Below are 144,179 nucleotides of genomic sequence, written 5' to 3' on the forward strand. Positions count from 1 at the left end.
CTTTGAATCACCCCAATTCTGTTGTGAAGCAAGAGAGTATGTTGAGCTTCTACCACAGTGCTCTGAAAATCAAGACCCCAGCACGCTGTGCCCCAGCGAAGCAGCAGCACGATGCATGCAGCGTTTGCGTGCCAACACGGCCTGTCAGAGCCATACCACTGGCACGGCTGAATACCCGTTTCTTTGATGCCCTCAATTAAATTCCTCCCCTTCCCTCGCGGTGAAGGCGTGCTGATTATACGCTGAAATATGTTGTCATATGCACCCTGCTGGATGCTACTTTTGGACGGACCACCGTCATTCTGGCTGTGAAACTCTGCAAGCGCCGAGCGGCGCGGCAGCGTATGGGAGACAGAAGGATCTGGGGGAGAGGTTGAGAGGTTTTTAAGCGGGAGGAACAAAGAAATAAATAAAAATAATCCGAAGCGAACCAAAAAAGCCACCCAGCAGCCGAGGCGAAGGGGAGGAGCCGGGCTAGGGGCTTGGCTCTCCCCTGGGCCGTGCTTGGCAGCGCTTCGCCAAGTGCCAGCCGGCTGCGGGGGCTGCTCGGCCGCGGGGACAGGGCTGCTGCGAGCCCCGCGCCGCCGGGCGGGGCCGGACCGGGCGGGGCCGGGCAGGGGAGGGCCAGGCAGGGCCGTCCCGGCGGCGGGGCAGCGAGGGGGCGCCGCGGGGCAGGTGAGGGCCGGCGCCGCGCCCCGCGGCGGAGCTGGAGAGCGGCGGCTCCGTCCAGGCGCTTCCGGGCGCGGCGGGGAAGGAGGAGGGGTGGGGTGGGTGGAGGGAGGGAGGGAGGCAGGCAGGGAGGGAAGGAGGGAGGCCGCCTTTTTTAGGAGGGAGACCCTCCTTCGCGGCCGCCCGCCCGCCCGCTCGCAGCCATGGCTTTGAAGGAGGCGGGCGGCAGCATCCTGCCCATCAGCGACATGGTGTCGGGGCCGTCGGGCTCGCCGTTCCCCGAGGTGGTGGAGCTGAACGTGGGGGGCCAGGTGTACGTGACGAGGCACTCCACGCTGCTCAGTGTCCCGGACAGCACGCTAGCCACCATGTTCTCGCCCTGCCGGGGCGGCCCGGCGGCGGCCCGGCAGCTGCCCAGGGACAGCCGGGCGCGCTTCTTCATCGACCGCGACGGCTTCCTCTTCAGGTACGTGCTGGATTACTTGCGGGACAAGCAGCTGGCGCTGCCCGAGCACTTCCCCGAGAAGGAGCGGCTCCTGCGGGAGGCCGAGTACTTCCAGCTGGGCGACCTGGTGAAGCTGCTGTCGCCCAAGGTCACCAAGCAGAGCTCGCTCAACGACGAGGGCTGCCAGAGCGACCTGGAGGACAGCAACTCGCAGGGCAGCAGCGACCGGCTGCAGCGGGCGGCGCTGGACAAGCGCTCGGGCTTCCTCACCGTGGGCTACCGCGGCTCCTACACCACGGTGCGGGACAACCAGGCGGACGCCAAGTTCCGCCGCGTCGCCCGCATCATGGTGTGCGGCAGGATCGCCCTGGCCAAGGAGGTCTTCGGCGAGACCCTGAACGAGAGCCGCGACCCCGACCGCCCCCCCGAGAAGTACACCTCCCGCTTCTACCTCAAGTTCACCTACCTGGAGCAAGCCTTCGACCGGCTCTCCGAGGCGGGCTTCCACATGGTGGCTTGCAACTCCACCGGCACCGCCGCCTTCATCAACCAGTACAGGGACGACAAGATCTGGAGCAGCTACACCGAGTACATCTTCTTCAGTAAGTGCTGCCCCCGGGGTGGGTGCGCAGCGGTGTCTGCTTAAATCTGCCTCCCCACTACCCTGAATAAAAAACAAAAGCACCTTGTTGCCCCCAACCCCTTAAAAATACCCTTAAAAACACCTTGTTGTCCCGCAGCAACGTGCAGGTGGGGGAAAAAGGGGGCTGCGACCCCTCTTTAAGCATTGTCACTGCCACAGTACTTTGTGTAGGGGGGGAGCCCGGGGATGCCTGATGTCTCTGGAGTGCCGACTGGAGCAGTTCCTTCCCTCCCCCCCCCCAAGACCCAGTTGGAGAAATCGGGGCTGTTTGCACCTTTTAGTAGGAAGTGAATGCACCCCGGGGAGGAGCAGCCCCCTTGCCCCGTGCCGGGGTCTCCCCCAGGGGCATCGCGGCGGGTCCCAGTGCTGGCTGTGCCGCTCCATGGTGTGGGGACTGCGCCGCTGGAGCTGGGAGAGAGGAAGGGTTTTTAATATTTCATTACAACATCGCCTTCAGCTCTCGTTAGCTGCGGAGTAAGCACGCTGCTGGCAGCGGGTGCGCTCCCGGTGAGGGCAGCGAGGGCAGAGCCACGTCCTGGGGAACAAGAAGGAGCCTGGCTCAAAGGGAGGAAAAAACCCAAATGCATACACAAAAGCTCTGTGGTGTGTACACAGCTCTTAAGTAACTCTGCTTGTTGGCTCTGCTTAGCCTTAAAGGTTGCGGGTCACTCGCAAATAGGGGAATCAAGTGATGGAGAATGCTGTGTTTCTATCTTGCAAAGTACTCAGCCCTCTGTAGAGCAGGGGTTTGGACTGCTGAAACAGCAGCTGGATGGAAAACACCAGCCCTTGGCAGAGATCTGTATCTGAAAGGCAGAGGTTAGCCTTAAACCTTACTGGTGTGTTTGGGGAGTTAAGAGAGCCCTGCTGTTCTCCATCCCCTGTCTTGTTCCTTCTACCTTTGTGTGGTCTCCTGCTGCCTGAGGGCAGGAGGAGAGCTTTTGTTGAGCATCTATCTATCTGTCCCTGGGTGGCATACACAACCCCAAACCTCACCAGGAGTGCGGCTAAACAGAAGCAACCTGTTTTGTGTGCAAAACCAGACTTGGGCACAGGATTTAGTAGAGGAGGGAGATGTGAATGGCTTTCTTTTCGGAAGAGAAATTCATTCAATAGTTCGATGATATTTAGGTGGTGACCACTCTTTGGTGAACAAACTTCAGTTCTTCAGTATTCAAAACTGTATTAAAACAGCTTTTGAAGATTCGTTATGTAACCCATCAAGCTGGTCATATCTGATTAGGAGATGTAAAAACTGAGTTGTCAGAGGGGCTTTACTTTCTTCTGTGTGGACTTAATCATGTAAAATATGTGTTAATTAATTTTCCTTTCTGAAAAAGAGGGACCTAATTTTCGAAATAGTAGAAATTCCTTACTGTTGTTATCAAGACTATGAAATAGCCTATTCTGTTTGCTCAGACATAGATTTTTTGGGTGCCTAATTATTTGTGTGCATTTGTGATGCTTACAATGTTTTGGATTCTTTTGTGTGTGTGTTATGATGAGGTTGCTGTATAGAACAGTGCTCTAATTCAGATCAGCATTCCAAATTAATCCCCAGTGTAATGCCACTGATTTATGTGGAATCATGCCAGGGATGAATTAGATGTCGTACACCACAATTTCTTTTTTATTTATTTTTTTTGGCTTCCAGTTTATTGTGTTATAACAAGTAAAACAGGTAGTTAATTACTTAATTTGATAATTGAAAACTTCAGTTTTTGCCTAATATTATTATTTACCCCTACTCTTGGTTGCAAACAATGGCTGAGCTAAAGTAGGCTTAAAAGAAGGGGAATAGGTTTTATTTTTCGTAGCTTAGTTTGGCAACCTCTGCTTAATGTAATTTTATAAATTTCTGTATGATTATGTGATAGATTCTTCCAAAACGTAGCAATGCTGAGATAACTTTAAAAAATAAACAAAGAAAAAAAAATCCAAATAAGAAGAGAAACAGGCAGAGCACGATGTCTGAAGTAATGCCTTAGGGATTATTTTTCTTTTTAACTGACTTAAATGTCCAGTTGATGGAGATCTCTGATAAAACAATGCTTTATAATGGAGGGCTCTGGGTGGATTGGGTGCTTTCTGTAGTTTCTGTCTCCTGCATAAGAACCCACTGAAGGGACAGCAAACCTTAAAAGCCTGCCCTGCTGCTATATACCAGGGGGGAGAAGACTGATCAAAGTTACTGGCTGTGGTCTCTCCAAGACCATTTGCCAGGACCATATTTGTTTATTTGCTCACATAAACACAGCTTTGTACACATCATGAGCACCTGCTACCAGCAGCTATATTAGTTGTTGGTTTGTAATTCTATAGCAGCCACACAGTTTTCTCTCTAACTGTTTCTCCGGAGGACTTGTGGACAATTCTGGAGGTGTGGAAAAATACATGAGGATATACACATTGTAGCCATTGCCTTAGATCAGGACAAGCTGAATGAGTTTCTTCCCAAGCTACTAAGGAACATTTGAAGGCCAAAGGTGGCCTTTAGTCTCTGCTTGGGGAAATGGATTTCAGGTCTGTTTCTAGTATATCTCTATCTTCTGTATTTTGAATTAAAAAAACAATCTCACTTTTTAAGAAAATAAATTCCACTTTTTGAAATGTTGTGGCAGATGAAATTCACTTTGGGTACTAAACATAATTTAGTTAGTTTTTAGATTGCTTAGTATCAGTGGATGGATTAGTTGATTCAACTCTGACTCAAGAACCAGGGGTTGTTTGAGATGATCCTTCAGACTTTGGTAACATGTCCTGACACATAGAGAGATGCGCTTTCTTAGCATGCATAATTCTTTAAAAAAAAAAAATATATATATATATATATATATATTATTTGCCTCCAGTGGTGTGCAAACTATCACCTATGCAGGGACTGCTTCATTTGTCTCCACAATTACTACATATTGATGGCTTATTTCTGGAAAGTGCTCAACAGATCTGTTCCATGTATCTATTACAAACTCTCTCTCCTAATGGCTGATAAAATTGGTAGCTTTTAATGTGGTATTGAAAGGGCTCTACTAGAGTGCATCACTTTTCATTTTTTTTCTCCCCCAATAGCTCAGCTCTGAGCTATACTTGCTCAGATCCTGAAGACTAACTAGGGCTATTAAAGCTTACAGACCTTAGCCCATGAGAGAGTGATTTGGTCCTGTTAATACAGTGTGAAACATGTCTGCAGTTTGGGAAAGAGGCTCAAGCTCTTTTGCTGCATTAGTTTCAGGCCATCATGTGGACCACTGTTTAGTTAATTACCTGTTGGTAATAGTCCTCACAAAAGTTCCATGTAGGTGGAGATGGGAGACCAGAAGCAAGGAGACCTTACTTCACATGGCTGCAGACAACTTAGCAAGCCCTCTGTTAGTAGGTCTCTTTGTAAGGATTTTGTGTAATTTACATTTTTAAGCTTTTCTTTTGTAGTTCACTGTATCTCTTGGTGCTATTGTGTAATGTAGAATTGCCAGTGCGTGCTATTACTATATATTTTTTTTCTTCTGTAGAATCTAATTGGTCTTAATGGATTTTACATTTAACATCTGCTACACAATCTGACTTATGGGTGTTGAGAGCATCATGCTCAGCTGGAAGCTATCCACTCTGAATTGACATGGATACTGTAAGAAGACAGTAATATTTCATGAAAAAAATGTTGTATTCTGTTTCAGTATCCCTGTTTCACGTGACATTTTGTTTCCGTGCCTATTTTTATTCGTAATGGGTGACACTTGCGTGAATTTATGGCACTTATTTTCTGCTTGGTCACAGTATGCAGAGATTACACTGGTTTCTGTGGAAATTGTCATAAACAAGTGTTAATAATTTCATAATCAGTAGGGGAATAATCTGTTGGAAGCAATTAAAAAAAAAAAAAACAACACTCACCCCCAAAACAAACAAGTAAACAAAATACCATACCAACACCTCATTGTTTGGATCTTTGTAATACAGAGGAGAAGAAAACAGAAGGTGATAATTGAAACATGGTGAAAAAACATAAGTGAAATAGATTGAGATGTTAATTGTTCTGTAAATGCCAAATCCAGTTCATCATCCCACTGGGATAGCTAGGGGGTGGTGTGTTGGCAGGTAACCCTAAACTGCTCTGAGGGAACAGTGTAAGGAGATCCATTCTGTGGGTGGTTTCTGTGGCAATGCCAAGCTGCTCTTCATCCATCACTATTTATTTGGTAGTGTTTTTGCTACATGGAGTGTCTTGGGATACTCTTTTCAACTAACCTTTTTACGTATGCGATGTATACCTAGAAATTACTAGGCTTAGAAGAGAAAGGAGACTAAACCAAAAGTAAAATAAGGATATTGCTTCTCTGTGGAATGTTAAGGTGGGCTATTTTTTTCTGAGCCTGAATCGGAGTCTCAAATATTTGAGGGGTATTCTTGGTGGATTTGATCCATCATGTCTCCCTGCATCACAGGTGTGATGTAGGAAAGCTTTAGATTTCTGACAGTATCAGAATCTAGAAATGTTGGTCACTATTGTGTGAAGCTCTTTAAAATTTAAGAGTGATTTTGTAAGTTGTGACTTTGGCAAATTGACATAAAACTTCATGATGATCTGTTTATTAGTCCAGTTAACTCTAATATTGTTTAAAAATATAAGCGTAATAGGATATGCTTTGTCTTGTCATCTTCCAAAATGCACGTCACTGAACATAAAAGGATGAATCAAAGCATACAGTCATAAATCACTATTATGAAAATATTTTCCTTATGCCACCACTTGACATAGTGAAATAATCTAGGCTACTGAAATTGGTGTTCTAATTTCAGTCATCATTTCAATCTACAGACTCAATTTCAGGGACTGATTTTTTTTTTTTTTTTAAAGATGCGAAATTAAAAAGGAATTAGAACAAATTCTTCTTTTCAATAAATAATGAAAACCAGAGTTTCTCTACAGCTAGTGTGTGAAGACACTGCTCTAAAAATGATACTGGGAACCTTTTGATTTTCTTAAATTCAAGTAGAAGTATGCAAGACTCAATACAATGATTTATGATTGAACTTGAATCATTACATCCACATTCTGCTCTTATTAAAATAAAGTTAAATGTTTAAGTACTGTATAACCACTTTAATGTGTGGAGCTGGGGATTGGGACTGTTGCACCGTATTTTAAAAGGAAAATTGGAGATTATCAGAGGAAACATCTGTCCTGGTATTATATACTAGGATCGCTATTAGATGAGTAACAGATTCATTGATACAAGCAGCTGTTATTTCTGGTATTCAGAAATGGAAATATACTTTTTTTGATAACTATTCCAGACTTACACTTCTTATGCATTGCTTGGGAATGAAGTTACAATGTTGGAGAAGCTGACTTTGCTGGTTTCCTAATATTTTGCAGGAAAACTGCTTCTTGGTGTCAGATCACTTCATGCATTTTCAAGGATTTATGACAGTGGTTGCAGGGAAACATTTACATTCTGACAGTGGAATGAGCAAATCATATCTTATTTTTTTCCTTTATTGTCAACATGAATTTCTAGTTATCTACTGTTCAAGTGCAGAATTTGTGTGCAAAAGTTTTTCACAGTATACCGTTCCAACATCGTGATTTAAAATTAAAACATTACTGCTAATAAAATATATTTTGAAACATATTTGCTTTCACAGTGTGATATGGCTGGTAATTTCACTGCTGCTTTTCTCCTTTGCAGCAAATACGGAATTCATTATGCTGTGATGAGAATTTGTGTGGTGTGCAAAAATTCACTGAGTGCTGCACAAAGAGGGAGCTCAACAATACTCATGTTATCCTCTTTCTGCCACAGTTCTGCATTTAAACATATTTCCCTAGAAATGAAAAGCCTGTCAGCCAACTCTCAAAGATAAAATGTTATGGGTGTGAGGAAAGACTGAAGTGGTTTCTACTAACCTAAGCCTAAGAAGGGCACTCTTCACCCATCATGATGATGTTCACCCAGCTGAACATCATCATGACCTGAACAAACCATCCAGAAATAATCAGTCACATTTTGGTGTGCTATCTGTTTAAGGGTGAGGTTTTTGCTGAGGAAGGTCCCTAGGACAAAGAAGGAAAGTATGGAGGGTGGTATACATGCATTTCACTTCTGTGGGGTGGCCAGGACCAACATGGTGCCTGGTACAGCTCCCAGCCAGCATTGCTCTGTGTTCTCTCAGCAGCTAGGCACATTCTTGGTGTCACTGTAGGAGATGTGAATAACATGCCCTCCATTTTCTATCTCCGCTTTTGGATTACTCTACTGCCAGAGTCATGTAAGTTGTCCAAGGTCACACTTACAGAGCTTTTCTACACTATGGGCTGATTATTTGGTTGGGGGTTGTTTGACTTGATATAATTGTTGAGGAAAGCTGGAGTCACGATACCAGATAACATCTTTACTTGGCAAGCAGGTATTGATATTTTTGTATTTGAGGATGACTTTATTTCATTTCTCATCGCTAGACTTTTCTTACTTAAAGTGGCAGGAATAGTAATGGCACTCTCAAATCATGGCTCTTAAATTGAGCCACAAGCCCAATGGAAAATCCTTTAAAAAAAATTACCTGGCAAAACTTCATTTTTCTTTAGCAAATCAAACGCTTCATGATGGATTTCCTGGGGAGGTTGTTCACTCTAGCTTGATAAAACTGCATGTTCTCTTTGAGAAGGGGTAATTTATATTCTAATTAAAGTTCATATATTAACTAAATGTTAGGAGAAAAAAGTGCTAGGTCTGAAATGAAATTATCATTCTCAGTAGAGTTTAAGTACATCTCTTTAAATATTTTGTATTACTTCTATTCTTTTATTTTTAAATCAGTAATGACCTTTGTATATTTAGCTTTTGCCTCATACACATTAAGGATTGTTCAGTTTTTTTTTGTTTTTTTTTTTTTTAACCTAAATGGGATTAGTCATAAACAGCATGTGAAACTCACACTCCAGCCCCATTCACAGCTGCAAGATAGACCTTCACTGGGACTAAAGCACCAAATTGCCTTGCACTAGTCTTTCACATCAAAGTGAAATTAAAACTACGTGAGTAATTATTTAGTGTCATAATTGTTCCTAGTACACAAAATCCTGGCAGGAGGCAAGCAAGGAGGATTTATAATTTTCATGGCACTTGTAAAAGAATTGAATGCAACCATTCAATTTTGGTTGCATTTTATCAGAATGTGATACCAAAACTTATGTTTGTTACATTTTAACAGTTGAGTTTCAGAAGACATTTAAATGAAAGTGTGCATCTAGCTGCAAGGTGTCATTCCATTTATGTAATCACATCTCTAAATCTTCTCAGGACTTCACCACACATGTAACACAGTGGTGTCGATAAATGTTTCACGTTTTTAGTGATGAATACAATGGTTTGAAAATGTTTAAGCAAATATTATTTCATATTTATGGTATGACTTCTGTCTTGGTACTGTCTTTCCAAGGTTGTGAGCAATGTGTTTATCCATTCTTTACCCTATGGGTGCCAGACAGGCCATAAGCAGTGGGAGGACTGTTCAGCTCTGGCTAATACAGTGATTCATTCATCATCATCATTTCGCCTGGTCAAAATTCAGTTGTTCCCTTTCTCATTGTTCTCATATTCCTGAACTCTATTGCAGGGGCTCTGAGTAAAGGAGGCGAAGAGACAGGAGCCACTGCCTCAGGGGATTGTCACTCCCTCCAGGCAGCTTCTGCTGCCTCTGGGCTGTGTGTGCTTGTCAGGTTTGCTTTGTAGTGCTCCTGTACGCTGTGCCCGACCTCTTTTCTGTTTCCATGATATGCTCTTAGTGAATAAGGAAAACCAGAATGGATTATAGAGTAAAAAAGTAATAGAAATTCCTTTTGAAGGGGCTTCTGCAACACTTTTACAACACTATGAATAAATCCAGAGACAAACAACTCAATCCAAAGTGCAAGTACATACAGCAAGAGTAACTAATGCATAGAAGTAGATATGCTGCATGTTTCCTTTGGGGGAAAAGGAGAGGGATGAAGAACTAAAAAGAAATCAACACTGTCATTATTTTTTATTAATGAAATTAAATATTCCAGGTTTTCATTTAGCATGCATTTAGTCTTACTGTACATAATATATAGAGATATTCTCTTTGCATTAGCACAAAGATGTGATTCAGAAACGAAATCAGGCAATATATTATTTATTTGTTAAAACCTTCAGATGTGTTTTGTATCTTTTCTTCTTCATCCTCACTGGGAATTACTCTTTAGTAGTATTAACAAATACTCCCAGAGAGAGAGGAGTTGGTGCTCAGGGACTCTTGTCACATTTTGTTGTAAACAGACTTCTGCAACATAGGTTAATAGTGAAATTGTTGTGTATATACATCTTTGAACAAGGATATTCATAGGTTATTTCAAGGTTTATAACTACGTAAGCATATTCCATGGAAGTTATTAAAGTGTGCTATCATTACAGAGGCTTTTAACCAGTAAATATTTTGTTGGATATCTGTAAAGCGTTTTATATTTGTTAAATAAGAAGAAGAAATTTATGTCTAAATTCTAATGCAAGCATGTCTATATGCATATAGGTATGTGTATCATGTATACATACATGGTTAGTGATACTCAGAGGTATATAATCTGGCAATATTGTTCATGATTCAAAGTTTTTTTTCCCAGCAGAGTTAGCAAGCTCCTTTCTTTATTCAGATTACTAATGAAATACCCATGTCCATCCTATCTGATGGTCACAGTTTAAGGTACAAAAGAATTAAAGTGGACATGTGCAGTATGATTTTAAATGCTCAAACACAAGGCATTCTTATCCTTTTGCACAAATAAGCAATTTCCCAGAATAAACGAACTTATTGAGAGGAAGAATTTTCATTTGGAAGATCTGGACACTTTTCCTTGTCTTGATTTCATTTACTTACTTGGTGGCAAGCTGTATATGAAAAAACAACTGTACGTGGGCTCAGTGGATACTAAGTCACTTAGTAAAAGTAGAATTTATTTATTTTTTAATTTTTCCCCCGTCCTGGAGAGATGTAAGAGTCTCTAGGGCTGATTTTCATTTTTTGTTTGACGTACATATATCCAGAGGATGTTCATTAAACATTTCCACCTTTGGCTGTTTGCTGCTTACTTCCATATTTGCTTCTCATCTTAGACTTGCTCATCTTTTTTTCTATTTGTCTTTTTCTCTCCTTCCCCCATGCTTTGCATATTTCCTTCATCTTTCTGTTTAGCTAATTGCCTCAATTCCACCACTTGCTCCAGAACTGGAGATCTAAAGTTTTCATGTAGATTTCTTACCCTGCTCTGAGTAGGCTGGATACAAGTTACATCAAGATGAAAGTTTGGTAGTGGTATGCACTGGTCCATGTATTTAAACTATTATGCCTTATTGACAGGACATGCAAGTTTGGTTTTGTTTTCCAACTATATCTAGTTTCAGTGAAAAAACATGGGCTTAGCTAAAGATTTTGAAAGTTTAGATTCACAGTATTTCTAATATCAAAAGACAAAAGAGAAATTGACTTATTCCTTCCTAACTGTGTTCTGTAATAGCTGAGTTAGAGCATGAATGTAACTTGGAGAGTCTGTGAAGTATACGCATTATTGACCCTTTATAATTATCATAAAAAAGGGGTAGTGTCAATATTTGTATATAGTGGAATATATTTTAAGAATGACTGATCTTAAAGAGGTACAGAATTACATCTATACCCATTATACAAATAAATAGGTATGATATAGTTCTTTTCAATATGTTTTCATAACTTAAAAACAGTTTATTAGAACAAGATGTTTTTTTTTCCTGCCTATTAATCAAATCCCCACTAAAACCACTATACCAGCAAAACTTCCAAAGTAATGATAAATATCTATTATGTGTAAGTAGAAGTATTCTGTAATGCTTGTGGTCTTTAATCCAAGGTTCTTTCGTTCTCATTGGAATTCATGAATACTAAATAATATGAAAACAAACTACATAAGTGTTAGAAGGCAGATAAAGTAAGTCTGGAAAATTTATCGGGGTTGTCTTTCTCCACTGTATTGTCTACACATTAAAGCTGAACATTTTCTGCTAGTCTTTCTTAATAAAGACAGTTTCTTTCCCTTTTTCTTAAGTCACCCATTTACAGCCAGTAACTTCTCAGTATTGTTGTTCGTAGACAGCTGTTTCTATTTATGTTGTTAATGCCTACTGTGACTTTTTAGTTGATCTGAAACAAAATGGAGGCATGGCTACTCTTGCCTTTTCACCTATTTTTGTCTCTTTCCAGTGTTTAGGAACAAAAATACCACTCATTCCATCCTTCTAAAAATAACTGCATGCAATCTTGTAAGAGTGTGATCAATATTACTGAAGCTACTTGGACTTCCGGAAAAAATATCAAAACAATTCAGCTGTATATGGTGCAAGACAGAATAGGGCAGGTGTTTAAGTAAGATTGGATCTGTCCTCTTGTTTCCAAATTTCTGGCATCTATCCCCCCTCCCCACCTTCCTTTTTCAGTAGCATCCATTTTCAGAACCAGTTCTTGAGAGCAGGAACTGTCGGTATCTCTGTATGTGCATATGCCTTATCATATTAAAACAATAACAAAAAATGTGAAAGGAATGTAACTATGAACACTAATTTGTAATCCCGCTTGCAATTCTTACTTTACTAATACCTGTAGAGTTTAATTTTCTATGTTAGCAATTCCTTAGAAAGCTACACATAGCTGCTACCTGTTTCAGTTTTACCATAACTCAAACATCAATTTCTGACCATTTTCTTTTTTTTCACATGAAATCTTTTCATGCTGTCAGTTTCTCTCTGGGGATATAATAAATGAATATAGCATTTCTAAATGTTATAGACAGAGATAGCTTAAGGATATACATTTTGTCTATCATCTCCCCCACCCTCCAAAAACTGAGAATAACAGATAACAATATCTGTAAGCTTTAGAATAACACTAACTCCATAAGATAAAAGATACAAACTTTTCAGACATTTATGGGTTATTTAGTATGTGACATTTTGAGTACTGATTGAATTTCTGTTTAATCCCATAACCTGCCAAGATTATATATATTCATATGATCATTAGCCATCAGCCTGGCCTCCAGTCATAAAAACACTCACATTTTCACTCACACCCTTTCATTACTTGCATTTTCCACCTGCAATGGAAGTAGTTTGGTGTCTAAATTGGTGAAATTATGCCCCTAAATAACTGCATCTGTGATCACATTTAATTACAGGAAGAAGAAGGCACTTGCTGTAGAAGATATTAGGGTAAATGCTGCCTGTCTAATCACATCCCTGGTGGCTGAGCTCTGGCAGTGCTTTATTCCTAAATCCTCTTGCTGTGCAGGTGATGAATAAAGCCTGCGTGGTCTGTGCAAGTATATGTTTGGGTCTATTCAGAGGCTTTAGTTGTTTGGTCTGATGGATGTGGCATGTTAGGGGCGAGCTGGATGTGGGTCAATGCTGCCAAAAATATGTGGGGGCCTCTCGGTGTCTTTGGCTAGGTGGGCTGAGCAGGGGCCCAGGCTGGGCTCTGGGGAGCTGGAGCCTGTCCTTGCTGTGGCCTTGCTGGGGGTCCTGGGCCTGATACAGGATTTTGGCCTGTGCAGGAGTCCCACGTGTGTGGCCAGGGTCCTTAAAGCCAGGCCTGGAAGCAGTGGGTGGAAGGAATTTGCGACTGTCTGCTTTCTGGGACTACAAGCAGAGAAGCCAAGAGCTGTGTCCTCCAGTCCTCCAAGGACTCATGGCAGGCCACCATCACAAGATTGCTTCAGAGCCTTGAAATCCCAGGGCAGTGACTCATGGCTTTCCCCCCCCCCCCCCCTTCTATGTAATTTCATGAACTTCTTATGACACAAAGTAAATGAGAAATAACTTCTTGAGTTATTATTATACATGAAAAGCAAGGGTTTCTGGTCAAAGACACCAGGAAGGCAAGAGATACCTAGCAAATGTTTATTCAGTGACAAAGCACGTTATCTGAGCTTTTTAAATGGTGCTGCTGAAATGGTGTAAACTTAATTGCAATCTTTAATTTAGTAACGTTGATCCAAATATTCTTTAAATTTAAATGTACAAAATATGGAGAATAAAAAAAAAAGTGTTATAAGCAGTAGGTAACCTGGAAACAAAACATCTAGGAAAAAAAAAGTACTTGCTTTTTAGACTTATGTAAAAGCGCTTGATTTTTAATTAGTATTGACAAAGTGACTGCATGCAAGCCTATATGTGTTGTCACACTTAAGATGCATGAAATGTTTAAAGGAGCTTGGGGGGTTGCTTCGCTGCATTTTCTGAAAACAGTAAAAATACTCTGAAGTTTGAGAAGATGTATTTTTTTAATCTTCAATACATCTTTTTGGAAACAGTTATCTTCTTAGATAACTTAGATAATAGAGGGTATTTTGAGCAAGTTTGCTGATGACACCAAACTTGGAGGAGTTGTGGACTCAAATGAGGGCGTAAAGGCCTTGCAGAGGGATCTGGACAGGTTGGAGAGCTGGGCGATCACCAACCGCATGAAGTTCAATAAGAGCAAGTGCCGGGTCCTGCACCTGGGACGGGGAAACCCTGGCTGCATGTACAGACTGGGCGATGAGACGCTGGAGAGCAGCCTAGAAGAGAGGGATCTGGGGGTCGTGGTAGACAGCAAGTTGAATATGAGCCAGCAGTGTGCCCTGGCAGCCAGGAGGGCCAATCGTGTCCTGGGGTGCATCAAGCACGGCATCGCTAGTAGGTCAAGGGAGGTGATTGTCCCGCTCTACTCTGCGCTGGTGCGGCCTCACCTCGAGTACTGTGTGCAGTTCTGGGCACCACAGTATAAAAAGGACATGAAACTGTTGGAGAGTGTCCAGAGGAGGGCTACGAAGATGGTGAAAGGCCTTGAGGGGAAGACGTACGAGGAACGGCTGAGGTCACTGGGCCTGTTCAGCCTGGAGAAGAGGAGGCTGAGGGGAGACCTCATCACAGTCTACAACTTCCTCGTAAGGGGTTGTTGAGAGGCAGGAGACCTTTTCTCCATTAACACTAGTGACAGGACCCGCGGGAACGGGGTTAAGCTGAGGCAGGGGAAATTTAGGCTGGACGTCAGGAGGGGGTTCTTCACAGAGAGGGTGGTTGCACACTGGAACAGGCTCCCCAGGGAAGTGGTCACTGCACCGAGCCTGTCTGAATTTAAGAAGAGATTGGACTGTGCACTTAGTCACATGGTCTGAACTTTTGGGTAGACCTGTGCGGTGTCAAAGAGTTGGACTTGATGATCCTTAAGGGTCCCTTCCAACTCAGGATATTCTATGATTCTATGATTCTTTTAATCAATAGTGAGGCTACCAGCAAAAACAGATATCCTTTTTAATGAACCATATAATTAATCACTTTTGAGAATAGCATGAGTCTAAAATTGAGCTCCAAATCAACGCATATAGTCTCGAATGTATTTTCAGAAAATTCAGACAAGTTCAGGGAGAATTTCCATCTGCAGTTTGAGTACCAGTCAACAGCAGGAATAGAAGGCCTGAAGTTTGTGTTGCTTGTTTGGAAGACTTAGTGGTTCTTACCTTCATGACTGGTGATAAACTGTACTTGTTTGACTTCTTCTTTATCCTGTGGTTATGTTAGAGGTTTAGCAATACAGAAATCGACATTTTTATCCAAAATCACTTTTTAAAATTTTCTGTTAGTGTTTACCTCTCAGTCATTATTTTGCTCAATTAAATCAGTTTATAACAGTGATACTACTGTACAACAGCAATAGTGGTAAAAGCTATTTACTGTATTATCGAGTAGTTGTATAGCAAAGCTATTGCAAGTTACTGGGTAATTACTGGTTGTTCAGAATGGGTTGCCGTAATTGCTGTCCAAGAAGGTGTGTGGTGTTAGACTATGAATCAGTAAATTAAGACTATTCCATAATACTTGTAGCAGCTGTGTAACACTCAGCTTTAGAGCTTTTTAATAGACTTACAAGTTCCGTGATAGAAGGAAAAAGTCTCCTGCATTTAGGTATTTGAATAGGCTGTGCTGTGATGCTGTGTATGTTGGGCATACCTGGAGGTTTTCAAGACTCAGCAGGATCAAGTTCTGCTAACCTGGTCTGGACTTATAGATGTCAGACCTTTCCTTTTGATTTAAGCTTTGAGCAGAATGTTGGATTAGAGATCATCTCAATTACCTTATGATTCTGTGCTAGGTGTTTTAACTTAGTATTGGAACTGCTGCAGGTAAATTAAGTAGATTATAGAGAGCTTTAAATTCTGATCGCTCCAAATGTCACAAGGTTCAAAACATGAACTTAGTTATCATTTTACTTATTTTTCTGTATCTTTCCTCTAGTCTGAACTGAAACAAATACTCCAGGAAATTTTTTTTTTTTTTTTACAGGACTTTCTGCCTTAAATTCAAGACCGTAGAATGTTGAACAAGCCACAAATAAGAAAGTACCTTACACAAATTTTACAAAATTAATGTTGGATATTACTATGGTAGTTGATCACCTTTTGCTTGAAGAGAAACATGTTAAAAAAAAAAAAAAAAAAAAGTTAAATCACTACTGTTTAAATCTCTAACCATTTTCATTGCCATTCTTGAGATATAGATACCTCCTATAAAATTTAAATATGACAGATCACCTTGGATTTCTTTAGGATTTCCCTCATTTTTATATTTTTGATTGGTGTTTGGTTTCTTTAGCGTGACATATTTTTGCTTGAGCTCTTCAGCCTCTGTATTTTTCCCCAGCACAGCTTGAGTCAATTTACATAGTAACTGAAAATGTGCTGAGCAGAATTTTTTTGGTGGCTTGGAAAACTTAAGAAACAAATCATAAAGCAAACATGAACCATGCTGAATTACTTTTCAGTGGTTCTCCTGGATTTATATTAATCTATCTGTAAGTACTGATTCATTAATTCATACCTTCTTCCTAAGATATGCCTCAGATATAGTGGATTTTTAAAGTTATCCAGGGCCTAATAGGGATGTGTCAGAAACCTCACAGGGGGAAAATATCTGTTTTGATTTTGTAGTGTTGTATTTGTGGTTTTGTATTCTAGTGGCTAGAAAGTCTTTTTTTTTTTTTTTTTTTTTTTTATCATTATGCCTGATTTACCAGCATGAAAAACTAACAAATTGTGAAGAAAAAAAGAACATGCATTAGAACTTTTTCCCTTTTATTGATGTTTAAAGGCTTCATGTCCACCATATGTTCCATTGTGGTGCATCTTCAATAAAATGCTAAGATGCTACCAATAAAATGTTGTCATGTTACATTTTTTTGCCTTACAAGTTATAGTGAGTTTAAATGTGTGTATTTTTAAGTTGTTTTTAATTATCCAAATAATTAATGGAAAAGGAAAAAGTCTTGATTGCGTACAGTCTATGACAAAAGAAGAAATTTATTATGGGTTTCTTCTGTTGTTAGTATACCTGCTAGTTAGTATATCTGCTGTAGTATACCTAGAAGAAACTGCTAGACATTCAAAACTATGAGCTCCATTTTCTTCTTTCCCTCAGCAAAGAACTAACTTCTGTCTAGGATAGGACAATTCTACGCATAGACCAGTTGCTCACGATAGCAGAGAGGGAAGGAAGGGTTCCTGAGGAAGCGCAGCCATGAGGTTTTGGTAGATACTTTCTGTGCTTAAGTTGGTGTTATGTCATAGATGCAGTGAGCCGTGGAGTTTAACCCCTCAGTGATTTGCATGGGCTGGCCTCCTCATTTCAGGACTTTTTAGGCTCATCTCCAGAGTTTAATTGATCTCATAACTCTGTTTATGTCTGTCATCCTTTCTTCCTGGAGGGGCAGATAATTGCTTTTTATTTTAAAGATAAAAGCCTTTCATTTATGCATGATCATGCGAATGAGGAGCTTAGTGTATGTTGGTGCTGTGACCTCTTTTCAGTACTCTCCTTCTACCTTTATTTGTATATTACCATTGAAACTACAGTAACAAATTATCAATGCAGTATTTCCAAATATTTCTTAAATCTGATGTGTCATAACCTTAAATCTGTATATCTTATATTGTATCTGTATTTAACTATCTATAAATGTTTAAAGAAAAGGCATTAGCTAGATGTGATACCCTGGCTCAGTACTCTGAGTCATATTGTGGTGGTTTGGGAGGAATACAAATAAAGTACTTTATGAAAAGTATTTTCCCTTATAAAATTATTGTCAGGAGTTAAATTCTTGGCAAGATACTTTGCTTTTTTTCTTTTTTATTAACATCTAAGAAGTAGATAGCTGCACCAGTATGTTTCAGGATGTTATTGCCATATCATGTATGCCTTTTATTTTTTCATACATTCTTCAGTAGTCAAACAAATATCTCATTGATCCTTCCTGATCATTAGAATGTTTAGTGTTGAAATAATTTGTTTTACTGTATGACTTGTAGCACAAAAGAATTCCTAAATGATTTTGCATAAACTAAGAACTATTTGTTTCATCATGGGTGAAAGCTTCTTGAAGTCTTTGCATTTAGTTCAGTTTATATTTATATGTAAATTTTATCAAAATACAATTATTGATTTTAGCAATCATTGTATGTAGTGCTAAATCCTACATCAAATAAGAATTATATTATCCATTATAGAAGATTATGCTAAAGTAATTCTGCTTTTTATAATTCTTCTTTCCAAATTCTATACAGAATTTTCTATCCACATATTTCTCTTTTAAGATTATAACATTTCACCCCTCATTGGATAGGAAAATAGTCTCACTGGCACATAAATACATTTTCTCTTTTCCCTCCTCCAAATTAACAGTATCTCTCCAGCATTACTGGAGACCAAAAAGTGATTATATTTTAATAAATAATTTTAATAAATAAATTTATGCAGAAACTAGCTATGTAGACTCTAAGAAACATTGGTTCAACCTGGATTCAAAGCAGGATTTTGTTGTGGTGGGGATGATGAGGAATATCTGTACCAGTTAAATAACACTGTCATGGTATAGTTTGGGAAAGAGGCAGACTACAGTGTTACTTGAGTAATTCTTGATTAGCGGAGTGGTAATGTAGAGGTTATAGCAAGTTACAGAAATGAGAAACAATTTATGGTAATCAGTCTTTATAAAAAAAAATCTGCAGTTTTTGTAAAATTATATGCTATATGCTATTGGTTTATATCATTTGTACATAACTTCATCAGTGCAAAGTTGGTCCAAGCAAAACAGGTCAGGTCCTTTGTGTGCCCATTGAGCAATTGTAGATAATTGCACAGGATGCAAAACAACAGAAACTTGGGGCTGTATTGAGAGAAATCTTCTTGAAAGAGATGAGAAGATCTTCCGTTAATGCAGAGACAAAACTGAAGAGTCCCTGATCTCTGGTTGTGCAGTCCATCTGTTAAGATGCAGTGCTTTTCATAGTCTGTGAGTTAGAGAATAAAGCCTTGAAATTATAAGTCTGAAATTAAGTTTGTGCTCATTAAGAAAAAACTCTTTAACAGCAAGATTTTTTTTTTTACTAAAATACTGTAAAATTTTATCTTTAGCTTTACAAAGTCACTTCAAATGAGGCTACAGGGATGAAGAGCTCTGATGAGCCTGTCTGCCCTGACACAGTACAATCTAATGGAAGCCATTGCAGTCTGTCAAGTCAAGCAGTTTTCTATAAAAGGCAGCATTTATATATATATATTTAAAGAAGAGTGACTAATATTATGAATGGGATGTTCAAAACATTTGGTGGAAGCTGATAGCATTTCATCTACCATGTTGCTGAACCTTTTTTTTTTGGTTTGTTTTTGTTATATTGATTTTCCACACTAGATGGCAGTGCATTAGCACTAGTCCATAATAGGGGAATTGATTTAATTTGTCCAGGGGGGAACAAATCCTTCTATTTCGTGCTTCCTTACACAAACATAGCTCAAAGAATTGCACAGGAGACTGGATTACAATCAGCCACGCATGGGTGTGCAAAGGAAGATGCAAATTATTTCCCCTCTTCTGTTGTACAAAAGAAAATCCATTCAAACTGATTGAACTAGGCTTGCATTGTAGGTGAGATGAACCAGGTCTCTCTCCCTGTGCTGTCCCTAAAGAATTGCATCCATAGAAACTTCATATGAAACATTTTATTGAGTTAAAGCTGAGAATACATCCAGACTCAGAGCAGATTGCCTCACAGTTTTGAGCCATGTGTTGTCTACACTGAGAAGTCAGGGAGACTAAAAAACACAGCTTCCTTCTCTTTCCAAGAAAACCAAGTGCTGGGGAGGTGGGGATGGAGAGCAGAGGGAGATGACTGGGGTTTTGGGGGAAGGAAAGGTAGTTTCTAGGTATGGCTTTAGCCATACCACCCAATTTAAAGAATCCAAAGGCAGAGACAGGGAGAATGAAGAAGTGCCCACTGTAGGAGAAGGTCAGATTTGTGACCATCTGAGGAACCTAAAGGTGTTCAAATCCATGGGATGAGATGCATCCAAAGGTCCTGAGGGAACTAGCGGATGAAATTGCTAAGCCACTATATTTGAGAGGTTCTGGCAGTCCAGTGACATTCCCACTGACTGGAAAAAGGGAAACATAACCCCCATTTTTGTAAAGGGGGGGGGGGGGGGGGGGGAAGGAAGACCTGGGGAACTGAAGGCCAGTCAGTCTGAACTATGTGCCTGGCAAGGTCATGGAGCAGATATTCCTGGAAACTATGCTATGGCATATGGAAAATAAGGAAGTGATAAGTGACAGACAACATGGCTTCACTAAGGGCAGATCGCGCCTGACAAATCTGGTGGCCTTCTATGACAGGGTTACAGTGTTGGTGGATAAGGGAAGTGCAACTGATGTAATATACCTGGACTTGTGTAAAGTCACTTTGACACTGTCTGGCGTGACATTTTTGTCCCTAAATTGGAGAGACCTGAATTCTATAGATGGACCACTTGGTGGGCAAGGGATTGGATGAATGGTTGCACTTGGAGAAAAATGTAAAAGCAGTAAGCATGGAGTTGAAATTTAACTTGAAATTAAGATATAATGCTTGAAATTTACGGGTGAGGGCCTTCAAAACATAAGGTTATTAAAAAGCAGACCCCTCCTCCTCCCCCCCCCCCCCCCCCCCAAAAAAAAAAAAAAAAGGGGGAACAAAAAAAAAAAACCTACCACCCCTTGTCTCTCATTTTTAATCCTCCTGTGTAAGGACATTAGGACTTTGAAAAAACACAAATATGAATAGACTTCGCGGTCAAAAAAAGTCACATGCAGTACCAGGAGAAATTAAACACCTTAAAAGAAATTCAGTAGTTGAAATAAATAATAATAATAATAATAATAAAATTAAAAAAAAATAAGTTGCATGCAGGAATAACTGATCGTATGAAAAAGAGCTGAAAGAAAGAGGGTATGAAAGAGACTGAAAAAAAGGTATCAGGAAGTCAAGAGTTACCAAAGAAATATCTTTCTCTATGTGGATTTCCTGAGTAGTCTCTTAATGGTGGGGGCTTGCTCAGGAATAAGATCATTGTTTCAAGTCTCGTTCAAATTTATACTTACAGGAGATAAATTCACTGCACCACCTTTATCTTGCTCACTGGAGTTAAGCATTTTAAAATCAGGAAAGTTTTTGCCTGGGGCTTGGAAGACTACTGCCATGAATATATTTTCTTAAAGAAAATTTAACTAAAGTTGGTGTCTCCTGGGACCTCAATGCATGCAGCTTCTGCCTTATTTATTCAGTTTTATTTTATTTTTTGCTACATCCCTACTGAATGAGCTGGATAAAAACAAATTGAAATGCAGGAAAACAAATTTTCTCTCACTGGTTTTTACTAGGTCTGCCACACTAGCTGAAATTTCATTAATACTGCTGGCAGAAAAGCCAAAGGAATGTTTGCCTATCTTCTACCATGATGTTCATAAAAACTTTATCTTTTAGCAAAATGTGCTGCTGTTACTTGCTGTAATTTTTTTGTAGTTCACAGAAAGCGGTAGTCCTGCCTACAATTTATTGCATAATTCTGCCAGAAGATGCAGATGGCTTGCTATAAAAATGCAGCTCAAATTGTATTTGACTTAAACTATTCCTTATTTGTTAGGAAAAGCAACAAATGGTGTGAAGTCAGAATTTGTCAGGAACTTTGTGTTAGAAAGTGGGCCTAATTCTTGGGACAATTATGTGGGAGGGAGAAGTTGCCAGTTCTTTAAATCAGAGAGAACAAATGACTGAATATAGACCTCCCACCTCTGACTTCTCTAATCATCAGGTTAGGTTGTCAAGAAAAATACCTACTTGCTTTGCAACTTTTTTTTTCTGAATTCAAATATAAATATGGTGCCTTGAAGATTTACTTAAAACAAACTTGTTTTCCAATTAGGCGGCTTCTTCTAATCAAGAGGAGGCATGGCACAGAGCTGTTAGAGGAAAAATGTCTGAAGTATTTTAAGGGGGGGAAAAAAAAAAACAAAAACAAAACACACTATATGTTATATATGGAGTGGTAATTTGTGTCGAGAAAATGGTTGATATTAAAGAAGGGGGAAATTTGGGAGTGTGGCCATGGGGGTCGGAAAGCCCTGTGGTTGATGATAACATTAAACTCTTAACTATGAGGCCATAAGGAATGTAAAAGTGTTAAGAGGGAAAAAAGGATGATTCAGGAGACTCCATGCAGTCTCAGGTTGCTTGTTCTCCAGCCTTTAAGGCATGGAAGTTTCTGGGTGTTTGCTGTTATATTCAAAGTTGTTTGACCAATGAAAAGTTGTTTTGAAAAGAACTGCTGTGGAGAGAAGGGTATAAGAGGGGAGCCTGTTCTCAAGATTAAAAAAAAAAAAAAAAAAAAAAAGGCAACACGATGTAATGAAGTTATGTCATCAATAAAGAAGCAGAAAGAAGGAATGAAAAGGAACAGGCTAGCAGAACGGAGACCAGAACGGGAACAGGCACATTGATTGCCTCTTGGAGATAGTTTGCTGAGTTTGGCTGAACCTGCTCAGAGAAGCTTACACAGAAAGTTGCTGGAAATGGGCGCACCGGAGCTGCAAAGAAGTTCAAGCTGAGAGAAGCAGACCCGTGCACACAACTGCCCCTCGCTGGTAAGCAGCTGTGCATTATGGGGAATCATACGTCCTTAGAAACAAACTGTCCTGGTAACCTTACAGCTTATTCTCCTTATTAACAATCAGACAGTTTATGATCCTGAAATATGGGACCAAATTGAGGACAAGATGTGGGACTCTGTAATTAAAAACGACAAGGTTGTGGTGGGACTGCTCAGCACCTGGTGAGCAGTCTCTGAGGCCTTAAAGACCTCAGACATGGGACCACAGTCAGAAACATGTGGTTTGCCAGACAGTGAGGGAGCTGTGGACTCCTTTACTGATCCGATTGCTACGCCATGGGCCCCTCTGCTGCTACAGCTTTTGCTGTTATGCCCCTGCTGACCTGGACGTGCCTTTTGATCCAGGCCTTATTGGCCTTGAAAAGGAGATGGATATGCTTTTCTTCGATCTGGGAAGATGCATAAGGCCTGAAGACCGAGTTGCTTGACAACTTAAAGCAAGACATTGTTCAAAAGGAATGGAAAATTTGAGACTTGTTTGTAATCAAGAAAAGGAATGGAAAATGGAGACTGTTGAGTCATGGAACTTAAAGGATTGTTTGTTACCTTTTCTGATTGTACCTATTTATAGGCATACTCGGGTTTAGTATGTAAAGCAATGTTCTGTATATTTAGAATGTTTGATGTTCGTGTGTGCGTGTTGGTGGAGCGTAGACTCCCCACACACCCAGCGCTGTTTACTTGCCTTTTATACTTTTTATGAATATTTCTTGTATAAATATTACTAAATTCAGATTAAGACTTCATTTATAACATATACAATCAGTATTTCTAAGAGTTAGTATTTGTTTATATGAACAGTATTATGCAGAACTTTAAAATGGAGAGGAGTTATTGCTGCTGCTGTGTTTTTTTTTTTTTTTTATGTTCTGTCTTGCTTTTGTTTTCTTTCCCAAACATCCTGTGGTCAGATGATGAATTTGGATTTTCTTTTTGATGTAGCTCTGCTTTGGGAAGTCTGAAAAAAAGAAGTTGGAGAGTAGGTGAACTACTCCCAGAGTTTGTCTTCCTTTCAGTCTTTTGTTGTGAGCACACAGTTTCACATACTGGACAATACATGGTAGCCAGAGATATAGGGGCCCTCTGGGTATCCCTCTGCTAGAATTTCTTTAATATTAACATGATTGCATTTTCAGAGGCTTCGCTAACCAATATGGGTAGTATGCAGATCAAAATCCAGCTTAAAAAGAAGATAAATTGTAAACATTCAATGTAAGTAGCAAAGAAATGTAACATCTGTATTTTAAAAATAATTAGAGAGTCTCATTAGAATCTGGTTTATCTCATCAGTAGATTTGTAGCCATTCTCATGTTTAAGAGCAATGTTAAGCATTTGGAGAAGCAGCAGCAATCTTAGTGTTCAGGCAATCCATGAGCATCTTGCTCTAATAGCAGATTTTTATCTTGCTCATATGGCAGTTCTGATTAGATCTAAAGAACAAATGAATGACAGGATTCTTCAAACCACCCAAATGACTTGTCTTTACTCATATCTGTGATTTATTTGCAAGCAGTTGGTTTGCTTTTAAGAATCAGGCTTTGCAAGCAGAAGGAACACACATTTGTTAAATTTGCACACCCATAATCCAAGCTTTATTTTCTCAAAAAGGCAATGTGCTCTTCCAGACTATTTTCTTGAGTTTACTGTGGCTGTGTTTTTGAAAAACAAAACCAAATGTCATACCTATCCAGTTTTGATAATCTTGACATTCATGAAGAGCACATTCATTATGGGTTCCTACTACTACTTTCCCTCCCCAATGTTTTGCTTGCCTCCTCCTGGATCTGAAATGTCACCTCCACATGGAGTTATTACTGTTGCTACATTAGCATTCCTTGGTATGGCTTTTATACCATCCAATTGCTTACCAGTCAAGTTTTGCAGATTACACTTGAGTTACTCTAAACATCATCTGGGAGATATCCTTCCAAGTCATTGGACTTGGGAAAAGCATCCTATCATAAATTAATTTTTGAATGGCTTTTCCTGTCACAGATACTCCTGCAAAATATTCATTATGCACTCCTGTTGTCCTCCTAATTTCTGCCTTTTCCTTTCTTACTTGAACCTATATAGCTTTATTATTTGTTTGCCATCATCTTCCTCTTGAGAGGCTTATAGATCTGTTCATTATCCTTTTGACTGTGATATCATTTTTCTTTTATTTGTTTTGATTTTTTAATGCATTTTTAACTCCTTCCTTTGTTGTCACTTACTTTTCTGCCACTGTGTTTTGTCCTTACTCTTCTTTTTTCTTGTTTAATTCATTACCTTTAAGTTTTGTTGTTATTTTAATTTAAAAGTCTCTGTTGCCTTATATGCTTGCTTCTAAATGGAAGGCATTCTACCAGCAGTTGAAGACTTTGTACTCAGGGGATTTAAAAAACAATCCCCTCTACCTTATATTATGATTTATTCTGTTTTTAGCAAAATTAAAACCTTCAAAAGACAGCAGTTTTGGTTCTTTCTTAATTGTCTTTGTTTTCTCATCTCTGTCTTGCCAGACATTTGGAAACAGCTGGTTCCCTTGTTTCCATTCCTTAACTGTTACTTCCTATGGTTCCACAGCAGTGGAAGTTCTTTGGGTGGCATAATAGAGATAAAGAGGTTTGTATTTTCTTTGTAAAATGTCACGCTTCCTTATTCTTTCTTTCAGTTCATGTTTTAAAATGGAGGCTGAAATACATGATCTCGCTGTTTAAGGCTTCATTTTTTTTTTATTCCTTCATAAGTTCTGCAACACACTCAAAGTCCTTTGTTTCCATTCACTAGTTGGTTTCTCCTTTAGATTCAAATCCTCAGTCCAGCTGAAAAGCCAAATTGTGGCTGCACTTATAGCATAAAGGCATTTTTATGCACTTTATGCATTTTTATTTAGTATTATGGACAAAAAAATAAAAGCTGCTAAGATATTAATCTGTTTTTCTCCTTGTTCTTATTTATTGCAGTTACTTTCTGCCTCCCTTCATACAATAGCAGCAAAGGTAGTGAGGTAGATTTATGTCCTTCCCAGTTAGAGGCAATAAACTTACAAAATTGAAATAAAATAATTTGTGCTAATATTACTATGCAATTATGTAATGAATTTTCTTCTTTGAAAAATTCCATACAAAATTAATGGGAAAATGGCTAATTTTATCCAACTTGAAAAATATTTAAGAAAACACAAAAAGCATCTATCTTAAAAATTAATGCTGAGTTATTTTTATTCCCCATTCTGTATTCTGTGGACTTGATTTTCTAGGCTTAGATGTGCAACTTTAGCATTACCTCATTGTCATGTTAACTTTGTGAAACTTAATATTGAACTGAGTTTTTATGGAAAACAATATTCTCTTCAAAGACAACAAGAGAATCATAAGCCATTAAAATTCAAGAAGAATTCTTTGAGAGGAAAAGGAAGATCATATTTAATCATGCCATGTGTTAAGAAGTCAGCAACAGAAGACAGGATATTTATTTGTGATGATCACAGTGCTGTATACAGACATGATGATCACAGTGCTGTATACAGACAGGAGGCAAAAACAGAACTGGCATTTTAATTTAAATATCTAAAATTGCTGGTCCCAGGGATCCTAAGTATCACTATTAAAATTATTTCTCTTAGTTCACAACTATAGTACCTTCAGGATGCTACACTGGAGGCTCACCTAACTCTTGGAAATTACTGCCCACCACTGGTCCTTCACTTCTGACATCCAGAGGGGGCAGCTTGTGCCAGCTCTGCTTTTCCTTGGACTGGCTTTGGAAAGTCAAGTTTGTCACAGCAGGAGCTGAGATGCTTCAAAGACATGGGAATGAGGACAGAAGCAGTTGAGAGAGAGACCTTTTCCATCTTCTTTTCACAATGGCTAAATACAGTTTATTTAATCACACAGTAATACAGACCCCAGAATGTGATGTGTTCACGTGTATGTTCCTTTTGGACTTTGTGAATGTGCCTAATACTTTTTTGTGTTCTTAGTGTACTTGCTTTACTGTTTGACATTTAAAGAATCAGTTGAAACAAGTTTTGCAAAATAGAATATCTGCCCTAAATCCTTCAATCCATAACTTTTAGTACTAATAACTATTTATTTACTCTGTCAGAAACCAGTTCAGAATTCCTCAGAGCAGCTCCATATTTCAGTATGACAAAATGAAGAATGAAATAACACGGGGAAATTAGATTTTTTTTTCTAAGTCACATCACACTTTTCCATCTGTTTGTAAAGGTTGTATCATATTTTTCTTCCTTACTATTCACGTTTTTTAAATCACTGAGGAGTAGTGGGATTGCTAATTTTTTTTTTTAATTGAAGTATTTACCAAAAAATCTTTAGACAGAGGTTGCGGAATCACTGATCTGGCCAGCTTCACCCTGTGTTTATAATTCTCCTTTTCTTGGTTGGAGGGTGGATTTTTTTCTGGAGTATAGTGATTTTTGTTAAAGGAAATTTTACCTCACTTTTCCTTTCAGCTTACAAAAGATTTTAAGGACTTAAAAGAACTTTAAAACTTTTTAACAAATGGGAAGGGACTCTCTGAAAATAAAAATAAAATTGAAAAATATAGGTTTCCGTAGTAACATCTGTAGAACATTTGCAAAAGTTTGATTTCTATTATGTGGTTCTGTTGTATGGTACGAACAGATCAGTTTGGCATCCTGAGTTATGCTTTGTGTTTCTCTGGGTCCTGGCTCATAGTGGCAATATGAACAACAATCAGCATGACGTGCGGATGAAGGCAGAAGTGTTCAGTGGCAATCTGTGTAGACGATTTAACTTCCCATTGCCATGAAAGTTTTATTCATCTGCTATATTTGTAGGATGGATGAGCTTTGGGAAGATAGCTTCAGCCTTTAGCTTCATTTTTTTACAGACCTTTTATGAAAAAATATGTAATAAAACATGCAATGCTAATTAAAATATAGGATTTCGTGCCTTTGTGTTAACAAAATCTCCAAAATTGCCTGTTTTGTAGCATTGTACATCTCATTGTTTTTCTCTTCTCTGAAATGCAATACCTGTTTGTCAGATGTAATTCCTGCAATACTGCAGTGGACAAAAATACAAATTTTTAATACTTACGCGATTCTGCTGAGGAAGAGTATGAAGGATCATGCTAAGGTCCAGTGAGGAGTTGGCTATGGTCTGATGTGTTTTCACATAGGTTAAAACATATGTAAATAAATAGGATACAGTAATAATTTTATTCCTGTGAGCTGATGGCAATCATTCTGCCATGGTCTGCAGAAATTAGATATTCTCAGTTCTTTCTAGTGCAGCTGTGTGGGACATGAATGACAGCACCTTTGTTTCCTCTGTTCACAGTCAGTCTTCCTTCCTGCAAAGCTCTCTGAAAAATGAATAATTTTTTTCATGTAATCCAGTGTGTACATTTGTAAGAAAGGTATGGTAACTCAAATCTCATCAATAAATAACAAAATATAATTAGAAATCAAATATCCCTAAGAATCAGATGAGATGAATTACCTGGTCTCTCAATCTTTATTTAGAATACATACATAGAATACAATATGTGGAATATCTTAAGGCAGAGGATAAAGATAAAACACTAGATTTCCTCCAGCAACCTATTGAGACAACAAAGCAAATAGCTTTGTTGCAGCCTCAGTGCAACTTTTAGCTGCACTGGTTGGTTTGTAGGAAAACAAGCCTGGACATGGCATTGCAGATCTTCAGGTCCAGCCCCTTGCCTCAATAAATAAGTGTCAGTAGTCCTGTTAATATGTCTATGTCAATTTAAAACCTATCACTTTGTCCATTGTCGCTACTTTTGTTGGCTAGAAGCCACCTTGAAATGTCCAGCCTTAGTTCTACCCAGAATCAGTTTATTCTTTTTTGTGATTTGCTCTTATTTGCTGGTAGTTTACATAGGCCTTCTTGTCTGTTCTAGGAACAGCTGTGTTCTTTCTGTGTTTGTTTGCTAACATGATCAAGGTATGATTTTGTTGTGTTTGATAGTGTTATAATTCCTCTGATTTACCCAATACCTTTATTTTCCCCATCTGAGCCTCTGGGGGGGGAAGTTAGAATTGTATAGAGTACATTCAATGAGACTTTATTGTTACTGTGGCATTTATATATTTTAGAATAAAGTATTTTTTTTTCATAAAGACTTTTTCAAACAGATACTAGCTTGCTCTTTGAAATTTATGGATAAGTTGCTTTTAAAACTCTTGACTACTGCAAAACAAAAATCCTCACAATGGGCCCATCATAATGAAATGTTAGTTAAACATCAGAGACAGAATCAGCAATTTTCAAATTTGGTCTGCAGCATGTGTTTTTCTTTTGGAAAATTCTGTTTTTCCATTCTTGAGTTTTTCAGTGTGCTTGTATCTCAGGTGTTAATAGAAGGGATGAAGAGCTGTGATGGGTGACAATATGAGCTATGGCTAAAATTAAGCTTAGAATGAAATAACATAACATTTAGCTGCATTTGTCACCATGTGCTATTGGAAAATATCTTGTTATGAAATTCTCGTGATAAGTAAAGCTTATTATTTTTTTCAAGAGAATTCCTTGATTATGCAAGTAGCAATAATCTGCACTTCTGATTGATACTAGGCAAGTAGCCTACTGCACTTCTGCATTGTATTTGATTTCAGTCTGTTGCAAAATGATGTGCGTTGCATGATGTTCTTGTGGTTTAAAAGGTATAGAAGTGGTCTGTTAGGATTGCTGATGTTCAAAAGTGGAATAAATAACTATAACAGACTTTTCACCCTTTCCAATTAAAAACAGCATCGTTTCTTGTATTTCTGAACTGTAGAAAATGCTTAAGATTATCACTGATGTATTTTAAAGTGGATTAAAAAGAATAAAATTGACTGTCTCTGAGACCATAATATATCATGATCTTTGGCTTAGAATCTCAACGTAAACTGAACTCACACACAAGTATTTCCTTATTTTTTTCCAATTTTTATATGCTTATTTGTGTATTACTAACACGTATATTAAATTTAAGAATCTTGCATCATACCATCACACATGGTTTGAACAGTTGTTAACATTTAGGCTTGCTATGATTTAATAATTGTTGCTCCACGGTTTGTTTTGTCCTTTAATTTAATATAAAATTAATTATATCTTGAACTCTACCTGTTCCTCTTTCTTGAAGCTAAATATGTCCATTAGAAAGGAATGCTGTATTTCCAACAAAAATTGAGCAACAAATTTGATACCTGCTGTGAGTGTTCAGAGAACTGCTCCCAGCTGTGATATTAATATTGCATTGTTTATCAGGAAGGTAACTTGCTGAGTTATTTCAAGTTAAAGGCCAGGGTTATCTCCCACTGAGATAATAGCAGCATATTTCTCTGTAGAAAAGTGTTGGTCTAATTACATTTTTTTTTAACTGTGCTGCTGAACCGCAGTACCCATACAGCTACATACATTAAGGTTAAAATGACTTTACATTGTACATTCAGTACTGAATTATCCTGTCTTTAAAATATGTTTTTTTAAATTTTTAATAGGTATGTTGTTACCCAATGCATTCTTGTTTTTGAATTTTATTATTACTGAGCTTTAATGTAGATATTCAGGAAAATTAACTGCATAGAATTCTTAAACATCTGAATGTTTTAAAAGTCATGTCCAATTTTTGTATTTCAAATAGTACTATGTGATTTATTAAACATTAGTAATTTTAAGGGAAAATTACAAATTTAGTATCTGTTAATTAAAAGATCATAGTAGGTTGTAGTCTCAAAATTCTACATCTTGTACAGGTAAATACAAAATAACATTAACGTGATATTCAGTCAGCTAGTCGGTGAGTTTGGCAGTACCCTTCAGTCATATTTTGTATTTGGTAGCTGTTCCCACAATTTGTACTAAAAATGTTTCTAGGTCTCCTAACTGAAGCAAGACAAATAGGCTCTAGCATATTGTTTATTTTCTGCCAGAGACAGTGGCAGAATAAGATTATGAGGAAGTATAACAGCAATTAGTCTTATTTCCCTCAGTGAGTATTCTGTAGTGATATTTTAAACATTTTATAGTCCCTTACACCTGAAGATTTTAATGCACTTTAAATGTGTGATTTACTGCTCCCATCATCTCTAGGACATATTGGGATTACCATTTGCTTTAAATAGTGTAAGGCAATCAGAGAATTTATTAGGGCTGCACTAAACATGTAAGTGGAAATTACAGTGTATTGCAGAATTAAAACTGAGGTGAGGAATTACATGAATAAATGTGAGTGTTTGAAATAGAATGGAAGAAAAGGAAAGTAGAAAGAAAATGCATTGAGTCAATTCAGTGTAAATTGCTTCTCCATCCTGAGTGTATGCACAGAACTTAATGACTAATAGAAGCAAAATGGCAGGCTAAGGCAACATCCATAATACTGGGTGAAAGTTTGTTAGGTGAAATGTTATTGCAGTCTTTAAATTGAAAAAATAGCTAATGCACTGAAGATCTGAACAGTTAAAACACTGTTCAATACACAGTACCTGGCAAGGGAAACTTCCATTCTTTTGCTGTAGCCACAGTTATAGGTGATGCATTTAACAAATGGACTCAGCTCATCCAGGTATGGCCAGCTCTTGATTGTCCATGGATGCATTACTCAGTTTCAGGGTTAAATATGCTGCTGGTGCAGAGATACCGGAGCTGGCTCTGCCTGAGCTGGTTTCATTGCAGGAGGAGTACAGCAATGCCCAAACTGAATGCACAATATGCTCCTAACTGCTTGGTGGGTGCCACCCTGGGGATGTTTGTGCTCCATGCTCATCTGTAACAACCTTGCTATGTGTTCTCAGGGCCTAATATTACTCATATTTTGTATTATATGTGGTTTGGGGTTACTTAGGTTATCCAACCCCTTCAGAGTCTGAGTGCATAATCAAAAGCTGATTGTTGCCTGCTGTTTCCTCTTTACATTTTTTATGTACCAATTTGCTAGGAAACTATATTAAAAATAGGATTAAAATTAAAAATGCTAATGTTAAAGCCATAACTTGCATGTGACTTCACAATTAGGCATACTGCTGTGTTTTAGTAATAGGATTCATTATCTCTCCTAGTGGCAAAGAGGCATTCTTACTACTAACTTAGACATTTTGCTTGCCTTGGGCTTTTGGTGCAAACTGAATTTAAACTGTTCCTGCAATGTAATTCTTCTGCAGCAAATTGATAAGGCAGTCCACTTCAGAACTTTATGTGGAGTAGATGCACTTCGGAAGAAATAGGAAGTAGCATGCGATTTAAATTTCATACAGTTTTGTTTCAGATCCCTTTCACAGCAAGTATTAAGCCCCACTTTATGATATTTTCACTTCTACATTCAGAATTCTAAAGTTCTCATCAATTATTTTGAATGCTTTGTCATAGCATGCCATGAGTTTTAGAGAGTCAATTATACACATTCACATGTTATTTTTGGCTGTGAAACCTTATTTTATTTTAACAGAAGGCATCATTGGTACTATCAGAGCCATTGATTCTCAACCATAAACACTGATCTGTATCTTGCTTATTATTTATGCACTACTTGCCCCATTATTTGGAAATAGTAGAATGGGAATCCACTTAAAAGATATAATCATGATGTTTTTAAGTTAGATAGTGTCATGATTTAACCCGGCCGGCAGCTAAACACCACGCAGCCGTTCACTCACCCTCCCCCCTCCCTCTCTGGGACGGGGGAGAGAAATGGAAAGTGAAGCCCGTGAGTTGAGATAAAGACAGTTTAATAAGACAGGAAAATAATAATAACAATAATAATAATAACGATAATAATAATAATACAATGATGATAATAGTACTAATAATAATAATGTGTACAAACAAGTGATGCACAATGCAATTGCTCACCACACGCTGACCGATGCGCAGCCTAACCCTGAGCAGTCCGGCCCCCCTCCCCCGGCTAGCCACCCCTATATATTGTTTAGCATGACATCAGATAATATGGAATACCCCTTTGGCTAGTTTGGATCACCTGTCCTGGGTCTGTCCCCTCCCAGCTCTTGCTGCACCCCCAGCCTGCCCGTTGGCAGGACAGAGCAAGAAGCTGAGACGTCCTTGGCTTAGTATAAGCACTGCTCTGCAACAATTAAAACATTGGGGTGTTATCAGCACTCTTCTCATCCGAAGCCAAAACATAGCATTCCACCAGCTACTAGGAAGAAAATTAACTCTGTTCTAACTGAAACCAGGACAGATAGTATTGTAAATTTTACAAGTGATATGAAGTTTTTGAATTATTTTTTTTTTGACAAAAGTAATTTTAAATGCTTAGCATAGCCATTTCTATTTGAGATATATTCAAAGATGTAAGAGAGAAACTTCTGTTTTGTGTAAAAACCTTTACACTTTTTGGTTACTTCCAGAGTAGTGTATTGTGTGTTAAAATGCAGTGCTGTGGAATCTTTCACATTCTCTCCCCAAGCTGCCTATAATTGAATTCTTGGTCAATCAGTAGCATTTCCTCTGTAATCATGAGATGCCATTTGTTTCATCAACATCATCAACTGCTTCACGGAGAAGTATGACAGTATAATATTACACTCACTGAAATTATGTGAAGTAGATATCTGAAAGGTTAAAATCTACATTTTCACATGTGTCTGTCAGGCACTATCTGAGTAAGAAAGAAAAGAAAAAAGATGAGGATTTTCAATAACAATCTTTTCTTCTGGCCTTCAGTTCCACATAATACGCTAAAATGATAGTTGCCTTTAAAATACCAAACAGTTTTTTCTTTGAAAGATTTCCAACTTTCTCATCTAATATGTTGTATCAGGCTCCTGTTGAAATGGAAATAAGCTGGTATCGGTATTTTTGCCTATTAGTCCACCTGCATATGTCCCTGTGGACTTGGATATAATGTGCAAGCTGGTCTTTTTGTTACAAGGCCAGGGCATTTTCTTATTAATGTAACTGTGCTTACAATGTATTCCCAAGGGCTTTGAAGAGCCTTCCTCTGTGTCTTTGAGCCAAGTGGAAAATGTAAGACTTTCACAAAAATTTCAAAAGCTTTGATGTTGCTAGTAAGACCATAGGTAGCATTTGTTTTTGGAACATATGGTAATGAAGATAAGAGTGTGTTTCATATTTAAATCTTTAGTTTCCAGAATTCCTCATTACCAGCACACGACCACCAGTAAAATCAGTATAGCTTCAGCTCTTAAAGTGAACTATTTGTCTTCAATTTCCTAGACACTTTCATCATAATCTTTAGCAAATGATTATATATAAAAGAAAAATGGTGGGAGGATACATACATTTATATATAAACACCAATTTCTGTTAGGAAAGCGCTTCACTGGTAACTCACACTTCAATATCAACTCAGATTTTTGACTTCTGACTCTGCCTCACAGCAGAATGTGCCTTTGTTCATCGTTCCCATGCTACTACAGCCTGTTGTGTTTGTGACCTATTTTTGTGACCTTTTCATACAATTAATAAACTGACTGTTCATTTCAGCTATGTTCACAAAGATTGCCTCTTGCTGAGTAGCTCTCAGTCATTGAGTCATTGCCTTTTCCAGCTGTGAAACTCAGTGAAACTTCCTTGCAACTTCCTACTGAATCTGTGTTGCAAGACCCCCTCTGTCATTTTTGAAGAAGGTACTCGTCTTGAGTAGTACCTCTTCCTTTAGGCTCACCCAGATGTGTAAGCAGATACGAGCCTGTGAAGTGTGCACAAAATACATGGAAAGCAGCAATGCAGCTTTCTGTCTTAGCAGCTAAATAGTGACAATCAGACTATTCTTTATTAGTTTCACCTCATGGACCCCTCCCCAGTGGCTGGCTGTGCTCCACACCTTCAAGGTGTCACCAGAAGCGTACAAGGCATGGATTAGCTGACAGGATGGGAGCAAGGCAGAGAAAGAGAAGGGAGAAGGCAAGGAATGTAAGAAGAGTGTTGAGGGTCCCTGAAATATAGTCCTTACGTTATTTTTTTTTTCTCTCCAGTCTTTAGAAGAGCCCAAGTAAAATCCTTAGAGCTATATATCATAAAAGTTTCCATCAATAACAACCCTTCCAAGCAATGATTTTTGTCTTGTTTTGGGTCCTTCTTTCTTGCACTCCCTTTCAATGCTTTCTTTCCCTCTATCTGCAAGTCCTCAAGCCTGCTTCGTGGTTCTGTACAGGTACCTTGATCTGCTATTAAGTGCATTGCTTTTGTTTACTTAATCCTGCAGTGATCTCCTGCCTGCCAACAGCTGGTGAAGAGGCATGCATTAAACTCTGCTCATTCCTCCTGGCTATGAAACTATATGGGGCTGAAACGTGTGTATCTCTCATCAGAGCACATTTTGGCAGAGTCCCCTTTCTAAAAGAGCAAGTGGGTGGAAATTGGAATAGATGGCACACTCTCCCCTACACTAAGTATTCCTGTGCTCAACATTGTAAGAACAGAAGAATATAAATCATCTGGCCAATTTTTGGTTCCTCTAAGCCAGATTATGTGAAATAACCACAACCTTTGCTCTTCCACTGTCTTCTAAAATGTTTGTCTTGTGCTTCCAGATTCTCTGAAACCCCCAATGTAGAAGTTGTCAGATTTCTGGCAGTAGTGTGAGTGAAGCCTCCTGTGTCTCCTATCTCAGACAGAGCCTTAGCCATTGATGATAGGGTTGTCTCCACAGAAGATCTGTAGGGGCTGCTTTACCAGGGCAACTTGGTGATTAACCCACCTGCAGTGAAGAGCAAATATCTGCACAGGGCAATGCCATGTATAGCTGTATAATTGTTCACAGTGTACGATACTACAGCATATTATGTATATTTAGGTATGTATGACTTCTTTTTCCTGCCTCTACTGCCTGGTCTATCATGGAGGTTTCTGGGGGCAACTCTTAAGTCCAGTTTAATCTCTTCCATGTATATTATTTTAATTTTGTCTACATGCTGTCAACTTTCATCCTGTCCACCAGAATTTCAGCCTCCCTTGTACATACATGTATTCCTCCTTGTAGGAAATACCCATCCACACAACATAGACTCGGATGATGTATCTGCCATATTTATACAACTCTCAGCTGGGCACATTTTTTGGGAGACTGTAACCCTCCATGTATCTTGAGCACAACAGCTGTGTGTCTCCTAAGGGACAGTGCCAGGAAGTAAGGAGTGACTGGATGTCAGTTGGAATGGTCAGTGTTGGAATAAAATCCTATACATTCAACAGAGACACAGGTGGAGATTGTGCTGTAGCAGCGCTGTCAGATTGCCCTTGTCCAGCTATGGAAATAACCTGCCCTGAGGTGAGGTATCTGACACGCTGTTGTAGTTTAGGCCCGGCAGCAGCTCAACACCACACAGGTCTCACTCACCCCAGGTGGGATAGGGGAGAGAATTAGAAAGATAAAGCACAAGAAGAATTCATGGGATGAGGTAAAGGCAGTTCATTAAGTAAAGCAGAAACTACATGTCCAAGCAAAGCAAGACAAGGAATCCGTTTACTGCTTCCCATCATGAAGCAGATGTTCAGCCACTCCCAACAAAGCAGGGCTCATCACACATAACGGTTTCTTGGGAAGGTAAACACCATCGCAGCCCCTCGGGCTCCTCACTGACAGGGCAGCATGAGAAGTTGAAAAGTCCTTGGCTCTGTGTGAGCAGTGCTCTGCAACATCCAAAAACATTGGTGTGGTATCTCCAAAGATCCAACCACTGCATCCTACAAGCCTGTATGAAGAAAAATAACTCTGTTCCAGCCAAAACCACGACACATGCCTAAGTCAGCCAGTCGTCCTCAGTTCTTTATGACACTCTCAACTGCCTGCATCATTATCCACCCTGAGTTTTTAACTGGAGATGATGATAGCTTAAACTAGTTCATTTTATGTTAAATGAAGGTCCATTGCATATGACAAGAGCTGGTAACTCATTAGTCACACCTGCCAAAAAGCAGAAAGTTCTACAGTAGGTGTTTGTAATCTTGACTAATTTCAGTTAAGAGTTTGCCACAGAGTGGAGGTTCTTTTTGGAAAGCTCAGGGGCCCCAACACAGATACAAGAAAAACAGCTTATTGGATGGCATCTGGCAAGTCACATCAAATAATCTGTCTAGTGATGTACTCATTTACCGCTTCCTTCTGGATATGCTTTCAAACAAAGAATTTTTTGGAGATGTTACAATGTGGTTAAGATGGCTCAGTGGTCTTCTTCAAGAATAGCAATGTGTTTTTTCCCTTCTGAATCTTTTTTCCAGAGTTTTTTTACCTCTTAATGTTTTAAGATTTGCTACAGGTGGAATGGCAGGATCTGGCAGCATGTTACGGCAGTGGCAACAGCACAACGATGGCAATGAAGTAATGCAGAGATGAAACAGCCTTCACAAGATGTAGTTGAAAGAAAGGCCAACATCGCAGCACACAATGATTCATCAGAGCTCAGCAGTGGGGGCAGCAGTGCTCTCATCAGTTTGCTGAATTTATGCGGCTGAAATCCCCAATCAATGACAGATGACACAGGCAGAAATGTAACTGGCTATGATATCATCTTATGTCTCGTTCTTTGGCCCAGCAGGCACAATAAGCAAATGTAATGGCAAGTATGGGCAGTTGAAAGAACCGCATGGTTTTACTTGGGAGTAATCTCTCTTGTTTCAAAATTATTCTCTAATTCACATAATTCTGAAACCAAATCCCATGGTGCAAATGCACTTACATTGACTTCCTCAATGCATCCCAGCTGGGCTGATCTAATTTACAGGCAAGCACGTTATTTCAGTGACTGCAGCAGCCCTTTACACTGAGTGCTTGCTGCTTGTGCTCAGGGCTGCTGCTTTCCCCGAGGAGCAATGCCACACGCTCATGCTGGTTGTGTTTATTCCTCAGCAGGATTTCACCACTCATGTCACAGCCCTGGTGTGGTGTTTGGGGATTGGGACCTGTGGGGCTGAAGAAGCAGAAAGCAAGAAAATGTAACTTTTTATGGGTAATAACATGATCAAAAACACTCGAGCTGGATCTTCTTATAGAGGAACAGTGTATGATCTGATTTCCTCACGGGCAATAAATTATATTTTGCATATATAGTAGTGGCATTTCATCTGGATATTCATACATCAAATAACTTCAGTGTCCTTTTACACATACATCACATTTTTGCCAACTGCTCTTATTTTCCCGTCTGTGTAGGAGTCTGCTGCCTTCTTCAGAGAGAAAAACAGCAAGTCCAGTGCCATTATTGCTGTTGCCTCTTTGCACTTATCAGTACCAAGGTTTCCATTTACCTTTGCTTCTTTAGTCCCTGAATCTCTTCAAGGACTCATCAACAGCCTGACATGGAAAACACTAATGTTGACTGTTTTAATGTTGTCCTTTTCATTGTTGACTTATCCTGTTGCCAGCTAGCAGCCTGTCTGCTTTTATCCATATGTCATCTCATGACTGGCACTGAAAATGCAAACTGTTGGCAATAGACTTGCTGCTTACTAATTGCCTTCAGTAATACTTTGAAACTTGCCTTTTTTTTTCTAATTCATTAAAAAAAAATATGACTGGTACTGTTTTTTTTTTTTTTTTTTTTTTTTAATGCTCTGCTGATAACACCAGTAGATCTATTTCTGGGCACATGCTTTACATTAAAAGTAATACTGTTAATTTAAAAGCCATGCAAAATATAGCTAAGATAGCAGACTAAAGTGCCATATATCATATATCACCCTCAGTGATCATATATCACCCTCAGTAAAGTATGTAACTGTTAAGGCATCCCAAGTGTGTTTGAAAACCTTGTTCCTAAACAAGTTTCTGGAAGATTTCAGTTGTGCTCTGATTATTCCACCTTGATATTATGTAGTTATGGCTGTTTGGAAATGCTTTGAAATAAATTTGGTAGCCTTTTTGTTTTAGAAGACTGTAAAATGTAAGATACTTGGGTGATTTTACTTCTTTATATACAAAATGATAATCCTAGCTGGGAATAGCCAATGGTTTATGTTTCCAAGATGTCTATAATAAATAAAAGGAAGGGTTCTCATCTGAAAAGTCAGAGATTCATAGGGAAATTTGCAAAACATCAGGGTGTAGTAATTTAAGTCCACTTGAGAACTAATTTCACTCATATGGATTAGAAAACTGGAATGCCAAGGACATTCTGTTTAGAAGCTTGGGAGATGAGATGGAAGCTTTACTGGCAACAATATCACTACAGAAGCATTTACTAAATTGTTTCAACAACAGTCTGTGCTGCCTTTGTGAACTATGTTTATAGAGATTTACTTTTCATTCTTCTTGCTTTGTTATGTTTTGTTTTCAGTGCTGGTTGAGCTGCCTTTTTTACTTGTGACCTTTTTGCTGTATCTTTAAGCATGTAAGTATGAACCAGCAGAACAGGGGAGAGAAATGGAAAGTACAAAGGAAATAGAAAGTTCAAAGCTTTCACAGAATGCCTTTAGGTTCTTGAAGTCTTTCAAGTTGAAAAGTATGATGAAAATTAATTACTTGCTGGTGCTAAAACATAATTAAGAAATAATAATAATGGATAGCACAATATACAAAATTTAAACAAAAGTTATATTATTAATATCTAAAATATTTATCCAGAAGCAATTTTTAACCATATTGCAGTATTTTATTTTATTTTTTCTTATGATGGATATATTTTGTTTTTTATTATGGATATAATTTTAATAATCTGAAAATAAATGCTTGCTAGCGGTTTGGTGCAATGATATTGTTGGTTTTAGGTCACGGTTCAAATAAGGCCTTTTAACTAGTAAGTTCAGGCCACTGCAAGTTGGATATCCTACTTTAATTTGTGTTTTAAAAGCCTTTATTTTATATGTGAGCTTATCTGTACCATGATTTTTGCTAAATACTAGTAGTTATATCTGGACTTCAGAGACATGAATATGCCCACTTTGAATGTCCATGTTGTAAACCTTAGGCTACCTTTAAGTACCTAATGTAGGTAAGGTTTAAAACATCTGTCATTAGAAATTTATTTATTTATTAATTTTATGGTTAAGAGAGACAGAGAGATACCTCCAGAGGATTCTGGAAGGATTGAAGTTGTATATCTCTTTTAAGACAATGAGATTACCTCCTTTACCGTTAATATCATTTCACATCAGGATAAATTTATGCTCTCAAGTGTAAAGCTTCATCTGAATAAAACTGAAGTTATTCATAAGTTTTAAATATTTTCAGGAGGTTCTGTTAAACTAATCGTAATGTTGTAATATAAAATAAGCTGTTTATCCATTTAGAAGAAATAGCATATGGAAATATCAAAAGGAAGATGATTTACATATAGAAAGTGTCATGTAGCCAAATGAAGTGCCAACTACACATCTTGCCTTAAGACTTCTAATTAATGGGGCTGTGCTGTCTCAAACCAAAACTGTGTAGTCAGTAGCCACATTATTGTGTGTGGAGAGGGTATTTAATCAGAGATGTATATGGACGGATAGGGTATTTAGTTAGGGAGAGGCATGAAGAACAGGTAAGATAATGTCAAATATCAAATGCCCTGAAAAGTGTATAGATACTTTGTGATCCAATAGTGATACTTCCTCTCCTTATATATAAAGACAGAAAAAAATATTTTAGTGTTAGTATTTGAAATGTAGATGCTGGCACACCAAAGCAAATAGATTTCTGGATGTTCTTTGGAAAATAATTTTGCAAACCATGCAATTTCCATAGAATATAGTGCATCTCACCCAAAAGAAAATGTCTTGATAGTAAAAGGTAGGTGATTATGTTCATAGATGCTAAACTACTTATTTTAAATCCAACATTAAACTTTACCTACCTAAGACACTTCTAATGTAGCTTTCATTCACAGATCCTTTGTAATTTCTTTATGACTTGTTCATTAAATTTTAAAATATGGTAATGTTTTATGTTTAATGTAGAGAAAACTTTGAGGCAACAAAGCACATCATGCAATGTCCTGAAAAGAGCTGAGAAAATAATTCATAATTTAGTTGCTGATTTTTTTTTCTCTCTTTCATGAGTAGAACAGTTTTGAAGTATCAAATGTTTTAATTGCTGAGAATGGAGTTAGTTTTAAGTTAAGTTCATAAGTTTTAGTCACTGAATTCATGAACATGTTTTGACTGATAGGACTGGTAGATCTCAGTCTTCAGATGCCTCTGAGACTTTCTGTCTGGAGTTCAGAGGTCCGTGAACAAGGATATTGAAATTCGTTCATTGGAGAATGCTCATGAAAAATAGAGTATAATGTTTATATAAGTTTATAAACTTAGGAGAAGTTTATTATGGGATAAATGAGACATGAAATGTAAGATGGAAAAAAAATAATAGACAAGCAGTAGAGACCAGTAGCAGGGAACTGTAAGTGCTTCTACAGTATTTGGGTAAGATGGCATTTCCCACTCCTATTTTGTTCATAGCATAGAAAAGAATCTACAGTCTGAGATCTTTACTGTCACACAGCAGTAGCACTGATTAAGGTCTAGCTGGTTGTAGATAAGCATCTGATCTTGAGAATGATAAATAGTCTCGGAGTTCTAAGTAATATCGTTATGTGCTTGAGAATTTTCAGTGGCAATGGTGATGGAAATTAACATAGACTGCATATGGAAAAAAAAGTCATGTTCCTTTCTGTATTGATTGTAAAATATTTGTAAGCTCTGTAGTTTCACATATGTTATTACTTAAAATGGATATATCTTTATTCAGACACAGACTTTAACTTAGAAAACTAGGCACATAGTGTTCCTGTGCAATGTTTCCACTAGTATTCAGTATTTCTTTCTGCAGTTGGCTACCAATCAGAGATTTGTTTCATTTGTTTGCTTTGCTCCAAATGCTCAGGGACAGAGTGGGAAACAATTATTTCTTGCTTTGGCTGTTGAAAATCCCCGACTTCAGGTACAGCCTGTCTGGCCTGGAAGGCTTGCCCAGACCAATAGTTTTGCATTTTGCACCTTAATGATGATTATAACATTATCTCTTGCAGGTACACTTTGTAATATAAACTAACTCCTAGTGTTCTTCAACATGCATGATCTTACAATACAAAATACTCTCTATTACTGGTGCTCTGAAATATCAGTAATGAGTGCTATTTGTTCCATCTTTGAAGGGCACTTATGTAAAAACTAAATCTATTTTGAAATACCCCAAATAAATTTGAAATACACCTATTTTATAAATAGAAGACAAGATACATGGACAAAATGGCTTGTAAAAATTAGCTCTATTAAAAAAAAAAAAAAAAAAAAAAAAAAAAAAAAAGTATGGTTTTCCCCTCACAGTTTAGAAGGCATTTACCCAGAAAAAATGCATATCTTGGCAATTGGATTCAACAGACATGATATCAAATGCAAAGCAGTATAAATCCCAGACAAAATCTACTTATGAGGTGTTTGAGATAACCTATTTCTAAAAGCTGTAGAAACTCTTTACCAAATGAAAAACAGTACCATTAGAAAGGATTAAAAAAAGGGGGGGGGGGGGGGTTAGGGGGGGGAAGAGGGATTTAATACTGGGTAGCAAATTTGTTTTGTTTTTGTTGTTTTAGCTAGCTAAAGTTCCTGTTAAAAGAAGGTTTCTGAGATGAATGGGACATGAAGAGAAAAGTAAAAAAAGGAACCATCTAAAATATTAAAATGTTATTATTCAGTTGTAGGTATAGGTAAAGGTGTTAAGTTCCCTTAGTTTAGATAGCTGAAAAAGCTGAAGTGGCTTTTTCTTTTATTAATTCTTGTCCTGGTCATACTTGTGAGAGTGTGATGAAGACAATACTGATGTTTTGTCACAGCTTGCAGGTCACAGGCAGCTCTCTGGGACCTTGCATTTCAGTGATGTGCCATAGCCAGGTCTGGGCTTGTTGCTGTGCAAACACGGGAACAGGGGCCTGGAATCAGCTACCCGAGGCTTCTCTATTCTGTCATTTTGTACATTGGCCACTTAGTTTCACAGTTGATATCTATGAATAAAGAAATAAAAAACACATGCAATTAAAGGTTACAGGTTTGGAAATGTCTCTACAATTGCTACAACAAAGCATTACTGAAACTTCTGTGTATATTTGCCTAACTGTTGAAAACTGGATGTCTCTCAAGATCCTATGCAAAAGCCCCATTTATTACTTGAATTCTGTTGTGCTTCACACCATTGCAACTTGTCACTTTAAATGTGTGTTTGTTTATTTATTTATTTGTATTTGCTGCTTTCATTTGGAAGAACAGTGATTTTATTTTCTTATGCAAACCTTTTCCTTTAATGCAGGAGACAGAGATTATTGCTTCATTAAAGAAACATTCAGGTGGAAAGGAACCCAGTGCTTTATCTAGCTTGCTTCTGTTTTCAGTTGCTTGTTTTTGTTCTGACTTTGTCTTCTGTCACTAAAAGCACAGTGTTGTCAGCATAATTATTCCATACATCTCTTTCCATTTTCTGTAATTTTCAAATTAAAGCACACGAAAACCATTCTTTTGTAGGATTCATGACACCTCATTTCTTGCCCCTAGAGCCAAATTCGCCATTGTGAATAAGCTTATCAGCCAACGGTGAGTTGTCTGCCTGAGTCTTTCTATCCGGACTATGTTTCCTAGTTTAATTGCTGTGAGTCAGCAGTAGGAAATTAGAAACATGCTTCATAATGAACGGAAGCTGTCTGTGAATATTGTCTTTCAAAAATATAGTTGAGCCTTTACAAGTGTAAGCTGATTTTTTATGCTTTGTTTTTTATGCTAAGCTTCCATTCAATATTTTTTTTTCTTTCAGAATTTAACATCTTGTTGTATGTGGCAGATCATAGTTCAGCCATAATTGTAACCTGTAAATAATTGGCCAAATGATTTTATATTCCCAAATCACTGAGATTTGTAAACCTTGTACTGTAATTCTGAAAATTGTGAATGTTCCCATGTCCAGCTTTTCCTGCATGAAGTGTCCACATGGGTTTTTGGAAATGTTGCCTTGCCCATGTAGTCAGAGTGAGATTCCAAGAAGTTCCTATTGCAAAAATAGCGACAGCAATGCAATACTTTATATTATTTTATTGTATATAGTATAGTGTTTTATAGTATGTTATTTTATATCACAAGGACTAAACGGATGTCTTAGATGATCACAATTATATGTCTTCCCAGGATTAAATCCAAAAATTTTGATGCTAATTGACAAGTATTTAAATACAGAAAATGTATTCTACTTGATAAATTCAGTTTAATGATATGCCACCCCTTTTTTTTTTTTTTCCACTGCTTAGAGCAAAGACAAAGAAATGTTACTGAGAGGGAGATCTTGGTGTATCACACCGCTAAACTACCAACAGCTGTGCTATGGCTGGGTCTTCCGATGATTTAACGTTTCACAGTGCCTTAGTGACAAGTACATGAGGAATCTAATCACTACATTGAAATTATCCTTCCTACTTTTCCCTTTTCTTTTTATACTTTGCCCTGGCTTAATTCATTGGTGTGAAAGACACAGAGTCAAAGCAATTAGATTCTTTTTGGTGTGTTTTTACTCTGATTTAAGTCCTGAAAGTTTTGCATAATCAAAAAGACAATATGAACAGGTTTTTATATTTGGATCAAATCTGAAGCTTGCAGAAAATGGTTCTTACCAGGTGGTTATGCTAGCTGTTGAAGCAGGATTTTTAGAAAAAATGTATGAGCAAATTGCAAGACACTGCATGGCTTTGCAGTTTGCTTTTTATTTAAGGTGGTCAATTTATTGTCTATGACTAAATTCCATAACCATAGAGATTCCTATTTTGAGACAGTATTTGGTAAGGAATACCTTTGTGGGATTTCTAAGGTGTAGCATTAATATGAGGCTGTTACTGGATGCTCCCTTTGTCAGGTTGTTTCGATCCTTTTTGACTCATTTTTTCCATCTGTAAAGTAGTTGTACTGGTCTTGTTTACTTTCCTGAAGTGTTTTGATATCTGTTTATAAGATAATATTGTTAAGAGCCACATACAATTAACACTTTATTAGCGTAAGGTTTATGAATGTACAACTATTTATAAAAAAGTAATTATATAACATTTTTCTCACCCCAGATTTTATGACATTCCATGATTTACCAAAAGTCTCCTACCACACCTCAGTCCTCTTCCTCCAGAAGTCAAAACCAAGTTCCTGTATTCATCTAATTAACCAGAATTCAAGCTTTTAAATTATATTTTAAAATGAGTACTGGCTCTTGTGGATAGCAAAGAAAAGATTGAAAGGTATACTTCACACGGATGAAAGTAAAAAGAAAAATCCTATTTCCTTCTTCCTGTCAAGATTTTAAAGCCACTGTTACGATTGTTTTAGACTTGCCTTTTGTTTTTGGATGTTTGGAATTGGTATGATTTATTTTAAAACATATTTTATGTATTTAGACTAGTGGACTTCTGTCCCCTGTACCTAGTCTTGCAGAAGAGATAGAATGTAGAAGTTGCCATACTGAGTTAAGTCTACCTGTTTAAATATCCTAAAATAACTATCATGTATAGAGACTGTATTGAGAATTTAAATATTCCATAATAGTTTCATAATCCAAACTGGGAGAGAGACACTTTCAGACTACCAGAACTGATAAGGAGGTGTAGGTTAGGCTATACATGTATGTCTTTCTGTGGAATTGACAAACTTTTCATTGAGTTGTAAAAAAGGTAATAATAATTCAGAGCTGTGTTTATATTGTTTCCAAGTTTCTGGTAATTAACCATTCTGGGTGCTACAATTCTGTAGCTTTCAGCTTCCTCCCCCCTGCTTTTCTTCCTTTTTTTTTATTTTTATTTTTATTTTTGGTCAATGCGATTAGTTGTGAGTGATATCAACTGCCTGCTGTCCACTGAAAACCTTGATGAAATAGTGCTGCGTTGCTTCAGTGTGTTTGCTCAAACACAACATGAGGCGTTTTAGCTGCAGGCATCTGTTTTTCCTCTTCTTTCCTCTCCCTGTTTCTTGCTTTCACTCTCTGTGGTGGGCAAAGGACCCTAATTGTGGTTTAGCATTTATCCAGAAGCCAACAGGAGCAACCCCAAGGATCCTGCCCCAGGCAGAAACAGCAAACCCTGCTGTGAAATTTTACAATTGTTACTGGCTGGGACTTATATTCATATGACTTCTGCAACTCTGGGGTTTCAGAAAGACCTGCGTGCATGTGAAAACCTATAAAAGAGCATGGGGGCTACCAAACTGTTGTGAACTCCCACAATGAGTGAAATTTTCAGTAAAAAGAAGATTATTTTTCCAAATTTAATAATATTTCTTTCAATATTCCACTCATGTTACCATATAGCCTTATTTCATTCTAGAGATAGATGTGAAAATAAACCAAAATCTTGAATTAGCACAGTGTTAATTTAACATTTTTACCTGAGTGAAACCCAATCTCCTTTTCTTGGCAACAGTTTACTGCTAGAGTCAGTGCTTTGTAATGAGGTTTCCTTATATGTGCCCTCTCACTTGAGCTGGGATTCACATCAAAGCATTTACTCTTTCTTGGTCTATCCATGCCAGTGTCAAAATGGGTCCATTTGGCTCTAGTCATCTTAACTCTCCTACGCTTCAGTTTCCTGCAAGTACCAACTTGCAAGTATAAGCATAAGTTTTTAAGGTGAATGAAGTCTGAGGCATTAAAAAAAGAAGGCTGGTTTCATTTGCTGGCAATTAAGATAAGGTTATTCATGCATGTAATAGATTGCTTTTTTTCCCTTCTTCTAACTAATTATCAAAGGTCAGTTTTAGCATCAAAGCCCTAAGTGTTTCCATCGTCACTGACTTTCCACAAAGTCAAAAAAGTTCACATCCTCACAGGCAACATTCAACACTGCTGAGTGAATGCTCCCAAGTCTTCTGGTGCACCTTTCTGAAGAATTAATCTTCCCTGAAAATGGATAATACATTCAGTTCTAATTCTATGTTTTGATTCTAACATGAGAACTTCTCAGAGTACATCAGAAATGAGTATGGGTACATGGATAAAATATATATTTCTTATATATTTCCAGCCACTAAAAAGAATAAAAGCAGCCATGATTACATATGGATGCATTCATCAGCTCCATCTGCTGTCTGCTTATAGCAGGCCTTTGGAGATTTGTTTCAGAATAAAATATTAGCATAATGGACAACAAAAATACAGTGCATATATTGACTTCAATGTATTATACAAAAGCATCTTTTACTTTAGAAAAATATAGCAAAATGAATGATTTTCTAACAGGAAACTATTAATAGTGACAGTATATGTAACAAGATTGAATAAATGAGATACGGAATTTGTCATATGCAACTATCAACAAAATATTTGTCTTATATTGAGGAATTCTGCAGTAGGCTTGCTGTCACTGAGGCATGGTTTTATAATCTGGTACTGTTTGATATAGTTTTCTAATTTCTTATTGGGCAAGAAAGAAGAGGAAAGGTGGAAATGCCTGGAAATGCCAGGAAACAGCAGATGATGGAGACTGTATTCAGTGAACACAGCACTCGTAACAGATAATTATAATAGTTTCTTCATAGTCTTGTGTTACACTGCAAAGTTTTTACATGAATTGGAATGCCTAAGTCTGCAGATCACAGCTATGATTGATCACGGTCTCCAATAGATCATATGGTAGATGAAGCATTAGTTATGTGAGCTGTCAGCTCTAGAAGTGAGGTTTGGTTTTTTTTTCTGTCACAGATGTCCTCATGTCTGTTAGCATCCTGGAATCCAGAAAACTGAATTGATTGATGTAGAAAAATATATATATATATATATATTTTTTAATGAACAATAAAAGATGTATTTCATAGCTAGTCTGGAACCTTGTAGAAAACAAAACAAAACATTAATGAATTGTGGGGAAGTTACAGTAGATTGGTACTGGTATAACTGAGGTCAGAAATTGTTCTTTCTTAAAACATTGCAGTTATTAATCTGTTAGTTTAATTGCCTATTAGATTGTTGTCTCTGTATCAGGAGCATCTTCTCACTTTACGGGATTCTCAAAACAATATGGGCTGAACTGTGGGGTCCAGAGCCTTTGCTATTCATTGCTGGAGTGGCATAGTATTAATTTAGGGCTGTTGCAATGGCCATACAGACATTAGTTGGATTAGATGATGTTTGAAGGTCCGTTCCAACTGTTCTATCCTATCCTATCCTATCCTATCCTATCCTATCCTATCCTATCCTATCCTATCCTATCCTATCCTATCCTATCCTATCCTATCCTATCTTCACAGGTGACAGAATTACAGGCTAGTGCTTTGTCTGGGCTTCTAACCTCAGAAGTGCTGATGGCTTTCCTATTCCTCATCCACTGCAAGTAGTTTAAAGTTGTTGACAACTACCATAATTTGGAGGGATGAACCTAGTTCACACAAAAGTAAATACTGGGAGAGCACAAGGAGGCTTTTAAAGATATTCTTTCAGAACTGAACTGGATTTAATGTACAGAATGTGACACAATTTTGTATTTAATATTAGCTTTATGTCTTTCTGTTGCAATTATGCAAAGGCTCTTTGTATTAAAATATTGTTAAACTTTTTATCTATGTAAGGTGTTATTCAAAAAAGTGAATCATGTAAGATGTTTCACAAGTAAGGAAAAAAAAAGATGGTATTCTGGGGAGAAAGCTTGTTTGGACAGAAGAAGGGCATTGCACATAGTTACAAGTTGCTTACAGGAGTAATTTTTAAGTCAGGCATATTTTGTCCTGCATCTCAGAGAATACTGCATGAGAGCTCATGGGAGGCTTTTTGATTATAACTTTATCCTATGGCAGATGTGGGTAAGAAGCATTTTGTACTGAGCTGTCTCTTGGGCAACCACACCAATCATATTTCTGGGTATAGCCTCTCCTGAGATACTGGGATTTGCTAATACCTGCCGCCTGACGTTTGTGGTCCCAGGATGGCTGATGAGTTTATGATGTTTCTTAAGATGGAAAAGAGGGAATATAGAAAGAAAGAAAGAAGAAATATAAAGGCATTTGAGAACCTGTTCATCTTTTATTTCCTTGCCTTCATAGCTTCAGTCACAGCACTTGAAAACCCAACTTATACCATTGGCTGGAAAAAATGTTTAGCAAGAAGAGAGACATATGTCAAGGGACGTGTAAACACCTGGGCAGAGAGGGAAGTATTCAACTGGAAAGTGCCCGCTACAATGATTGTTTTAATTGGACTGTAAAACTGATAACTCTTTATCCTGGAAAATAAAAAATAAACCTCATTTTTTAGGGATAAAAACTGTATAAATTACTTAATTTAAATGACATTAGAATAAAAATGTTAATAGCAGAAATGCATGTTAGAACCACGTTTTTAATTCCTTAGGTACAATTATGGAAAATTCATAAACTCAGTAAGTATTTCAGGCCAAGACAATAAAAACAGCTTCAGTTTTAATAATTGATTTGATAGTGTTAGTTTTTTTTTTGTCGTGTTTTGAGTATGAATTTTACTGGTATGAATTAGTATGAAAGTATGAATTTTACTGGTTGTAGTAAGAGCTACATAGAAGTTAACAAGATTTACAGGTTCTTTACTATAAGTCTTTTTTAGGAATGCATTGGAGCTTTCAAGTTTCTCATCTTCTTCAATCAAGAGTGGTGCTGTATAGTTTTGGTGGTATTTACTCGTTTTGGTGGTATAGCATCAACTGGTTATGTGACAGTGAAAATTTGCCTGGCACTGTGCTATGGATGCACACACACCAAAAAAAGCATAGCTAGGGGCTCAGCTGAAGGAGATCGCTCTCTGGCCATTCTGGCAAAAGAAGTGCATTCAGTAAGAAAGGACAGTGCTAACCTTCCCTATAAGTCTTAATAAATGTGAAATGGCTAAACGTTGCTATCTAGGGATGTACAGAGCTCTGGGATGCATGGGGAATAGTAATAGATTTATACGATATATCTATTAGATAAAGATATCTATTAGGTTAGATATATAAGTAAAGTTTAAAACACCTCCATGAATACAAGCTAAAGCTACACTGTTTTCATTTCTATGTCAAAATATTATTTTTCTATGATTACACATAAAGTTCTCAGTTTCCTGTGACATCGGTATTTTTTAGTTTATTAGTTGCAAAAAATTATATAAAAATTACATTATTTGTATCTGTCATTCACTATACAAGGTTTGTATTCAGGAAGAATGCACATCTGAAAACTTAAACATGGGATTTGTGCATTTTTGTAAGTACTTCTTAAATATATATATATATATATATATATATATATATTCTAATTCTATATTTTCTGTTCCTTTTCACTCATTCTTCCTTAACATTTATTCTACCATAGGTGACGCTCTGTGATTGTCAGAGTAGTTAATAAAAAAATTGGCCTAAAATCACAGCCAAAATTGATTTGCTGCTCCTTTTCTTGCAGTGTTGCATACTTTGATATATTTTCCCATTGTTCTTAAATTCTTTCTTACTGTTGTGAAAGTTCTCATCACAAAATTATTTTTGATATAAGGAGACAATTTTGCTACAAGAGTCCATTTAGAAAAAAAAAAAAAGAATACTCAATTTTCTTAGAACAGTTTGAGCATTTGTGGGATTTCATTGTGATCCTATTTAAGTTTAGGAAAAAGGATACTGCTAACTTCAATGCATTTTAGTTGGATCTTTTGGGTAGGCAGACCCAGAGCCTCTGTCCTAAAAAAGACAACCTTGTATTTACTGTTTGTCATGAGAGATTTTCATTGTTAATCTGAGCTGTCTCATTTGCCTTGAGGGTAAAGACTATGCTAATATTTGCCACCAATTTACAAGTGATGACTTGGCCCTTATTTCCCAGAGATTATAGTTAGGGAACCAAAAGAAAAAAAAAAAAAAGCAAAAAAAAAAAAAAAAAAGCCTATTTTCTTATCTTCCCGATTTCCTTTCTTCTTTTTAGAGTACCTGAAGATTTACTTTCCTCCACACAGAAACATCTGACAGGGGACAGGGTCAGGTCTATTTACACTTGACTGTCACATGAAACAGAGTTTTAGTAATCCCAGCATTCCAGTGTACTTCCTTTTCTTCCTTTGAATCCTTCATCAAAATTCTTATCCTTTCAATGACCTCACAAAGGCATGACATGCAGATAATACGCATGTCAAGCAACATCTCTTAAAAGAGAACAGAAGATTCACTTCCTTCCACCTTTTCAGGGATTGTCCGAGCAGCCTGGAGATTCCTCTCTGCTCAAAAATGCAGAAAGCACTGCTATGTTATTCAGAATCAGAGCTGCTTTTCTTCCCAGATGGCTGCACAAGACAGGCTAAGGAGGATTTATCCCTTTTCTGCGGCTCTTTGCAGCTTCACAGAAGCCAGGGACCATCTGACCCATAATTGCTCTTTGAAATATATATGTAATGTAAATTCCTAAGAAGCTGCTGCATTTTTATTTGAAACATTCATGTGTGTATCCTGAAACAACTAAAGGCAATGGACAATACAAATGTACATTAAAAGAAAAAGCACTAGAAGAATGGTTTCATTATCAATACGTCTTTCCGACAAATTTTCTAATTACTTGAAATGACTAGCAAGTCAGTCAGGCTGCCTTAGTCTCAGACTGATTATAGTCCCAAAAAGAGAGGAATCATCCTTAGCTATGAAATTATTCATGCATTTAAGAGTTTCTTGATGGGACTTTCCATTGTATCTCACTGTAGGTAATAGTCATCTTTTCCATCTCAGAGGTGGGGAATAGGTCTTAAAATTGAGCAGGGAAGACTTTGCAAGAGTGAAAATTCAGAAGACATCCATTGGATGCTTTTTTTTTTTTAATTATTATTTTTTATTATTAATCAGGTTTCAGGTACTTATTGTTTGAATAAGTACCTGAAAGCATGACAAATCTGTTTCTCGACTAGACATCAATGTAGTATCGTCATATAGCTGCAAATAATTTTATGTCTTCATAACATCTTGGCATTTCACATGGTCTCAAACCTCGCCAAATAACAATGGGTTATCCATACAAGAACAACAAGCAAACTTTTACAATGTTCCTTTACGTTATTTCAGGAGGAATGATAAAATGCAAATGCAAAAAAATTGAACATTGCTCTGAGATGAACTAAGAATGTGATCTCTTTAGAGATTTCTGACGAGTATTGGCAGTGACAAAACATGAGTATGAGGAAACATAATGCATAGGTTCTAAAATAATTTTATGTGAAGAATTAGTGGAGCTTAAAATGATTTTTTATTGCCTGTGGATTATATGCTTTCAATAGGAATAGAGAATAATTATTTGTGTAAACTGAGTGATTGCATTTACATTCTATAAAACATTAATGATAGATTAAAAGTCTGTGAAGAACAAATGAAGTCTCAATAGTTACTATATTGAAATCTAACTTTCCTAACTTTTGGATGCTACATAATTACACAGCAGTTTCTAGATGGGATGAGATAATTATTGGCAGTTTTATTTATGGAAAGAATAACTTCAGAGATTCTTTTGAAAATGGTTATCTTTCACAGAACTTAAGTAGGTAAGAGAAAAAGAAATGCATAAATTGAAATCAGCTGAATCACAAGCAAACTTGCAAAAGTCTGCTATCCTGCCTGATTTTGCTCCTGAAGATTTCCTTGAAGGAAGAAGGAATTCTGTGCTTTTTTGACTCTTCTGTTGAACAAAAACACCTGCAAAAACTGCAGAAAAGGAAACCTTTATTGTTTATGTTCAAGTAGTCACTTCTAGAATGGCTTCTTTATTTTCTCTGTGTTCAAATATCCAACGTGGCAGAAAATAGTTTTGTTTGTTGGGTTGTTTCCTATCACGTCAGACTTAGTTAAGGTTTTTGTTTGTTTGTTTGTTCGTTTTAATCAATAGGACAAATAATAGTGGGCTAAAATTGATGTTTATGTTCTGAAGGCTTCACTTCATTCAAATACAGGGCTGGTATTTTCATGTTTGAAAACAAACCAACAGACAAAACCTGAGGGATTAAAAAGTTAGAACTAAGAGTTTAGCTCTAAGCACACAAAAAATATCAGTACTAATACATTTAAATGCCTGTTATAGTAAGTTCAAAACAGGGTTCAAAGTTAAAATCTTATTAAAGTTATATCCTTTCGGCTGTATATTAATTCTTTAACTTCAGCTTTATAGGGGTTTTACTATTATTACTGTGTTGTTTTCTAAGGATTATTTTAATGAAAAATTCTGTAAACCTATACATCACTGTTTAAAACTTCTAATAGTTGTCTGATAAAATCCTTATTTGAGTTGAAAAAACTCTTTTAATTCTCAATTATGTAGCTATAACTGTTGCTACAACTGTAGAAAGTAATATAGTTCAGGCATGACATTTTAATCATCTGATAGAACATAAGATTTATTTTTCATTAAAGTGTTACTCATCAGCAAATTGACTAAATCCTTTATTGACCTTTCTTTTTAAAATTTTTCTGAGATTTCAGAGGCTTTAAAGACTTGCAGTTCATCATCCTGATCTTTCAAGATCGTATTCATCTGACCTTTACTCTGTATTTAACATTACTTGATTCTTTGATTCACAAAATCCCCTGTTGTGAAACATCATTTTAACATTTTCTTCTCCTGTCAGTTGAAGGTAACACCTGCAAACGTTAGTGATAAGAAAGCAGAGGTCTTTTTGCAGAATGAAACTATACATGTTCGTACTGTTACCAAATTAAGATGTTCCAGCGCAATGTTTTTCTATTCTGGTCATGCAGAGGCAAGGGAGATTCGAAATAGCTGTGCCCTGAAAAAAAAAAACAAACAGAATTCCTTGGCTTTGACTTACATTGTTAAGACAGTCTGACACTACATTGCTGATGCTAATTTTTCAAATCACTACCCACAGTTACATTGCTTGATTGTTTTACAGAGCATAATGAGTTATGTCAGACAGTATTTTGATGAATCTTCAGTTGAAAACTACAGTCTACTGGTGTACTAGTGAAGTCCACTCAAAGTTGTGCCATTCTCCCAGTAGTTTCTGCTATAAGTGTCAAGTCAACCTATACTTTACTAAAGTATTTGGTCTTCCACCTTCCTCTGACTGGGTATCTGTAGCCACTTTCTCAAAGAGTTCTTGCAGGACAGTCACTTTGTGGTTGTTGGTCATTTGCTGCAAAAACAGCACTGAATCGTCCACAGCCACTTCCTCTTCCTCAGACATCCTCAAGCTGTCACAGCCATGTGTTATTCAGCATGGGAGGGAAAAAGCCAGTTCTCTTGCTGAACCTGACTCAATTCTTGTTGAGCCTAAAATCCAGTGGATGAAGTCTTTTAGGATGCCTGAAATCAAATAATGCCAAATCCGGGCAAAACAGGAACTAGGCTCAGACTGGGTCAATTTTGTGTATACCAGAAGCAGTGTTTCTAAACTCAAAACAGTGCCTACTGAATTTAGGAATCTTCAGTCACCAAAGAGAATTTGGGCAATGCAGCTTTGTGCGTAAATACTTCCACAGTGCTCAAGTCCCCTTCTAGGTACCCATTTTCATGGGATAGGAAAAATCCAGAAGCCAGCTCACCTCTATCATTACACATTATAAACACACATAGAAATGTTCTTGCAACTCAGAAACTTGTATATCCAATTGACAACCCACCAGGAACAGCAAAAAAATGGAGCAGGTTATTAGGGATTTCTGAGAATGGTCATTCTGTTTGTCCTTGCAGCCCTCCATGCTTGCAGTTCTCTAGAATATGGAGCGTCAGTGTCCCCAGATTTATTTCCACATGTCCTTAACATTGCTGTCTCTGCAGGGGAGATTACTTCCTTCCTAACTTTCCTTCCATGCAGAAGCTAACTTTCGATGTTAAAGTATGTTCATCTAAATAGAGCCCAGGTGTGATGGTAGCCCAAATGTATCTGATTATGGGCTGCCTTCTCCTGACTCTCTTATCATACCTATCTGCTTATCTGCTTCTAGATAATGTTGACTCTACTTCATGTAGCTTCACGTTGATTAGGAATGGGAAACGATTAACTGTAGGTGGCTGTTTCAGTTCACTTGTAGCCTTACCCCAGCAGCAGTGTTTTTTTAGAGTGTAATGAATGCAGACATGGGTTTAAAAATTACTCAAGGGAAAACCTGGGAATTGTTTAAAAAACAACCACAGCAACTCATCTGCTTTTTTTTTTTTTTTTTTTTTTTTTTTTTTTTTTTTAAGCAGAGTTGATGATATTTAAAATTCTTTGAAATTCAACCTGATGGCTCCCGGAATTACTTGCAAATGAATTCCACAGTGTTTTAGTATCATCAGTGGGAAGACGAGCGTGAAGCTGAGCAAATCTCTTGCCATCTGGAATGTAACCCAAGCACCTGATAGCTCCATTCTAAGTCCCCTCAGGAAGCTTACAATTATATAAAATGCTTAATCAAAGCTGTTATGCCAAGTATAACTGCAAAACTGACATCAACATAGAAAAAGGGAAGCTAATTGACTCCACATGAGCTGTTCTTATCACTAGAATTTTTAAAAGCTGGGGGAAAGAGAGAATCCCAAGTTTACTTCCTTTATCTGAGAATTATCAAAATCAATCTTTTAGTAAATAGTGTCATTTGGCTACCCAACATTGTTATTGTAACTTATGTTAATTACAGAATTAATGTCCATAGATGTATGATTCTGTTTCATGAAGAATAAATGTTTATTAATTCAGTTGCTTACAGGTGTTCTAATTTCTCTATTCTACCAGTACTCAAACAGAGTTGTCTCAAACCCAACTGGCTTAAAGTGTGTTTTTTATATTTTCCTTTCAGCTCTTAAACAGAAAAGATTGAAGCATTAGAAGGACTGATTTAAAAATGAACTCATCTGTAGTGTTATATCATTAGCTGAGGATTTGACTGCCATATTATATCTAGTGAATTTTAAAATATGGGTATGAGGAATTCCAATTCAGGAAAAAAAAATAGTCTGCCACCTTTTTGTAACATGTTATGGTATTAACAATGGTTTTAAAAATAGGAGAAAGGAATTCAGATCTCATTTTCACAAACTCACCAAGAGAGGTACAGATTCCTTAGGGCTAAAGCTTTACTATGATGGATTGATGAACATGACATACTTGAAGAACCTAATTAGAAATTAATACGTGATCCCAGAGTGAAGGAGATTCAAATGCCTCCAAACCATCTGACTTCCAGTTCTACAAATATTGTTCCATTTCTTGATTTAAGGCATCCTACTTGGCCTATCTATGTCTGTAATTCTCATCTAATCTTAGAAATGTTGGCTGGAAGGAATCTCCCAAGGTCGTCTAGTTCAATCTTCTGCCAGAAGCAGGACTGTCACCAGCCTTATACAAGGTCAAACATGGCTTTGTCTAGCTGAATCCTGAAAACTGCAAAGGAAAGGGTTTCATGACTTCTCTGAACTATGTAGTTCCAGTGTCACACTGCCCTCCCGGTGCAGAAGTTTTTCCTAATGTGCGTCCTGGATATCCCAAACTGCCACATGTTGCTGCAAAGATACATCGCCTGCCTTTATCAGGCATTTAGCTCCATCACGTGTACCCAACCATCAAATAGCTATGGGGTCAATCAGTTTCCTCTTTTCCCATTCAAGTGTTGGAGATGTTAGGTATCGCTAAAATCTTTTCTCTTCACAAACTATCAGTAGAAAAATAGCACCATTGCTTACTTTTGTAATTACTTGTAGGAAGGTAGAGAAGGAATCAGTACTGAATTAGAAGGTGCACTAGTGACTCTGGTTTACTGGGATGTCCTTTTTTTCTATCCGGAAAAGTCCATTAGTCCCAGGCAGCAAGGAAGTCTTCACAGAATCACTGAATCTTCAACTTCATCCAGAGCCAATTTGGTTTAGAAGAGAGGGAGCATGGTTAGATCCCACCAGAAATTGTGGTGGATGGAGTGTACCAACTGTGCTTATTTTTAACAGGAGATTGATTTGAAATTTTCTTAGCTTTTACAACTCCCCAGGATATTATATTGGCATAATTAGAGCTGTACCAGAACTTTACGTACCACCATTTCTTTCTACCTACCACCATTTCTTTTTTAATAAGTGGGCTGAAATTTCCATTAAGCTAGTCTAATAGCAGGTTTATCCTGCTGCTTTAAGTACTGCTTGCCTTTCAGTTGGAGTGAATTCTGAAGACAAACTAACAACTCTCAGATCAGCTGGAGAATGTGCCTTAGGTACCAAAAGGAAATGCGCTGCTTTAATGTTATTACAATTAAACCTATACATATTGAAGGTATTTAGGCTAGCACTTACCTGTCATGAAGGTATGTCTGAGGGTTACCAATATTAATAAAATTAATAAACTCTGAAACCTAAGAACTTGAGTGGATCTTTCTGTCGTTTTTCTTTAAAATGTAGAGCACCCGATCCCCATGCCAGTAAATAGCCATTAAACGGTGCAGAAGGTAAATAATATCATTTCTCTTTCGTGTCTCTGTGCCCTTTCAGAAACTCTCCAAAGACTTGTGAAGAGGCCCATTCATCTTAATGAGATACTGCCAGGCAAATGAGGACATCTCAGGGACATGAGTACAGATGGAAACTATCCCTAGGAAGTCTGCACTGCTTCATTCATTTCAGTGGCTCTTCTCATTTTTCTTACTGTAGTTTTATCTCTTGTGAGCTTGCTGTTAATTAGAGCATAAAGTTTTATTTTTAGATAAATAATTTTGCAGTACTTTGATACTTAGAGTCAAAAATTTTCTAAGATTGCTGTGTGTATGTGCATGCATTGGAGAGAGAAAAAGAAACTTGTTTTATTTACTATTAGCAAATCAAATAAAATGCCCGAGTCAATGTTGCATAGTGTTGCACTAAAAACCTGAAGAAGTGAGTGCAAACCATTCCATTTTTGCTTAAATTATGTCTTCATACAGTATCTTCATGATGACACCCATAAAAGGTCACTTGAGCTGTGTTGGCAAACCTTGCATATTTTCATCAGCAAGAAAACTTCAACTACCAAGAAAACCTCTACCAATGATTGAAATACTGTTTGCAGTCTGACTCATCTTCTAAGTTTTGTTCTAGTTTCTGTCTTCCAATTCTTTTCTTTATTAAGCTATTAATAACCATTTTCTCTCTATTGGCATTTTTTTTTAGAATTGTGAAATACTAGAAATGTGCTAGGCAATCACCAAAATTATTGTACATCTATAGCTATTTTAATTTCCATTGACCTTTCTTTCATTTAGGATTTTTAATCTTTCTCATTTAGCTTTATCAGCTGTATTAGATTCCTTAAATTCTGCTCAATTTGCTTCATAGTTTTGTCATATTCCTTGACAACCCCCTGTATAAAGCATGCTATCATTTAAATTATGTATGCTTCTATTGCTTCTTTGTAGCACTTACTCTTTTAAGTTTTGCAGGATACACCTTCAGGTAAAATAAATTCAACCTTGCTTAGTGTGATCAAAGAGCAGGCAAGAATTTAACAGGAGCTAAGATCGGCTTCATCTCTAGTGCTGCCAGCACACAGGTTATACCATCTGGATGGTTCCCTACAAAATAAGGTCAAAAAAAGTCAACTTCTAAATCCAGTAATGAAACCAATCTGCTAAAGAGTGGAGTGATGTGATCATAATAATTAGGAGGAATTCTTTTATTTCATAAGTATATGTTTAATGAAATAACTTCATTAACAAACTAAACATCTCTGCTAGATACTCATTTTCACTTAATAATAATGGTATAAGTTGATTCAATCTTTTCTAAACCTGTGAGATGCAGTCCTACAAATTCATATAACTGAGCTCATAGGATCAATTCAGTTTTTTAGGCACTAAAACCCTCTGATCATCTGAAATGGTCATCTGCCTATCTGAATCATAATTAGCACACCACAGTTTTAAGAGATTGTATGAACTTTACCAAGCAGGTCCTAGCTGAGGAAGCAGTTGCTAATTACTACTGTCTTTGTTTGTCTAATATAATAGAAATTGAAAATTTGAGTTTATTTATGAGGCTTTTTTCATTAGCTTCAGTCCCTGATAAGAACCTGAATTCACCAAAAACTTTCTTGCCAGCTTATGGAACAAGTACCTCTCTAAAAAGATTTCACAGCTTTGTTCCATCATACTAAGGATCAGTTACACTTCTCAGACTTAGAGCTCTGTTTGATAACTTCTGCTCTTGTTTTATTTTTGCCTACATCAGCCAGTGTGTAGATTTTCCAGAGAGAATCCTGTTCTTCATGGATGTATCTTTCCTTGTTTTCATGTGATATTTTGCTGTTTTAGTATGAATCACCAAATAAAAGAGGTTGAGATCAAAGAATATAGGAAATCTTGAGAAAAATGAAATTAAATTCTAATACAGCCTATCAGAACTATTTTTAGTACAATGAAATATTGTTAAACCTCATCCTGCTGAAGTATTTTAAGTAAAATATTTTCCCAAACATAGAAGTTCTTGAAAATACATTACAGCCTACACTGAAGGCTGCATAAAAAGAAAAATATCAGAAGTAGTTATCACAAGAAAAATATAACTCTTTAGGCCAAATACTTTTAGAAACTGTCTGATTTTTTTTCACCATTTTAAGGATTAAGAGATTTTGCACTGAATGAAAGATTTTTTTTTTTTTCAGGCCATCTGCCCCTATTGCTTTTCTGATTTTGATTGGGTGTCTTGACTTGTATCTCTCATCTTGTAATTAGTATTCTAAAATTGATTTGTCTTCTGGTTCCTGTAGATAAAGATAGAATTTATCTAAAAATGATACTGTTTCTTCAGGGTGCTCATAAATCTTCTTATGAAATGAAACAAAACAGTAAGATTTTAGTGAAACAAAACATAAAGACTGTAGGGTTGCTCCCTTGGGTTCCTTCTGTAGATGCTTTTGCTGCTGTTCTGTCAGACAGCATCTTCTTCATCTTCTACAAAGAAATACTTGCGTAACTTCTCTTAAATAAGGATCTTTGCCAGTGTTTTTTTCAATACTGAAAATTGCACAGGAAGATTTGCAGATTTTGGGGAGTCATTTACAGGCAAATGGTGGTGACTATGTGATGCTTTGAGATGAGTGAGCCTAAAGCCCTTGAGAGATTCATTAAGGATCCTCTCATCCCTATTGCAGGTGGTTTCTGTTCTAGGGTAATTTGTGGATGAAACCTGCCCAGGGTAATTTACAGGTAAAGCTTGCCCTTCAAAGCTAGCTCTGATCCAAATTTTGCACAGCATCTGGTTTTGGCTCAGGTGACCAATGTGTGCATGCCTACATGTGTGTATCAGTGGTTTTCAGTCTTTTACAGTGAGGCTTCACCTGAGAAAATTGTCAAAGTTATGTAGTGCATTGGAAATCAATGTCTAATACTATATTTCTATACCTAGCAATTCACAGAGCTTTGACTTTGCCAGAGGCCTAACTACCTCCTACGTATGTTGAATTTCAAGTTTAGCCAGCACTTGAATACTGCGATGCCAATAGGTTTTTGCCTCCTTTACAGGCAATAAATTCATAAACTCTAGAGAGCTTTCGAATCATCAATTTAAGAAGCATGAATTTAATCCTGTCCAAGTTCCACTCTGATGCTTTTTTTTTTTTTTTTTTTGGCTGGATTTTTGCTCCCTCTCTCCAGCCAGTTCTTTATTTGTGAATATACATTGTTCCTTTAAAATGTTTTTCATCTTGTGATATACAGCAGATGTGAAATTTTCACATTCCATGTGAACTACAGGTTATTTTCAGACAGACTCCATAGACAGAGCACATTAAGCAAAATCATACTGTCATAATCTTCTTCCTTAAAACTGAGTGACAAAAAACTAACAAAATATTAGTTGGTGACAAATGTAAAAGAGCTTTATTACAGTACCCGTAAAAATAGTTTTTTTAAACTATATAAATTTTAAAAAGGAATACTTTTCTGAAGTTTGCAACTTATTTTTTAATTATGTATACTCTTTAAAGAAGCATAATAACATGAATTACAGAAAGATATAAGTTAAGATAACAGTTCTTGTGGTAAAATCACATACTTTTTTTGATTGTGTTAGTATAGGCCTGGAATTCAGTAGTTTACCTAATGTTTTAACATACTGGCTGCTTTCTTAAAGGTGAAAAGAGAGCAGTAAAATAACCTGTTGATGAAGGACTGTTCCATATTTGGGGCTGAAGCAGAATGGGGAAAAAAAAAAAATGTTGAGAGAGAAATCCTAGAATCACTATTTCAGAGCTGTCTCCAAAGTAGTTCATCATTTTGAGCTATAAATTATACCTTGCAATTCTTTTGTTTAGCATATTATATAGAAAAGAAAAATCAATCTATCATCTCTCTGTTCTTCAAGACCTGCCAGTCTAAAGTAAAACTAATCAAATATATTCTTTCATAAAATGGTTGATTATACTGTGCGAGCTGAGAGGATGCTTCTTATAACTTGAATATTAAGAGCTAATTCCAGTAATACTGAGTTGGAGTGGATAAATAACTACTCTTACTCAATCAGTTCTCAAGAAAAGGGCAGTCTGAAGTACTAAGGAAAGTGAATTACCGTGCTTTTATGATTTTTATTTACTTATGATAATTTAAACATTCTTGTTCTTTCAGTTTTCACTTTTAAGTGTGAAGTACATCTGTTTTGACTTACTGCATTTTGCTAAAAAATATTTAAAAAAATAATAATATATCTCTCTGTGAGCTATATCACTTCTGACTGCATACAGCTTTCTTTCCTGGAAAAAAAAGCTACATGCAGAAAATTCAAACTCTCTGCCATGTATAATCGGATTTTGAAGGAGTCAAAATATGTTTTTGTCTCACCTGTAGCCACTGCTTTAGGATGAGATTCGTTACTCAAATAATCCATCCATTTCATCTGGTTTTCTTATCTCCTGCCATTTTAGTGTATGTGTTGCAGGTGAGAAAACTATGGCAACTGCTGGGTAGGGAGGAGTAATGGGATATATGGGAGGAAGCCTTTTGGTGTCTATGGAACACTTAAGATTATTGTGTTTCACATACCCATTCACATACCCACTGCTCTGGTCCAGTAGATAACTGGTACTCTTTGACTTTTGTGTCAAGTCTTTCAGGGTCAAACAATGGTTCTCTTCTAGAGAGGGTCAAAGACCTTCACCTCTATTTGGCTGACATGATTGTCAGGCAAGAATAGGGTTGTATTCTGCTTGGGGCGCAATAACCCCAAGCAGAGCTACAGGCTGGGAGAGGAATGGTTGGAGAGCTGCCAGGCAGAGAAGGACCTGGGAGTGATGGTGGATAGTCAGCTGAATATGAGCCAGCAGTGTGCTCAGGTGGCCAAGAAGGCCAACGGCATCCTGGCTTGTATCAGGAACAGTGTGACCAGCAGGGCTAGGGAGGTGATCGTCCCCCTGAACTCAGCTCTGGTGAGGCCGCACCTTGAGTACTGTGTTCAGTTTTGGGCCCCTCGCTACAAGAACGACATCGAGGTGCTTGAGCGGGTGCAGAGAAGGGCGACAAAGATGGTGAGGGGCCTGGAGAACAAGTCCTACGAGGAGCGGCTGAGGGAGCTGGGCTTGTTCAGCCTGGAGAAGAGGAGGCTCAGGGGCGACCTTATCGCTCTCTATGGGTACCTCAAGGGAGGCTGTAGAGAGGTGGGGGTTGGTCTGTTCTCCCATGTGCCTGGTGACAGGACGAGGGGGAATGGGCTAAAGTTGAGCCAGGGGAGTTTTAGGTTAGATGTTAGGAAGAACTTCTTTACTGAAAGGGTTGTTAGGCATTGGAATGGGCTGCCCAGGGAAGTGGTGGGGTCACCATCCCTGGAAGTCTTCAAAAGACGTTTAGATGTAGAGCTTAGGGATATGGTTTAGTGGGGACTGCTAGCGTTAGGTCAGAGGTTGGACTCGATGATCTTGAGGTCTCTTCCAACCTAGAAATTCTGTGATTCTGTGATTCTGTATTTCAGACAGTCTCGTCATACAGGCTGAAAATGCATCCACACCTAAACTGAAACAGAAAAAAATGATTACTGCTGCTTACTGGCATAAAACCATGGTGGGCATGCTGTAGATGCTTTGTATAAGGAAGATCACTTGAGCTGGCTTTGTAATTGCTCTCTTTTACATAAAAGTTAGAAAAGTTCTTTCCAATATGTTCTTAGGATATGCTGATGCCTCTCACACTGCTGAGTTTGGGTACTGTAATAAAAGACTTTTGCCTTTAAGTCTAACTATGTCATACTGTTTTGCTGTTCTCACTATCCAAAATACAACTTAAGTAACTGAAATTTCTGAGAATTATACCATTAATTATTTATTATTATCATAATTTATTATTAGATGCCTGATGTTTTTTTTTTTTTTTCTGATAGCTAATATTCACAGTAAAATTCAGTAATTTAAGTCTACTAGGGTCTTACTTTCATTATCAAATAGTTTATAGAACCCTTAGAGGAGATTTTGTCATTACCATTATTAAGTATTGTTTGAAACAAAAAATAATAATTTTAGCACATCTTCTTGGAGTATTAGTTTTTCTTGATCTCCGTTGTGAGGATGGAGATTTCTTATTTCTTCAGTTCTGCAGCTGTGTAAGCAAACACACTGCAGTAGAGGTCTAAGGACCAGCTGAGCAGTATGCCCCTTCCCGTCACAATAAGAAATGGTGGAATCTGGATCAATAAACAATTATAATTCATTTTCTGTAATTATCTACATACCTTCCTTGTATGTTACATTTTCACTTTTCAGACACTAGGATGTTTATTCAGAATACTGTACAATTTTATTAAAATAGCAAAACATGCTGCTGTTCAACTTCAAATTGTCAAAGGAGTTTATGCACAGCAGAGAAAATCCAACTCACATTTTTCCACACAATTGAGTTAATAATGAGCCAGTCAGCCTGTCTGTGGATAATTAGTAAGGAGAAAATAAACACCCATTTCACCAAGACAGTGCTCATTTGGTGGTGTTTATTCTGCAGTAGTTGTTGACAAAATTTGGATTGCAGTCCCAAAAGTCAGAGGCTTCATGTCCTGTTCCTGTAACTCCTCCAATTTATATACATAGTCACTGCACTAAGATCCATAAATTGGAAAATATTCTTTAATTAGCCTTTTTCCTTCAAGAAGGTACTTTCTAAATATTTCTAAAACTATTTTCTCATTAATCTTTTTGCTCCTTTTACTTCTAACTTTCTTTGCAGAATTCAGTCTATTACACCTGGGAAAATCAGAATTAATTAGAATATTAGAATTAGAATTTACCTATACCTATATATTAACAACTTTTTGTGCTGAATTACATGCTTACTCTTAATGTTTTCTCATTTGTTTAAAAGACATGAGAAATCCAGACTTTTATAAAGGTTTTATTTGATGAACAGATTAAATGAATATATCCCTGAACTGTAATTATTTATCATCAAAGGTAAAGCTTTTTTAGTCATATATGGTTGTGACTCAAAATGTTTAAAAAAATGAAAATGCAAAAAGCAAACCTCAGAGATTTCAAAATGTTACTCTGTACCTTGTACAAATAGCTTTGAAGTGATGATCTGCAACCTACTTCATGTCATCCAGCCTAAAAACCTCCTTCAGGCTTCCTGTACCCTGTATTTCTTTCTCTCTCTCTCTCTCTCTCTCTCTCTTTTTTCTTTTTTTTTTTTTTTTTAATTAAAATTTTATTTAAGCTTTAAAACCTTCAGAACTTCAAGAAGTACTAACCTTCAGAATTCTTCAGTTTCATTTAGAGATATCGCTACTGGGAAATTGCTGCCTCATATTCATAAAATAAAATAAAATAAAATAAAATAAAATAAATAAAATACAGTATTCAGTCACAAATTACAACCTTTACACCATGCATGGGTATTATCAATTTATCATCATGGAATTTATCTGGATGCTGATACTAGTTAGGTAGAACAAATGAATGAATATATGCCCTGAAGGAAAAGCATTTTCCTTCTGAATATTTATAGGTGTTAAATTTAGTTATATTGGAACATACTCATACCTACTCATAGTATCTGGAGTCGATGAATAAAATAAATGAACTGTCATGTATAGCATTCAAAATATTTCCAACAGGCCCTGACTTCAGAATCACTTATTTTCCATTTTCTAAATAAGTGTTTATTGCCTATTTTTCCCAAGTAGTAAGTAAAACACTTTTTCCTTACAGTAGAGAAGTGATGCTATATAAACAGTGATACAAAGGCACATAGGTATCATAGATACCTGAAACAGGAATACTTTGAACTCTTTCTGAAGCTCCCATTTCTGATAAATATGCAGGGTTGGAGACTTACTTAATGTTTTGAAAGAAATAATATTAGGTAGTCCACTTGTCCTCCTGTTTCTCATTTTTGTATTTTGCAGATATGGCTATGAAAAAAGAGTTTAATATTTTGACAGTTTGATAAGAACTCTTCCTTACTTACAACTGATAGTTTTTAGGAATATTAAAGCATTTTAGTTCTTTATATGAAGGAAGGGTTGAGGGCAGCATAGATGATGGGGAGTATACCAACAGAGCAATAGAAAGCTTTGAAGCAAACACAGTAGTTGTGACAAGAGTTGTAAAGTTTCTTGAGACATATTAATAACCTATTAGGATGCTCCTGTATCTCCTGCTCTTTCCTATGTTCTGTACAGTAATGGAGACTAGGATAATCTGCTACTCCCTTGCTCTCCCCAGAGCTAACATACATGGCTTGTAAATTTTGATGAATTGCCGGCAGCCTGACAGAGGCCTCTGCTTCAGTAGCCACCTCTATCATGAATCTTCATGAGAAAATCATCCAGAAAGCTCTTCCTTACCACTCCCATCCTAACTCCTTCCCATTCTGAGTGAAAGAAGTAAAAGAAGCCTTTACAGCTTAGTTAAGAGAATCTAACATTTTCTGGCTATGTGATACAAAATTCTGGTGAAGCCAGTAAAAGCAGTATCATACACTTTCCAACCATTTAATTTGAGAATAATTAAGTGAAAGTAACCTCTTAAAACCAAGGAAAGAGCATGAATTAATAGTAAAACCTATTATTGATTAGAACTTCTTTGTTAAACATAGGTTTCACAGTCTCCCATGGACCACCTGTTGTCACCTCTAATATCAAGAGATATTAAAAGACAGTATTAGTAAGATTTAATAGAACACTTACAACACCTCACCAAACCTAGGCTACTGTACATAATCTTTAACTGAGCAAATATAAAACATTTAGTCATGGCAAGGTCAAATCAGCAAATTAGTCTTTACTGAACTGGAATTAGATAAACAAGCTAATTAAATCCTGAAATTAATACCAGAAATAGCCTATCTTTATAGGTATTCTAAGTGAATCTAAGAAAGTGGCTGCATCTATGGGGTGCAAATCCTAACTAAAGAATTTTCCCAGAGTTGTTTCATTCAGTAGTGTGAATAGGTAAGTGGTTTAAAACTGACAGCTGGCTATACTCTAGCATCTATACTGCATTCTTAAGGGTAATCATAAAACAAATCCAGCAAATAAACTTACATGGAGATTTCAACTTTTCCTATATATTTATTCCCTAGGAAAATGTTGACTTTAACGGTAAACTTACTGAAAAATGGAAGAGTCCTTATGTATCAGAAAGTGACAGGTGTTAACGTCCCAGTGTTCCAGAAACCACACAATACCAAAGTAATACTTGATTACATTTTCCTGCATAGACACACTGGTTGCTGACATAATAGTAATGCATATAAAACATAATAACCATGCAGAGGTTGTATAGAGAGAATTCTATTTCTACAAATGGAAAATATAAGGAGAATCTTCAAATTAATAATGAAAAACAAAATGAAGAAGAATGAGCTGCTTGAAGCTTACTGGAGCTTGGATATCTTTTCCCTCCCATAGGACAGGTCTATACGGTGAAGTGGAGCACATCTCCAGGCTAGGGCTGATGAAGCTCATCTGATGCCAGAAGTGATATGCCTGACGCATGTTAGTGCTACCCTGGTGCTCAGGTGTAGCACTGAAAATATGCCATAGATAATTCTTGGTGTAATGTGTTAGCTGTCAGTAACTTGGATAGTCTGAAATGGAAGTGTAACAGAGCCAGTGATTGTTATCAGAGGGAGAGTTTTGTACATAAGCTAAGAAAATAAATCCATACTCACGACTGCAGCACATTTTGTTAAGCACTACTTTTCTTCTTAAAGTACTGTCATTGACTCCATGATACATGGGCTTTTGAAGTCTGGTTTGAGGTATACCATATGAAGAAATGTGATGAAATGAGGCACAATGAGAAAAACAAAATCCAGGAGAGCCTGTTCTTTGAAGCAGACAGAGCTAAGACCTCTGTTCAAGGGGATGTTCAGTGAGTATGGGATAGCCAATCCCGATCTATAGTTCAGGACCACTTTTTCCATGTTGCATATGACTTCTTTTGAGAGGTCAAATTTCTTGGAGGAAATCACACTGGTGTCCAACAGAGAGATGCAGGATACAGATGAAAATCAGTTAATTATTTAAAAAACAGAGTACAAAATTTCTCTTCCTGAGGCAATTTTGAGCAGACATCAAGCACAACTATTAAAAAGGCCAATATTCGACTTATTTTTACATGAAAGAAAGTTAATAGAGATGGGTTATTAACTTCTGGTGTAAAATATTTTTGATATTACATTAAGGCAATCTCACACAGAGAGACACAAATTGAGAGTTTACAGGATTACAAATTGAAAGCTTATTTTCTGCTGCTACTCTCCATTATTCACTGCAAATCACCGTTCCAGTTAGCACTTTTACCACAGAGATAATTTCATAGAATATTAATATATAGTTAAAAGGAAACAAGCACAAAGTAATAGTTAAATCCAGCAAATAGTTGTCAAACTTTGCCTTTAACTTCCTCTCCTTTTCCTCCTCCCTAAAATTTCCCAGGGAGCAGATTAAGACCAGAAATTTAAAGGAATATAGATTTTTTTAACTGTATACCAAAACCAAACCAAACCAAACAAACAAACAAAAAGAAAAGAAAAAAAAAACAACAAACCAACACCCAAGACCAGGAAGGATCTCTCCAACCTTCCCCTCTCACCGATCCCATCATTAATGCAAACCGTCAGAGCATCATTTTTTGAATAAATGAAAACTATTTACTCTGTTTTGCATATAACTAGAGGAGGTCTAGCTTGTGGGAAAATGGAGCTCTGTGTCAGTTCTGTCCTAGTTTCATCAGATACATTTTTCATTATTGTGATTAGTTTGGGGGGGGAGGGGGAAAGGTTTCAATTGTTATTTTCAGATTTGTCCAGAAAGTGTGTTTTCTTGTATCCTCTTATTCCTATCTTCCCTTTGCCTCTACCAAATATTAACACAAAACCTCTCCTTTTGCTACTTCGTGCCCTGTGTTTAATTCACCTTTTTAAATGTCACATTTTCCTTTTTGCATGTCTTTTGATAAAGAGCTGAGAATAGTCATAGAAATATAAAATCCCATTATTGATCTCAATCTAAAAATAATTTTAATTTAGTCAGATATGTTGTATCCTATTGGCACAACACTGTTCTGTGTTGTGGTAATCCAAGAAATGCTGCTTTTATTATCTCATAGTTGCATACCCTCTGTCTGCTTGCTTTTATGCGTTCAACCAATGCATATTGCACTTCCTACTCCTCTGCCCTGATCCTGCAAATGAGGCCTCTGAGTCATTTACACTTCATTTTCCATTCATGCCCCGTAGGTTTTAATCCAGTTGATAGTGTGTACAGAAACAGGTACATTGAGCCCTTCTGAACATGGAATGAAGCTACAGCATCTACATGCTGCACACTAATTATTAACAGCTTCTGGAACAAGGCTGTGTGTAAGCAGCCCAGTTTTCCAGTCTAGTGCTTCCCTTCACTCAAAGCTTTCCTAATACTTTTTTTTTTTCTTTTAATGATATCAATAAATGAAATCATAATTAAAACACGAGCAGATCAACAATGCCTTTAGATTTTCAGGTGTAGTCTCTTAATCCTGTACTAATATTAGACATTGGTCATTTTTTCAAATCCTCTGTTTAACATGTCTGGGCTACTCCTTAATTTGCCCAAAGATTAGCTTTGGTAAACCAACCTGTGAGTGTTTCACTGTAGTCAGCTGATTTCCTTTTCAATTTGTCTTTTGCATGATTTATTGCTTGCTAAGAGAGACTAATTAATTTTAATGGACTGCTAGTATGCGTCTATTGGAATATTGACATTTTATCACCAATTAGCCTGTATTCCTTATCTTATTATGCCATTAGCTGGCATTTTATTACTTTACCTTATAGGATTAGGAAGTGCTTCTTCCTTTGTTTTTCAACATATCTGTTTTTAATTAGGGTGTTTTATTTATTTATTTATTTATTTATTTGGAAAATAGGAGTTTTATATATTGAAAGTATGCAGGCTATGAAGATGTATACTTATATACCAGGAAGGTATACATCCTTCTCTATTTTTTTTCCACCTATATTTTTGAAAGCATCCCCCACTTTGACAACTTAAGCTCCATATGTAAATTTGCATTCAAGCTAGAATTGTCTTCTTTATTCCAAACCATTTCTGCCACAAGAAACTTTGAGTGATTTTTATCTATATCTTGCTAAACTGCAATGCCCAATTTCTTCATTATGAAACACTGCTGCAGGACAGTCTTCTCACTTCTCATCATGAGTATCTTTTGTCATTAGAAGACTGACTGTGTAGGATAATGCAGCATTAAAAGATGTGTGGGGCTGTTATGGGAAACTTAAGCCTACGTAGTGGCCTCACAGACACCTCTGTATCACAGAGCTGTTGTGGGTGTTATATATGGAGTGGTAATTCGTGTCGAGAAAATGGTTGATATTAATAAAGAAGGGGGAGATTTGGGAGTGTGGCCATGGGGGTCGGCAATCCCCGTGGTTGATGGTAACATCAGACTCTTAACGGTGAGGCCATCAGGAATGTAAAAGAGTTTAGAGGGAACAAAGAAGGGTGATTCAGGAGACGCCATGCAGTCTCGGGTTGCTTCTTCTCCAGCCGTTAAGGCATGGAAGTTTCTGGGTGTTTGCTGTTATATTCAAAGTTGTTTGACCAATAAAAAGTTGTTTTGAAAAGAACTGCTGTGGGGAGAAGGGTATAAGAGGGGAGCCTGTCCTCAAGATAAAAAAAAAAAAAAAAAAGGCAACACGATGTAATGAAGTTATGTCAATGGGGAGGCAGAAAGAAGGAATGAAGAGGAGCAGACTAGCAGAACGGAGACCGGGACGGGAACAGGCACATTGATTGCCTCATGAAGACAGGTTCAGCCAAACTCAGCAAACGGCTCATGAAGCTCGTACTGAAAGTCGCTGGAAATGGGTGCATCGGAGCTGGGAAGAAGCTCGAGCTGAGAGAAGCGGACCTGTGCACGCAGCTGCCTCTCTCTGGTAAGCAGCCGCGCATTGTGGAGAATCATACATGTACGTCCTTAGAAACAAACTGTCCTGGTAACCTTACAGCTTATTCTCCTTATTAACAATCAGACAGTTAATGATCCTGAAATATGGGACCAAATTGAGGACAATGATTCAAAGATCGAAGCCGAAATTCCTTTAAGTGGTATATTCTTTATTGCAGCGCTGGATGCACGGGGGATCTCTCCACCTATCGTGCATACCCAAAGCGGAAAGCAGTCTTGAATTTATACAATCAATCTATCAATATTCTACAAGTGCCTATACATATTCATTACCTATCCCCGCCTTCCCTCGCTTCTCATGCTAATTAGCCTTTTGGCACCTTGCGCTTGCGTAGAGCCTCCCAAGAATTGTGGGCAGGGGTCTTTGGGACGTGGGCAGGGGTCTCTGGGAGGAAGACCCCGAGTCTTCCTCACAGTGTACTTTTCACCTTTGGTCAGGAATCTGCTGAATTGGCATGTTTCTTAATTGCGAGAGCTGGTTGTTGCTAATTCTCCCGTTTGTTGTATCTTTATAATGAATTCCAATGTCCAGTTTTGAGATTTATAGTCCTTACGTTTGTTTCTCTGTCCGTCTGCCGCTTCCTTATCATGAGTTTCAGTGTCTTGTTTCGAGATATACAGTCCATGTCTGGGGATTGTCCTTGCCTCCCCAATGCCTCCCCAATACCTCCTTAATCAACAAGGTGTGGGACTCTGCAACTAAAAACGACAAGGTTGCAGTGGGATTGCTCAGCACCTGGTGAGCAGTCTCAGAGGCCTTAAAGAGCCCTGTGGGACCACAGTCAGAAACGTGTGGTTTGCCAGACAGTGCGGGCGCTGCGGGCTCCTTTACTGATCCTTCTGCTATGCCATGGGCCCCTCTGCTGCTACAGCCATCGAAGGCTTTTGCTGTTCTGCCCCTGCTGACCTGGACGTGCCTTTTGACCCAGGCCTTATTGGCCTTGAAAAGGAGATGGATTCGCTTTTCTTCGATCCGGGAAGAACGGGATACATAAAGCCCAAAGACCGAGTTGCTTGACAACTTAAAGCGAGACATATTGTTCAAAAGGAATGGAAAATGGAGACGATTGTAATCAAGAAAAGGAACGGAAAATGGAGACTGTTAAGTCATGGAACTTAAAGGATTGTTTGTTACCTTTTCTGATTGTATAGGCATACTCGGGTTTAGTATGTAAAAGCAATGTTCTATACATTTAGAATGTTTGATGTTCGTGTGTGCGTGTTGGTGGAGTGTAGACTCCCCACACACCCAGCGCTGTTTACTTGCCTTTTATATCTTTTATAAATATTCTTTTATAAATATTACTAAATTCAGATTGAGTTGAGACTTCATTTATAACATAGGGTTATTGTCTGGTAAAAAGGTTGTTGGCATTGGGTATAATTGTTCAAAGAAAACTGCTTGCATTTACACGTTCTGAACAATCTCCTTGGCCAGTAGCTGAAGTTTCATCTATTTACTAGTGTTTATTTATCTGTAGAGCTTTCCTTTGCATAATTCAGACTTGAACTACAATCTGAAGATTGTGCAGTATTTCATTAATAAAGGTCAGAGCATAAAGAAAATCAACACTGAAACGTCTGTTTAAAGTAGTAAAAGTGAGGTTGGGCTACATAAAAATTTGGAAAAGAAATATAAATCCAAATGGATTTCTGCAGCAGTCATAACAGCGTAGATATCGATACTGTTAGACTATTTTACATAGACACTGCCTGATATTTTAAGTCCAGAAGCAAATCATAATTTTGCAATCTCTTTCCATAGCATACAATATCTTGTATTTATATGGAGTGTTCTGCACACAGTGTGATGCTAATTAATGAAGTGGCATACCTATTCACATTTTCTCTAAATTTTCAGTTAAGTATTACTGATGAAATTGTAGAGAATATGAGTCCATATCAAAAATATTCTGTTATTGGTATATTTGGTACATATTGGTAGACTTGTTCACCAAGAATGTTATTTATGGACTACATGATTATTTGGCACAACAGTTTGTAAAAAATACAGGATATAAATTGACAGTTGTTTATATTAGAAATATATAGTATTTCAGTGATAGAAGGAACAACTCTGATGTATGATGATGGAACCAAACAAGAATAATAAAACATACATTAGTGCTTACTCTTTTAAAACAACACTGATTTAGATATATATGTGTGTGTGTGTGTGTGTTTGTGTGTATAAATTTTAATAGATTTGATTAATGGGCTGTGTTGAAAGGTAGCTGAGATACAGGCACAATGTTTTCTTTTGTTGTTTCAGAGGGCTATAACCTCTTCCAGAGTTGCACAGAGAACAGATGAGAATAAGTGTAAGATCTTCTGTCCCCATTCATGAAGATTCACCAGAGGATGTCTGTGCCTGTTAACTTTATACAGCCATTAATTTTAGCCCTGTTGATTACCACTTTAGTTGATGTATGGTCATATCTGCCCTACAAATATACTAGGAAGAAGAGATAAGTGTACATGTACAGTGATGTTGTGGCAACACTTTGGTTTCCAGAGGGACTGGGAAGTCTAAATTTTCCTCCTGGAATCACAGATCTGTGAACTGTTGGGTGAATATAAGGTTTTCAGTCTGAGCATTGAGTAAATCTTTAAAGTTCCTCTCCCATGAACAGATATTTAGTTTCATTGCTTAGTGCGTATTGTATCATATTCAGTTGCTGCTGAGACCTTCAAAAGATAGGAATATGTTAAATTTTGCCCCAGAAAGGTACACAGTATAGTTCTTTTCAGAGTAAGTGATAACCACTGCAGATGCACTGAAGAATTGTACAGGTTATTAACATAACCTCAAAAGAGTTACCCTATTGAATTAGAAGAAAGGTCTTCATATGAATTTATGAATTTATTTAATATCCTTTAGTACTAATGATTTGATTTTTACTAGACTTCTAACTGGCCCTATGCAGATTGTAGTGATAAAAAGAAATTAGCTTTATGTTAAAAATATCATTACTCTATAGTGTTTTTAAAATAAAGTAATCTGCTTCAGAATGTCTGTTATTCTCAGGATGATTTAACAATTTGTCTTAGGTGCATTAGATGTGGAAGCAACAGCAGCAAAGATGGCAGCATAAACATCATGCTCTACTACCTGCCCTTTGCTAAAGAAATGAAAGAGAATGCGGGAGGAAGAAACACTGTGTTGAGAGTGCTGAGACTGACAGCCATGAAAGTGATAAAATCTTATGAAATCAACAACGTGAAGAATATGTATTAACCAATTATGATGACACGGTTTCACTGAAAAGTGGACCCACTACCATTACACCCAAACCGGGCTGTTAGGACAGGTTTCTGTTTCCAAGTGATCAAGAAAATCATGTATATGTATAGCTTTAAATAGATAATGAAAGTTAGTTGAATCCAGAAGCTCTTCTAATGCAGCTTCATCTTTTCTCCTATCAGTACAGAGTTTGAACTGTGAAATACTTTTTTGACTCTGGGTTTTTCTCATTATTCTCATCTGACTTCAAAATATTTTGTAGCCTCTTCTTGTTTGGGAAGGCATGCAGTCTTGGTCTTAGAGCTTGGCCAAGATCCCCATATTCTCAACATCACACATGTAATACACGTGCTACTGGGAGCTAACAAATTCTCAGAAACACCTATAGGGGAGGGTGTTTTGTTTGTTTGTGAGTAAGATGTAGGATTTTTTAATAAATATTTTGTGTATAGCTCACCAGCTTCTTTTCTGACAGGGTGGCGTGACTGCACGTGTTTGATTTGTTTGTTCTTAAGCTTGGACACTGTGATCTTTTATATAGGCTGAGAAAAGGAAGGGATATTGCTTCTGCCTTGTACCATCACTGGGTCACTTGGAGTGGAAAAGTTTTGCTAATCTGAGAAAAAAAAAAAAATAAATCTGGTAGCCTCCAGCAGAAATGACTCAAGGAAACCCATTTTTTTTGTTGTGGTTAATTCTCATTTAGTAAAAGCCCTTTGAGAATTACCAATAGGAAAATATCTAGGCAAATCCAAAGCTGTAGCTGATCTGGATGTCTCATCATAGATGTGGCTTGAGGACAATTGCCATTTTACTGAATTTGTTCCTGTACTATATCACACAACCGACCACATGGAATCCTGTTAACAAATGTTTCAAATTTCAAAACTGTGTTGTTTTGCTTGTTAAAAAGCTAGTACTATATTCATAATTGGTTAAAATCAACTTTTTTTTTTTTTTCCAGCACTGTAATGTCTGTTTCCAAAAAAAAAAAAAAAAGGAAGGAAGGAAGGAAGGAAGGAAGGAAGGAAGGAAGGAAGGAAGGAAGGAAGGAAGGAAGGAAGGAAGGAAAAAAATTTAGATAGAAGCTCTTTCTACATCTCCTTTGATTTGAAATTGTCTTTCAAGAGTGTGGGAAGTTGTAATTAAATGTGGTATTCTGGGTCAGGTCTTCCCTTTAGAGCTGTTCAGTACTTTCTTCTGGGTATGCATGACTTGTCATACTCAGGAATTGCATACATCTTATTCTTTAATGTCTGTATTACTTTGTTCAGAGGCACTGTGATCAATTAGCACAACCAATTATTTCCTATCCTTTTGTTTCCACCTCAGATACTTAGGGAAGAAATTCTTGTTAATAATGTTTAAGATGCCTTTTATACCATTCTATTTCATCCTGTTTTTAACATTTTTGGTCTTCAGCATCAGTTCATTTCTCCAGCTTCCCTTTTAATGGAAGTATCTTGCAGCTTTGTGTCAACAACACATTTTAGCAGCATGCTTCTGTGCAGAGGTCATTACTACAAATACTAAATGAGACACTCGTCTCAAGAATGATTCCTAAGGGAAACCACTTGTCACTTTTCTCTAGCTTAACAATTCAATTTGCAGTGCATCTTCACCTCCCATTTAGTCAGAGGTTGCCACCTTTGTATTTGTGTATCTGTCCTCCTCTTGTCTGGCTTTTTGCAGATCATTGCTGCAAAAGTTTCACAATACTCTTCAAATGAGTGAGAAGTTGTGCTGATGCCTTAGCAAAATATTTATTACTCAGAATTCATCTCTTCATGCAGCTGCAGATTCTATTCCTATCAACGTATTTATAGCACACCCATCACCAAAGTGTAAGAAACCCATGGCAAGCAGAAAAATATGTATATTTACACAAAGCCCACTCAGAGGACTGCAGCACTCAAATGCTGCAAGTTTTTCCTTCGTGTATATAATTTTGCAAAGCAGTTAAGAATTCTTCATGCTTAAATGCCTAAGGAAACTAAGACATTATTTATATTAATTCTTGCATAAAACATCAAGAAAAGTCAATGAAATCTTGGAATATTTAGAGCAGCAATGCTTGTTTATGCAAAGCCATGACACATAAACTCATATTTATTTTTCTATCAGTTAAAATAAGTTCATTCAAAGGACACTAATAATAACATGAAGGCACAATAAATTGAGTTAAAATGTTTGGGCCTATCTTGTATTCTTAAGATCCATGACAAAACTGGTTAGTACAATTTTACAGCCCGAAGAATAATGTTGCCACTGTTTTCTGTGCAGTTGCAGCTGAGAAACAGCTTTTTCCCCCCTTTGCTTCATGACATTTTCTTTTTGTTTATTAAAAATAGAAAAGGACAGCTGCATACTTAGATTTGCATTAACTTCATAAATTGTTAATCCTGAAAAGACATGCTGCTCACAGAGGGGGTTTAGTTTGATGCTGTGGACTCCCATTCAGTGACTATCGCTATTTCTTATGTCTGAAATTGTGCATATCAGGCAATATTTGCTTCTGTATAAACTGAGCCAATTCTCAATGTGTCCCTTGATGCAAGTAAGAGCTTTATTTTTTTTTCTGGAAAAGAGGGCTCTCACATCAATCTACTTTGTCCTGACATCCAGGCTTGGACAAGGGTTAAGGAATCAAGCTGCCACATATGCTACCATATAGTACCTTATACTACCATACACTACCATATACTACTATTTCCAAGCCTCTTTAACTCATTTACTTCCCTGCCATAAGTTTTTCCTTTTATTTTGGCTAAACTGAGATACTGAATATACTTAGTGAAGCCTTTATTAAAGAAATATGAAGGAGGAAAACATGACTGGAATTTTTTCAAAATTTTCATTGCTTACATGACAGATGACAGGAGAGTAGCATTCAATCAAGTGAATGTTTTGGAAACATCTCTAAGCTATGTTCCAGTTACGGAAAAACTGAAAACCACATTAAAAAAAAAAAAAAAAAAAGATTTAAGTATATATGCTGGAACTTAGACAACTCCAAAATTGTCATCCTGAGAAACCTGACTCAGCTACCTCAGCTACTGCTTCACTGTGCAATGTATAGCAGAGTTTTCTATTTTCCAGGCTTTTAGCTTTCAATGTCTGTGTTCCTGGACCGCCTACTGAGATTGTTCCACAAGGCAGAAAATAATTCATCATCTAAAAATGATGAATCCTTTCCTAGTAGCTATGCTTTAAAAACATATCTAAATACAATACACAAACAATAAAAATGAACTGCAAGAGTGATACAATGGTTCCAATCCTAGCAGTGCTGTTTGATGATGACTATGAAGGCATTTCTGAGTTTTTTGAAACAGAGAAGTTTCAGAGGTGTTAAGTTCCTCCAGGTCCAACTATAACATTGCTGAATATAGCACTGTGTCTCTTTTGCATATATTCAGGTTGATGTATGATAATAAATGAGATGCTGTCAGTGAACTCATGTTCTGTTTTAAGTTTGGTGAAAGACCAAAGCACCTCCTTCATTTTCAGCATTGCTGAAATGAAGTTATATTTACAGTACTGCAACTCAGATCAGGATCTGATCCATGCTATCAAAAATGTATCCCTATGAATGTGCCAGAACTGAAATTCTCATTACTGAGCAAACAATAGCAGTAGGAAGCAAAGGATATGGTGATTGTAAAATAATTGCCTGCCTCCACCTGCTGAGGAAAAATGTGTCATATTTTATATTATATAATGTCTTACCATTAGTAGCAATGTATTCCTGTATCTATATTTTTAGTACTGCATTATCTATGTCTACATTATCCATAGATACTGCACAATCCATAAATACTCTTATTCTAATTACTTTACCATGCTCGTTAAAATGGTCCATATTCTTTGCCCCTTTCTTTGCTTTAGTCTTTCACATAAAGACTTTAAATAGCTTCAGAAATATATAATAAAATAATAATCTGTAGAACTATTGGTTCAGTTGTGTTACAGACCAAAAAAAAAAAAAAAAGAAAAGAAAAGGAAAAAAAAAAAAACGGATAATTTCCAAAGTATTGGAAGTTAATTCAATATTTTTTTTTAACTTATGTGGATTTCATCTTTAAAATATTAAAGACTTAGTATAAGACTTACGTATACTTGCTGAAATGACAAAAAATGTCTTAAAACAAGAGTCAAAAATTTAAAAAGCAAAAATCACAAAAATCCTGAGCAAGAGAAGAAGCAAATTTGTTTTAGTCCATCATATACTTAAAAAATGTAAAACCTCCACTATGACTAGGATATTACAAATATATTTTGCCAAGGATCTTCACCCTCATAATGATAATGAGAAATAAAGACAGAACTATTTCCTGTTCTGAAATTGGTTCCTCTTTTATTTTTTCTGTTTTAAATACATTCTCTTTCAAGGGAAACCTCAACATTTTTGTTCTGTTAATAAAAAGTTCCTACCAGTGTTCATCTCACATCTGTGACCTCGTCTGGAATACAGACAGCTCTGAAGCTCTGCTATTCATGCATACTAAGGATAACACGAAAGCTAGCTTTTCAGCATGTAAGTTACAATATCGTGTGTGAAAAATGCAGGATTCCATATTGGCACATTTTTCTTCCTCTTTTCCACATTTGTTTGCACTTTCTTTAAAAGGAACAATGTCATAAACTTTCAATTGATGAGTGAAAATCAAAGTCAATCAGAAGCAGCCAGAAGAACTGGATCTTAATATCACTGGATCTTCGTTCATCTTTTCCATTAAGGACAGAGTAGTCACCTCATGTGTTTAGACTTCATTTGCTTTCCTAAATTTGTCAAACCACAGTCATACCACTCATTAGCAGAGCAGGAACCAAGTAAGAAAAAGGGGATATCTTTTATAGTCTCAAGAAATAAACTTGTTACTGAGTTTATGATCTTGATTTTACTTTCTCTTTGCCCAAGCTGTACTTTATTGTGTAACCCATCTCAGTGAGATTTCTTCTGGTTTAATATTATGAGTATCCAGTTATCATACAATATTTTCAGCAGTAGATCTTGAAAACATTTTCAGAAGAGACCACCCACATTTAACAGATGGAGAAACTCAGGCACCAAGGCAGGGGCACACTGACGTTCATAATGACATTGAAAAGCAGAAGAAAATAACATTTTCAGACACAAAACCAATTTGTTCAGTGTAAATGTCTTGTTGCATTTGAAAGCTCAATGTACAGCTCATTAGGAAAGATATGCTAGAATTGGTAAAACTTGGTTAAATGAAACTAGCATTTGAGGCAATCACATGAGTAATATTAAGAGAAACAAGATGTTGAAAGCAAAATATTTTGTACAAAAATCCTGAGGCCAATAAAAGAGAGGAGTATTTTGACCTTGGGTTCCTTTCTGGGGAATAGAGCGAGAAGAAAAGTAACATGTAGGCCTTTCCTTGATTAATCACCACACAGATAGCACTTGGAAGTCCGAGTTACTGAAGTTACATCATACACCCCTGACAGTCTTATGCATATAGTCTTTTGTCATCTCTGGATCGTGACAGAAAAGAAACAGCACCTCAGCTGTTGTCAAAAGCAGGTTTCAGTTTGGGATGCTGTTGGAAACTTCCAAATGCAGAACTACGACTCACTCTAAGCTCTTTTTGTCACCTGTAAGGAAACAAATGAGTATTTCATTCTGAAAGACTAAATATTCCCAAACCTTATGGTTATTACAAGAAAGAAGTGTTTCATATCAGCTGCCCCTTATCTTCTTCTAAATCTTAATGTTTGGTTTAGTATTTTTGTACAACTAAGATATTATAGCTCTTAGATGAATGCAATGAAGATGCCAATTAATACAAAATGAGATTATATTCATTATGAATGATTATTTGCTAAAATGCATTGAATGCTGCTATTCTAACCCAGTAACTTTTTTGTGATGATATTCCCAAGTAATTATTCCATCTGCTGGCCAATCCTCTGTTGAGCCGGTCCAAGACAGAAAAATAAAATAAATTAGTTTAGATTTAATGAAATTCTGGTAGAACAATTATTGGCTTGACATTGGTCACACTGAGGCAGAACTATTAGTGATAATCAGAGTGAGGTTGTAATTTTCTATGAACTGTTTTCCTTATTAGGTAGGAAAAATGAAAATTATGTTAAAATGAAAATTGTTTGGCAGATGAAATCTAAAGTAATAACTTTCAATAGTACTTCCAACTGTCCCAAAATGACATTAAAGATATTTTTCTTTTCTGCTTTTATTGTTTATGTTGTTACTACTCTTAATTCAAACATTACTCAAATAATTTACTGGAATTTCTGTAAAATGTATAAATGAATGTGTATCTCTCTGAAATTCTCTTACTTATTCTTGTAGTTTGTTTGTTTGTTTGTTTTGCCTCTGTTAGGGCTAAATTAGATAATTGACTAATAGTTATCTATGTTTCTGCACTGATAAGACAAGTGTTGTGAATCTCACAAGATTTGGTATGTTTCATAAAATCCAAAATTCTAACAATAATGAAAGAAATTATAGTCTTTTGGACTCATTTTGTATTCAATTTGCAGGATGGTAGAAAATCAGTGCATGTTTTATTATTTAACATTTTTATTATTTAAAAACTTTTCAAATATAGTTAATATTTCAAGAAAGAATGAGCTTAAATAAACACATTTCAGTCTGAGATGGGCATAATTTATTCATGCAACTGTGTTAAGTGATTAAATATCTCAGTAATGCATATTTATTGTGTCTCCTGATAAGATATCTGAAACTTTGGAAATAAAGGGAGAATAAATTCCTCCTACCTATCCTAATCTTAGTTTCCTCTGGGCTGGGAACCAGTGTATTTTTAACTTGGTCAGGGGTGGAAATGTTACATGTAAATACAACCATTGGACACAACTAGATGTCACCTTGCAGCAAATATTTTTGACAAGGGATTTAAGCAATAAATAAATATTTCAGACAAGATCTCTAAGATCCCTTGGCTTACAAATTCGTGCATTGTGTAGCATATGTAAGCTAAGTAGAATCAGAAGTGTAAATATACATGTATCCACAGGACCAATCCTAAGAGCATAAAAGTGCTCAGAACAGGTCTAGTGTAATTTAGCTGTTGATTAGTGCTGCAGGAAGAAGGGAGAACTACATTAGGAAGAGCTAGGGTGGTGTAAGAAAGCGTTTTAGGAGAGTACTCTAAGAAGTGTTGAGGGAAATCATGGAAAAGCTAACCAGGACCGGCCTGCTCCATTGGCCTACATAACAGAGGACACAAAAATATTCTGGCAAATGGTATTTTCTACCCTATCAAAATAAATTAAATTCAGATAGATTGAAGAAGCAGGTTCTTGTGATAGGGTGAAAACTGATTATAGGCACTTTTGTGTATATTAACAGCAACATGGATTTTTAGTCTTAAATGAGCTTGCTTAAAAACATGGATAATTAATTATACTTTTAAGAAGTGGTCTTTATTTTCCTCCTCTTCCATCCAAACTTTAAGTAACTGTGGAAAACACACCTTTATCTCTTAACAGATCATGTGCTCTGTGCTGTTAATAAATAAATACTATTTTTAAAAAAATATATTTTATTGCTTTGATCCTTGTTTCTCAGTCCGTACATTAAATTTCTCAGTTCTGTGTCAAAGGTGGGTTGTTTGTCCTCACATTCCAGGTATTTGGTTGACTATCTTCACTTAGCCCCACATATTTCCTGTTGTAATTGTAACTCATGGCTCCAACTAGACCATGGTGACTTTATCTATCGCTCACATTCGTGTCATTGCTAAAACTGCTTCTTACTTGAGGGAGAAAATTCCTCTTAAATCTGGACTGCTATTGTGTTATTCTCCTTCAAAATCCTCCTTAAAACTCTCTGTTTCTATGCTGCTCGTATAAGTCTTGACAAAAGATTAGACAGCTGGAGGTCTGAGACAAGCAGCCTATCATGCTGACCAAAACTGCATTTTTTTGGTATTTTCCCATCTGTCTCTTCCCATCTGTTGTTTCTTGTCATGTTCTTAGATTTTAAACTGTTTAGGGGCAAAGGTTGTCTATTAATTAATGCTGATGCAGCCCAACTACATTGTGCACAATGCAGGTGATTAATAGAGCATAGAGTCTGCAACTGCAAGAGGAATAAATTTATTATTAATACCAGCTACATCTTTAATAAAGGTAAATCCATTTTGGGTCTTCATTTTTACGTCTTGTATCAGATTAAATGATAGCATATTTGGGTTAGTTCAAGATATATGACACCACACTTATCTTCACATATTATCCAAGTGAAAGAAAAAATTTTGTGATGTTTCAAATATTGCTGATAGGAATATGTTTTGAATTTTTAAATGTGATCAGTGTACTCCTGTCCCTTAAATGCTTTTGCTTCTGTGTTGTCACAAATTTGGTTTGCTCTTCTGCAAATACTCAGGATTTCTGTTAAGAATTTCACATTGCCTTTACTGCACTGCAGTTGTGATCTGTGCAGTCTCACTGTTTCCCAAAGAGAATTCATTCAGTGAATTCAACCTTCAGTCTTTGTATCTGTTTGTGGGTTTATGTGATATAGTCATAATATTTTGGTTGAGGAAGTGTAGATATATAATATTTTTAGATACAAATCATTTGCAAAATCTTTTTGTTTTTGCACAGGAGAAAATGTGTGGAGTGAATTCAATGTTTAATAACTTTTATTTTACTTAAATATATACCAGATAAATAAGACTGTTTTTTTCCATGTTTTCACATTTTCTGTAGTTATTAGGGTGAATGCTTTGAATGTTCCATAAGGCTGATCTAGGAATTTGGATCTAAAGATAGCGTGCTATTATCAGCATGTGCTTTACATAGTTTAGGATGCGATGCCTCATTAATTACATATTATTTTACTTTATTTTCCATGTACCGGCCATTAATGATAAAATAGATGAATGGCACTGTTATTACTGAAATGTTAGTCTGAAATGTATTTCAAAGCTTGTACATAGAAGTAAGAGAGTGATGGTCATCACTGTTACTTAGGGAAAGCTTTCAACAAACATTTCACAGAATTCTTGAAGATTGACACATCCCAAGAACCTGGAAGGAAAGGCATAAAACTATACAAGTATAATCTGAGTATATTCTGAATTGCCACTCTGTTAGTTCTTTAACTCTTAGGAAAATTCACTGTGAACTCTTAAACTGTGCATTTTATTCTCGGCTAGCTGTCAGTAATCAAAATTAAAATACAGACTCGTTTTGAGTGTGTGTTTCTCATTATTTTGTACTTGAATACTGCCTATAGTGCTATCATTAGTATCATGTAAGCCTGCCAAAATTGCTGGTGCCTAAACTATTTCTTTAATGAGACACTTTTTCTCAAGCCAGTGCGTGGTATTTTGGCAATGTTCTGCTAGTGTGTTTTATACACATTCTGTAAATTCACATTAACATTAATTTATTTTGCATGCTAGTAGGAAAGAAACCTGTGAAATTGAAAGAGACTGAAGGAAGAGGTGGATATTACACATTTTATCTAAAGTGATTGACAATGTAATTGACAGAGCAGAGAAATGTGAGATGATACCAGACAAACTGGAAGTAAAATTGTGGAGGAAAATGTCCCCATATGGTTTATATCTCTCCCCCTCCCCCCCCCCTTTTTTTTCTGCCCATTCTGTCCTTCACAAAGAGAAGAGTTCTTATCAATGTAAGAGTTGTGAATGCATTTACATTAAAAGAAAATATCAAAACAAAGATTCCTTATATTGTTGTGTAATCCCTCTCCTTCAGTCTTGAAATAATTTTTGAGCTTCTGTGGACATAGCAGTGTTTCCAGAAGTGACAGAATCACTGAAGTCCCACTGAAATAAGTTTGTGGTAGGTAGATCTTATTTGAGTGGATATTTTTTACATTCCAAGTATATTTTTATTGAAAGTAAACTACATGTTGATGAGGACATTATTAAGTCAGTATATTTACTGTATGTGTGTATAGTAAAAAGACAGGTTACAGTTTCATGTGTGTTTCAAGTTGCCATAAGCCTTCTCTGAAAAGTGCAATCCCTTCCCTTGTATTGTTTCCTTTCCCTTTGGTGCCTTTTGTTCTGGCACAAACATTTGTGTGGCCACACAGGGGAGCCACATCTGACAGCTGAGAAGTTAAAACTAATTTAGGAAAAACAAAATGTGAGTCATTCAAAAAGGAGTGTTACTTATCTTGGTGGAAAGGGATTCAACTTCATGTTGCCTAAAGCTATTATTAGGGCTTTGCCAAACACAGATCCAGTGGCTAAAAGTCTATTTCACAATTGAGCAGATGCCCAACCAATATCAATATTTACAAAGCAGAAGGAAGCAGCCAGCAATTCAGTTGATGACAGACTGAAATTCCTGATTAAGTTACCCTTAAATATGTTCTTAGAAGAAAGGGGAAAGGAGTGAGGAAGGTGAATGATAAATTGCCACAAGTATCTGACAACCTCAGAAATTCAAGGAAAGCACAGGTATCTAAAAGTCCTTCCCCAGCCCAACAGCTGTTTTCTCTGAATGCGGAAGGATACGGGATAGGAAAGAGAATAGTAAGTCTATAAACCCATAGGTTAATCAGTAATGTATAGTTTGTCCTGTGAATCCTGGGAGGGAGATGCATCTAGGGTTTGTTTCTGCAATATGAAGATGGAATGATTGTCTTTCTTTGTCCCTTTGCCCCCATAAAGCTTTTGTAAGTGCATTGTCTACTTTTTTTTTTTTTTTTTTTTTTTTTTTTCTTGTAATTTAAACCTGTGGTAGAAGTAATTTCAAGAAAATAGTTAGAACAATTTAAAGACATCTGGATCCTTGAAACTGGGATTTTATTGTAGTATCTAGACCAGTATCCTGGTGTTGAAAGAATTGAGAAGACACTTTTAGCTTTAAAGAGGGAGTTGGAAGCTTGGGATTTGCATCAAGGAACTTTCTTCCAGTGATCAATGGTAACAAGATAAGCTTTCTGTCAGCACCAGCTAGGGGAAAGAAGCAATGAAGTCTTAAGGGAGTTTATAAGAACTGCATGATAAAATGTCCTGCTTTTGATACTGTTCCCCTGACTCCTTTTTGTGGTCAATTGAGAATATCACCCTAGATAAGTTTTATTAAATTTCAGATCAATAAATTAATAATTTGAAGATAATTTGGTATAGTTTAATATCAATTAACTATTTTTTTTAAGGAATAGGATTGCTCTTTTTTTGTGAAAACTAATAAACATTTCTCATGGACAGAACAAAAGATTTTAGCTCTTAATTCTGCTAGCCACTGAAAAATAATCAAAAAGAGGCAGATAATATTAGCACATAGAGCTGAGTGCAAACCTACTTGACAGTTTGGAAATGAATGACAAGGATGTTTACCAGAAGTTGCTGAGATATTTCTGAAATACAGTTTGGTCTATTCATTGTTGCAAGTGAAGGTATGGAAGATGCCTGATTTTTATGAAAGTTTTTGTGGTTGTTGTTGTTGTTATTGTTATTTTCATATATACCAATGCACTCATTTCTAAGTTGTCCTTAAGTATCAAATTTATCTTAAATAAAGTTTCAGATTTGGGTCCAAGAAATGACATTTCTCAGTACTTCTTCATAATTTTCAGATTAATATATTTAAAAATGATTATAATTGTGAACTCTTCATTAATTTTACTGGAATGCAACAAATTGTGTTAGAATTTCACTCTCTCCTATATTTATGTACTGTTCTGCCTACCACAGAACCCAGTCAAAAAACTAATAAATGGAAAGAGTATGGTTTTGTTATTTGTTCAAACAAAATTAGGTTGAAGTATCTAATGAATTCAAGTTGGACATCAGAGTGCTTATTGTGAGTGCTTATCAGAGTGCTTCAGTCGTTCCATCTATAAAAAATTTCATCCCTCTATATAAGTTAGTTCCCTTTTTACATTAGTTCTCTCTTTACATTATGAATAATGTTAATATTTAAAATAAAGCTTTACTGGAAGTAAACAAAGAAATTTTCAATAAATAAACAATTTTTTTAACTCCTTCTACTATAACTTTTCTAGAAGTTAATTTAACATCAGGTGGTAGTAAATGTGACTGAAAAAATATTTTTATGTCGTTTTTTGTTTTGCTTTGTTTTTCTTTTGAGACAGAGCACTTATCACTTACAGGCATGTGGTACTAATCTGAAAGATGAATTGGTTCATTCTCTTCAAGTACCACATATCCATTCACACACCACCAAGTTCAACACTATTAAAGGGTAATTTCTCCTGTGAGAGCTATGCCCAGTACAGCCAAAATCTCTACACAGTGCCTTTTAAACTTTTCATGGCAGGTAAGGGGATTTAAATAAAATGCTTCATCAAATGTGCAATCACACACATATTCTTCCTATTGAAATATCCAAGCATTCAAACAACAAATAAACATTCCTAAAAATCCTAATGCTCTGAAATGTTAACAATAAGTGTAACACAAACAATTAAGTGTACAGTTCACACTTTGAAATTTTGTGTTGGAATCAAAGTGTGTGAGATACCTCCTGAGCATATTTTAATTTAATAGGAAATTTGAAATAAAATAGGAAATATGAAAATATGAAATAGGAAATTTGAAATAAATAGGAAATAATTTAATAGGAAATTTGTATTTCCTGTTAAGTTCTGAATGTAGTAAAATGTATCAGAATAATCAAGGAATATATTTTTCCTTCATCTGTCATAATTGCCATGATATATATATATATATATTTGTATATGATACATGTATATGATATATGTATATATATATAAATTTATCACAATTTTTTTAATTTACTACAGTGATTCATTGAATATCCTATTATTTATCATAGGTTCTGTATGTTAGTGAAGCTGATAGTTAAGTCTGTGGTGAGGTTTTCTTTAGAGCATAGTAGTTTCACATGTTCCTGCACTAATATTTGGGGGCTAAAGTATTATCTGCAATAATTTTGCTTGTTTTCACCTAAAGATGAACTTTCCAGGGATGCCAGTAAAAATACACTTTTTGAATTAAGTACTGAAAAGTTATAAGAATATATCTTTCTAAATCTTTTCTTTTTCTTTAAGACGGTATCTTTTCACCCCTTCTTCTTTCACCATTAAATTACTTTCATTCTAAGATTTATTTATTTATTTATTTATCTTACATTCACACTAAAATGAATACTCTTTCTTTTGAAATTATTTTTTTATAACTTAAGGTCACAGATTATGTTGTCTCTGACTTGAATGGGGTCAATATTTTAATCTAAAACATATATATTTTTTAAATGGCTGCAGTTTTGGAACCAGATTCACAGATCAGAATCAGCTTGTTTGTGAAGACAAACTAATCTGCATACCCTGAAGACATGAACTTGAAGCTTTGCCAGATCATAGGTCATATTTACAAAACTGTTTTGTTAAGATGTGAGTAACCTAAATGCTATTCTTCATGTTAAGGAAGCTGTGCTGCAATTCACAAGACTTTTCTGTGTCAGTCTCATCTGCAAACTGACTTGCTTGGCTTTCTTAGGTCACATAAAGTTTAGGTTTTGCTCCAAGTACTGAAGTTGGTTTGTCAACAGTATTGGCCTTTTATACAAGAGTTCAGGGCTTAAAGCATTAATAAATCAAAGCCTCACAGATACTAATTCTCTCTGGTGCCTGAGGGAAGTTAACTCACGACTTCCAAATGTATATATTACCCTGAAGGTACTGGAGTAATTGAAGGTGAAGGGAATATTCTCTTCAGTTTGAAGATATTCTACTTTGCATTGACTCAGTTGGGTCAAAGAACACACAAATGTGAGCATTTGGCTACCCATAGCAATTGATCACTCATCTCAAAGGAGAAAGAAAAATAGGAAAATCTGAGTTTCAATCCTCCTTCTGAAAAATACTTCACTATTTTATACTAAGCATGTTTTGGATCTGGCTTTTAATCCAAAAACTGGTTTGAAATTTTGTTCCAGATGAGATGCAAGCTGAAAACTGAGTATTTGCTTATTTACTTATTTATTTGCTTTTTAAATATTGTATTCGCTATTAAAAAACAACATCAACAACAAAGCAAACACCACAACAAATATTATATTTCTTTTTTCTGGCCATAGAGCAGTTCTTTAGTTTGATTTTGTTATGCATTTAAGAGGACAGAGTGTAGTGGTCCTTTTGTAAACTTCTTTGCCATCAAGCACTATTCTTCAAAATGTGTATGTTCACAGAAGAAATTTCAATAAGATGATATAGCACAGAACTTACAGTTGCTAGTTTTAACCTACAATTCTAGTAGTAAGAGGCAAGCTGAATCCCATAATGGTCTCAAGGAATTAGCTGGATTTTCTCCTATCAGTTGAAATATCATTAATATGCCACAGATCATCATAGAATCATAGAACAGCTTGGGTTGGAAGGGACCTTAAAGACTATTTATTTCCAACTCTCCTACCATGGGTGGGGATGCTACCTCTAGATCAGGTTGCCCATGACATTGTCCAAGCTGGCCTTGAAAACCTCCAGGGATGAGGCATCCATAGCTTCTCTGGGCAACCCCTTCCAGTGCCTCACCACCCTCTGAATGAAGAACTTCTTGCTAACATCTAACTCTTCCCTCTTTTAGTTTAAAACCCTTCCCCCTTGTCCTATCATTATCTGTCTGAACAAAAAGTTGCTCTCCATCTTTTTTTTATAAGCCCCCTTACTGAAAGGCTGCAGTGAGGTCACCCCAGTGCCTTCCTTTCTTCATGCTGAACATCCCCAAGTATCTCAACCTTTCTTCACAGAAGAGGTGAAGAAAGATTTATGCCTCTGATCATCTTTATGGCCCACCCTTGGACCCACTCCTTCTTGTGCTGGGGGCACCAAACCTGGATGCAGTACTCCAAGTGAGACCTCACAAGGACAGAGTATGTACCCTTGTGATTGTAAACTAGACTTTGGTGTTAATTATATTATTGAAAATCAGAGTAACAATGCAAACTCAAATATATTGGGTTTATAGTGCTATCCTGTTGTAGCTCTTAAAATAAATAAATACAAATAAAAAACTTTTTAAAAAATAAAGGTGAAATTAGACCAAAAAAAAAAAAAAAAAAAAAACATATTCCTTTATCAAAAAAGTAACATACTAAGTACTCAGAAGTCTGTTAATGAAAATGTTCTCAGAGTAATTGTAACCTGTCATCAAAATTCACAGGTGACTTTTCTCTAAGCTTTTAGATTAGTGCAATACTTAGAATGCTGGTGAAAAGTAATAAAAAAGGTAGATATACAAGATGGATGAGTCCATCATAATATAGGATTTGATTAGGGTTTTGTTGTTGTTGTTGTTTTGTTTTGTTTTGTTTTACAATAGAATATTAAATATAGTTTATTTTATTTAGATTTTTAAGAATAAAGCATAAAACAATAGGATTTGTGTAATAATGTAATTTGAGAAACTAAGTAGAAGAAAATTTCATTCAGGAATATTAACAAGGCTGTGTACCAGACTGAAATCCTATGTAGCTATGCAAAACAATGAGAAAAAAAGTCTGCATGTCATGCAAAATCATATGCAAATCACATACTGCCAATATTCTCATTCATGCAAAAATTATGAATCAAATTGAAAACCATGTTGTTGGGTTAGATATTTTTATATGTATATAAATACAAATAAAAATAACATTTGTTCTCTTTGCTATCATGTTTTCGAGCCTTCTAAGAGAATCAGTCAGCTTAAGCCTTGTTGTCCTCCTGTTTTCATTTTTGATTTTCTTTATTGTCAGGGTGGTAAAACACTCTGACAGGCTTCCTAGCAAGGTGGTTGATGCCCCATGCCTGTCAGCATTCAAGAAGCATTTGGATAAATGCCCTTAATAATAATATGCTTTGACTTCTGGTTAGTCCTGAAGTGGTCAAGAGTTGGGCTTGATCTTTGTAGGTCACTTCCAACTCAATTATTCTATTCTATGTATTGGAAGTGCCCGGAGAAGTGTTAACTGGGAAATATTGGGAGAACTGGGCAGTGGAGAGGACAACCAGACATACATGGGTAGAGGAGAATGTGTTGGAAAGGACCAAAATGCAGTGACTGACTTCTAGCTTCCCTTAAGTTGGAGAACCAGCAGCAGGTAAGAGGTTCTGGAAAGGGCAAGAGAAGGAGCAACAGGTGAAGGCTGGAAGTCAGTGAAGCTTTTTAGTTACATGCACAGTAGAGCAAATATACTTTCTCTGAGTTTCTATTCTATAGACCTATTCTATCTATACTTGTGGAAAATACATATTTCCAGGTAGACTGACTTGTATGAACATCTTTGGTGATATTTTGGAAGGGCTGAGAAGTTATAGTGGAGCCAGCACCCCATCACACAATCTCAGTCACAAATAAGGGCAATAAGAAGTTGCTTTCTGAAACAGATATCTAAATGAATCCAATAATACCTAATTTGGAAAATTAAAACAAATTTCTTCTGAGGACCCTTTATTATGTATTTATACATTTTTGGGGGGTTTCACCAGGTGTAAAATATTGTGAGAAAACAAAAACAAAAACCTCTCATCCAGCAGGACTTTTGCTTCTGTTAATAACGCGCTATCAAGAAAGAAGTGCAGGAGCATATAGATAATTCTTTCCAAGGGACTATCTGTTAGCTGTTAAAAGGAGAGGTGTGAGAGAAACCTATGTATGGATTAAATTCATTGTGAATTTAGGCAATTCAGTGCTGTAAGGTACTGAACCTCAGGACCCTGATCCAAATAAACACTTACATACCTGCTAATATCAGGCACTTGGATAACCTTGTAGCTGTAAAATGGATTATTTTTTTTATATATTCTTGGAAGTATGTATGTGTGTTTCAATACTTTTTTGAATTAGATCCTTAGTAGAGTATAGGTTTGAGCCCTGGAGAAACAAGGAATAACAATAAAGAAGTAATAGACCAACTAGACATAATATCTTGATTCACGTGGTTAAAGAAAAAAAATAAATGGTCAGGAAAGAGAGTTGAAGTCTACAGGGTGTTGATAACACTAAACTAATTTCTCAGTTGCAGACTGTTGTTACATTTGAAGAAGCTATGATTGTAAACTAGACATCGGTGTTAATTATGTTATTGAAAATCACAGTAACAATACTGAAATCATTATCTGATTAACTGCTCAGTTTTATAATCGCATACTGCACAGGCAGAGTAATTACATGATGCCAGCTGACTGTCTAGATTTAGCATATTCATACAATGGTTTTGAGGTATGAAGTGAAATGCCAGATACAATAATAGAAGGCAGGCATGTAAATCTATTTAAGAAGGTGAACATGTTTCTGGAAGAGAAAGAGTAGGAAAATTTCTGCAGCCGTGCACTAAATATTTTCTACTAAAGAAGTAGAAAATCACTTGTGATTTCCACTCTGAATAATGTAAGCACAAGCCCTGATGGATTGTTTTCTCTTCTCTTTGTATCTTGATTATTCATGGATTTCTCCAGGTGGACTACAGAAATGTGTCACAGTGTCTTGGGATGCTCTCTTAAACAAAAGAAAAGCAGACTGTTGAGTGCTGCTTTGTTAGTTTATTAAATATTTGCTTTTGTGTTTTTCTTTGTTTTGTTTTGTTTTCCCCTGTGTTTCTTATAAAATCTTCTTAGATTCCTTAGATTCCTTTGAATGGCACTGTCAAAAAGACACTAGAGTGTTTGTATTGCTCCTGCATTCTTTATAATTGTAATTATATTTCTAATTTGTAATTCTGAAAAACAGAATAATAAGTGACTCAAAAATCTCCTTGCAACTCTGTCCCACTAACTTGGGGTTGGGCTGTCATACCCAAAGGTTTGGTCCAGGCAAAGACAGTAACTGATGCTCATGGTGTTTGGATAAACTGTAAGGATAAGCTAGGTTTGATAAGACATTTGGATGCTGTTTGGACAGTTTTGTGTCCTAGCAGACACATAACTGTCACTGAAATACTGCTCTTAATTTTCATTTAGATGTTTAAACATCTTTGCTCTGAACTGAAGCCTGTTGAACTCTGTACATATTTCTGTGAGTTTTAGATAGTGTCCCAAACTGACATCATGATGTTTATATGATGTCAGCATAACATCACAGCTGGAGTTTTGAAATAAATTTTCGGAAGTGAGAATACTTGTACAGATTTAGTGACAACCATCTTCACATTCATAATTCTGCTCCAGACTTCAAAGCAAAAATAATATCTGGAGAGAATACAGCCTTGATCCCATTTTCAGTCACATGAAGCACTGAGCAATTCCTGCTGATAGGCCATCAGCTTGCTCTCTCTGCTGCTACAGAGTGCTTCGTTGCTGATAACTTCGTAGCCTCCTTTTCCTTGCCAGCTTGTGCAGTAAGAGATGTACAACCTAATCCTGTACGTGCACTGAGGCAAATCTGGCATAACAACTGACAGTAGGAGAGGAGTGAAATCAGTATATGGCAAAAATAAATAAATCAATAATAATAAAAAGCCTAAAGACTGTCAGTACAGAACGATCTCTGTTATTCCAGGATTAATGCTCTTTTGGAGACTGGGGTTTCTGCATAGCTGACATCTGTAGGGCATGGCATCAGTAGACTGTTCTGAACAGATAAATTAGAGTTTCAAAAAATAAAAATAAAAATTAAAATAAAAATTAAAATTAAAAATCAATGCCCTTGGAATATTTTTCCTTAAGCAAAGGAAAGGGATTGCAGATTGAATGGTAGTATTTTCACAATACTACAAAATCTAATTTCTCATAAACTTCTTGGGATGTGGTGGCAAAATAACTCTTTCAAATTTGCAGGCAGGGATTTCTGATGCAGATAATCAGTGAGGATTATGCACATTTAATTTCCTGGATTCTTCCTAGGCAGGCATTGAATTCTTGCTGAAAACATTTTTAGGTGTGAGGACATTGACAACTGAACACACATGTAGGACCAGACCTAGAAGTCACATACCACTCTGACATAATTCTTTTGACTAAAAGGAAATGCATCCATTTTGTCTCAGCTGAGACCCCGTGTCATGTTTTTCTAAATGGCAGCTGATCAGTTTTCTGTGTAATCCGATGTATATTTAATACTTTTTCTTTCCTGCCTTGTATTAGGGCCACCACAGAGAACTGTTTCCCCGAAACAAGACCATGAGGACAGGAAGCACGACAAAGTCTTGGACAAGGGTAGTGAAAGTGGGACTTCCTGTAACGAGTTGTCCACCTCAAGTTGTGACAGCCACTCAGAAGCAAGCACTCCTCAAGAAAATGCTTCTAGCACTCAGCAGTCTACAGCTCATCAGCCAAATACTCTGACTTTGGATCGTCCATCTAAGAAGGCCCCAGTGCAGTGGATGCCACCTCCAGACAAACGCAGGAACAGTGAACTCTTTCAAACTCTCATTAGCAAGTCCAGAGAAACAAATCTTTCCAAAAAGAAGGTGTGTGAGAAGCTGAGTGTTGAGGAAGAAATGAGAAAATGCATCCAAGATTTTAAAAAAATCCACATTCCAGATTACTTTCCAGAGCGCAAACGTCCTTGGCAGTCTGAACTCTTACAGAAATATGGGTTATAGTACTCAACTCTTTCATTACGTATCTCTGGGGCATTTGATGTTTAATAAGTTGCCACTAACTTACTGATGTCCTTCTCCTGGCCAACTCTGCCACCAGAGCTATTCCTGCTGCTTATTTCCTTCTGTGAACAGTGGATGTTGGATAGTACATGGTTTCTTTAAAAATATATATAAAAAGATAGAAACTTAAAAATACAAAAAAGTGTCTCATCTTAACCACCTCATAATAGCAAAGAAAAATGTGCATGGTGAAGAAAGATGGTTTTTGAACTGTAGTCAGTTGAGCTTCATTATCATTTTGAAATTTATCAAATAAAAATCTCAATCATCAGTTAATGCCTCGTTTTATGTCACAAATAAAAATGACTCAGACTTGCTATGGATGAAGAGAAACAGGGTTGAAAATTTGATTGAACTGGTTTCAGAACTAACTCCCAATGTTCTTTCAATGTTAATGCAATAAAGCAAATACCTATTTTGCATGAGCACAATGTTACAAATAAATCACACAAGAACAAGAGGTTGTCTGTTGCTTGGAGAATTATTTGTTTGATACCAAGCCTATAAACGTAAAACGTCTAAGGGATTGAATTTGCTTTGTTCTGGGTCTGTGATTTTTTTGTGTGTACAGTGTTCTGTATGTAAGGATGGTGTAAATATGCCTTATACTGTTTTATTATTGCACCAACAACGTTCCTCTATTAGTGCTTGTCAGGATTATTTCTGTGAAATGCAAACTTATGACAGATTGTGAAAACTGGTTTGATGGTCTGAAAGTTTCTGTTATGTTAGTCGCTAAAATAGGAGAAAAATAAAAAAGACTTTAATGTATTTATTAAAAGAACCATCTGGTAGATTTTCTTGTCTGTTGTTATCTCCTCTCTCTTTTAAAGAGACTCAAGCAAATTGTTTTTGTTTTGTTTTGTTTTGTTTAATGTTTTCATAACTACTTTGCTAAAAAAAAAAAAAAGAAAACACCACACATGTTTCAAGAGTAGGTGAACAATGTTTAGTGCAGTGCCATTTAATCAGAACAACAGTACAGACTCCAGAAGGAAGAGCTATGCTAGGCTACAGAGGGGAATGAACTAAAACACGGAGTGTTTTCACTAACAGAACTGAAAGCAGTCCAAACTTGACAAGTTCACAAAAATCATCTTAAAAACAGAGGGTTTAAAATATCACAGAAAAATTACACATTTACAGAATAAAGTTTTCTGTGAATAGTCTTTTCTGTGACAAACCTAATTTCTCAAAGCAGATAGAGGAAAATTGATATGGTTTTCATTATAACAAGGTAACTGTGGTGCAGACAGCCATACTTGGAATGGGTAAGGGCTGCTGGGGTCTGCAGGAGAACTGTTGAGTTCTTACACACATGAAATTATCACTGGGCATAAATGCACAAACATATGTATTTATCCCACACATTTATCAGGATTCAATGCCATACATATTCTTCAGTAGGAACTGTACGTATGCATGTGAAATGTTTTCTTTCTGGCGGCTTTCCTGGCAAAATGGGGCTTCTTGTTTTTCCATTTCCAAGATTATTCCTAATACCTATATTATTTTTTAGTCTCCTAACAGGCAATTTTGCATAATTTTGATAGCAGCTCAGTGACTTCATTCACTACTTAAATATAAATATAAATATAAATATAAATATAAATATATATATAATTAATATCTGGAGGTTATTGCTCTTTCCCATTCAACTAATCAGTTTACTCCAGCATTTTATCTTTTGAAAGCATTTTCATGACTTAAGACTAATGAGAATTTTTGAGAACTTCACACTGAATTTTCTTCTTGCCTTTTGAATATTACTTCACAGCACTTCTCACAGGTTATACGGTCTTCCACTGTCTTTATTTTATGCTATTTCCATTGGGGATGATGCCTTTTAGGTTCACACAGTAACTTGAACCTTTCCATTAAACCTTGCCATTGAGTTTGGAGACTGTTTTGCGCTACTTGCTCTTTGCACTTCAGTCACTACCTGCCTATGGTATGGCTAGGTATTTGATTGACCTGTGTATCCCTTCTAATTTGTCAATATGTAGATTTTTTTAATGATTTTTTTTTCTTTTAATGTACTACCTAAAATTTCTCAGATTTAATTCATTCTTGAAGAACACTGAAGTGCTCACAAGGCATGAGTGGTGTGTCACATAAACCACATTGCTGTTACTTAGCAACCCCACCAGCATCTTCAGATAAAGTGTTTTGGTCTGGGGGTTACACAGCGCATACTCTGATTCTTTCAGAGTGAAAAATTGGCACATGTAGTAAGAGACTGGGAAAAAACAATGGCTCCTGTGAATCCACCATCATATTCTGCGATGCCTGTCAAGCTTTCATACAGTTCACACAGTTACAGCTCCAACCCCATCTATGTGTTTATTAATTTACAGGTTTAAGATTACAGGCTGTGATTAGGGAGATAGCAAGTCATGTCATTTAGTGTAACTGAGGAGCTTGTGGGTGATTAGATGGATAGGGTTGACAGGAAATTCCCAAGTGTTATAAGAGAATTCTGTAATTAAGCAGAAAGTGGTAAGAGCTGGGTTTTTTGATTGCATTCTTCTTTCTCTTCTTTTTCTTATTTTTCTAATTAGCTTCTTTTTCTTTTATCCATTTCAGTCTTTTTCATTGTCTTTCTTTTCCAGCTATTTACTTTGTTACAGAGGAATAGTCTACAAACTTTGGAATTCTGTGTCCTTTATTGTCTTTCAGTAGAGCTGATCAGTACATTAAAATTCCACTCCATGTGAAGTTTATACATTTAAAATACACATTCTTTTCAAAGATAGATCAAAATACTGATTTTTTTTTTTCAATCTTAAATTTAAAAAAGAATGTCAAAAATAAATTTATTATTGTTCTCTCAATATTTCAATTATAATTTTCATATTATTTTCACATTTTAAAGGGTTATGTTTCATAGTTAGAATAATGACCTTAACTTATCTCATTATAGAACAAGTTGTTTTTAGCCAGCATATGATATTATAAGTTTTAGATGACACTTGCTTTGTTAAAAAGTAAAAAATAAAAATCAATTTAAGATAAAATACTAATAGGTCACATAACATATAAATGAAACTTATTTCTGGAAGGAAAGAAAGTCTTTTTGAAAAAAATATTTTGTTTTCAGAAAGTTTTTTTCTAAATCAACAAAATTGCTTAAATCATTATGTTATTGAGGATTTAACTTGTAAAACCATCTCCCTTTATATATTTCTGCCAAGTTTAGTTCCTGAGTTTTAACATGCTAAGCAATGCTAATAAGAATAATAAGAAAGCTATATTATAAACTGTTTTTAAAGATTTGGAACAGAGAAAAATAAAATAAAACTTCCTTTAGAAGCAATCTCCTAATTGAACTAATATTTCACAAAATTCAAGTATTCTATTCTATTCTACTCTATTAGAATCTGCCACAAAAATGGTTCTCATTGCCCATGTTTACTCACTATAAAAAATATTTTTAAGACCACATGATGGATATCACATCTGTCTATTTTTATATTCTTTGTTGTCCTAACTGAGCAGATGGGAAACAGGGGTACATGCAATGGACTTTACACCTTCTAAACGTGTGAAGAAAGATCATAATCACATGGTGGCCTAATTACTGCTGAAAGATTACTTCTGAACCTATTTCTGAGGATTATTTCTAACCTAAATTTACAAGTCTTGTATTTTATTCTTTTTACTTATCTACTGGAAGAAAAATCTACCAAACAAATCAGATGAGCAAAAATGTTTGGACAGAAGCCAGTAATGTCCATAAAATTGCCACTGAGCACGTGCTTTGAAATTAATTTTGAAATATATTTTAGAATTCACTTTCGATAAATTTTTAAAGAAATAAATTGTATTTAAAACACCATGTCCACCTTTAAAAAGTGTGCTTATTCAAAATCATTTGACTTTCTAATGCTGTCTTTGTTCAAGTAATGATGTTCAAAAATACACTTCATACTGGAGGTGGAAGACTCAATTTAGTATACTGGGTAACAACAGGGCAATGATGGGTTCACTCTATGAGTGACTCATGTCCTGAACCAAGTTCCTTGGGAGTGCTAGGAAATTCTTAAGAAGGCTTTAGCTATTTACAGGATCACACTATTGGTATAGCTCACCATAAAAATAGCATTCACACATTACTTTAGCTTATATAGTAAAGGCCATCAAATAGCTTTATTTTTTCCAGGACCTGTTATCTAGAAGTAATTTTCATCCTATTTCATATTTTCTGCTCTGCCTCTCCTTTCTCCATTGTTACTACGGACATTCTTACAATCACTTCTATTTATCTGTTCTTTACTTGAAGTTACATAACTGAATTCAGAAGGGACTACAGCAGGCTTCATGCTAGAAGATGGTGGGGGAAGCTGAGCACACTGAGTGCTGCTTGTTTGAGGAAACTTCAATACTATTGGCAAGAAGATAACATAAGGCACAAGCTGAAAGGCAAAGTCAGGTGGATCACCCTACATCTCTTTATCACTGTCAAGTCATCCAATGAAGCAATCCCTAATAGTGTTACTAACAGATAAATAAGATCCTAGTATCATCAGTATTCATCTTACCATACACATGCGCTTTGTGTTGGTACTGCAGCTGAGAGACAATGATCCAAATTCAAACACAGTGACTCTGGGTTTCACAGAGCAGGTAAGAGCAGTATGTCTGTTCATAAAGATATACCACTTTTTACAGGCTGCTGTGGTGGATAGCTGCCTCTCCAGAGGCACACCCAGATACATTACTGTATCTGACCTGGGACCATTGTTTCATCCTGCTGGATTATCACTGCTTGCACTGAGAACATCTGTCCCATGGGACCAAGTCCTTACGTGTAGCTCCATAGCAGCAGATGGAGATCTCTGCTGCTTTACCACACTGTTCCTTCTTTGAAACCGGCCTCATGGTGATGTGCATGGGGTGCTGAGAAAACAGCACAAATGGTGCCCAGAGGAGAAACTCAGCACTGACTGTACTCCCATCTCTTTGGCGCCTGGCACCCTGGAAACCCTCAATTTCAGGCATTATATTGTGTAAAACACATTGGGGAAACCACAAATGCAGTGAGTGCAGTGAGTGATGATTATAAGGGAATAAATATTTGGGAATTTTCTCTTCCCCTGAGGACTCGTCCTCTTTTTGGTGGGCTAAAAAGAAAAAAAGAGTGAGAAGCAACAGACTAGATAGAGGTAGTAGGAATTTGACAGTCTCTGTGTTGTATTGCCTTTTAAAATCTGCTTATTTAAAATATTACTTTATCTTCCTTTATGCACAGAGTGTAGAAATAGTTTGATGACATTGGTCTTGAGATACTAGATTGTATAATCTTTCCTATACGTATTGGATGTAATTCTAGTACTGAGCATAGTAAGCATTTCAATTATAGTGCAGTGTAATTCCTAGCAAGAAGTCACCCAATAATAGATGAGTACCAGTAACAACAAGAAAATTAAATTAACATAAAAGAAGGGAGATCACAATTGGCAATAAATAATCTTTCCAGATTCTCAAGCAACATTTAATGCTGAAATACCATAGCTTTATCTACTATCTGCTTAATATGCATGCAATTCATTAATTTAATATTGATCAGTTCATAATGTGTTAACACCTCATGCTAAATTTCTGACAGGCTGTTTTGTTCATAAATGTATGCTGTGCAGAGTAAATGTAAATTCTGACAGCAGGGAACACCTGATGGAATATTTCTCATCCCTACCAGATTGCTAGTTTAGTTTAGGATGAAGTGTGGGAACCATCAATCAAAGACCCTATTTTTATTTTTATTTTTATTTTTATTTTTATTTTTATTTTTATTTTTATTTTTATTTTTATTTTTATTTTTATTTATTTTCTGTTTTCTTACCTATTTAGGTGAGTTGTGGGTGACATTTCATGCTATTTTTCTGTCTAAGGTAGTATCGGACTCAATGCAGTCCAAAACAGTTACTGGCCTTTTGGTCTTAATTATTTTGATTTATATCTAACCTTGATTTAAATTACATTAGTAAGCTTCTGACATCAGCAAATGAGATGACTGCTGAGCAGTGAAGCAATTGCCATAGAGTCTGCCCTGGAGGTAGGGAAATGGGACTAAAAAGAATAGTGTTAAAAATAATCTTTCATGATATTGTGGATGTGGAGGCAACCCAAGGGATTAAAAACCCAGTCCCTGAGGACACAGCCTGTGGTGCTTCTCTCTCTGGGCAGGGCAGGATGTAGAGTCCTTGCATACCCCTCCCCAAGGGAATTCTGGATTCACCACATTACAGAACTAAACCTAGTCTTTGGGGGAAAAACGTTGCTCTTTCACAGGTTTTATGATGCTGATCCAGTATGTCCTCATGGAAAAATTAAGTAGCACCATCCTGGCCTCCAAAGAGAGCGCAGGCTTGGCTTCTGTTTTTGTGACTAAGTCATGCAAATACTTGTCCAGAATTTCCCTGGCAAGTATCTCTGCTGACACTGAGGTTCAGTCTGTCTCTTCAAAAGTGTTTTCTTACTTTCCTTGAATGTCTTCCAAGTGTTCAATACTCTTTTGGGAAACAGGTACCTACAGATTCACATATTCTCATTTTGGTCAGTAATGGAAGGACAGGGGTAGAAAAAAGGTTATTCTCTTCCTGCACTGTAAAGGGCCATTCCCATTTATAGAATTCATTATTTTATGTTATTTTTTTACTACCTTCTTAAATTGTAAGTCTTGCCTGAAATACAATCTGTATTACTTTTCTTTCTTTCTTTCTTTCTTTCTTTCTTTCTTTCTTTCTTTCTTTCTTTCTTTCTTTCTTTCTTTCTTTCTTTCTTTCTTTCTTTCTTTCTTTCTTTCTTTCTTTCTTTCTTTTCTTTCTTTCTTTCTTTCTTTCTTTCTTTCTTTCTTTCTTTCTTTCTTTCTTTCTTTCTTTCTTTCTTTCTTTCTTTCTTTCTTTCTTTCTTTCTTTCTTTCTTTCTTTTTCTTTCTTTCTTTCTTTCTTTCTTTCTTTCTTTCTTTCTTTCTTTCTTTCTTTCTTTCTTTCTTTCTTTCTTTCTGTCTTTCTTTCTTTCTTTCTGTCTTTCTTTCTTTCTTTCCTTCTTTCTTTCTTTTTCTTTCTCTCTTTCTTTCTCTCTTTCTCTCTTTCTCTCTTTCTCTCTTTCTCTCTCTCTCTCTCTCTCTCTTTCTCTCTCTCTCTTTTTCTCTCTTTTTCTCTCTTTCCCTCCCCCTCTCTCTCTCTCTTTTTCTCTATTTCCCTCTCCCTCTTTCTCTCTCAGTTTCTTTTTCTTACTCTTTTCTTCTTTCTCTTTCTTCTCTCTTTTTCTTGCCTTTTTTTTTTTTTCCTGGTTACTTCAGCCCTTTTCAAATAAACAGCACTGATTTTCAATTATGTCTGACCAGAAATAATGTCAGACACATTCTACCATTCTCCATGTTTCCAATTATTCATGAGTCTATTTTATTATTTTTTATTTTTTACTGAATTTTATGAATATCCCACTTACTTTATCTTAGATAATTAGAGAAGGTGGCAAATAAAAATGTGAGACAGATTTTCAAAGGCACATAGGTGAGAGAGCCCCAATTCCCTGTGGCTTTTACTGAGACTTGCGTATCTAACTCTTTTTTCTCTACTTCTGAAAAACTCCTGTTACCTCTGCAGTGATCCCTGTGTCCTTCCCCTCATCTCAATAGGATCTGTCAATCATCTTTAACTGCAGCTTCCCACTTCCACTCCAAGGCAATTTGAATTAATCATACTAGTAAGGTTTTTTTTTTTTTTTTAACATTGAAATCAGGCATGATTATAACATCCCATTCCCTTCATACACTAATTCTGTAGTGCTTACTAAAAAGAATAATCAAGTTTGTCTGACATAAGCTATGTTCTAATACTCCTTGTGAGTCTGTCTCATTCTCACACTAGGGTAAACAGCAGTTGCCTGAGCCAGCCTGTGATAAGCATCTCAGCAGGAGGGAAGCCATGGTGCTGCTCTGTGGGGTACAGAAATGAGAAGAACTCCACTGTATATGAGCTTCAAATAAATTAGATGTACATTAGTGTTTCTGAAAACCCACAGGAGTTTTCTGAAGGCTTCTGTGTCCCTCTGTAAGTCTACTTATGGTGAAGATGCCATAGGGGGAAAAAGACGCAAAATAAAACAAGAACAGGACAAAAAGATTCTTCATGGCTTTGAAAGTGATTTGAGTGGTTTCCTCCAGTCTCCAAATACCTGGGGAGCAAAGAGATCTTTAGGTTCTTTGAATTCATCCTTCCTACATGATTACCTCAATTCTGTGCTGGGGCCCCCTGTTTATTGAATTGTTCCTTGCTCAGGAGATGAGTTCCTACCGGACTTCCAAGATCATGGTCCTCATTGCCTAAAGCCATCAATGTAGTAAACAGGGAAGTAATTTCATAGATTATTACTTTAATAATGGTGGGAGAGGTGTAGACTACCCCCAGGGATTTCTTTCTTGGATGTTTGCCACATCCCATCATTAAGAGAAGATCTCAGCAAAACTGCAATATTGTGCAGGACCCAAGACCAGAATTATCATATCCTGTTCTGACTCTAACTGTTAAAGGATTATTTTCATCTGGTAAGAGACCAGGATTTGAAGCTGTATACGTGCTTGTGTGATTATCTGCTTGATGCTCCCCCCCAGTTCTGAAGACATGTTATTTATTTTTTCCTCATCCCTGCTGGCACCTCAGTCACCCAAGGATATTCAGTAAGAATTATTGATGCAGTAGGCGTATGCTGATTTACTTAATACCCTGGAATGCCTATCATGATTCATTTTTTATTTATTTTGCATGACATACATGGCTGGTGCTTTACAGCTAAGCATAAAGACTTGTCTCCTGTATCAAGACAATTGAAAATGACAAAACAGGAACAGGGACAGTTGCAACAAATATAACATAAATGCAATGAGATTGTTTGTTCTATGTTGTTTCCATTAGTATTCCCACAATCGTTCTCTTTAAACTTTATTACAGTGTGGGGTACAATCACAGTCTTTTCATAACTCCTCTGTTTTAATATCAATGAACATCCTTGTCAGTTATTTTGTTCCTAGACCTAGCCTTTCTGCACCAAATCTTCCTAATTACCTATCTTTCTCTTTGACACTTTTATGTTTTTAAGACTTACCAGATTATGACACCCTTTCCTTATCATGTGATCGTCTAACTTAGAAATCACATCACATGAATGCAAAACAGAGGAAAAAATCCTTATCTACAACCTGTCTCAGTAGTGAACATTCTGGTCGGTATGTGATAGTTGAGAAATTTTGTCTTGTGACAATTCAGGCAGGAAAGCTCCTGAAGGGGTAATATGTTTTTATCATAGGACCCAATCTTGCAGCCCAGTGGCTAAGACCCTGTGTCGGTCAAAAGTCTGTCAGTATCAATGCACATGTTCTCTGTGTATATCCAAATGCAGGATGAATGCCTTAAAATTCTGCCCTTAAAATTCCCATCTGTTCACGTCCAATGCAGACAATGTTTTGAAGCAGATGGCAGCCATGAGAACTTACCTCATGAAAGAGCATCACATTCCTCAGAAAGACTAGAAATAAATAAATAATGAATGAATGTTTAACAGTTTTGCAAGTTCAGCTGCCTGTAAATACAGACCCAGACCTTTCTGGAGAGATAGGGTAGGGTCTCTCCAGCTTGATACCACACAGCTGTGTTCTGCATTTACAGTGGCACATTACTGCTCACTTATAGGATATTCTACTCAAAGTTTTTCAAAGGCAGCCCTGAAAATTGGCTGCTTAGCCTCCGTGGAAGGCATGTGTCCAAAACAATTGTCTGGTCCATTGCTACCTTTAACTGTTGCAATACTTATATTTGCAAATCTGCTTAAATTACCAAAGCACAGTGCTGAAAAGTAGAAAAGAGATGTATTCTCCTTCTTGCATAATCACCCTTTCTGTACCTTCTGTCTCTGAGGTTTTGTGTAGAATCCAGGTGGGAAAACAAGCTGCTTTTTAATATATATATATTTACAATTTTAAAAGAAGGGAATTTATTTCTGGCAGTGCAGATATTTTCTGGCAGTAGCATAATGTATTCTCTGTAACACATGATCAGCAAAATCCTATTTTCTTCCTTCTTTTTTTAGGCTTTAATTCCTGGACTGCACAGCAGAGCCATACAACTAAAAGCATTGGTCCCCCCGGGATTCTCATTTTATTGTACACCAGTGGGGGAGAGACAGTAGATACTGCTACACTCCCCTAAACCTTAGCCTTAACCTCCTTCTATGTTTCCAATGTCTTGTATGGCTCAATGATGCCAACTGCATAGCCTGCAAATTCAGCATGGAATCTGGGTTATTTTGTTTATTGGTTTGTATTTTTCCCCTCTGTAAGCTGGAGACACCAGCTGCAAATCTGGGCCTGCAGCCAACTTTGTCTCTCCTTGAATAAAATTAAGACCGAGCTTGTGGAAAGTGCAGAGAGGGCAGAAGAAGATCACACAGCTCACTTGTATCAGCTACGCGATGCTTGCACACACTGCTGTGAGCTGGTTTGGTGCTGCCCCAGAGAAGAATCCTAGAACAAGTGCTGCATGGACAGTCAGGTGCCTGCATATGGGAAGCTTATGGCCAAGCAGTGTCCAGGGAGTGATGCTGATGAACTAATATCCCCTTCTCCCAACCACACAGTGAAGTGCTGTCTTGGCTTCACCCTCAGGAAGTGGTCTGGGGGTCCTGAAGGAAGCTGAAGAAGGTGTGGTGTGCTCAGCCACCATGGTTTTCATAGGCTGAGGTTGAAATCCTTAGTGAATTCTCTGAAAGGAAGCCATCAGAAGCTCTGGGTTGCATGGGAGAGGTTGTAAGAGGGACTTGAAGCTAGAATCAGAGATGTGAAAATAAACAGCGGCTGCTCAGGGAGGGTGAAATGTGAAACAAAATACAATTTCTTCCCTTTCCCTTGCAAGCCACAGAGGATAGAAACATACCTCCAGGGGGAAATTAAGTCCCAAAGCAGACCTGTCCTTTCCCCCTCCATACCCATCTGCTGACAGGGCTTTCTTCACCAGCTGCCTTTTAATGATTGTAAGCAGTGCTGCATATGGGACATGGTTATGTTATGGGGAATGACTGCTGAGCTTCAGCATATCTGAGCCACACTAACAACATGGCAGGTCCATTCCTTGCCTTATTATTAAAAAAATAAAATAAAATAAAAATAAAATAAAATAAAATAAAAATAAAATAAAATATAAAATAAAATAAAATAAAATAAAATAAAATAAAATAAAATAAAATAAAATAAAATAAAATAAAATAAATATTTATTATTATTATTACTATTACTATTACTATTACTATTATTTATTTATTTATTTTAAAAAAGGCTTTCTGAGAAATCTGGATCAGCAAGGGGGTTCCAGAAGGTGGCAGATGTGGCTGTCCAGATGTTCTGCTGGAGCCACCAGCTCCAGGTGAGGACTTTTACCGGGTACAAGCCCTGGGGTATAAACATTTGGTGTGTATTCAGGTTACAGGCATTTGGGTAGTCAGGTAATGTTGAATGAGCAAACACCTGGAGGGTTAAGCTTCAGATAAGTTACTGTTTAAAAAATGTCTGGGATGCCCAGACTGTAAACAAAACTGCCATCGTGCTTTTTTATAGACCCCCACCTGCAGGCAGATATCCTGGCTCCATCCCCAAGTCCAGTGAGGGACCTATGCCTGGGGCTGGGGCTGCCCTCAGCTGCTCCCAGCTGCCTGGGTCCTGGCTGACCCTGGCTTCCCCACCCCAGGGAGACCCCACAGTCTCTGACAATGTATCTGTGTACAGGAGCTGTTCATCTAGGTATGTTTTTAGGAAGAAAAATTGGGATGGAATACTAAAGCAGTAATGTATAAATTTAAAAAAAAAAAAAAAAGTCACAAAAATTCAGTAACAGCAATAATGCAATGTCATATTGGCATTTTGGCTGATAGAAAATATTCTCTTTCCTGTAATTTTATTGTATTTTTCAGGTCAGGGAATAGAGGCCATGCAAATACCTGCCTTGGACAGGTCTGCTCACTATACATCTCTCCTTCCTTGCATTCTAAACAGCTCATAATAATTTCATTCAGGACAAAAAGGTTATGTGCTTATAGTAATACAGGACAGGAATGAAGCTGTTATTCTGGATCGGAAGAAATCACCCACAAAATATAGCTCTCCTTCCACACCAGGAGAGTCCTGAGGATGATGAAATGTTAGCTTGCTTCTGCAAATACCTGTTTGTCAGAGAAACAAAAAAATAACCCCATTCTCTACCCAACCCCTGCCCCCCCTAGTATCTTCAATTTATAAATCTGCCAAGGGTGGCTTTTAAAAACAATGAAGCTGGTAGAACAAAACATATGAAGCTTAAAGAGACTTATCAACAGGGAGAGAGTCAGACATGTCCCTAGGGATATTGAGAAAAGATCTCTTCCTATAGTAATATATAACACTGTATCAAACAAAAAAAAAAAAAATAGTGTGTACATATATGTATATAAATAAAATGGGTTCTAAATCCCAGAAGTGACATTTTTCATTGCCTATTTGCCTCTCTACTCACAAAATCTTAGATCATTCCTTATTTAGACACTATCAAAATAACTGTCCATTATATCAGTAGAGAAGGGCCTTTGAAACTGGAGACAGTGCATCTCTGAAGCCTTCTTTCCTGTCATTTTTCATGAACAGCCTTGGTGCAAATGAGAATCTGACACATTCCTTTTTATAAACACTGCCATTTATTAGCAGGTTAAGATAGGAGAAGATGTCTCCTTTTGATGCATAGTGCAGAGGATAATTAATTAGAGTTGTAATTCAACAGAAAAGTGTTAAATTTAAACTTCAGAAGAATTATAAAACTTAATGAATTGACCTGGTGTGTCCAGAAACTTCTAGCAACTTACTTAATTGCTCTAAATGAAATGACTTAAAATCATGATTGGACACTAAAAAATCAAATTGGTTGACCTAACCTGTGAGCAGGCAGTAAATAGCAAACTGAGGTGAAACTAGTAATATTCTAAGAGGAAGAGAATGCATCTGTTCAGGAAAACCCAAATAATTTATATAATAAATATATAAAGATTGTTATTTTAAATGAATTTCCATACATTTCTAGGAAAACCCACAAGCTTCAGCAAGGGGACTTTAAATAATATTTTGAATTAAGGAATTCCCAATGTAAGCACGAAAAGCAGGAAATGAGGACTGGGCAGCTTGCTTTCTGCTGCTCTGTTTTGCTGCCCCACAAAACTTGTCTCCTTTGTGCTTAGTGCCCAGCAAGCAGTCTGTCAGCTTTCCAGATGTGTGAAGACAAGGATTGATGAACATGCTCTACATACAGTATCTGTACACTTCAGATTTTAATGTGTTTCTGAGATATTTAGCAGAATTCCATAACCCTTACACCACATCTATAAAATTAGTGAAAATAGCAGGGACATTTAGCTTAATGGACTATGAAGCTGGTACAGCTGAACCTGAGGGCACACACAGAATTCTTACACATCATTTGTACCAACCAATAATAAATAAATAAATAGAACCAGAAATATAACAATAAAAATGAGATTGTGCAGTTTAGCTTTTGAGGAGCCCAGCTTCACTCCCCACTTACTGATTCTGATTGATGTCATTGTGCAGCAGCAGAGAATTTAGGCCAGCGTGTAAGAACAGTGGCAGACTTAACCATTCCATATGCTTGTTTATTTTACCAGTTCTTTCCTCACATATGATATTCAGGCATGATATTCAGGTTATGCAGGGGATGAATAAAACTATCCATATCATGCCTGTGAGTGCCATTCAAACTTGGACTAACACAACAGGTTGATTTAATCACTGCCCTTCTGATGCAAGGTGTCCTGTAGGCAGCCATGACCCACAGTGTGAAGCTTCACCACCTGGAGCATTTGGATGAACATGCAGAGTATGTTTACTGAAATCATTTTTGGCAGTTGTTTGCTCACACTTACCAAAAGAAAGTTGACTGCACCCGAAACGCCAGCATTTTCCCTTTTTGTAGCTTTCTAATTCTGCTGAAATAGTGATGTGTTCATTGCAACAGTGGGTGCTGCCAAATGGCATAAGATCACTTGCACAACAGGAATAAAGCTGCATGCAAATCTAAGGGTTTTGAGAAGTTACTCAGAGATGGGTGACTTTATGCAATCAAAGATAAAACAAACAGCCCTGAATAACTGCTGGGTAGAGACCTGTGTGCTCTAAGGTAGAAACACTGCAAAAGCTTTGAATCAGTACTGAAGTTCTGGGCAAGTTTCAGTGTCTGTCAGAGTCAGAAAGTCATCCACCTAATTAAACATTGATTTTAAACTTATATTTCCCCTTCATTGTTATGCAGTGCAAGAGTGTACTACAAACATTAGTATCCCATTATTGGTTCATAATACGGTGCCATTACTCTGTCCCAGCTCAAATTACCATTGTAATGGCTACTGGCTTCCTATAACCTACCCCAATGTGAAATTTCACAAGGGAGACACAGCTTATGTGAGGCACCACGATAAAAGTCTCATAATATGCATTAAATTCCATGGGCATAAATTTTATGGGCATAAAAGCTTGAATTTCTTTTGAATGCAAAGCCTCTGCACTCTCTGTAACAGATGTTTTCTTTCATGCTGACCACAAAGAATATAGCTTGGTAATTGTGTTAATACAAATATCTGTTACTGTCTCTACAAGCATTGGTTGATGCCACTTGCAGCATCTACTTCCTTTCTACCTTCCATTCTAAGTGCAAAGACATGTGGGCTTCATCTTCTGTGGAGCTTCACCCTGTTCTCCTGCCACATTTGATCAGGGTGATTTCAGCTACCTGATGCTGCACTGCAATTAAACTTGTTTCCCCAATACCCAGAATTTCTTGTCTGTCTCCCTGCCATGCTTTGGAGTTCCCTCCAGTTTAGTTTTCACATCAGCCCTTTTGACAGATATGTTCTGCCAAACAAATACCAGCTGCACTCCGTTTCCCATCCAGCCCCTTCCAGGTTATCCTTATTCATTTATTTATTTTATTTATTTATTTATTGCATTTTTTTCCAAAAGGTTTTAAAGAAATTTCTCTGTTCCTATTTTACTGTGTTTATATTTGCCATTGGATATTGACTCAGTTTGGTTGAATAATCTGAAAACTATCCTTAGGAGTAAGCCATATTGTAAAACAGAGGTTAACATATCACTCTAACAGAGACATGAAGTTCAGACGACCACTTCTTTTCACATGCAAGGTATGAATGTGTAAAATGTATATGTATAATGTAGACAACTACCCAGTCTATCAGGGAAATCTCTCCATTTAATTTTTCGTTCATCTCTCTCTCTCTGAGATCTCACAGTCAATAACTCTTTTCCTCCCACCTCATGGCCCATCAGCTTTCTTTTCTGCAATCTTAAATATAAAAGATAGCCTTTTTTAAAAAATCTATGCATGATTTTTTTTTTTTTTTTTTTTTTTTTTTTTTTGATGCAAGACCTTATAGCATTTTTTATTTTGCTTTTCACGAAACTAGTTCTTTCTGTAAATAGTTAAATAGAAGCTTCTTAGTCATTTATCATATTAACAAAGCTTACATACTTCACGGCTTTAAGTAATAGCTTTTCCATTCACCTGCAGTCAGAAGTTCTCTTCTTTTTTCTTGCTTATTTGTAAGTGAAGGAAGATTGAAGAGCATGATATTAGAAGTCTGTGGTAAGAATTGGGGACAACTGTTGCTGAATACACTGACAATGAATTTCTATATTTTGACTTGAATTTAGGCTGTGAATGAAGATGTGTAAACTATCGTTATGTGTAAACCTGGAACGAGTGTGCCGTAGCAGCTGCATACAGATGAGAATCCTATGTACATGTACATGTACATAGTGTAAGAAGCTGGTTAATGAAGTTATTCATCATATCCCAAGGGTGAGTTCAATATTGCTGAGATGAAGCAAAAGCAAGTTTAGGAACTGTATTATGCTCACTAATTTTTAAAACTTAGCATCATTTTTGAGAGCCTACTAATGCAAATTGTGTTATTCATTTCTTACAGATGGAGATTCAGTTGCCTCTGAGCCCTTCCTGACACACAAAACTTAGCAAGTATTTTGACAGTGAGTCTTCTTGATTTTTCGTTGACCTCGGGGTTCTAATAAATAGGAAAATATCTAAGATATTTGTGTGCAAGTTCTTGTCATACCCCTCCTTCCCACTCCATCTCTTCCCCCTCCTCCCCCCCCCCCCCTTTGTTTTTAATCAATAACATTTTAGTGGTGCTCTTACTTGACAATTTTACAATTATGAAAATTTAATGTCCCCTTTCTTTGACAGATTGCTAGTGGTTTAATATGAAACATTGCTATGAAATAAAGATTTTATGTTATTTCTTTCAGGAAGCACTGGGGAAAGGAAGCTATCTATATCCATCAAGTAATTAAAAGGTCTTAATATTTTGATGTATAGGGCAAGTGTATTTTCTAATTGGAATAATGATTTCTGTTTCAGTGAACAATCATTTAGCTTGCACCATGTTAAAACCAGAAGAATAGAGATTGAATATGAATACTGAAACACAAACCATTATCTTAGTAAAATCATGATATTTTACAAAAAAAAAAAAAACTTTGATCTAAAATTCTAATATATTTTATTAGACTTAAATTATACTTCTGATGAAATGCAACATATTTATGTTAGAAATAAACTAACATTCAAGTCTGTAAAGAGATCTCTAGAAGGAAACAAAAGGGTTGAAGGGTATGTTTGTTTATTTTTGCTTTGTAATTAACAGCCATTAATTACTTAGAATCAATCTGATTAATGGAGCAGTGTCTTTGCAAATTTGTTTTCCGTACTGAAAGGAAAAACTGAGAAAGGTTATTAAGATAGCACCAGCTCCAATAATGAGACTAAACAAACTCTCTATCAGTTCTCATGGAACAAATTAACAATGATCAGAACAAGAAATATATATATATGTATATATATATCTTAGTAAAGACAATTTACCAAAAGCAAGCAGTAGACTAGTAGACTACAGCTTCAAACTAAGTTTAAGAATGATATCTGGTCTCTAGCCACCCAGAGACCCAGGACTATTCTATCTTTTTCTAATTACAAATTTAGCCAAAGAGTTTTTAAGTTAAATTTCTTGTAGACATTTGAAATTAGTGAGGTTGTTCACAGTATTGTTGATAAATTTTAAATCAGCTCTTTGTCTTGTGATGAGACATCTTCAAGAATTGAGACCTCTTTGATTGTTTTAAATTTTTGAAATATTTCATCTTCTGTCCAAGTCTTCTCTTTTCTTCTCTTTGGGTAGTAAAGCAGCTCCTAAGAGCTTATTTCATAAAGAGCCTTTTATTATAATCTCTTATTTCTCAGAGATCCAAACCAAAATCACCTAACCTCTACTAAGTACTATCTAAACATTTCCATCTGACAAGATGCAAAAAAATACCTTTGTGTCCTACTGCACATGATGAACATCTGCCATGTTGTCAACTGTTTTTAACATCAAATTCTTACATGCAATTAAATCTGAGAAACTGTCATTTTCTTGACTGTAAATGTTTGCCAAAGATACAAAGGGTTGTCTTGTTTAAATTCTAGAATAGGCACAAACTGAAAACAAACAAAAATATCATAATATAAGAATTTTAAATCACCATAAAATAAATGAATTTTTTGAAACAATGCAGAAAGAAACAAGAGAGAATTCAGTAGATACAAATAATTGCATACCTGGATGTTCTGTTTTTTTTTTTTTTGTTTGTTTGTTTGTTTTTTTTTGTTTTGTTTTTGTTTTTTTTGTTTTTTTTTTTTTTTTGCAATGAAAGTTTCTTTTCCCATCATCCATAAATCATTTTCTTAGGATGTCAGAAAAGTACTTAGATTGCATCACTGAACACATAAACACCAGGCATTTCTGTAAATTTTGAGAGTCCTTTCTGTTCTTATTTATTTATTTATTCATTCATTTCTTTATTCCTTGGCAGTCACCTTACATATGCTTAAAATAAAATTCTTCTTACACTTATGGTGCCCACAGTTCATCTAGATGCAAGCCTGTTTTTATTCTGTATTATTTTATCTATAATGTTTTATTAGATTATTTTATTATTATTCTATATAATTACTTTTAGAGCTGTCCAGTTTCAACAGCTGATAAACAATACTTAATATAAATTTCCTTTATATATCATCATTTTTTGTAATATGGACATACTTTTTATATTTAAGAATCAGAGGATTTCTCTGTGAGAGACCTCTTGTGAAGATTCTCATTGCATATTTTGCTAGTATAAGTCTTTGTTCTATAATATATTATTCTTGCCTGAAGAAGAGGAAAGTGAGAAATGTAACAATATTATTGGAAGGAGACTGAGATGGTAGTTTGTGTTAAAAATAGACCTTCTTATGCAATCAATTCACTTGAGACCTCTGGGTGTAGTCTTTAGTAAAAGCAATTCTATTATAAATAAATGATAACAAATAAAAATATCAGTTTAAAACTCTATTCCAGAAACCAACTTACTAAAGCCATACCACAAAACTTACCTATTACATACCCCATCAAAATGGTTATATTAGAAGAATGGTGTCCCTACAAAGTTAGAAATCTTCAGTTTTTCCTGGTATTTAACAAATATTCAAACACATTTGATAGTCTTAGCTAGATGCAAACAGTTTTTTTCTTAGGATTGGTGTCAAATTCAGGAAACTAAATTAACAACAACAAGAAGAACATCCTCATTTTGGGAGCAAATGTTCATTATGCTTTTTGCTGACTATACGTCCTTGTGAACACTGGAAAAGTTCTCTGTGAAGACAGAATTTCCTTCTAAAATTTTATACACCTTTATGATCTTCATCCCATCTATCTGAATGTTAAATGAGTATAAATGAAATTGCTTTTTTTTACATACCTGTGTGTATTTTGAGTAAAATAAGACGTCTCAAGTCAAATAAAAAGAAGTCTTGCATATACAGGTGCTTTGTAGAAGGGTGTCCCTCAAGAAAAACAAAACAAAACAAAACAAAACAAAAAAGTCACATCTGCTGTCCTTACAGTCACTTTCTGAACTCTGTCAAATACAACAATTTGGGATGAGAACTAAAAAATGAACAAAAAGAAGCCTGAATTAATCTTTAAAGGGAAAGTAGAGGAAGGGATGCAATATATTGAGGAAGGATCTATCCAAAATCTGGGTTGTATGGATGCCAACTAGAAACCTTTTAATATAAATGTTTGAGCTGGAACTGTGGCTGCCAAATTACCTTTTCTTTATCTTTTCCCCACTCCCTCCCTCCATCATGCACATGTACACTCACTTGTTTTCTCAAAGGAGAACAGAGGACCCCCTGTTATGTATTTGTTTTAGAGATAGTTCAAGGAAGACATGTAAGAATAAATTTGAATTAGAAATATACAAATATATTTTTTTCCTTATGTTTTTTTTTTTTTTTTTTTTTTTTTTTTCAGTTATATGCCCATCATTCACACTGCTGCTTCTTGATACCATGACTTCCAGATTCTCTCTGTTTTTCATGTTTTTCTCCCTTCAGATGGACTTTGTGAGTCCATCAGGCCTGGATCTCTTCACTTTCAAAACTTCATCTGCTTTCTGAAAAGCCAAGGTGGCAGATCTGTTCAGGAGCATTGGCCTGCAGGGATAATACCAGCAGACAGGTGCTTTCAGCCAGATGGTGAAAGCTTACTTAATCATGTGTAGCCCTTCCTTGCAGGAAGATAAAGGGTTACTACAGGCCTCTCTGTTTCTGCAGGTTTGTGTCTGCCCTGCCAAAGGTGATTTGGAAATCCTTTTCTGGAGGACTTTCTACTAATTAGGTTTTTAAAAAATAAAGCACATTTTTTTTGTGAATCAAGGGATTTTTTTTTCCCTTTCATTTTACGACCTTTAACAAATGTAACAGTTTGTGACTCAGGAGGTGAATCTTCAAAAGAATACTCCCTGATCACTATTTTTACAACATATTTATTTAAGAATCTGTGGACTAGCATTTGTGAGCAATGAGATACATGGCTGCTGGGAATACCCCCACTTTTGGAATGGCTTTGACATTACAAGTATGGTAATCGAATGTGAATGGAGGCCATTAAAATGTCAGAGAACTAACTGTCTTTGGAAGGTTGTGAGGGTAGATTTACTGTATCTATCAGTTTTCTGCACAACAGACAAGAGGAAACAGTTAAAAATCCACCAGCTCTAGGAAGATTCATGGGACAAAAGTGGCTTAGTGCATTTGCAGAATTCCTAATAAGCGCAACTTTTAAAGCTACTGTTTAAAGAGTGTTTCCTTTTTTTTTTTTCTCTTTACCAATATATTCTCAACATCAACATTTTGTGTCTTAATATTTTCACAGTTAAAATCTGCAGAAACATGCATATATGTATGTACATATGTTTAACCTCAGTTGCTGTTATTGTAGATTTCTGATACAACTAGTTTAAGCTTTTCAATGCACAGTTCACTGAGAAAAAAAGATTACATTAAGTACTGAAGGAACCTTGTTATCTGAAAAACTCATTACTATTAGCTGCATCCTTTGCTCCAGGATAATATTTATGACAAAAGTTAATCTCGACCGTACTGACTGTTCTCTTTTTACACATCTATTATTATTACCTGATTTCAATTTAAATTTATGTATGAGCATCGCTACAGAATCACAAAATCAATCAATCAATCAATCAATCAATCAGTGGATTGTATTGGAAAGTGATTTGTAATAGATGCCTCAGGAAACAGTGTAGATACCAGCATCCTTACCCTCTCACTACCTCCCACAGCTGAGAGTCAGAAGCTGGGGGATTTCCTTACCTAAGGGAAATTATGTTTAATAGGCATCTATTATCTGAGACTGTATCCATGAACCCATTTATACCTTTAGTTCCACAACATGTTTTAGCAAGAAGCTTCCTAACTTAGAAGAAGTTAAGTTGGCACTTGGAAGCAGGCTCACAGACTTGATTTAGGGACCTTGGCTTCCTTTTGCAAATATGGAGAAAGTAATGCAACACTGAAACCATCACTCTGAACACTGAGCACCTGACCTTACTGACAGGAAATCTAGGTGCAGCATACATCTGAAGTTTTCCTTGAGATCAGCTGAGGATTCACCCAGTCCTCTCTGAGGGCTGTGAAGATGTATAGAACCCTATTTTTACAGCTCAGTGACTAACTCCATCTTCCATTAAAGTTGAGAGATTAGCATATTCACCACAGATATGTGTCATTTGGGTTCAGTTAACTACGCCCATAGTTTTCTGTTTATAATAGAAAATTGTATGTGCTGTACCCACCAAGTAATAGATTGGTTAGGGAAGCCTGGATGTTTTAACTCTGTCTTGTTCAAGTGATTTTCCTAAGTCTAGAATATAATTAAATATTTCAGAAGAGTGAAAAAGAAAGAAAAATCTGTAAACTAGAGAATTTCTTTTCAAGGACTAGAATTTCATTTTTGTCCTTGATCCCAGGATGAAGAATATATTCAGTGGAACACTTCCCAAGATTTAAGTTTCCTTTTCTCCCATTCTGTCTTTGGAGGGTAGGACCACAGTTGTCTCACTCTTCCTGTTCCAGAAAGCCCTCAGGTATGTCATGTGGACTGGAATGACTTCACAGGGAAGAAAAGAGCCCCGTATCTTATATTAGGCCACAGAAGAAGAGATGTTCATTTGTAATCCTTCAGGCAGAGTAAAACACTAAATCCCAGCCTGGAGGAGTAATCCTATCATTAAGCTACTGCTAAAAACAAAGCACTAACACACCCTTTCTCTAAACAGGCTTGGAAAATGAGAATTATATCAATTTGTTGTGTTTTCTGACAACACAAGTGACTTGTGTCATAATGTAAGGTTTAACTTGTGATTCAAAGGAAGCTAAGGCACAAGAGAGATGTCTGATTGTTCATTCCTGTTCCACATACATGAGAAAATGAAAAGCTAGGACATTGGTGGATGGTGTGTGCTCAAAATTTTGGACATGGGTGGTGGCAGTGAAATGAAGTTCATGTTTAAGTGACGACCCTTTTTTGGATCTAGGCTTTTTTCCCCCCTGTTTGCCTTCTGTTTTATAGGAAGGTTATAGTTCATCTCTCAAACACTGAAGAGTTATGCTAACAGAAAGAGAGAGACATCTAAACAACTTAGTCTTGGAGATGCCTGAGATCTCTTCAGATTTATGAGATTCTGAGAGTTTCTTGACAGTGTTGGTCAAGACTATTCTCTGGCACAAGGCACAAGGTCTCTGAAGCCCTAAAACCAAACCACTGACATCTGGAACAAGCAGAAGGAGAAAGATGATGTCTGTGAATAAAGGAGGCAGGTATTCTGTCACCAAAACAACAAAACAGAACAAAGAAACAACCAAACCAAACCAAAACACATGTAGTATGGGAAACAGAGATTCAAGTATTTGAGCACACCCAGTGAGGAGCAGCATGCTGGGGCTGGCAGTGGTGGTAGTTTACCAACACTGAATAGACGTATGTCTTTATCTAGGCTAATAAACAGGGCAGAAAAGAGATGTATTATGTCAGAAACAACATTCATAGAATCATAGAATCATTAAGGTTGGAAAATACCTCTAAGATCATCTGGTCCAACCATTACCCTACTCCTAATGTCACCCACTAAACCATGTCCCTAAGCACCATGTCCAACCTTTCCTTAAAAACCCTCAGGGATGGTGACTCCACCACTTCCCTGGGCAACCCTCTTTCTGAAAAGAAATGTCTCCTAATTTCCAACCTAAACCTTCCCTGAATTCACATTCTTTAGAAGGGAGGAAATTCTGGTGGATCATCCTTTGACTATGTATTTCCCATCTATGCACAAATCTTTGCCTGCCTAACGGAAGACTAGCTCACTTCTCCTTTTCTTATAAATTGAAAAAATTGGGTTCATGAGGAATCTCACCACATATTCCTGTGGACCAGATGTGGGGTGGGTGGGACAAATGTGCAGCTGAGATGATACTGAATTCAAAATAGCTGTGTGCAAACTGGTTTATGTAATCTGAATAGGAGATTGGTAAAGACAGAAATTAGGTGATGTAAGTTATGCATGGAAATAGACTAAAGTCAGCATGGTAGTTAGATATGAAATATAATAGTGAGTTAGAAAAATAAACATATCCATGCAGAACATAAAATGCCAAATTAATATATTAAGTTAATTAGAATAATCTGTAAAAGAGGGTTACTTCTCTTTTCTTCTTCTCTTTTTCCCTTCCCTTCCCTTTATTTTTTTTTACTTAGAAGTTGAGAGATTTCTTTTAATTCATGACCTGCTTTTAAATTTGTATTTAAAAGAAGTCCTTCCCATTATGTTTATTTTTGTTTGTTTTGTTTGTTTTGTTTTGTTTTCCCACTGTATTGAATTTATAATTCTAATTGGACATGCAATAAGATAAACTGTGACTTATTGTAAAAGCAATAAGAATAAACTAAAAAAGGCTAGCTATCTTCAAGTCAAGTTAGCTTTAGGACTTTCTCAGAGGCGCTGAGAGGTATTCTGTGATGCATCTTCCAGTATCCACGAGAATTTTGCATGTCACCTGGGGAGTAAAAATGAATCACTTAAGTGTTCCTCTTTGTTCTCATCAAGTTTCATATAAACACACAACATAACAACTATTGAATCCAGTGTAAATCTCATACAGAATATGAGAAGGAAAAATCAAACTGCAAAGGAAATTAATTGAGTTGAAGACATGATAGAGGAGGGTAATTAAATTGAACTGAAGATGTGGCTTCTAATTAAGATGTATAGCATATTAGAGACTTAATGTCTCAAGTTATTAATTGCTATAAAATAAATGTCTATATGACTCAACCTTTCAAGCTTTTGACTTTAACGGCAATTCAAAGCCCTTGACATTTCCACAAACTGCTCAGTGTGATGGTGAATCAAGCTCCTAAAAGAAATGGTTGCATTTTCTCCCTTTTACTTAGGGTCAAAGTAATGAACATTCAGCTCCTCAGAGACGTGTCAAATGCGCATATGGATGCATAAAACCATGATGTGATCTTCCACTATGATTAAACCAATGATGCAGAAAAACTGTGGACTCCTAGAGCTTTGGATTGAAATTTGTATCGGTTAGCCTATGTAGGTAATCTTGCAGAAATTAGATTGCCTATTTTGATGAACAAGAATTACTGAATCAAGTAATGCTCCATGAGAACTATTTAAATCTCAGTTTTAGTCCCATTGCTACCAATGTACCTTGGGAACAGCTCCAGTGATGTTGACAGAACTATACCCATAAAAAGTTAGTATAAAGGATACTGGAATTTAGCTGCTCTATCTTCACACTTTATGGCTTTTTATCCTGAATTTCTTGTAGTCTAAACTTGTCTGTCTGCAAATTAATGGACTTATTTCTGTGACTTCAGCTGGCACACAACTGGCCATTTAAACTAAAAACTTGTAGTAGCTTCCCTGATGATGTTGATACTCTCTTAAACTCCATTAGAAAAACTAATTGTATTCTAAACACTTATAAGCACTTAGGTAGGAAAAAAGTACGATCAATCACTTGGTGATATCCCACAGACAACACTACACACATCGGTGATGTGCTCAGAAGGCAAGAAGAGCCAGATGAATTGGTGCAATTTGTCTTTTTTTTTTTTGTGTGTGTGTGTGTGTTTTATAAACTAAAGTGTTGAAGAGATATAAAACACTATATAGCTGTCATTTTTACTGTTAAACTAAAGCATAAAAAAGACCTCTTAGGAAAATAGTGGGATTAAACAACAAAAGATAAATTTTCATAAGTTTACAGGTAAATATATATCTGAGAATTGTATTAAATTAAATATATATATATATATATAAATATAATAGAGCTATGATTAGCAGCCAGACAGTAACTTTTGATTTATGTGTTTTGTTTATAGAATGATGCTGGCAATCAAATTCTGTAATTTTTGGAGTACTTAAGACAAATCTGAGACAGATCTGATATTCGTTTTGAAATCATTTAAAATCATTGGAAAATAATTATCTTCTGAATTATTCTCAAACATTAGAATCTTTGCCTATTTAGTTAACTTTTGTTGAAGAAAATGTATTATGTGAAGTTCTGGTGAAATATTTAAAAATTTATGATGACAATAGAGGATGTGCAAGATAGTGTACAATAACAAACATAACAAAAGGGACTGATTGAAAAGAACTTAAATTAGAATAGAAATTAAAAATGACAGCAAATGATTTGGTTTCTACTAACCCAAAAAGTTAAAAACTTTTAACAAGCTTTTGTAAACAATATATTTTTTATTTTAACATAAATTATCTTCAGAAGAATTAGGAATGTGTTGCTTTATTATAAAATATTATTATAAAATTCACTTTTAAAGCTAAGAGAGACCATTATATCTTTCTGTCTAAAAAAGTGGAATAGTTTTACCAAAAGATCTTGCCTCCAGTTCAGGAAGTTACTGGTGTATATATTTAGAAAGGTGTTTAATAATGATTTAAGATTACAAAGTAATGATGAAGGTAGCTTATTCCTTGGAAAAAATGTTACTACTTTGGGTACGAAAAAGCTTTTGGAATCTTTATTTACGAAAAATAACATATTTTCTCATTACTATGTATGTATCTTAGATGTACTTAAGCCACTCCATTGAGCTGAGGCATTTATAGTCACAGTTGTTCACTATTACTTGTTGAATAGAGTGCAATATTTTTGTTGTAATGACAACAAATCTAAATATGCCTGCTGTCTATATTACATTGAATTTTGTTGGAAGTTATTCTTATTTGTACCCACCAAACCTAACAAAGTAATAAGGACAAAATCAGATTCTGCTTACTTGGCATTCATGTCATAAAAGTGAAAAACAATCCGTCAGAGTCAGTTCCCCTACGTATTTCCTGCAGTGCAGTTAGTTTTGATGAGGTGGGCGTAAGTAAAAGGAAATCAAGGTCTTCTTTCTCTTCAGTCTTTATTCTCTTCAGTCTTTACATTCTGTTTTCTATTTATTACTGCATTCAGCCGAAGCCAAGGAGTGTATATTCTGGAGTTATTTCAGAGCTATACTTATGACTTCAGTACAATTATTCTTTTCATACAATAAAAATAACATCACAATTCCTTTCTCCTGTTCAGACTTCGCCTGTTTGCCAGTTAAATGTCAGTACTGCAATAACTTAACCTATGGTGTTGTTCTAATGGACATGCAATGAATGCAAGATTTCTGTAAACTTCTAATCCAGTGGAACAGCACTTGCCACTGCAAATTGAGTTACCACAGTGTGTGCAGTAGGAAGGCATCCCGTGTGTATGTTTGTAACAACGTACTATGGGCTGCGCGTCTGCAATACATTATTGATCAAACAGTTGTTATAAATAGGAGCATCTAGTTTTGCTACCAGCACAACCCTCAGATCTCTGAAAACTAAGATGTAATTAGTGCATCCATATAGAATATATAAATGAAGACTAGAATACTGCCTAAAAACAACTGTGAGAAAGAAAAAAAAAAAAAAGAGAGAGAGAGAGAAAGAAAACAAGACAAAACTAATTAAGAATTACAATATTCATTAGATTAGTTAGTTTTTATGACCTGTGACTCTCCCCACTATGTCCTTCTTCTGTTAACATTCAAAACCTCATTACAGATTTGCCAAGACGAGGAGATTCTCAGTTTGATCAGAGAAGGTAAAATCAAACAATTCCACTAAATCTTCTGACAGTTCTGCTGTCAAGGCTGTCAGACTCAGATGCATACTTTACATTAAATGAAGCAGAATATAGTAGTATAAAAGGGGCTGTAAGAGTCTGTTCATAACAATGATTTATTTATTTTTACATTAAATATGCTTTTGAGCTGTCAGATGATGCAAGGTTATTGTCGATGTCTAGTTATTATAGGTATTATTATTGTGCCTCAAAGTAGCCATGGACTATGATCCAATTGTTCTGGTTGCAGTACACAGTTCTGCCAAGGAACTTATAATAGAGTGTGTTTAAAGAGCAAGCACAGTCTGGGTCAGCTTTACTCTTTTTGCCATGGTAATAATGGCAGCAAAATAGCATACACAGTGGCTGCCTCAGTCCATTCTTGAAATCCTAGATGGTCTTATGCTGCTCCCACTGAACTCTGTGGTACAACAGTGATGGTGGTGGCAGCCAGCCAAGCCAGGCAGCGGAACACTTGTGGAGCAGAATCACGGACAAGCAAAGATACACAACAAGGTGAATTGAGACAGGCAAACAGGTAGTCGAAAAAGCAGTGTGGCTTGGTATTTCATGCATAATGGTCACAGGACACCAGTTGCCTAACTAGTAAAGCTTTTATTCAAGGTTTCATGGCAAAAGGAGGAGAATAAAATAGCTCAGGGGCAATGATGGAGAAAACCCAGTAGTACTTGTTAAATAGAGATATCAAATAAGGTTGGTAAGAGGAAAAAAACCTTCATGAGAAGAGCAAGCCAGATGGAGGAGAAACCGAGGATGACCTGCTCAAAGAAATGGTCTAGAAACGTGACTTCTGCAAAAACTACAAGAGTTCATAGCTTTAAATACACACACACATGCACACACACAAAAAGACAGAGAGAGATCAACAGCATATATTGCCCTCAGAACCCAGCCTATATCCAACATTTTTTTCTGCTTAAAAGTTCAGACAGGCAATGTTTCCCTTTTGTACAGTTAAGTCACAACTTGTATTTTATGGACATGTACAAAGAGAATAACCCATGGAGAAGTTGGTCTTCTTTCCCTCTTTCATTCAGGACATTTGCAGAGATATGGACATGCCAAGTCTTTTAGACCCTTGCTTCAGAGCCCAGACTGAACAAAGTAAGACTCAGAGGAATATCAAGTAGGTGTGCAAAGAGGAGATATTAGACTTCCAGTATATTTACATTAGTGTTGGAAAAATTCTCGCTGACACTTGAAGCATTTATCCTCAATGCAAAATTGCCTATGTAATCCTATCATAATTTTTCTTTCCAAATATAGTCTCAAAAGTAAGGCTATATTTTTGAACTAGTCCATATAAATGGGGGCTACAGTGTTATTAATATTCTGGAAAAATATATTAAAAAAAAAAAAAAAAAACAAAGAGAGAATTCAAAAGAAAAATAAATTGAAGTTCTAGTTCCAAAAGTGCTGTTTGGAAGAAGCTGATAATTTTGTCCACGTATGACAAAGCAACATCCTCTCTGGGGAAAAAAAAATGTGAATGAAATATGGTGCATATAGAAGAAAGAAAATCGGGAAAGGTGTAACAGACTTGAGATATAATAATAAATTATCCTTTACTACTAAAATATACTGTATAATATAATATAATATAATATAATATAATATAATATAATATAATATAATATAATATTATATTATATTATATTATATTATATACTATTCATATATTACTGTACTATATATTACTAAATTTGTTTAATTGTGAAGCTTTTTGCTTCAATAACAAAACTACCAGAATTTTTAAAAAGAGATGCAAGATGGTGTAACTGGAACAACTTCTGCATATTGTAAGTATATATAGAATGTAAAGGAGATGTGGACACCTGGGCTGTAGGAAACCTATCTTGTGAGAATATCAGGTTAACATAAAAGAAAAATATATAAATAAAACACCCAGATACTTTAATGAATGGAAAGTATTAGAGGTGATAGGAAAGACTGGATCCCTCAAGTGAAAAGCCATGGAAGGAACCAATCACGCACAGCCTGAAACAGCTTCAGCCAGAACTTTGAAAAATATAAGGGGAAAAAACAAATTGTCATGAGTTTCATGGGAAAAAGACACAAATATCTTTCTAAGGACATCTCTCCCTTCATTGTTTACTCATTTATCTATTTAGACAAACTCTAAATTTTACCTCACTGAGATATACTATGACTTCTAGCCCATATCAATTGATGTTTCTTTTGTAAGACATAGGCTCAGCCTCACACAACATATGTTGTGTGCAAGAACATATGGAACTGCAGAACATATAGAAATCAATGACTGGAAACTATAAACAATTTCTTTGATCCAGCAGTGGTGATCTTTGTGGTGATCACCACTTTGCCCCTATTATTTCATTATAAACCATATTAAATATGTTTCTTGATAATTAAAGAGCACTTTTATTCACCTAGATTGGAGACTTGATAGAAAAGTTGTACTCTCTCTTAAGGAAATTATCTGCTTTAGGGAACGCCTTTAAATATATCAAAGTGGAGGGATCATTACCTTGTCTGCGGCTCATTTGCAATATAATCTCATTTTGGCTCCAACCATCACTGAACGGTAATGGATATTGATCAGTTGTTTTAGCAGTGTAATAACAGCTTCAATTTAATGACTGTGTAATAACATTATAATGGACAAGGCTGTGAGCAGAACATGTTCATTATTTCATAAGCCATACAAAGCAGCATTAGAGCCTTTAATGTATTTTCTCTATGATTTAATTGCTAACGAGGTTGTACTTTTATATGTGAAACAAGAGCACACAAAAGATTTCAGACTTTTAAAATGTAGTATCTAAAACTTACAAATATACAAGTGATCATGTTTCCATTTTTATGTCTAAAATCTGCTGGCTCTTAAATAAACTTAGAACATTTCACTTCCTTTCAAAGGTAAAAGATATTATAAATGTACTCCTAGCAGCAGCAAAAGTAAGAGACTGTGACTTTTCAGCCAACGTGACTGCTCACAAACAAAAGAGAGCTAAAAATTAGATTAATAAAAATTGAAGAGCTATCTGACATGTTTAGCATCAGTCTCTGAATTTACAAGATCAGACAATATGACATAAAGTCTTCTATTTTCAGCACAACAGCGTACCAAGCTTCATTAATCACACTGAAAGCTGTGATATCTCTTTTTTTTTCTTTTTTTTTTTTTCTTTAATCTTTCACATTTCTAAATAACGTTTATTTAATTTCTTCCTCTCATGGCTGCACTTCTTGCAACTACATCCCATTGTCATTTTGTCTAAAAAAAGATAATCATTTTTAATAACATTTCAACTTTGCTATTACCTTAAAACCCAATAAATTAGTATGTCATTTAAATTTGAATCTTTTTTTTTTTCACATAAAAATGAATTTCCCTTCAACATTGTAACAGAAAAAAAGCTGCTTAAAATAGCTGCAAATAAACAATTGTGAATTTATATCCAATTTTATAATTTCTATGCTATAATTTCCATTTCTAAAAGAAACAAAATCATAATTTTTAAAGTGTGAAAGCAAATCTTATCTTCCCAAAATATCAAAATACTACTGTGCAGTATTGTTTTGAAGGACTGCTGGAATGGAGCTGTGGAAACATTTTTATGTCAATCTAATTTAATTTTTAAATTACAACATTAACCTGAAAAAAAAAATAAAAAAATAAGAAAAGTTTATAGCTGACTAAGCAAATACATTTTAATCTTGACTTACTTAAATATTTGAGGAAATATGCAGTTTTCTGGACACCAAATACTCTTATGTGCATTGTAAAATGTTTGGAACTTGTGATGATGTTTTAATCAAGCTTGGGTTTTGCATGTACTTTTTTTTTTTTTTTTTTTTTTTTTTTTTTTAATTTCCCATTGGAACATTGCTCTTTATACTTATGCTAGCTGATTATAGTGCATTTTTCTTTCTTCCTTGTCATTTTTAGAGAAATGTTAGGAGGATAATAAAATGATATTAGCCAGGAATAAACAGATCCCCTTTATTGAAGAAAAAATAAAAAATAAAACTAAATCAAGCCTCCATAATGTCTATTGCACCTATTGTTCACTATATTTTAAATCAAAATATTAGAAGAGAAGTACAGTCAATGCTATCATTAACATGGAGATTGAAATCTATAGAGTCATGGAAAAATTGTTATGAATGACAGGAAAAAGAACAAAGAATCATGATCAGTAAGTTGTGTGGAAAAGATGCATGAGAGCAAGACAAAGCTCAGAGAACAGAAAATTTGGATCAACATAAATTATTTGGGAAAAGAAGGAAAAAAAAAAAAAAGCACACCAAAGAAGAACATTGGAAGGTGTATTTTTACGAGAAGTGGAGTCATGTCAGAGAAACATCCTGTCTGCTGGAATAGATGGGTAAAAAGAGGAGGAAAAAGAGGTGAAGGGAGATCTCTATGGGATGAAATAAATACAGCAGAGCTCAGAAGAGTCTGAAAATAAGCATCTTCCTGTTCTCAAAATGAGAAAACAGAATCTCAGTACTGGTTTTTACCTCATGTATAATGAAGTATTTAGCCTTGCCCTAAAGTATTCTTGAACTAATAAATCTTCAAATTCTCTTGAAGAATGGTCTTCCATCCCTCCCACACCTGCTAGCAACTAATTGCTGTGAGCAATGCATCCGTTGCTGTTGCTTGAGAAATAAAATAATTGCTTTTATTTTTCTCAGACGATTTAATCACAAATCTATATTGTTATAACACAGTAACACAACTACTATGACGTACAAATCTGAAGGGTAGCATTTCCATTTGGTGGCTGTAAGCAGGAATGGATACCCTCTGATACAATTTTCATTAATTTTAGAAGTTGCTGGGCTTGAGCATATCTACCAGTTTACCGGCATCTTTACTGTAGGAACATATCTCCATCTTTATACAGATCTTTGCGGACTTATGACCACAAAGTTATTATAAAATAATTTATGAAATTATTATAATTTTAATTATGTTTCAATATTATTATAAATTTATCTGGGAAAATATCTACCTTTAATTTTCCATTGTTTCACAGCTTCTGTTACTTAATATATTATGCTTATCAAATATTTGTGAAACAGCTCAGAAGAGAATTTTTGAGAATTTTGAGAATGAGAGAGTCTTTACAAGTTGTTTTTTTTTTTTTTTTTTCATTATGTCCACATAATACTTTTTACCCAGTGCTGTAAAATAGCTATTTATTACACTACTCTGTTTGAAAGTGGAGCATATATAAACTATCAATCATGTCAGGCATTACTATGCTATATATCCCAGTTCCAACAAAATTGGTTTGATGTGCAATTGTCTATCTAGATGCCTACAGTGCACCAGAACTCTCTATCAGCACAAATTAGGCTACTTTCCAATTGTCTTCCTACTAGTACCCTGCATACAGCTTAAATCTTTCCCAGATACTTTGACTTTTCAGAGGATTTCATGTGTAATGGAGCATTTAGCTTAAGCATTCTTCCACATAATAATTTTTTTCCATTTCATTTTATTTCTGACTTCATGTATGGTTCACAGTCTCTTTGAGCCCAAGCTGTAAGAAAGTGATCTAGTATATTTGGGAACACGAGACTAACTTAACAAAATATGTGTTTACTTACTTACTCCAAAATGACTTTGAGGAGCTAAAGCACTAATACTCCTAATACACAAGTTTTATAATGACACATAGAAGCATTTATTTCAATAACTTCAACAGAAAAATACAGTTTATACGTAAAAAAATTCTATAAATTAAAACATTGTCCTCAAACTGTACATCTTTACAGCAAAAAAAATAGTTTCTGTGAACCCACCTTTCATTTTTAAAGATATGATTTTATACTAGCCATCCCAGAAAAATACAAATAAGTGTCCTTATTTAGTAACTTGTAATATTGGCCTGTCTTTAGTCAGTCAGTCAATAAGTCTACACTTTCAGTCATTCCAGTTTCAGCCTTCAGTGCAGTAGTAGTAGCTCATTTAAGCAGGTTCTGAAGCTTTCCTTAAATGTATTCAGCATCCCTATGATAATTTATTCATAAATTAACTCTGGGAGCCTCACTTTCACATACTGATCAGTTCGTGCTTTAATTTCACACATTGATAAGCACTGCATGAATAAATGTGAGAGGATTCTAAAAATAGGTAAAGAGGCTTTAACAGGACAGGAAAGCCTCTTGTTATCTCCAAATAAACACCAAATTCACCACAGCTGAGAATCTGGTGTCTCCCTGGTGAAACCAATATTCCACATGCAACTAACAGAATTTCAGTACTTTTACTACAATTTTGTTTCTTAATGTGTTATGAAGTATTAAGATCAATCACATCACTGGTGATTCATTACATGAAGTTGCCTTTGGACAGAGACGGTGTGTATTTTTTGACTTCTGATACTATTATTTAATATGGAAATATGGTCTTCTCATTGTTTGATGGTGTTAGACTTACAACTATACTTTTATTGCTTAATACTCTTATCCTATGTAACTCTGTAGTAACTGGTTGAGAGTGTTATTAAGCTAGTTAAATGCTAATGATCAGCATTATGACTGACCTATGGCATTTTATATATCATAGTAAAATATAATAAACATGGTTTATTACTGTAAGTTGAAAAGAGGGCTTTTATCTTCACTTTGTCAACTGATCATCTGTGTAGATCACTTGTTCCATGGACAGCTACATCATCCAAACTCAGAATAACCAGTTAGTGCTGAGACGTGTGAGCAGCCAAGTCTTTACCCTCATGGCACAGCAGTAATTTATCTTCCAAACAAGAACAAAAAACATACAAACCAAACATAATGCCTCAAAGAAAAAAATAAAGTAGAATATAAACTGGTGGTACCTGTAACTTGACTTGTTTTGGGGGACAATAGTTAAATCCATCCTATGCAGGTGTAGTCTTTATTATGAATTTGATGTTTTATATTAGACTTTATTCCATATAAATGAAAAATTCTATATAATATATGGAATAACATTTATATTTGTATAAAAATATTGAAATTGGGGATGAAATCTGTCACTAGGAAACTGACAACCACCACATATTTGCCACTAAGAACCTCCTCCTACATTTAGTATTTAGAATATTTTATTTTGACTTCTCATGGGAATAAATAGACAACATATCTTCAGAATTGTGCTTCTTCCTTTTTCCTTTTTCCTTCAGTCTAACCTACATTCACCTTCTATTTCAATTCTTGGTATTGCTTTCTGGAAAATAAATACTCATTATCGTGTCAGGTTCTCAGATTACTCAACAAGTATGGTTTCAGCATTAAGGTTCTGAAACGCTGTCTTTGAATGAAGTTCAGTATTTGAATTGTGCAGGTACGCTTGAATCTAGAAATAAGTTAGTTTCATTCTCTCTTTTTGTCCGTTATATAATATAATGGAACTAGTATTGAATAAAAAAGCAACTTCATGAAGAGCTTTCCACTGAAGTGTGTTTTTTCTCCAAGTTCAGGATTCACTGGGAGATCCAGAGGAGGAAGTTATTTTAATTGTCTTTGCTTCATACACTTAAATTTAATCTCCACTAAACATGGTAGAAAATCTTTTATATTGTAAGGAGGCCTTAAGATTCTTTATCACTTTGTCAGTTTTGAAAACGTTATGAATGATCTCTTTGGTTACTTTTTTCCATTCTGGCTAGAAGATAGACTGACTGGTTTTCTAATGCTTTGTATATTCTCTTAGTGTTTTGAGTGGGATTTTTTTTTTTTTTTTTTTTTTTTTGCACATGCAAATATCAAAATCTCAGTCACCCATTCTCACAAAACAGTCCTTTCTGTTTGGTCTTATTTTATTCATTTTTCCACACAAAATCAGTTACCTTCTTGTTTCTTCTTAACTTGCTTCTGGACACGTTTATTATCTGCCTTCTCCAAGCTTTTGCAATCATTTTTTCTTCTCAAAAACAAACAAACAACAACAAAAAGACGTCTTAAAAATCAGTAATTGACAAGCAAGTTTTAGAATGTTGTGTATATTATTATATTAATGCATTTTCAGATATTTATTCAATTTAGCATCTTTTGTAAAGTAAATCTTTTGGTCTTCTGTGAGTAGTAAAGTTCTGATCTTATTGTTCCTACTGTAGTAAATCAAACTATAATTTCCAAGTTGGGAGAAAATTATATACCATGGTCTTGCGTACTCCTTGCTCACACTGGGGAACATTCACCTAGATGATCTTATTTGGACATTTCATATAAACACTAACACTGGACTCCTAACTCAAGCAAAGCATGAGACATCATTGACCATATCACCCATTAGCTACCAAGCATAATCTAATGACTCTTCTTTCTTTGCAAATCAATTTCTAACCTCTTCAGATAGTTTAAAGGAGTATCGCCTGCTTATTGATTGTAACTGCTGAGAAGTAGTTAGGATAATAATATTCACTTGCCCACCCCCAGCCTGCTGGCTCTTGGGGGCTTGGAAGGAGTCCTGATGCTGTGCCAGCACTATGCAGCAATAGACACAACACTGGAGTGATACCAGTGCTGTTCCAGCTACGAGTGCAGAGCACAGCACTGTGTGGGCTGCTGCAGGAAAAAGGTGACTCCAACTCAGACAGACCCAACACAGTGATGCAAGCTAATGTGTGCAAAAGAACTCTCCCCTCTTCTCCTCTCCTCTTCCCTCTCCTCTCCTCACTGGATCCATTATGATTATATAGAATCATAGAATATCCTGAGTTGGAAGGGACCCTTAAGGATCATCAAGTCCAACTCTTGACACCGCACAGGTCTACCCAAAAGTTCAGACCATGTGCCTAAGTTCACAGTCCAATCTCTTCTTAAATTCAGACAGGCTCGGTGCAGTGACCACTTCCCTGGGGAGCCTGTTCCAGTGTGCAACCACCCTCTCTGTGAAGAACCCCCTCCTGACGTCCAGCCTAAAATGAACCCCCTCCTGACGTCCAGCCTAAAATATGAATTCAAGTCTGTTTTGGACTTGCAATCTGAAATATAATTACTACTAAAATTAGATAATATATATTATATGAATATATATTATAAATAATAATTATTTTAAAGCTGTTTTGAGGGAGAAATGGGCATTGTGAAGAATCTTTAAAACAGTAAAATAAGATGTAGAGCAGGAAAAAGCTGAATCTCTTTTTAACAAAACCTCCAAATGACCTTTTCTTTTTGGCAAGGACTAGCAGTGATATGTGAGCAATGAGATCATATGACACTCTTGCAGCTTCTGATTATTATTTTTTTAACAACATATTATAGACCTATATTACTCTTGGTATTGGCACAGAAAGTGCCTCTGATTGTTTGACAGCTGTGATGTGGATCTAATCTGAGATTTAGAACATCAGCAAATTTAACCCAGGAGGCTCCATGAGCATCTCTAATGGAAGCAAAACAAGAGTCCATAAACACTGGAGTTGGTAGTTCTACTAGTAATAGTGCAATAGTAGTCTGAATAAAGTACACATTGCATCCTGTGCAGGGTGATTCATTGTGAACATGTATATTACATAAACAGAGATGCAAAGATGTGGCAAGTATAAAAGTGGATTTCAGTGTGTCTTGAGATTTCACAGTTTTAAAGAGGAAAACTTCAAATTTTCAGTAACTAATCCAAAATTGAATCATGTTGAAGCACTCTCTTCAAACTGGTTGCACATGCCAAATGAAGGCATTGTTATAATTGTTGTTCAGGATTTATAATCCTGTTCTGCCATTTTGATGGGCCCTTCAGCCTGACTCTTTCTCACATAACTCATTTCTTTATCACTGCTTAAAGAAGATGGGGGACATATTAACTGATTTATGAGCTAGAATTCAATTAAACAGTACAATTCAAAGCAAAACAGCTCTATTTGAGTTTTTTTTTTGTTTTGTTTTGTTTTTTTTTTTTTTTTTTTGGCTTTCAGAGACAATATTCTGTGTTCTTGTTCAAAATTTCAAAGGTTTCATTTCTACTATACTTGGTTTTCTAAAGGAATATCATCACTTCTATTGAAAGCATTTTTTTTTTTTTTAAAGTAAAGCAGTTTTCTTCTGATGAATAATTTTTACAGAAGTCATTTGACCACACTCAAATATTAAGTGTTGCACTTGCATAGTTCATGTGACTAAAGGGAAATCATTTCATCTTCTGCATCAGAAAATCTGACCTTTTTTTTCTTGATTAAAACAAAATTCCCAGAGAAATCAGTGAAATTTTACATGTAAAACATGAGTAAAAAGTGACTTGGAGTATCTACTGAGATAGTTCTCCACTTCAGTACAGAATGAAGTTCAATTTATTAATATTTATAAACTGTTCCCTGCTTAAACTACTCATTGAATATATTCTTATTCATGCATTCCAAAATGTATTTTAAAACAGCTAAGATATTTCTTTTTCTCTGATGGAAGTATCTTCAGTGCTTGGGTATCTTTATTCTCTCTCCTTCCATTCTTGTGGTTACAATACTCAGCAGCCCCCTTTCTCTGACCTACTGCTGTAAGGCTGACAGAGAACCAGAATCACTTATCTTCTGCTTTCTCAGGTGAACAAGGAGAAAAGCAGAAAGTTGAATGGTTCCTGTAATTGCAGCACTTAGTCTATTCCTTTGGTAGAAGAAAAAAAAAAAAATGTAATGAAGCCTCCCTTGGCACAAAAGAAAGCATTGCACCATGCCTCTGTGTGTACTTGGTACTGTATTGATCCCAAGTGAAGCCAAATTGGACCAATATCTTGCTTGAAAACAAGAGAAGTGTTAATAGACCCTTGTTTCAGACATCAGGTGATCATCTTGGAAAAAAAAAGTTAAAAAAGTTAAAACTTTGTTCTCATGAGGCACATATTTATATATCAAAAACAAGTGCTTATATCAAACAAATTGGGTGTATTTGGATTCAACAATGTTTATTTTTCTCTAATGCAAAATTTGAGTCAGAGTGGTCTAATTATTGTTCTTCTCAGTATTTTAGAAACTTTTTTAGTCACTGAATAATTTGGTTCCTTTGCAAAAAGACAAGTAAATGTTAAAGCAAACTGAGAAAAACAAAATATGTTTGTCGTGTATATAAGAACATGAGAGAGGCTCCCGCAGTAGCTGTTACATGTAGGCACTCTTTTTATAGCTTTAATTATATCACCACTGGAAAATCAGTTGCTGTGTATCTAAATTCATTTGCACACATTATGTTTTTCACCCCTGAGGAGTAATATGGTATATAACCACATCTGAAAACTAAAACAGTGAAATTTATGTCATGTCAGTGTTTATTTTGTTGTAAAATTGACTTTCAACAAGCAATCCAATATCTAGTAAAAGGCTCTGATCAGGCTGGGTTATAATGTCATTAAATGGTGCATTTGTTAATAGCTGCAAATATTTTCTTTCCTACTACTTATGGGTGTTGAAAAGCTTGTTAATGGGAGTGGAAATGAGCTATAAATGAGTGTATACATATAGTAGTAAAGTAACTCAGCAGTTGCCATTCATATTTAAACTGAACAAAAAATGTCAGTAAGGAAAAAATGTCAGAGATAAAAGAACCACTCAACCCTGGTGGACATTAGTATAAAAAATAATTTCCAGAAGGAATTTTTGGGAATTAGATTCCTGAACCATTTAAAACAAAACACGACAAAGTAATTAAGAATATAATAATGTAAGAAATAATTAACAGTGATTCTGACCTTTAGGTCTGAAACCTTCCTTAGACACTGTTGACCTTCCACAGGTTGAGACTCTCTATATGGAAACAACCTATGGAAGTTTGACCACTCTTGAAACATATCCATCTCCTCGTGGGTGGTTGCACTTCCTTGTCATAGAAAGAGACACTGTGACTTGCTCTTTGCTTTTGTTTTTCCTGATGCTAGTCTGCTAACCCATCACTCTTCTTCAGAGAAGTAGAAGGGTGTTTTTTGTTTGTTTCCTTGTTTTATTTCTACTTTAAGCAATAGTAATGTCCGAGAGAAATGGAAAAAAGTCTTTTAAAGGAAAAAAAATAATATATATATTATATATATATATATATATATATACACATATATATAAACAGTGAGAGCAGTCTCTTCTCTGTCAAAGCTCAGAGATGTGGTGGCCATGAAGTAATATGAGGAGACACAACTTGCATTTTATTGCAAGGTTATGGTAGTTTTGCACCACTGTGTTAGCTTCTTTTAAAGGTGCAGAAATTTCTGCATAGAGATTATTCTGAAAAGGAAACATCCTTGATGGCTCTATGTCTTCTCAGAGTATGAACTTGAGCAGTGATTTATTTATGGTTGGATGGTTACCTAAGGATAAGAAATGCAAATGCAAATGTTTGCATTTGTAAATGTTAATATGACAAGATAGGGAAGTCACTGTCTTATCTTGATGTGTGCAATCAAATGGAGAGGACAGAGAATAGACCAGGCTTCACAAGCAGAGTGAGACACTGGGGCAGCATGTAGCAAATGTGCAAAGGGACCACGAAGAATTTGAAAGTCGAGAAGGTAGTTTTAATTTTCTTTCATGATAAGATAATTACATGTTCCTGCCGATTACTTGGTAAAATGTTTAGTAGGGCCAAGAATAATTACTGTGTAACTGACACTGGCTCCATTTACTTTATAACATTTATAGCAATCATCATATAATTAGACTGCCACTACCTGATATTTACTATGCAATCAAATGACAAGAGCTACCATGTAATTTGGTTAAGAAGAGAAGGAATATGGCAACAGTGATTTGTAACTTTAGTCATTACTGAAGTAACATTTCAACACATCTTAGTACATTTCTGACTCAAGAATGGTTATTAGAATAGTATATATGTAAATCACAAACCAAAATAAAGTTATTTCTTTTAAGAAGCTTGAATTTCAGATTTGGGATATTTACTCTGATTATTTTTTTTGGCCATGCTCTGTGGAGTTTGGACAAGCTACCATTTTTGCCCAGAGCCTGAAATAATCCCACTGCCATAAAGCACCAGAGGCGGGAATGTTGTCTCCTTAGAGTGTCTCTAGGAAGACAGAGGAAGAGGCATCTTAAAAGGAAAATTGAGAAGTCTGATGAACTAAGATGTTGTCTAGATATTTCTTTTCTCTATTGGCTATTAAAGGAGCTTAGGGTGGTTTTAGCCCTAACATAAACACTTCTGCTAATTTCATGAAATTCAATAAAATGTGTTCAGGCCTGAATTAAAAAGCCAAATAGATTAAAAATAAATTTACCTGAAGACTGTCTAAAAAGATCAGATTCTGACTGGAAGATCTTCTTTGTATGCCACTTCTTCATAAAATTATTTGCATCCCACCTCTCCTTAGCCTCAATATAAAGAACATTATCACCTTAATTGCCTTCATGAATTTTGCATTTGTCCCCACAAACTCTGAGATAATTAATTGAAAGTGTATATCTGATACCCAAAATCAAGAAAAATGTGACAAGTTTAGTTTATACTAAAGAACTTATTAAATATATATATTTGATAAATTTTAATTTGTATTATTACTTTTGATTTTATGAGAAACATATCAACAAATGAAGATAGCTATAGAGACCATAATATACCTTAAACAAGTGAAGTACATCAGTCTTATTGGAAATAAGACTAGTTTCCAAGACTAGTTTATCTTTTGACTAGTTTCCAGTGAGCTAAAGTTTTTGCTCTAAAAATATTCAAATGACCTTGAAATAATTCAAGAAAAAATCTATTACTGAATTGTGTTCTTATATCCTTATTATCCTTGTTATTATTATCCTTATTATCCTTATATCCTTGTTTCAATAAATGTAAAATAAATGTAAAAGGCAAAGAAATTAGCAGAAAAAAAAATAATAAAAAGGGACAAATATTTATGCTTTCCAAAATGTGTGAAAAGTGTGTCTGCTGAGGATCCTCAGCTTCATGGAGCCTTGAATGAATTCACAGATATATTTGCATGTATATAACATACAATATTTCTGTTAACTTACTCCAAGACATTTTTTTTTGGGGGGGAGGTGGGAGGCTCATATTTTATTTCACTCATTCTAAAATGCTTCTAATGTGGGAATACATAATACATAATCTGAAAGGGAGACAATCTGAAGTAGTAAAAGAATAGCAGAATTAAAAAACAAACAAACAAACAAACAAAAATGCACCTAGTCCCACAGAAAATGTGTAAAATAGTGATAACTTGATGTTCTAAATTAATGTAACTTTGTTCCCATCAAAGGATAGGAACAAAAAACAGGTAACAGGTAACATTGATGCATTGAGTTTGATAAATATGACACCATTGACAAAGTGTCAAATTCCAGCTTTAGGGGATTTTTAATTTATTTTTTTTTACAATAATAAGATCCTTCTGGCCACACTTTTTTAAAATTGTATTTTATTTTCCACACGTTGAATATATGTTTTTTTATTAACATAATTTCATCATTACTTTTTGCTATGGAAAACCATCATTGCCAGGATATTTTTATTTTAATTATTTTTTATAAACCAGCATATTTGCTTGATTCAGGAAATTACAGATGATTATTTGCTGCACCTGTACAGAAAATGTCTATTCTAATGATACTAAGGTTTTGCAATTCTGGCTTTTACTGGTAAAGATCTTCGTTTGAAGGATGGTCTTGCTTTTTACAGCTTTACCAATATTTTTAGCATGGTACAGTCATGATCACTCTGCCTTTGTGCAGGTCAGAGATTCCTGTCCTCGCTGCCTACTTTTCCTTTGGCTGAGGTGCTGTAAAGGAGAGGCACAGGTAGCCTGTTCCTGGACCAGTTTCAGAGCTGCCTGACATAGGACTTCTAGCACACTTTTAACATACATGCCCAGAAGGCTGTTCAAAAACAAAAGTTAAGCTTCTTGCAGCATGTTCTTCTTGTCCAGTGTAAAACCTTATTCCCAGAAAATATCTAAATGTTGTTGCACTCCTCCAGTCACCTTATGTAAGGGGATCTATTCATAGCTGATCAGGAAGTGAGCAAGTCATCACTGCCAGCACTACTGCAAAGGCAGTAAGAGAATCCTTCACTGATTCTCCCTCCCACAGCAGGATGCAGAACCGCATCAGGGGAATTTAGGTTTGAATTACTTGGAGAATTCAGACATCAGCAAAATGGTGATACCTTTTCAGACAGATGCTCTATAAGGTTGCCAGCCAGCTGAGATAAAGCAGGCTTTTTCAAAGAATGAGACTACAGCTTCAGCTCAAAGAATAAACCAGGATAACTCTACTTCTGAAAACAGGGGTGATACAATCAAGATTATTCTGAATTTCCATGTTTAATGCTCAACCCCAGTAGCAGCACCTTTCTGGGAGCAGAGTTAGAGCACATGGGAGCCTCTTTCCAGATATACAGGGGAAGTGAAAGGCCAGAGCCTGTAAATTTTATCTCAGTGTGTTATCTCCTGGCAAAGTCAGGTGTGCTTCATGGAAAATTACAAAAGCAATTCAGGAACTGTTTCCTCAGGGCTGCATGCTGAAAACAAAGGTACGTTTTGAATTATTCATGGAATCTTGAACAATGGTTTCATAACCACCAACAATCAAATTCAGAATTCATGTGTTCAATACAAAATTTAGCTTTAGCTTTAACTTTGCCAGGCAGGACTGTATGTCTAGCATAGTGGGTACCTGGTCATTGACTGACGCCCTTTCACAATTAAATCCTAAAAGGGATTAGTGATTACTAGTAAGAGAAACATTCTGACTTCCCTTGCACTGTCTAAAGTCATGTCTTTGGTGATACCACTGGAGGGATTACTCTGCTCCGCTCTTATTAACATGCTTTAGCACTAAGCCTAGACAATGCTTTTCTTAAATACAATATAACTTCCTGCTCTTCGCTGAAGGAGAAATGATTACAAAAATTTTAGTGTCAATTTGCAATAATAAGAGAGGTGATTTTATAATACCACAACATGAGACAGAGGTTTGAATGATTTATCCTTAAATTTAGCCATTGCAGAAATTCATCTACAGTATACAGGGAATGTGGATGCAAGGTAAAACTCTGCATCTTCTGCATAATCCCTCCATCCCTATTGGAATCAGAGAATCATAGAATATCTCAAGTTGGAGGGACCCACAATGATTATTGAGTGCAAATCCTGGCTCCACAGTTTCATTTAACTACTGCCAAGTACTCCATACATTCATAAAGACAGGACTACTTAGCTTTCAGAAAACTGTACTGACTACAAGCATTCTATGTATCAAGTATCACTAGCACCGGTATTCACATTTGTATGTTAGCATTAGTTGGATGAAAAAAAAAAAAAAAAAAAAAAAAAAGTAATACATTGTTCTTAGTTAAAGTAACTGTATTTAAGATCATATTATAATTAGATAACTTGACAGTCACAAGGATTTTTACAAGCAACGTGTAATGAAGTACTGCTAATGGTTTTATAGAGGACTCCATTAGAGAAATTATTGTCAAAGTCACACATCTGTCACAGAACAGAACAAAGAGAAAACCCTCCACAATTTTTCTTCTAGCTCAAAGTTTAGTATTCTCATGAAACTTCATGTGACTTAACACAAGAGCTATCTTTGCTAATTTTAATTTGCCAATAAAGAAAGAAAAATTGAAAACATCCCTTCCTAAGATGAGAATGGAATTCCTCTCTAGGAAGAAAAAAGGAAAAAAACTGTCAAGAAGTCACAGAACTGAGTTGTTTGTCATGTCAGTCTCCTGATAATCTTGATAAACAACAGTCTGAGTCAAAGTGGGGGGAGAATCAACATCCTGCAGAAATAAATCCTTGAAGAATGAAAGACTGTTTTACAAACAAGCATTTCAGAAGACAATACAATTTATGTTTCTAAATTTATTTGCACCACACCACTAGAAAAAGTAATAATAATAAAAACCACTTTCAATAGCATGAAGCGACTCCTTGTTTTTCATATAGAAGAAATTATATCATAAGAAGCCACTTATGAAGTGCCACTTCTGTCTCTTTTTAGATGCACTTTTGAACTTTCATGCTACCTGTTGCTAGAAGGAAAACTTTCAGATACAATGCAGAACAGTATGGGAAAAATCCTGGTGTCATTGGAGTTGACAGAAACTTACTATTGACTTCAGTAAGGTATAAACTTGTCTCTGTGCTAGATAAAAATAAACTCAGATGACTGGTTTCTCTTTGAATGTCCTCAGATGAATTGAAACGCATGATGAACAATTCCTATAGACTTTGATGCTTTCTTTGGATATGTCCTTGCTTCTTGGAGGAAGTCCAGGATGTTCTTTCAAGTTCAGGTAATTTGTAAGAAACTGTAGCTGCTGCCTATACTAAGAGAAGTGGTAAATATATCACAGAATCACACAGAATTTCTAGGTTGGAAGAGACCTCAAGATCATCGAGTCCAACCTCTGACCTAACACTAACAGTCCCCACTAAACCATATCCCTAAGCTCTACATCTAAACATCTTTTACAGACTTCCAGGGATGGTAACTCCACCACTTCCCTGGGCAGCCTGTTCCAATGTCTAACAACCCTTTTGGTAAAGAAGTTCTTCCTAACATCTAACCTAAAACTCCCCTGGTGCAACTTTAGCCCATTCCCCCTCGTCCTGTCACCAGGCACATGGGAGAACAGACCAACCCCCACCTCTCTACAGCCTCCTTTAAGGTATCTGTAGAGAGCGATAAGGTCACCCCTGAGCCTCCTCTTCTCCAGGCTGAACAAGCCCAGCTCCCTCAGCCGCTCCTCGTAGGACTTGTTCTCCAGGCCCCTCACCAGCTTCGTCGCCATTCTCTGGACCCGCTCAAGCACCTCGATGTCGTTCTTGTAGCGAGGGGCCCAAAACTGAACACAGTACTCGAGGTGCAGCCTCATCATTTTAAAAGATGCCTAATAAAAAAAAAAAAAAAAAAAAAAAGTTCTACATCCACCTTCAGTATCTCCAGCAAAGTGATTCAAATTGGTGAAGATTTAAACTTGTAAAGCTATTAACAAACTTCTAGAATTTCTCATAGAAATTATTATGGTTTCTTTGATTGGATTTTGCAGATAAAAACTGCTAAATGATGACAAAATCATTAGGTTAAGATAAATATCTTACAACAGCTTATCAGGTTGATGAGGGAGTTCAAAATTTTACCAGTAAAATAAATCAATTACTTATCAAAATATGTGTTTGTGTGTAGTTCGTATGTGTCTATGCAAACACTACTATAGCCGTAAGATTTATCACAATGTGTCTGGCAATATCTTTATCCAAGTTCTATCCAACCTCTTACTTTGCTGTTTCCCTGCCCTACTGAAGGTCTGTTTACACTGAGACTCACCTTAACATAGCCCTGAGATATTCTTAACTGACTCTTTTAGAGCAAACACTGTGAAGATTTATTCATTTCCTCTCTTTCCCTTGTACATCCTCAGACAGCTAGATGTTTTCAGAGTCTTCCAGTTTGTTACTTGTGTATCACTGTAGTGGTTTAACCTGGTTGGCAGCTAAGCACCACAGAGCTGTTCGCTCACCCTCCCTCCTCCCTCTGTGGGATGGGGGAGAGAACAGAAAATAAATAAATAAAAGCTTGTGGGTTGAGATAGAGACAATTTGTTACAATAGAATAGTTAGGATAGAAAAGAACAGAAAATAATAATAATAATAGTACTACCGATAATAATGTGTACAAAACTAGTGATGCACAATGCAATTGCTCACCACCCAGTGATCAATGCCCAGCATATCCCTGAGTAGCTGGTACCCCCCACCCTGACCAACCACCCCATATTATTTGTTCAGCCATATGGTATGGAATACACCTTTGGACATTTTGGGTCAGCAGGACTGGATCTGTGCCCTCCCAGCTCCTGCTGCACCCCCAGCCTTCCCACTGGCAGGACAGAGTGAGAAGCTGAAAATTCCTTGACTTAGTGTAAGCACTGTTCTACAACAATTAAAACATCAATGTGATATCAACATTATTTTCATCCTAAATCCAAAACACAGCACCCTATCAGCTACTAGGAGGAAAATTAACTCTATCCTAGCCAAAACCAGGACAACCACTTCCTTCCAGACACACCTGATGGTGTGACATAAGCTCAGTTCTCATTTGTTGATGGTGAAAAAAAAAAAAAAGAAAAAAAAAAAAAAGAAAAAAAAAAAGAGTCCAAGTGTCCACAGTTACATTATTCCTGACATTCAGAAAAGCTTGCTTATGACTGTTATGATATATATAACAAGTATATAAAAATAGGATGTGAAAGGATCTCAAGCTGTTGTCTAGTCCATTCTCTTACCACTAGCCAAGATCTTTAAGCACATCTTTCTTGGGATTTACCTAGTCAGTTTTAAAATATGTCCAATGGTGGTTATTTCCCAAGATTACCAGACAATCTATTCCTGATCCTCAATATCCACAGTGTTAGCTTTACTTCATGTCTGTCATGAATATCCCTTAATGTAAATAAAGCTAGAAACTTTTCACCTGTAGATCTGGAGGATAAGTTACTCTAATAAAGCCTCTGCATTATTCAGAGATCGGTATGTAGACAGGATGGAAAAGAATGAAAAACTGCAATTTCAATTTAAAGAGAATTTGAATATTTTGACAATAAGACTGTAATCATTGTAATGACGCAATTTATGTATTTATTATTGTCATAATTCAGTGACAGATATGGGAAAAAAAAAAAAAAAAGCTTATATGATCTGCCTTAATTCAGATATCTTTAATTTTTTAATGCACTATCTTGAAATTTATATATATAATTTCAGAATAATTCAGAACACATTTACACATTTGCACACACAGGTATGGACATATATACACACACACCCTGAATTTATAGCAGAAAGACAGACACAAGTATTCACACGAACAAGGATTATCCAATATGGCTTCCACAGAATAGAGAATCCATTGGTATAGGGCTCTAGTCATATCCCACAAATGTCATCTGGCTTAATCAAAAAAACTTCTTTCAATAATTTAATGTTAACACCTTGAGAGGTTGAATTCCACCCAAAAAAGTCCTATTATTGAACTGTACCTATAAGTTTAATTATTTGATTTGCATATTTGATTTACATATTTCTGTAAATATGTAATTAATGAAAAACTGACAAACAGAAACAGAACAACATACCATTCCTCTTCCCACCATCATCCCCACTCTTCAATTAATAGCACAGGGTCCTACTTCAGCAGTATACACTTTGGATTAGTTTATGTATTTGGATGATTTTGTACTGGTGTAGATGAGTTTGCAAATATAATTACACAATCTGCCTCCTTGTGTGATCAAATGAGCTTTTGGAAAGCACAAGGAAAGCCAGCTCATGTTTTTATAAGCATTTTCAACTTCTTTATGGGGATGAGAATTGTTGCAAAGAAGAAATAAACACATAATCAATGAAAGGATGCAAGAAAGTAGATTAGTTGTCATAGACCAGGATATCAGAAGTCCTTAGGGCGTCTACATTATTTACTGATATGTGTAGGGAGATACCTCTTACTTTTTGTCCTTACTGCAGGTAGAGCAGTCTGCATGGTGCCTTGTTGCTTGACTTTGACCTTATTATCAGAATGATACTGAGTTAAGAGAACTAATATGTGCAAAATTGTGCAGCAAACATAGATTAGTGTTTGACAAACAATGGACTTCCTATTTTCCACCAGGATCAAGTATCTCTCATGTTACTGGCTACACAGATGGGTTCTGATTTGGCTTACAACTGTAAGTTGTTTAATGTTCTGTAATTGATAAAATCTGTATGTAGATGAGATACATCTCCCTTATCTTTACCTACCCAAAAGACTGTCTAATCTAAGCTATCTATTATCTGACAACTAAGTTCTCTCAATCAATGGAGACAGATCTTATTTATCCATATTCATAACCTGAATCATTTCCTCACACAAGTTCATCTCCTTCCGCTGACTTTTAAGATAACTAGATAATTAACATAGATAGATACTTAGCTTTCAAAGAGTCAAAATGAGATGGATTGAATACCACTCTTCACAAATAAGAGCAAATATATAGGAAATCACTCTGAGATGCAAACCTAAATTTGTAAAAATGATCGTAAAAATTCACAAGGATATCTCCTGCAGATATAGCATTGCCTTGATAAAAAAAAAAAAAAAAAAAAAAGACTTTTCAGTAGCTTTTGCAAAAATTCAAATATATTGACAAGTCTTCAAGACAGAAATGAATGAGTCAAGGATGTAACAGATAACATACAGAGTCAGGGTGAATTGGTAGATGGTAATTTTATTTCTTGCTGATGAATATTTAATGGTCCTTGTGGGTTCCTTCCAACTCAGAATGCTCTATAAATTGTGCCAGTCAGAGCAGAGAGCAGATGCAAGAACCATTGAACCAAGAAGGCTGTGGGTGTGGTTGTGTACATACAGCTGAAATGATGTTTCAGCTACAATATTGCTCGGTGTGCAAATAGGTAGATAAAAACTCTTTTTACTTTTTAGGTCCAGCCCCTATTAAAATATCTTTTTTTTTTTTTTTTTTGTATGATATTCTAATATATATGTGTTATAGATTATATATTTTTTAATTTCTTTATCTTTGTTCATGGTCTGCTAAGAAGGAAATAACTGTTTCAAGTTCAAAGCTTCTTGACTACTTTTGAAGTCATGACAGCAATGTTCTTATGGAGGGCTGCGATCTAGGCAGCTGTCCCCCAGGAATAAAAGTAAATTAATGAAAAAAAAAAAAAAGAAAAAAAGAAAAAAGAAAAGAAATAAAAGAAAGAGAAAAAGAAAAAAAAATGGGATAAAAAATGGTTCTTTCAGCAATAATGCTTTTCAGTTTCACCTTACGTTATGTCATCTGGTGAGGGAAGGGAAGAGGAGAAACTTGTACTTTGAAGTGCTAACATGTTCTAAAGCAGTTGTTTATGTACTTCATATCTCTTAGGTACTGAAATTAGAATCCCTGATTCATTGAGGTGCTGTACTATGCAACCGGAATACCACGCAAAACCCAGACCTGTGTGAGCAGCCTGGAGGGCCAGAGTCTGACAAAGAAAGCTATTAAGTGGAGAGCTTTGGGGTTGAAAATATAAAATATTTTTCCAGTTAAGATGATATAATTTTCCACCTTTGTACAGAAGACCTTACAGCTAGCCTAGCTTTCAGAACAGTAGCTTACATTAAATTATTTACAACGAATAAAAGTAGTTTTCTCTTTAGCTTCTTTTAATTTGAAGTTTAAAAGTAAGATCATAGGTTTCACTCTTCTTTCTTCACTTTTAAATTAAGACATACAATCTTTTTACATTATACTACAAACACACGAGCACATTACTATAATTTTCACTAGTTTGCACACACTTTCAAAATGTGTTAATGCATGTCACTTACTTTTATTTCTAATCTTACCAGAGAATTTTAATGTATTCTTCCATGGCATAAGCATCCCCTTTGTCACTTTACACATAATTAGAGAGTTGTTGTGAGATAGAAATCAGTTATTTCTCCTACTATGAGTATAATATGTTTCTTCCCTTACATTTCCTTTACTTGTTAGGTCAAAGAGTATAAAAAACAATACACAGCTATTAATTCTTTTAAAAAATTGTACCTAATTACTTAATTATATCAATCGACATATATGATAGTTATTGTATTGCATTATTTTAGCTGATCATGGACAGTGTAGATTAGCTGAAATATAAAACTATGATGCTCAATAGCCTCATATTTTGGGCAGTTATAAAGGGCAGTTTTTAGCTGAAATCCACCGGAGAAAATCTGAAGTCCTAAGAAGCTCAAATGCTCTGACCTTTGGTTGACTGTTTTCTCATAGATTCTGCTTTGAACTAGCTCCCATTTAAGAGAGGCTCTAACAGGACAGAGCAATGCCCATTTAGATATCCACTGGGAATGCCCAAAGGAGAGTATTGTAACAGGGAATGCAAGTTGATAAACTCTCCAATAAACTGTCTGCTTCCAATAATTTGTGGCTTAGGGGGTTCCTTGGAGGGTGATATATCTGTATTTAATAATCATTGAATGACTTTGTTTCATATCTGTCCAGTGAATTTTTGTACATCTGCTATCTACTAGAAATCTGCATCCTTCTGCAGGAAGGAGATCTACAGCTTAGTTACATGGTACAAGATGCAACCTTTTTTATTTATTTTATTTTATTTTGGGAATTGCTTTTTAGTTTCATTTGGTGGTCTTTTAGTCTTGAATTAGAGGAGACTGAATATCTGATCAGACTTGCTCTCTTTGCTATTCACTGTGTCACACTGTTCACTCTCTTCAAATTACTTAATTTACAGAAATGCTTTATCTCTTTGCTTATATTTGTTTCTTTTTCAGGACACTTTCTAGTCTATAAATACACCCCTAACTCTAAAACCAATTCATAATGTGAAACATTCTTGATATCCTTTGATGGATTTTTTTTTTTCAATTCTACTAATTTGTTACATTAATATATAGAAAGCAAGCATTAAATGGGAACTTCAGACACTATTGCTGCAGTAAAACACTGGAGATGGGAGAGTATAACATGAGTTTGCTATTTTACAGTTAGCTTCACATTTTCTTCTTAAGACACATTTCATCCTCCATTACATAAAGATGAAAATATTATGCTGCTTTAAATTTTTCATTTATTTATTTATTTATTTATTTATTTATTTTGTTAATCACACTTTCTAGCCATTAAATACTGAAAAGGTTAGAGTATTATAGTTCACCAAAGTAATTTATGTCTCATGCATGCTAAGAAAGAGCACTCTTTGGGGGAAAAATGAAAACTCCATGAAGAGAGAAAGAGAGAAAGAGAGAAAGAAAGAGAGAAAGAGATGAGAGAAAGAGAGAAAGAGAGAAAGAGAGAAAGAGAGAAAGAGAGAAAGAGAGAAAGAGAGAGAGAGAGAGAGAGAGAAAGAAAGAAAGAAAGAAAGAAAGAAAGAAAGAAAGAAAGAAAGAAAGAAAGAAAGAAAGAAAGAAAGAAAGAAAGAAAGAAAGAAAGAAAGAAGACAAAGGTGATATCCTGAAAGGTAACAGTTTAGAGGTGGATTTTCTATTGCACTTATATTATATGTAGATGGTAAAATAACATCTGTCATTGAAATGTCTTACAAATACTAATTATTCCACAACTTGGTTATTTAAATATTATTATGAGGAACCAAAGAGTGGGGTTATGTTCCAATTAAAGCAGATATTTTTACCTGTATTTAGTAGTTTCTTGTTAATGAAGAGAAGCCATAATTAGGAGGAATTAGAATTTAGAATCCAGGAATTCGGGGGGAGGGGAGGGAGGGGTGAGGTAGGAGGTGTTGCAATTTTCTTTCCATTGCACAAATGTTTTTTATATTACACAATTATGCACAAATGTATTTTTATATTTATATTTTTATATTTTTTCATATAAATGTATGTTACATAACATTTATGGACCCTTGAACTTTTTTTTTTCTAGATTTAAAAACGTCATTGCTGTCATTTTGAAGCTACCTGTCAAACTACTCAGAAACTAAGTTAAAGCCAATGAGATGCTGTCTGTCATTAAGTGCGACTGCACTTTGACAATATAGTAAACTAGTGCTTCTGGATGCCAGTAAGACTGCAGGTATATTTTCTGATTTGAATCTATTATGTTGAAAGA

The 144,179-nt window shown here is 36.1% G+C and overlaps 1 protein-coding gene across 1 annotated transcript; it reads left to right on the forward strand.

Moving 5' to 3' along the window:
- Nucleotides 1–866: 866 nt before the first annotated feature.
- On the forward strand, nt 867–93,595 carry KCTD8 (potassium channel tetramerization domain containing 8). The gene is made up of 2 exons (XM_082759552.1): nt 867–1,716; nt 92,360–93,595. Exons 1-2 carry the CDS (start codon nt 873–875, stop codon nt 92,818–92,820), a joined length of 1,305 nt encoding a protein of 434 aa, XP_082615678.1. The 5' UTR covers nt 867–872; the 3' UTR covers nt 92,821–93,595.
- Nucleotides 93,596–144,179: the final 50,584 nt, after the last annotated feature.

Source organism: Aythya marila (genome assembly GCF_965140915.1).
Source record: "Aythya marila genome assembly, chromosome: 4".
In the NCBI taxonomy this organism is placed as follows: Eukaryota; Metazoa; Chordata; class Aves; order Anseriformes; family Anatidae; genus Aythya; species Aythya marila.

Bases quoted from the DNA above. Each gene is read 5' to 3' on its own strand.
- KCTD8 (XM_082759552.1), top strand. From the start codon at position 873: ATGGCTTTGAAGGAGGCGGGCGGCAGCATCCTGCCCATCAGCGACATG. The intron at 1,717-92,359 runs GTAAGTGCTGCC...GCCTTGTATTAG, and splicing joins CACCGAGTACATCTTCTTCA to GGCCACCACAGAGAACTGTT.